This window comes from Hermetia illucens, chromosome 2 (genome assembly GCF_905115235.1).
Source record: "Hermetia illucens chromosome 2, iHerIll2.2.curated.20191125, whole genome shotgun sequence".
Classification (NCBI taxonomy): domain Eukaryota; kingdom Metazoa; phylum Arthropoda; class Insecta; order Diptera; family Stratiomyidae; genus Hermetia; species Hermetia illucens.
In genome coordinates this window covers 147,189,865-147,317,103 of record NC_051850.1, presented here as the reverse complement: position 1 = coordinate 147,317,103, position 127,239 = coordinate 147,189,865, and the positions used below count along the sequence as shown (strand labels likewise).

The window sequence follows — 127,239 nt, the reverse complement described above, 5'->3', positions numbered from 1 at the left end:
CGCAGTCTCAGATTGAATCTGGATAAAACTACATTTTTGACTACCGATCCCCATGAAACAGGCACAATTACTGTCAACGGCAGTGACCTGCGCAGAACTAAGCGATTTAAATATCTCGGGTCAATGCTATTAGCCAATGCATTAACGCAACCTGGATAAAGTGGCGTTCCACAACTGGTGTTCTTTGTGATCGACATATCAACGAACGTCTCAAATCTAAAATTCACCGCAATGTCATCCGTCCTGTCGCTCCTTACGGTTCCGAATGTTGGCCGACTATAAAAGACAATGAACGGCGTTTTGCATTAATGGAGACAAAGATGTTGCGTTGGACTAGTGGCGTGACGCGTTTTGATCACTTCCAAAATGAGGATATCCGCGATCGATATGGAGTTGCACCGGTCATGGAAAAATTGCGATTCGATGATACATTCACGTAATCGCGCATACGAGATTTCATTCACTAAGATTGGTCTAAACATCGAAGGCGATGGTAAGCGACCAAAAAGTCGGCCGAAACAACGATGGCTTGATACGCTGAATGGAAATTCGGGAGTCTCGCGATTGCATCCAGATCAGGCATTTGATAGAACCACGTGGCGAAACCGATCACGTAGGCCGACCCCGCTTATGAGCAGGACAAAGGCTGGAGAAAAAGAAAGAAGAAGACACTATTGGTTTCCTCTGACCCGAGTTGAATTTTAGTCGTTGTGGTTAAAGACTAAACAATTAACAAAAAAATCAATTATGAAAATTACGTCTTGAAGGCGAAGTCCCCGCGGTAATAGTTGTTATTATTGTTCTTCATATGCGGACCATGTCCTCTGATCCTGATTCCTGTTAGAATTCCCGAACTATGCCATTAATTTTGGATGGAGAGTACCGTTGTACTTCAAGAGGACTGAAAAGGATATCTTCAGATGTTTCGTTCTGGGGTAGGTTTGACTTGAAAATTTTGTCGATGATAGATCATTTTCAAGTAGTTTTTTTCCGTCCACTCGGGCAAACGTAGATATTATTTTAATTCGATGATATTAAGTTGCCCGCGAAATATGAGTTTATTTCTACACTAGCCCTACAACAGTGAATACAGTGTTTTGTCTCCCTTACTTATTGCTGATTTTGAATAAGATAACTTCTAAGTGTCAATTAGTTAACTAAGAAAATTTGTAAAATGTTATAAGAAAAATATATATTAAATTTACAATACAAAAAGCTAACAAAACTACGAACACATCGCACGACGGCTGGAGCAGGAGAGACCTGTTCTTCTCCATGAGGTCCCTCCGTCTCCAAACCAGCGGAACTTTTTCACCGCCGGCTCTCCACTCCGGTGGCGAGTTCTAAAACGCGTGGAGAGCGCCGGTACGCCATCTACCCGCTCGTATTCACAACATTATAAAATGAATTTCGAATGTCGCGAATCCTGCTGCGCCACATCACTCCGCCCCCAGATGAAACCTAGGGGGTTTCAGCGACCAAACTCGGAATTGCGTTCCCCATCAGTCCGCGAAGCGAACGCGACGTTGCTTAAGGGCGCAGACGGGTTTCAGACTGGACAGAGAGGCCGCCTTTTTGCGTCCACCGATCTCGATCTGAAAGAAATGTTCTCCCCGCTGGAGAACGCGGTACGGGCCATCATATGGAGGCTGCAGCGGCTTCCGGACAGCATCCATGCTGAAACAGATGTTGGTCTTCCCCACTGCATATGGTTCCTAACAGGGCCAAACGGCGAATGGCGCCCCTGTGGACAAACAAAAGGCTAAATGCACCGACTGTTCCTGACCGATATCCAATTGCAATTCCAACTTTGCGCATCACCTCGCGAATTGCCGCATCTTTTCGACCTTGGACTTAGCCAAGGCTTATCATCAAATCCCTGTAGCTCCAGAAGACATACCAAAGACGGCAATATGCACACCCTTTGGACTCTTCGAGTTCACCCGAATGACTTTCGGATTGTGCAATGCGGCGCAAACCTTTCAAGGGTTCATTCAATCAGTCCTGCGAAACCTCGATTTCTGTTTCGTATGCTTGGATGATGTTTTGGTCGCCTCTTCCACTGACTCCGAGCACTTAGCCCATCTCGAGTGCATTTTTCAACGTCTCCTTGAGGCGGCTTAGTCCTAAACGTTGAGAAATGCAAATTCCTTCAAAAACAGGTGAGATTCCTCGGCCACTTCATTTCCCCTGAAGGAATACAGCCCGACCCAGACAAGGGCAGGCGATTACAAGCTTCCCGCGTCCGAAGACAGTCAAGGAGTTGAGGAGGTTCTTGAGCATGCTAAACTTCTACCGTCGTTTCCTGCCCAAGACCGCCCAACACCAGTCCGTTTTGAACGCGTACTTGTCTGGCCCCAAAACTAAGGACACACGAGAGATCGTGTGGTTTGAAGAGGCTATCCGCGCGTTTGAAAAATCCCGTCAACAACTGGCCGACGCTACACTCTTGGTATTGTTGATGCTTTTGACATCGCAGTAGGTGCTGCTCTTCACCAAAAGGTGCATCAACTCTGGCAGTCGTTGAGCTTCTTCTCTAAGCAGTTGAACCCCACTCAACGGAACTACAGTACCTACGTTCGCGAACTGCTCGCCGCGTACTTGAGCATCAAATACTTCCGCTTCGACACCTGAGCTTTATAAGCCAGTTTACGTCAGATATTCAGCACGTGTCCGGCAAGGACAACATAGTTGCTGACGCTTTGTCTCGCCTCACCCGACTTCTCGGCTATTGCCAAGGCGCAGGAGGTTGACGCAGCACTTCAGAGCCTAAAATCCCACCCCAAATACAAATTTCGGGAGTTGCCCATCTTCGGTTCGAACCTCTCTCTCTGCTGCGAAGACTCGAAAAAGGGACCTCGGCCAAACATTCCGGCCACCTTTCGCAAGGAAGTGTTCCACGCGGTTCACGACTTGCCGCATCCAGGCATCAGGACAACAAATCGGTTAGTCACCGAGAAATACTTCTGACCCTCCATGAACAAGGATGTCAATTCCTGGGCCAGAGAGTGCATCGCATGCCAGAAGTGTATAGTCTCCAGGCATTTAAGGAAAGAAGTGGGCTCATCCTCCCGCACTACCAAGCGGTTCCACACCATACACCTCGACATAGTAGGACCTTTGCGAGACTCGTACGGTTACAAGTATTGCCTTAGTTTCATGTTCATAATCCCACTTTCATTTCCTGTATTACTTTCGATTCTTACAGGGCTAAGACATTGGCAGTGCTGCATGTCCGAAGAGACCTTTCAATGATCAACATCCTCATGAGTAGCACAGTCCAGGATCCACCAAATTTTTCTTGTTAATTTCCACCGTTTTAGTCTGTTCTGAAGTTTTTATTTCTAATATTATTTATGATAATAAAGCAATGACAAGAAATCTTTCCGACCGGACTCTCCATCACTAAGTGAGGGAGCGATATTTGGATTCAGCCCAGCTTACTTTTATTTACTTTAATTATACAATTTTTAATCGATTGAAACTCAAAAATGAAAATGGTGTATGAGACGCTTCACTTAAACCATTACAATGCAGGATAAATAATATTTCTCCGAATATGATTCACAATCCAATATTCAGAAGATGCATATTTCAAAACGTTTCCAGAACATAAAATAAATTTTTGCCACATTACTCCAAGATATTATTTGTGAGGGAGCAATGAATCCTCACATTGAAATGGATGTTTTTATAGGCAGTTCATATTCTCTTACGAGAGCTGTAGGATTCGACTAAAAAGCATCACAGCCACCATTAAAAGGACCTCATAAAGCGATAAAAATTGGATATCCATGCAGCATTAAAGCATTTCTCAAGATATTTATCGTACGACACAACATAATTCGGCTCTCTGCCTTTTTGGCATGTTCATGCCTATGCTATAAATTGTTCGTGAACTAAATAGATGCAAAAGGAGCGCATCGAAAATGGAGGGTTTTCCTGTATGGGGTGAAGACGAAATTGAGTAAGGGGTGCGATATCCATCGATATATCATTTCATGTTGCTTTGCTTATGGATGACGCGACTTACTTCGCTCTGCGTTTAGATAGTTCCCAGGATATCTATAAAATACATGAAGCTCGATTTGAGGTAATCCCGATTCTGAAGTTTCACATGTTACAGGTGACAAAGTATTAATGATATGAACTAGCGAATCAAACGAGGATGACTAAGTATCGGTCCTCCCACTAAACTCATATAACTGATCCCTGCTCCGAACTTTCTCGGAACGAGGGGTTTAAGTGCAGTTTACTGGAGTGTCTTTTAAATTGATGCTGCGAAAACAAAACACAACTAAGTGACAACATCGTCGAAGTCATTTGTCAGTCAGAGTTCACCACTGCGTCGACCATAAGAAGGACATGGCATTAGGGTGCAGGCCTCATATTGCCGAAAAAAATCTTATTCACTACCGTACTATAAAGTGAGCGAGCAATTACAGCATGTCGAGGGTTACAAGACAGCAAAGTTTGTCAACCCACTACTTCACCCCATTCATTCGATTTCGCCCCCTTCGGGCTGTGCTGTCCGCAGGATGTTTGTGTTTCTTGAAATTTTAGACGTCGGTCGCTGTTCCTGCTCAGCCAAGCGATTCTTCATATCGATAATCGAAATTTATTATATGTATATCAACAATAGAATCGGAAGTTTTTCTATTTTCTAATCTGAACATCTCTCCTTCACATGTCAACTTCGATAGAGTAATTTATGATCAATGGCCGGGCGGTGAATCTTCTCCTTAGTCCGTGGTTGAGCGCCCAAATTCAGGATTCGAATCTGATAACTGAGTTTAATGTGAGATTCAAAAATTGCTGCAATAAAGATAGAATCTTCATGAATACATTGAGATTCGAATAAAAATTGAAGACATGATATCAGTTGCAATGCAATGGGGACTGCAGTTTGTAATTAATGAAGAATGGATGTTCGTTTGAGAATTGTTGAGGTATCTGAACTGAGGAACAATTACTGCATCTGACTACTTGTTTCTTCTTAAATATATCTAAGTAAATTATATTGAAATCTTAGAATTTATTCTGCCATCTCCTTGCTTCCATGTCAAAAAGAAACTAATTCTATGGACCCATGGCAAGTCTCATTTAAATTCAACTACTGATCATTTAAAAAAGACAACCATAAATACCCGGCACGCTATCATAAAATTTCAAATAAAAATCCAAGGCGGCAGAATGAAGTCCATTAAGGAACGCCCGACCGATTCCCGATATCCCTGCTCGCCTCGCGCATTCCCATAGACCCATTAAGTCCTACTTTGCCTAACGATTGTATCGGACTAATGAAATTGTTCTCAATTAAACTGCAAGCATGCATAGCAAGGAGGCAACAGTTTTTAGGGTTGCAGGACCGTAAAAATTGCGGAATATCCTGCCAAGTGAGTGATAATCGTTGTGCAAAGCCCGCGAAGGATACTCACTGCATTTCAAGGGAACAGCACGGAAAATTAAGGCATCGTACGTTGACAATGAAGCTGAGAGCAGTCGTAAATAATATAAAAAAATATTTTGTCGTATCCTGCTCAGCACTCCTCACTGCGGTTAAAAGATTTTAGTTGAATCATCCCCCATTGGGTCGTCTGTTTTATTGTTTTTATTAACAGTGCGTTGAAAGTGGGGGGAGCACGCGCTGCAATTTACTTATAGCGTCGATGCTTTGTGCTACAATTTAACAGATGGAGAGCATTCAATCCTGATATTAGGAAACCGCGGACGTGGAAGGAATGCAGCCATAATTTATTTTATAGATACTTGGGACAAAATAATAAGGGAAGTTGTTGACAGGGATTATGTCTTTATATTCATTGCCGTTGTACTTATAAACTCGGAATTATATGCACTGCATTAATTGGTCCTTGATGATTTGACGAAATCGACTTTCACCAACTGTACATTTTGACTCTCATCATTTAATTTTCGAAAGTAATGGCTTGTTCAATTACATTTAAATTTCGTTCTCTGTGATAAATGTTTTATAGTCCGCATGCTGTTTTTGAGGATTTGTGTAAAACAAAACCTTATTCAAATCGGTTTACTGTCTGTCTGTTCGTCCGTTTGTTTGTATGTTTTTTTTCATCCTTGGAAGATGGATAGGTCCAGAACCTCCTGCCGTGCAGTTAGGTGAAACTCTTACTCATTGAAACCATCTCCTTGTCCTCCCGTTCTTTTAACGAGACCGCTATCAAGCATCGGGACTGGATCAGCTCTTAAGCGGTCATTATGATTCTGAAATGAACTCAGCACACAAGCCAGGAAAATACATAAGCTCCAAAGGCTGGCTTGCGTGTGTATCAGTGGGGCAATGAGGACATGCCCAACGGCATTCCTGGAAGTCCTTCTGAGATTAACCCCTTCTCATCTGCACATACAGATGCAGGCAAGGAGGGCAATATTCAGGATGGCCAGTAGTATGAGTGAGGCGGGGAGCTGCCTAAATCGAAGGAAGATTGATATTCTTTCTAGGCGATATCCCGAATTACTGATACCAAAGGTGTCATCGAGGTTTCACTTCGGTAAGAAGTTTGAAACACGTTGGAGTAACAAGGCAAACTGAGAGAGCGTGGCTGCGACATACGGCTCAAACCAGCAACTGATTACTTGGTACATTGACGGATCCGTCACAGCAGAGGGAGCGGGTGCCGGTGTCATTGGTTCAAGGAAAATTTACTTTGAGCCAATGGGCAGGTACACTAGCATATTCCAGGCGGAAATGTACACCGTAGACAAATGTGCCACCTTTAGTCTCCAAAGGAACTACAGCAGTCAGAACATAGCTATTCTCACCGATAGCCAAGTAGCGATCAAGGCACTTAGGTCCAGCCAGGTGAACTCTAAACTGATGTGGGAATGCCTTGCGAGACTGAATACACTCGGCTCGTCCAACAAGGTCTGGATACTTTGGGTTCCAGACCATGCTGGGTTGGAAGGCAACGAGGCAGCAGACGAACTAGCCAAGAAGGGAGCAGGGATGCCTTTACACGGGCCAGAACCCTTCTATGGAATCGGAAACGGTTTCATGGCTATGAATCTAAGAAATGAAGAGGAACGGTAGAGGGAACTATACTGGGCGGGCTTACCAGGAATGTTGCTCCATCTTACCTGGGTACTTATTGGGGGATACGAACCCATACGCACAAAGGATTGCTAAACCTCACCAAAAAGAACCTCCAAATCATAGGGGGAATTCTCACTGGTCATTGTCGGCTGAACTATCACTTAGGGAAGCGATATCTACGGACACTGCCTGCAGGTTTTGTGAGGAGTATGACGAAACCTCTATACACGTCCTGGGAGAGTGTCCGGCACTTGTGCAAAGTAAGTCGAGGCATCTGGGAGAACACTTAATACCAGATGCAAAGCTGAAAGATCTAGAAGTAGGGAACATAACGGTTATAGGCCTGCTTGAGATACTATGATCAATAGGTACACTATAACCAGTAAAAGGGGCACAATAGTTCTTTAAGGACGCGGTGCGACTTTCCCTTAACAGAATAATAATAATAATAATAAATGACTGATTCAGATCAGCACTGGCAGTGCCATCCGACGGGTGAGAAACAAAGTGCAGAGGGTTTACCGGAACTATGGCATCCCCTGTGAGACACCCGTTGTTGAAATTCTGGACACACTAAAACAGAAACTTTCTGTCATATGCAGTCGGTTACGGCGGTATGGCGAAAGTTATTCCAGACGTGTCCAGAATGCAACATACGCGAGGAACCAGCGGAGCTTTTTCAGATCTCTCAACGAATCCCAACAGAGCGCCCAGACAATACAGTTCTCGGTGACGGAAGCGAAAGAGTATTGGGGTGGACTTTGGGGGTTACCTGCCCAGCATGCTGAGCATGCTGAGTGGATCACCGCCGAAGGCACCCGCCATGCCAATACACCTGGCATGAATTTTGCGGATGTTACCGAAGAGGAAGTTCGACGAGCCATAAACAGCTCGAAGAACTGGAGGGGCCCAGGTCTGGATCGGGTGCAGAATTTCTGGTATAAGAAATTTACCAGCGTACACAGTCGGTTGGCACGCAGTATAAATGAGGTCATGAGTCGGCCGGAGGAATTTCCACCCTTCCTCACTGCGGGGATTACCTACCTTATCCCTAAGAAGGACACGGTGCAGGACCCCGCAGACACAAGACCGATCACTTGCTTACCAACCCTCTACAAATTCATCACGTCCATTATTAGTGGAAGGATCAATGCGCACCTCGAGACCAACAACATTCTGTCCGAGGAGCAGAAGGGCTGCCGAGTTGGGTCAAGGGGTTGCAAAGAGCAACTCATTATCGACTCGGTAGTTGTAGGACAAGCAACTAGAGGCCAAAGAAACCTCTTCAGTTGCTATATCGATTATGCCAAGGCTTTTGATAGCGTTCCGCATACCTGGCTAATCGACATCCTACATCTGTATCGCATTGATCCGAAACTAATAAAGTTTTTGGCGACAGTCATGGAAGAGTGGCATACCACCTTATCAGTCCGTACATCTGAGGGTGCTAATACCTCAGAGCCCATCCGTATACGGAGGGGCATCTTCCAGGGGGATTCATTGAGTCCTCTTTGGTTTTGTATGGCACTGAACCCCCTTTCATGGCTACTGAATGATGCTAGAGGGCATGGTTTTGCAATAAAATATGGCCTACGTGCTAAGTGCGAACTGACACACTTGATGTACCTAGATGACATCAAGCTGTATGCTGGTACTGACAACCATCTCAGAAGTCTGTTACGAATAATAGACATGTTCAGCCGTGATATTCGGATGGAGTTTGGATTAGACAAATGTCGAATCCAAGCCATCCGCAAAGGTCATCACGAGCCGCATGCCGGACATAGCATTGGTGACCTCCACATCGAAGCTATGATCGAGACAGACTTCTACAAGTACCTAGGAATTCTGCAAGGAACCCATGTTCGAGTTGGTGATCTGAAGGAAGCTCTGCTGTCCGAATTCCTGCGACGTGTAAAGCTGGTACTGAAATCGCATCTCTCGGGGAAGAATAAAATAAGCGCGTTGAATGTATTCGCTATCCCTTCACTGGCTTATGCATTCGGAATATTGCCGTGGACGAAGACCGATCTGGAAAACGTCCAGCGGCGGATACGGACAACTATGTCCAAATTCCGAATGCATCACCCAAAGTCTGCCGTGGAGCGGATGAACCTGCCTCGTGACATCGGAGGTAGGGGCGTGGTTGACGTGGCGGCACAACATCATCGCCAAGTCGACTCGCTGCGCGCTTATTTTTACAGCAAGGAGCAGGCTAGTCCCTTGCATGCGGCTGTCTGTAAGGCAGACTGTGGACTGACTCTACTTAACTTGAAGGATCGATCTTTCAATCCTCTGAGTGGGGTGAAGTCGGACCAAGAGCGGATCGAGGAATGGAAGTCGAAGGCAATGCACGGTAAACACGTGAATTGTCTTTGGCAGCCATTTGTCGATTTGCATCTGTCGAACAGATGGCTGTGTGCTGGGGAGCTCTTTGCTGAGACGGAGGGGTTCATGTGTGCCATTCAGGATGGCGTGGTCGCCACCCGAGCTTATAAAAAGCTCATCATGAAAGAACGGGTGGAGAACGACCAGTGCAGAATGTGTGGTTCGGCGTTAGAGACGTTGGACCATCTCATTTCTGGCTGTACTGTTATGGCACCGGTGCAGTACATCACCAGTATGTAAGGTTATCCATCAAAACCTTGCATACAAGCATGGGCTGATCACGGGGACATGTCCGGTTTACCGATACGAGCCGCAAGCAGTACTTGATAGTTCTGCTTACAGCATGTATTGGGACCGGCAAGTTCTGACTGATCGCCATACCGCACACAACAAGCCTGACGTACTGTTAGTTGACAAGACAGGTCGCTCCGCGTATATTATTGATGTTGCTATCCCCCATAATAGCAACATTGAACGGAAATACGTGGAGAAGAAGGTGAACTATGAGCCATTGGCTCGGGAAATCAAAGAAATTTGGCGTCTCGAGCGGGTGGTTGTAGTTCCCATAATATTGTCAGCTACAGGTATTGTACCTAAATCCCTGACGGCTTCCCTTGATGTCCTGGGACTTTCGCACAGTCTGGTTCAAACCATGCAGAAGTACACCATTCTGCATACGTGCTCGATGTTGCGGGGAGTACTCGACGGATTCTCCCACTGACCTACCACCGGCCACCACCAGTGCCCCTTTAGTTTTTAAGTAGGTAGGATCGTCCGAGCCTAAATGCTTGGCACTTAGTGCTAGTATTAGGTAAAATCCGGCATCTACCGAGATTGTGATAACTCGGAAATAATGATTCTCTTCTTTTCTTGTTTTCTTCGCAATTCTTCCTAAGTTGCTGATAAATAGTTTTCAGCTCCTTTTCAACTTGGTTCCAAGTCTCCGTTGATTCCAGCAAGAACTCCAAAAAATGTTTAGGTTGTAAGCGCCTGGCTACGACCACTTCCAATCTTGTTCAATGCGAGGTAGTTTTGAGGCCATCAAATACAACATGCTCCACATTCTTAGCCACGTTACTGCATCTTGGCCAGCATGATGGCTCATCTTGACCAAATTAGTCTTCTTAAGAACTGCGTCAGCTCATAGATTAGTTCCATCGGCTTCGTTCAATATATCTTCGAAAGTCTGGAATGATGGAATATGTGTCTCGTCCCATCTCTTTTGCTATTCTGCGATAGATACTCGCCGTGCCAGCTGGGTCGAAATACGCTAGACTTAGCCAATACGCCATTCCTAGTTTTCTGCAATTTAATTTGTTTTCCAGAACAGTGGCCCAAACTGGAATTAAGAACCCTTGAAATATGAAGACGTCGACATTGTTTGGCCCAACAATGCTTGGTAGTATTCGCGACATCGTTACAGATGTGGAAGACGTTTTAGTTGCTGCACACTCCATGTGTTTTTTTGAAGTTGAGTCTTCCCTGAATCATTACTCTCAACTATTAAAGCGATGGTTGAGAGTAAATTATTTGTTCATCATCATCATCATCAACGGCGCAACAACCGGTATCCGGTCTAGACCTGCCTTAATAAGGAACTCCAGACATCCCGGTTTTGCGTCGAGGTTCACCAATTCGATATCCCTAAAAGCTGTCTACGTCATGACCTACGCCATCGCTCCATCTCAAGCAGGGTCTCGTCTTCTTTTTCTACCATAGATATTGCCCTTATAGACTTTCCGGGCTGGATCATCCTCATCCATACGGATTAAGTAACCGTAACCTATTCAGTCGCATTTTATCCACAACCTGACGGTTATGGTATCGCTCATAGATTTGGTCATTGTGTAGGCTACGGAATCGTCCATCCTCATGTAGGGAGCCAAAAATTCTTCGAAGGATTCTTCTCTCGAACGTGGCCAAGATTTCGCGATTCTTCTTGCTAAGAACCCAAGTCTTCGAGGAATACGTCAGGACTGGCAAGATTATTGTCTTGTACAGTAAGAGCTTTGACCCTATGGTGAGACGTTTAGAGCGGAGCAGTTTTTGTAGGCTGAAATAGGCTCTGCTGGTTAACAACAACCGTGGGCGGATTTCATAATCGTAGCGGTTATCGGTTGTGATTTTCGACCCTAGATAGGGGAAATTATCAACGGTCTCAAAGTTGTATTCTCCTATCTTTATTCTTCCCGTTTGACCAGTGCGGTTCGGTGTTGTTGATTGGTTGGTTTTCGGTTCTGACATTGCCACCATATACTTTGTCTTGCCTTAATTGATGTGCAGTCCAAGATCTCACGCCGCCTGCTCGATCTGGATGAAGGCAGTTTGTACGTCTCGGGTCATTCTTCCCATGATGTCGATATGGTCAGCATAGGACAGTAGTTAGGTGGAATTAAAGAGGATCGTACCTCTTGCATTTACCTCAGCATCACGGATCACTTTCTCGAGGTCCAGGTTAAAGAGGACGCATGATAGGGCATCCCCTTGTCGTAGACCGTTGTTGATGTCGAATGGTCTTGAGAGTGATCCTGCTGCTTTTATTTGGCCTCGCACATTGGTCAGGGTCAGCCTAGTCAGTCTTATCAATTTCGTCGGGATACCGAATTCTCTCATGGCCGTGTTCAGTTTTACCCTGGCTATCATAGGCGGCTTTAAAGTCGATGAAAAGATGGTGCAACTGTTGTCCATATTCCAACAGTTTTTCCATCGCTTGCCGCAGAGAAAAAATCTGATCTGTTGCTGATTTGCCTGGAGTGAAACCTCTTCGGTATGGACCAATGATGTTCTGGGCGTATGGGGCTATCCGGCCTAGCAAGATAGCGGAGAATATATTATAGATGGTACTCAGCAACGTGATATCTCTATAATTGCTGCACTGTGTGATGTCTCCCTTTTTATGTATGAGACAGATAATGCCTCGTTGCCAATCGTCAGGCATTGATTCGCTGTCCCATACCTTGAGCATCAGTTGATGAACCACTTCGGCTGTAATTCCATCGGCTCCTGGCGACTTATGATTTTTAAACCGGTGAATTGCGCGGACTCTTCTCAGTTGTGTCCTTTCTTCTCTTGCTAATACGAACTACTTGTTAAGCAAGTGATAGGCCGAAATTTTTCAACCAGGAATTTATCTGTTATTTGCGTTGATCCCGATCTCGTCTAGGCGTTTTGCAACTATTGTTATTTCGATATCATCGGCGAATGCAATGTCTGTCTGCCTATCATACACATTTTTCTCGGAAACAGTTACCCCGGTAAATCTTCTCGCATACAGGTCAAAGACCCTCTTTCAGGCCCTCAGTTTTCTTCGAGGTCCAGCACAGAAATTTAAATGAAAACAATTTCATAATCATAATGATAATCCATCGTATCCGATCTCAAGCCAAGTTGTGAAAGGAGGAGGGGTGAATAGCTTCAACCTGGCTGTACGCTACCACAGAGTCCCAGGAGGTAGGTGAAGAAAGTGCAGGAACATTGCAGTTAGGTATAAAATGCAAATCCATCTATGAGAAGAAGGAACTTAAGGTCCGGTACAGATAATTGGTGGGAGTCGTCTGACTTGGTGATTAGGTCGGACTCCCGTAATGGACACCAAGGCGTCGAAACAGCTGTTCGTGGGGCGGTTCAACGTCTAGGCGCCACGATGACGAGGAGGATTGCTCCGCCTGCTGCACATGTTTCGCTACAATTTGGTGCGACAACTTCAGCCGGTTTGGGTAGGCAACGGATGAAGTGGACTGAGGATATAAACCCGACCACGAAATAACGACGGGGGCGGGTTTAACCGCCTCTTGTTGCATCAGAGATTTGCAGCGAGTCACAAACCAGTACCACTTTATTACTCGCAGCGATATAATCCTGTTCATCAACAGGGAGCCTGTTCGACTTGAGGTCATTGCGAAAACTGGAGACCATGAGCCGATAAAGGCATCAACAACACCACGCACACTGCAAGAAACAATTTCAGTACTCGCCGAAACACTTTTCTCCACCGTTCAGCTGAAGTCTCCACTGAGGATTGGGACGAATTCCAAAGAGTGTGTATAGAATTCTGGGAAATGGATCCTTTGCATAGACCAGGTATTCCCAGGCTCTATGCATTTCCAGCAACTCTGAGAATTCTATCTCAAATCAATGATGAGATTGTATCTCGGTGGTGTGTTGATATGTCGCTGCTGCAATTACAATCACTTGTGAATTGTGGTGCAATTGCGGCTGTCAAAGTTCACGGTCAGAAGATTCGCATCGCAGAGATCCACCATGGAAAATCCGTCTGAAACATCGCCGGGACTCATTGAGGCAGGCTATTCTTGGGCTGAGTCAAATCAGCACTGCCAATGCCAGCAGATGGATGAGGAATAAAGTGCAGAGGGTTTACCGGAACTATGTCATCCTTAATGAAAAACCGGTAGTTGAAATTCTGAAGACACTAAAGCAGAAACTTTCTGTCGTATACAGCCGGTTGCGACTTTTAGATTACTCAACGAATTCCAATAGAGCGTCCAAACAGTACAGCTGTCGATGACGGAAGCAAAAGTATATTGGGGTGGACTTTGAGAGTTACCTGTCCATCATGTTGAATGGATCACCGCCGAAGGCACCCACCAAGCCACTATACCCGGCATGAATTTTGCGGATGTTACCGAAGAGGAAGTTCGACGAGCGATAAAGAGCTCGAAGAACTGGAGAGGCCAATTAGCAGTATACACAGTTCGTTGGCAAATAGCATAAATCAGGTCATTAGGTGGCCAAAGGAATTTCCATCCTTCTTCACTAGGCGAATTACCTACCGTATCCCTAAAAAGGGCACGGTGCAGGACTCCGCAGACACAAGACCGATTAGTTGTTTACCAGCCTTCTACAAATTCATAACGTCCATTATTAGTTGAATCGTCAATGCGCACCTTGAGACCAACAACATTCTGGCCAAGGAGCAGAAGGGCTGCGAGTTGGTTCAAGGACTTGCAAACATTTACTACGTGCTCAGTGTGAGCTACCTGATGTACTTGTACCTAAATACCATCAAGTTTTATGCTGGTACTGATGACCACCTTAGAAGTCTGTTGCGAATAGTAGACATGTTCAGTTGCGGTATTCGGATGGAATTGGGATTGGACAAGTGTTGAATCCAGCCGGGTGGCTGTGGTTCCCATAATATTGTCAGCTACATGTATTGTACCTAAATCCCTCACGACTTTGCTTGATGTCCAGGAACTGTCACGCAGTCTGGTTCATTCCTTTCCGTTTCTTCCCTTCCCGTTTTTCTACTATTAGGGTAGGTAGGTAAGTATCAGTGGACACTCCGGGGATCCCAGTTAGTGGTTTGATGCTTCGTTTTAACACCACGGACGCCTTGATTGCTGTAAGAAGGGCAAAAGCAGCAGAATCCAGCTTGCTTGGATCTTCAGAGCCAGCCCATAACATTTATGAAGAAGAGTAGCACCCCCAACCTGCAACCAATCTCTTTGAGATCTGAAAAAATTGTTACCAGGTATCCGCAGACTGGCTCCAGCTAGACCTAGGTAATCGGAAAGGAAGTCCCTGAGGGTTTCTTACTCCTCTTCACATTTTCCTCAAAGCGAAGAGTTTCAGTGCGTTCCTGCACTGCCCACCAGCCTTAATAACACTTGGTAACTCGCCTGAGAATATCGATAGGCATTGGGCTGCCATCAAAAATGCTCTTTTCTCGTGCGTTGCGCAGGTCATCGGTCACCCATTAAAGGGTCACAAAACCTAATTGACTGCGGAATCGTGGAAGCGGATCGATGAACGGAGGAGATTGAAGCCTCTATTGATCGCTGAGAGTGATGGTGGGCGTGACGTGCTCGAGCCATGATACCGTGTGAAATTCGTGGAAGTTCAATATAGTGTGTGCCATAACAAAAGGGAATTTGTTATTGCGTTGGTCAGAGAAACGGAAGCTTCCGCAGAACGCAATAATTTCAAAACTGTATATTGCATCATGAAAGAACCTGTATGTGCAAACCTTTCGAAAGATTTTAGTTGTCGACCTCTCATTCACGATAACGAGCAGGAGAAGAGGAGCATTTCATCACGGTTCTTAACCATATCATATCCGGAGATATACCGCCTCTTGTGAAATGGCTACTTACGGTAACATGCGAATGCGGATTGCCCCTCCAAGCAACGAGCTAATTTCCTTTCTCGGCCATAGTTATTTATCGCTGAACCTACAGTTACTGCAGATCTGCTACTCCCACTCGTACAGAAACTGTAGAAAATTAGATAGTAGATATCTATAGCACAATACAAGCAAAATACTGCGAATTTCATCATAACCATCCCAGAGAGGCAGCAGTAAGTGCTAGGGCGTTTATTGTGGGAGATTATACATAAAAGCGTACTCCACCCCAAACTACAGGACGGAACCTTGGTGATTTCCGAAAATTAAAAGAGGATGTAATGTGAGGTGGAATCTGGTCTCTCCCCGAATTGCCGTGGAAGAAGAAATGATTGAGACAAGGAGCTTGGAAATGGCAGACCACAAAATAGGCTTATCAGCAAGCAAAGAAAAAAAGAAATTCTCACAATCAGAATCGAATATCGAAACCAGCAATCAAATATCTTGGAGTAGTAATAGAACAAGTTAGTTTAGTTTAGTGGAGCCTTTGTTAGGTCCATTGTACTATCCCCGGAGATTGCTTATTCATCGGCATCTAGTCTACGGCGTTCGCAGGCTTTTGCGAATCTGAGAACATTTTCCAGAGACAGAGAATGCACAGACTTTTCGTTGAAACAAACTTTTCCAAGGTACTTTCGTCTGAAGTCTAAGGAGGACGAGCAGTTGCTACTGATAATGCTGCCCGTTTCCCATGACTGACCCGTCGGTGAAGATTATTAAGTCCGTAATCCCAAAAGGCTCGTGGCCATTTATTGACCATTCTTCTCTTTTGGTGATTACAACGGAGTATGGCTTTTCAAAGACGAATGGAAATATATGAATATGATCGGCGGACATCAGAGCCACCTGATGTTTGCCAAGAAATTTCCAAATGGAGGCATGACCGTATTATTGACCGCCTTTCCACGCACCAATATTATCAAGCCTATATACGTCGTTAGCTGCTTTCGGTTTCACCTCCAATTGGGTAAGTTTAGAATAGCTCGAATGCGACGGTCGGCGTACTACTCATTGCTCCGGTAATACTTAGGCAACCAAGCCTCTGAATCTGCGTCAGCAACTTCCTGCTGTTGACAAGGTTCAGTCTCGGCCACCAGGCGAATCCGTTTTGATGAGAGTCCAAAGGTCTTACTTTTCGCAGTTCTGCAGCACCAGAGCAATCTGTACGATTTTTGGTATTGTTCCTGGATATGGTGCTTCCACGTTAATTTTGAATCGAAATGTATTCCTAAATATTTGACTGTTTGTACCACCTGAGGTTCCTAGTGAACATTACTAGTCCAATCTTCCTAGCGCTCACTATGAATCCATTATGGAGGCACTAACTGTGGATTACATGCAGTGTTGTCTTTGGTCAGCCACATACTGTGCCCGGAAACTTACCGATAATTATTACGCAAATGCTGGTTCCATAGCAAGGTGTGCATAGGAGCCATAACAGAGGGGAGAGAAGCCCTACCTGTGGGCAACCCCTAAGACACCCTGCCTCAAAAGACTTCTGTCCGACCAATATGTGGATCTTTCTCGATTCTAGCATGTGAAGGATCCAACTGGTTAACAGTGATTCCATGCTGTCTTGCAGCGTTACAAGTAGCCGCGAATGAGGCATAATTGAAGGCACCTTCGATGAATGCGCCTAAGGCGTATTTTTCCGAAGATTTTCATTTCTGGTAGACATGTTGCCTATAGTGATGTGGCCACCTAGGGAAATATGTATCCTTTACGAATCGATCTACGAGTCTTTTCAGTCCTTTTAGCAGAGAGGAAGTTAGACTGATCGGTCCGAAGCTTTTTGCGGTTATTTAGGTGGGTTTCTCGGATTTGGGGATAAATACTACCTTCATATCACGCCAGCTGGTTGGAATACAAGTGCGTACTAAGCGAGCGCGGTATATATTCCGAATGTATAGAGCCAGGGCATCCATGGTGGATCTATGCCCATTACGAAATCAATGCGCCTCCGATCCAGGAGCGTGATATCGTTTGATGCTCTCCACTCTCCGACAAAAGCCGCAATGTCAGGGGATACCACCGTGATTTCGATGCCCTCTTGCCTGACCACGTTGAACAAAATCGGTTAATTACCTAAATTGAGGATTTCTAATTGGGTTCCTACCGGATATTCCAGCAGTCTTAATCCTCTCGCGATGATATTGGAACTTCCCCAGCATATATGGTGCCTTTACTTTCCGCATATTGATTAGCTTTCATCTACGTTATAAGGGAAATAAACAGAGCACAACACGTCACAGGTCGTTAACCAAGATTGCTTGGAGGTCTTTTGAAACCACAATGCAATAGCGAGGTCTATTGGCATACAATTCAGCATGTCGGAAGGTTAAGCGCCTCATTTCCCCACCAACAACCCATGGTTCTTGTATGAGGTATATACATGTCTTGGAGCCATTGATAATATTGATAAGTGCAGTCACCGCTTTACAATGTTGCAAAATTATCTAAAAGATGTGGTACCTCATCTACGTTTCAGATGAATATGCCGTAGGCTGGACGCCCCCTTCGATGGTTTTAGTAGCCGACACGGGTAATGTGACTGTCCCAAATCCATTAACATCCTGTTCAGGAACGCTGTTTGCTGCCCGCAGACAGATGCTTATCCGTAGGTAACACTTTAGCGCCGATTGGAGCCTAGGGTCAGGAGTGCTGACAGAACGGGATTGCTTCGGCTCGTCTGTGAGGGATTGGCACCCAATGGGGTTGGTTTCCACTTGAAAAGTTGGTGAATCTGAGTCTAGATTCTTCTAGTTCTCCATTGAAGAGCTCAGGGTTGCCCTTTCGCTCATGATTAGATCGCCATGACGAAAGTGCTGTTGTTTTGTTTTGTATTTTGGTTTTTTAATTTCTTCATAGTTGGCTATCATGGCCTTTGTTTTACCGGGGGGCAGAGCCCCTTTTTGCCGAGACAAGGCTAGTTGAAACTGGGAGTCGTCTGGTATCCAGAGTTCACCGTTCACGGCCATATCTTAACCCCTGTGACCATTCCTCCCTCAACACGGTAGTCATACCTTGGCTTGGAGTTTTTGATTACTGCTTTGCTTCAGATGTCACCTCTGGCTTCCCGGACGATTCTCCTTGCTGCACTCCCTCACCAAGACAAGGTAGGTAATCGTCGAAGAAGAGTAGTGATAGAAGAAAGGCTATCATTTAAAACCCATCTTTTGGCATTGAATGAGAAGACCGAAAAGACAATCGATACATTATTACCCATCTTTCTAAATATTGGTGGATTAAAACAACCAAGAAAGCTACTGCCATCTAAAGTGGAGGCACAAACAATAGGTAGACCACCTCACAGAGGATTGTTAGCAAGATTATACCGCCGGGGGTGCTAAAAGCTGCAAGCACTTACAGGATAACATGGGAAGACGTATTGCATGCGGGAAGATATCAATCGACATTTCCGCGGCGGAGATGAAACATCTGAAACATCAGAGGATAGACAGTTTTGTCAATTGAAGCATTCCGTAAATTTGGTTGTTTTACAACAAAGGTAAGGTACATCGCAAAAAGAAGAGATCTAGCCCTAGTTGATGCGATGCCATGGTGAAATAAATTGTAACCTTACGTAGTTTATCACTGAGCTCGGTGATTACAGTGACTATTTATATTACGTCCTATATGGCATCTTTCTCATGAAAAGTGTGTGCATACATAGGAAGACGTCTCTTTAGCTTATCCTGGAAAAGCTAGAGTCAGCGGAAAAGTATCAAATGCGAATAAGGTCGTAAACTGCATCCATGCAGGATAGGGTAATTTCATAATTGGAATAGAGTTAATGGCGCTCCCACTCGGCCCGCAAACCGATCCTCAACGTAATATTAAGGAGGAGTTGATCCTTTAATGTTCTTGCCTGCCCCGTGAAGTAAGGAACAAGCAAACAGTAAATGATTTGAATAAAGTTTTGTTTTACATAAAACAGTAAAGGCGACACATTTGGCCGGCTTTACGACGTTCTGGCATGAAAGTAGCAATTATTCTATGAAATATTCTTCTATTGCTCGTAACGAATTATTTTATATTCCGTGATAAACATTTAACGATGCTAGTCTACTTTTCAGTCCAAATTCTGCCCAGATCTGTAAATAAATCCACTGAATTTATTCCGCGGGTGTAGCTATTACCACACTTTTCTGGAAAAGACGCACATCTAAGATATTGCGCGAATAAACTATCTAAAATTGTGCTTAGAATCCTCTATGGAAGGCCGAAACAAAACATTCCATTCTCATCTGATAAATTGTGGGAAAATGCTGGCGCCAAGCAAATGTCCTTTCATACTGAGTTTTTCTTGCTTTTCTCCGTGCTCGTTATGGCAGACAATTTTTTGTTCTTTGTGACTTTAGAACATTTTCTTGTTCGCATTTTATGGGTTGTTTGACTTGAAATTGACAGAAAAGTATCGTCTTATGTACGGGGTGGGTGGTAAGCGGGTGTTTTTTCCAAGTTTTTCTTTGAGCATTTTCAGGAAATAGTATCCTTCAGAGGACAATCGCCAACTAGAATGCAAGAAAAACAAAATGCAATCATAATTCTGCGTTGTTTCCACAGAGAGCAAAGCTGTACGTTTAGACAGTATTTTATTTCTTTTATAGCTGCAATAAAAGGACAGAAGATAGATTTCAAGTTGGAAATGTTTGTTCGGACAGTTCGAAATGAAGAAGAAGTTAGGAGAGATATTTTTTTCAAATTATGCTAATAAAACTGGTATGAGAATCGCTTGAAAACAGCCCATTGAAAAGAGTCATTGTCCATTATATTCGCTACTAATGTCAATGTAATTAGATCTACATGAAATTAGATCATTAAATCACTTTCTTCATTAATTCCATCTCAACTTTACCACTTCAAGTTGGAGTGTTTGTCCAGAATGAGGATCAAATAACATCTTGCACACGCAAATTGCATCGAAATTACCCATAAATCTCTCAGAACACCACCACCAAATCCCATCTGAGTCACTGGACTCCACGCCTATTGAAAACTTGTGAAAGCGGGTTTTTGGATTCGCCATAAATCGACCGGACCAGAGGCTAGTTTTCAGTCATAAATCTACCAAGAGGACAGCAAATCACCACCGAATCGCCACTTTATAAATACCGGAACTAATGCACTCTTGTCCATCCTTTGCTTCCTCTCATCCCCTAAGTCGGTACGAAAAATTGAAATTTATGCGAAAGTTATCTTTAAGGATAATTCGGAAAATCAAAATCAATTGGGTAACTCACCAGCTAGGGGGAAATCTGATATGTCACGGGCAGGCGACCGATCGAAATAAATAAATTCACTTTGTAAGGATATGCATTTCCGGAATGATTTTTTCACAGTATTGGCTTTTCGGGGGGAGAACATGTCCTTCTATACAAAAGTCAGCCCAGAAAATTGCAGTGTATGTTTAATGTTAGCCGAGGGATTACATTTTTTCTAATGCTCGACGTCAAAGTTGAGATACTCTTCGAAAGAATTCGTGAGGCGTAACGATAGGGTTTCATGGATTGTTCGTATGGAGGACATCCTCAGTATTCTTCATATGAACCGTCTCCCAAGAATTTGAACAGGATGTGACGAACAATTTTTTCCCGGAAAAGGAATAATTTGTTAATTTTTTTCAGAGAAAGGGGGAATGATTCGACCGAGCATATACGCATCCTTTGTTTGTAGCTTTCCTCTTGAATGAAACTTCCGCAGTGATTTTTGCAAGCTGAGCATTAAATAAAGTTTAGCTAGGATGATTGCCTGCATTTGCAAGAAATTGTCTAGTTTAGTTTCCAGGATAATGATAGCAACAGCTATCTAAACTGCTCTTGATGAATGAAAAGTTTATAATAGTAATTTAATTTGTGAAGATTGACGGGATCCTGAGTTTACGTCAACCAAATAATATACCCCATCAATTGGAGAGAAACTTTCCCCTGGCGTATTTGTTTTATAGACTGCTTACTTTGGGAAAAGAATCCATTTGTTACAAAAGCAGGTTTCATCCAGGGCAGAAGTATCGCTCGTTGTAATTCGTACTCATTTCGTATTTAAGAATGAACAAAACGGAACAAACAATACCTGCCTGATAACTTGCCTCTGCCCTGGAAGAAACCTTCAGTCACTTTTTTTTTTAAATATTAGGTTTTCAGGTAGTTAGAAAAGTATATTTTACGATTGGACCGTAACTAGCTAGGAATGTTAATTTATATGTCGTTATTTCTATTTGATTGAGAGGAACGATTGCGCGTGCACATCATGAGTGTCAACTTCCTTCGCCAAAACTCACATTTCATTCCAGTTGGTCTGCGGCATATAGTCCTATATCAATTCCTCACCAGCCTTGAAAGCAGATTCCGCTAGATTGCATAGTTAGTACTGCCACCTTTTTAAGCCTTTGCGTGAAACAGAACCGTTTTAGAATCGATTCGATGTCTGTCTGCCCATTTGTCTGTCTATCTGACTGTCTTTTTTTGTCGAAGACAGGTGGAAAACTGCAAAAGCTATCGCTGGCTCCTGCAACATAGTTATGTGGAATTCTTACTCACCAAAACCACCACCACCTGCGATCACCTTTTCGACTTCGGTTCATATCAACTTTGAAAACAAAAAAAAAAACAAATGTTCCATGATATTTTCGGGTGTAAAGTACTCTCCGGTTCCAAACCAGCTCTCTGGGCTCCAAATCTCGCCAATGAAATAAAACATGGTCTGCGTCCTCTGCAATATTCGGACACCTTGGCCAACATGGCGAATCATCATGCCCAAATCGATAGAGATATGTTCGACAACCTCCATGTCCGCTCAAGAATTGGGTTAGGTCGAAACCTACCTCGCCGTGGGGTCGTTCGATCCAGTTCCGGATATTCCATATGATTCTGTGGGTCCAGTGGCCTTTTTCTGACTCGTTCTACTTCTCCTGCGATTCCATGATAGTTTCACTTCATGCGAACTGCTAACCGACGGGCAGGAGATTCTCCGGTGAGATACGCCGATCGTGAAGTCGTTGCCCTTTTCTCGCCAGGATCTCAATGGGGATCATTCCTGCTATCACGCAAGTTGCTCCGGATATTGTTCTGTAAGCGCAACATGCGATACGCAGCTCCAATCCTTCTCTTATTTGTTGTATTTTTCAGTGCATTTGTCCACACTGAGACTGTATACAGTAGGAGCAAACTGACCACCTTCGAAATAAAGTGTCGACGGCTCGGCCTTAGCCCATCAGTATTTAGTAGCATCCTCGCAATCAGTGCTCGAATGTTATACGCCTTGATTACTGCACTCTCCATATGTGATTTGAAGTTTAGCCTCTGGTCCAATCTTACGCCTAAGTACTTGAGCGCAGGCTTGAAATGACCGGCTTGTGTTCCCATGGACGTGCACTTTCTCCGCTTAATAATAACTACTATTTCCGTCTTATGTTCTGAGAAAAGTAGACCAGCACTCTTTAAACAGAACTTAATGTTATAGACTGCTTCATTAGCATAAAGTTCGACTTCTTCGAGGAGGCGTGCAACAACCATTACACCAATGCCCTCCGCGAATACAATGGAGGCAACACCAGTAGGGTGGTCTAGCGTCAGGATCGCGTTAAACAATAATCCACAAAAGTGGGCCTAGAACGGACCCTTGTGTGATTCCACATGTCGTTTGATATAATTTCATTCCTTCATCAGATTCGCAGCACAGAAGCCTATCGATTAGGAAGTCGGTAACGATACACACCAGGTACTTCAGCCCGTCTAAGTTGATTAGGGACTCAAGTAGTTTGCTCCATCTCGCGGAATTGAAGGCGTTCGTCACATCGAGTGTGTGTACTCCAGAGCATTTGTTCCCAACCATTGCGGCCTTCGAAAACCGAACTGATTCTCAGAGAGACTGTTTTCCTTTTCGACAATTGGAAGTAATCTGTTACAGATTATTCGGTCAAATAATTTGCCAGAAGGAATTTAGAAGACATATCGGTCTGTATGACGAACATTCACCTAGCGTCTGTCTGGCTTAGGTATCAGAATCAGCCTCCGCCTTTTCCGCTCTGCGGGAAATGCTCCTTCCTTAAGACATGCAGTAAATACCTGAGCAAACATATTTGGCGCTATATTCACTGCTGCCTTAAAGGCTTTGTAAGGGATACTATCCAAGCCAGGAACCTTAATTTCTGGTATTTTCTTTGCAGCTTACCATCCGAACTTCGACGGGATTCACTTGAACAATAGGTAGGCTAGCGGTATTCATATTTTGTGGGAAAAGGTTCCTCACTATCTCGGGGGAGAGCGTTTGCCTTTGATTTTGCACACTGTTTTGTAGGCGCCGCCCCAGAGGTCCGAATCAGCCTCCTTACACAACCGCTTGAAGTGTTCGCTTTAACTTCTTACTATAGCCACATGCATACGCCTCTCTATATTGTTCTTGCAGCTGATCGTATACAGATCGGTTCCTATTTCGTTGACTGCGTCTTTCAATCTTGAGGCAGGTCTTCGCTTTCAGGATTTCACCAGAAATTCGGTGCTCGTTTCTTTGAACCAGTACATAATTTGGCACGGACGCGTTACATGCTCGTCGTAACTTTTCACAAATCTGGGAAGCCTGCTTTTCCTTCTAGTGTTATGTTTTGCAGCAGGACCTCTTTGGCTCTGCCCATTTTAAAGGTGTCTTTCGGAACCAATTTATTTTTGTAAGTTGCTTGATTTCGAAGATTGTGGCCTGATGGTCGCGGTTTATGTAGCTTTCACTAACGTGCCACTGGAGATCCTTGCCTAAAGTGCCACTAACAAATGTGACATCTATCTAGACTCCAGTTCCCTTCTTCGAAAAGTGTTGACGCATCCAGTGGTTGGTAGTACAAGTAATACACTCCCTCTTGCGTTCGTTTCTCGGCTGCTCCATTCTTCAGCCCATGCGTTAAAGTCGCCAGCTAGAATTTTAGGTCTATGGTCGCTTGCATCCCTCGCTAGCCTTTCCACCATCGATTGAAACTTCTCTCTCGTAAGACTTGGTGCCACATAGCAGCTCCAGATGCATATACCACCTACTTTCGCTCGCGTGAAACCACTCTCGAGGATTTTCAATGTTCCTTCTCTAGCATGATTTTCACATGACAATATCGCCATTTTTCCGCTTTGATCCGCAACTCAAATACCACTGTGTAGATTTTTGTACTGTTCTCAGACAACGGCAACGTCAATCTAAGAAAGCAAGTCCTGAGCTGCTTGGCAATGGTTCAAATTTAGTTGTATGCGCATAGTGTCTGTCTATCACACCCAATTTATTCGGAAATGGTCTGTAAATTCCTCTACATACAGCAAGTGGCGCCATTTTATGTTAGTTTATATGAAAGGGGCGTGTAAAATTGTTTTTTTTTTCAGAATATGGTCATGTGGGTTATCAAATGAAAGGGCTCAGTTAGTACTTTTCGAAACTGATCTTATTTCTGATACTGGGTGAAACATAGGGGAGTGAGGGCTCAAGATGTGTGCCCCGAAAAGTAGAACAGGTTTCGTTCTCAGAATCTATCCAACCGAAAAATCTGAAAAAATTCGTGATGCTGCAACTGTAGGAAATCTAGGCCTCAAAATACATATTTTTTGTTGAGGATGCTGAGAGTCCCGGGTCCGCACCCACTTAGTGACGGGCCGGACCACTTGGGAGGCAACTTACTTCCTCTTTTGTAGTCCACGGACTCCTCAAAAAAGAACGAAAAAGTTGACTGACCATTAATTGCAAATCATTCAGGAAAATAAACTAAAACAATGAAATGAAATGAAATGAAATTAAAAACAAACTCTCTCTTTTGTCATGTGTTATTTAAAGAGGACAAGAAACGGAGAGAATTCAGTTCAATACTGCTTCCAGAAGGGGAAAAATAGAAAGTTAGCTTAGAACTACAGTAAGAGGTAGATTTTAACAGACCAAGCTGTAATGCAATACAGCTCTTAGATAGCCGCGGAAATAAATTCCAGCTCCGCCAAAATCCCTTCGAAAATTCTGACGTTACGCTTGCTACACGAAGCCGTGCGGATCATCTACCGCATCAGTATATCAAGGAGTTCATCAAGTCAGTAGAAAGTTTAAAGTATGTACACATATCGAAAAAGGTTCTGCAATGTTCTAGGTAAGGGACCTTAATAGAATGGAGACCCGTTGTATATTTTAAAGAATAGAATTCAAAGAAGAAATGAGAGACCTGAAGAGTACTTAGGAGAATGGCATTTACTAACGTTTAGTACCAACCCATTTATAAAGCACAACTGAATCAGAATAATTTCTCCTATATAGGGTCGAAAATCACAACCGATAACAGCTACGATGATGAAATCCGCGCAGCAGAGCCTATTTCAGCTTACAAAAACTGTTCCGCTTCAAACGTCTCACCATAGGGTCAAAGCTCTTACTCTACAAGACAATGATCTTGCGAGTGCTCATGATTCCTCGCAGACCTGGCTTTTTAGCAAGAAGAATTGCGAACTCTTGGTCGCGTTCGAGACAAGAATCCTCCGAAGAATTTTTGGCCCCCTACATGAGAATGGACGATTCCGTAGCCTACATAACGACGAAATCTATGAGCGATACCATGACCGTTCAAGTTGCGGATAAAATCCCGCTCAATAGGTTACGGTGGGCGGGTCACTTAATTCGTATTGATGATGATGATCCAGCCCGGAAAGTCTATAAGGGCAATATCTATCTAGAGGCAGACCCTGCCTGAGCTGGAACGCTGTCTTAGGTCAGGATGCCAAACAGCTTTTAGGGATATCGAATTGGTGGACCTCGGCGCAAAACCGGGATGTCTGGAGCTCCTTATTAAGGCAGGCCTAGACCGGATACCGGTTGTTGCGCCGTTGATGATGATGATGAATCAGGAAAGTTACAGAAAAGAAGATCTTAAGGTCGTCGCCATGAAGCAAGCAAGATACAGTGATGGGAAGGGGACGTCATTGATAAAGAATAAAAATAATAGTGGATTTATAACGCATCCTTGTCGTAATGTGATATGTAACTATCGAACGAAAGGTTACAGGAACGGTTAAAGAAGTCAAAGGCGAGCCATGTAGTGAGTGTCAGGGTTAACATTCCCCGGTGAGTTTAGGCAGAAGTATCATGTAATTAACGGAGTCGAAGCTGTGAGAAATATCGTGCACTTTCTGTCAAAAATTTAGATATTTGGTTGCAAAGTTAATGAAGTTTAGTATGTTAATAGCAGTGAGCTATACAGCAACCAGAAATATGACAAACTTCGAAGCTTCTGTTAAAAATTATGCCGAGAGAGAAGAAAATGTATTGATTGGTTTTTAGCAAGAAAAGGTTAAGAAGGCCTTCGGACCAACGTTGATTGTCGGCGACATACCCAACTAAGGAGGGGGTAAGGAGAGGTATTGCAGAAAAAGTAAATGCGAAGCAGACTTCAATCTGCCATGCAAGAGAAAATGGAAAGCAATTACTAAAGTAAGCCAGACGATAATTGAAGCGAGTCAGCTGAGGAGCCTGTAAACTTGATGGAAGCAGAAAAGGGTTGAGCAGAGCTTTATGTTGCGGATGAGAGATTAGAAGTATTCCTTCCTACGCTTAATTATTAGCGAGGCTCACAGAATTTTAAAGTGATTAAAATTAACATCGTTCCGTGAGGACATTTATTTTCGATTGCTGTGAGCATCAGATGGAGCTTTTTATGGATGCAGGGGCTGAAGCAGAGTGATAAAAAGGGCAACATCCTACGGGAGCGGGGGAAGTAATAAGGGAGCAGGTTAAATAGGATGGTCTAATGTGAGTCTAGGTCCTGATCAGATGTTAAAGTAGTGAGGTTGAGCAACTGGTTGATAGGCGATAGAGCTGGATTCATACCTTCTAAAGGATTCATACCTTCGAAATTAACCTTTCGAAAGTTGAAGCTAGCAGGCTTGTATACAACATGGGAGTTGGAGGAAGCGATTTTCATATCGAATCCAAAATAAGATGGTGAGCATCAAAAGCGACGTAAGGACGAGTGTCTGAAAGTTTGGAAATTGAACGCACAGACACATTGGAGAGGAAAATCAAGAGATCGGATTAAGTGGGGAGGTGGAACTGCTGTACAAGTGTGTAACAGGTGGAGGAATATGTTAGTCTGGCGAGCTTAGGGAAATATAAATGCACTATAAGCAATGAGAGGAGAAGCAGTATCTTTTCAATTCAAGGAGCCTGGCCTCACCTGAATAAAGTAGGCACACTAGGTATTTTACCTCATTTAGGATTACAAACCACAATTCGTAATTCAATAATATAATAAGTCACTATATATTATTTCATTAAGCCTAAATACCTTCGTGAACCATAACTTAGTCAATATCTGTCTAATATATGAAATTGGAGGATGCCAATGGCAAAAGGAGGTTCCTTGAAGTTAGGAAGGAAAAGGGCAAGAGAGAGTCCTCAAATCAAAAATTTATGTCGACTTCATGCTACTATAATTCAAAAATCAATCCATAAATAATAAATCGTAAGAAAGAAAGCAAAAAGAGGAAAGGACAAAAGAAAATTAGAAAAAGAATTAAATGACTAAAAAAGGTGAAATGAAAAAAGTAGAAAAAATAAATAATAAATGCGGGACGAAACCATACGAAAAACAAGAAATAGATAGAATCTAAAAACAATACCCCTTGGAGTTCCAGGGATCGTTAGAAAAAAGTTCCTGATTTAGGAATACAAGTGTTATGGTTGTGGTGAAATATTTTTCTTTTTAAATTAAAGCTTTTGTATACGTGCACTGAGCATGTACTGATTTTTTAATACAGTTAAAAATGGTTTAAGTAGAAAATGTACCGACGCAGAAGCATTTCATTATTTTGTTTTCTAATATTTATTAAGAGAATTGATTTTTGGCACAGAATAAGTAAGAAATAGAAAGCCAGTTTGCCTCAAGGGATATGTTTACTAGTATTAACGTATTCAATTTGGTGGATATTATATTTACTTCTCGCGAGTTTCGTGATCCATCCATCCGACGTTCTTACTGCTTGGTGTATTACGCCTTCCTTGAAGTTTCCTCTCTGGTCCGCCGATACATGCATGAATATCCGAATTGTGTCTGTGGTAAACGCATGGACAAAGAATGAAAATTAAGGCGCCGTTAAAGTGACATTAATTTCCCCCGGATGCCGCGACTAACGCGCTTAGTGATTGATTTCCACCGAAAATGCACACCGATTTTGCCTCGTTTAATTTTCCTGAGACTTTCAGTTTGACTCGAATCGTCGACTTCAACTCATCTGGATGCCGTGCTGGTTTCAAAAAAATACAATCTCATTTATTCTTGAGAAAGGCAGCTTAGTTTCCTTAAGACTAAACTTCACTTAACAGGAAATTTACGGCTGAAACCATTTCCTCTACAGACGCGTACCAAACCTTCTATTTTAATTTTCGATTTTAAAAACTTAAAATTCATAAGTAATATCCTACTCCAGTAACAGTAGCAAGTCCCCTAGTTAATTGACTTGCCGGTTCACTTTCGCTCAGCTGCCCAATGTTCCGCTAATTCATCGGCCCATACAATGAACCCAGAGTTCACCATGAGCTGCAACAAAAACTACTTCGAATTTGTCTGCATTTTGAATCGAGCCGGCATTTGCATGAACAGCATTTTTCCCTAGCCTGCAAAAAAAGTTAGAAATGCATTTAATAGTATACAAGTTATGGTGAAAAGAACAACAAAAAATGTCAATGATCACTTTTGAAATATTAGAAAAGTTCTTTGTTATTATTAGAAATATTTAAATGTATTTAATAATTTCGGGAAGTTTAAGAGGTGAGAGGGTTTAGGAGGTTTGTGAATAAAATTGTGAAAATGAAACTGACCATTTATGCATATAGATTAATATTTTCATATAAGTGAATATCGGGATGAGATTTAAGAAATCAAAAGGATGGTAATAGAGGGTGCTGAATAGTGATAAAGGAAAAATGCTGCATATTTACAAATAAATCAAAGCAAAAGATATAATACACCCGCTGCAATCCTGCGGACACTACAGGTCGCAGTTCAAATCTCAGTGTTGGCAGAGGGATTTAAATTGTACCCAAAAGTCGGATATCAGTCGACTCAACTGTGAAGGGATACTTTCGTTCCAGCATAAGCCAAGCAAAAGTAACTCGTAGCTTGTATATGATCATTAACCAACTAAGGAAGGAGATCTAGGCGATCAATGATACAAGAGAGGATTTTCTCTGTGAGAAGTGAGAGAATATGTGAACAACTTTACCTTATTTTTCATAGGAAGGTCGTCAATGACTCAACATTGCTTCGTATGCTGTACTACAGTTTGGAAGTTGGTTTATCTGCCCAACTCTATTTGCCGCCATAGCTTCAACCAATCTAGAACTTTTTACGGATATTTTTTTAAAATATCACAACTAAAAAAAACATTCCTGGAATAATTTCTCTTGTTATAAAAGTGTTAAATTTTAGGATATCAATGAGTCAGCCACAAGCCATCAATACCGAAATTATAATTACTTGAAAGTAATTTGCTTCCCCGAAAATCCACTCAAGCTAAACGACCCCGACATCTTGACTTTACATAGGTACTAGGTGGTTTATTAAAAGAAAAGATCCTAAGGGAAGGAGAATACGCAGTTGATTAATTGGAAAACAAGCGTCTTAGACATTAAAACCGCTGTATTAATTCTTCCTTTCCTACGAAAAGGTGTATGGGTAGAGTCTTTGTTTTCAACTCGCTCATGATTCAAGGATCTCTTCAGACTAATAAAAGTCACGACCAAATATTTGCGAAATGTAAACAACAAACAAATAAATTGAGCGCCGTCATAAATATTCACACAAAACTGTTCTCCTCTGCGTAGGAATTCCACCAAAAAGAAACAAATTACCTATATAGTGACATCCCTAAAAATCATCATTCTAAGCAAAGCCGCAAATATTTTTTCCACAAATCATAGTTCTAGCTGCCAATTTTCAACGTATTGAAATTTTCATTTCAGCAAGTTTTCAGCTCTTCTGCGCCATAATTTCCAGTGAATTTATTGAACGCGAATACAAAATTCTATTGTCAGGATATTCCAGCAGCAAATTCTAATATTCATATTTGACCAGAACAGATAAAAATGTTTCCCGCTTGTCGCGCCTTTACGGCTACACGTCATCATGAATCTTGCCCCCTGGTCCTGGAGCCTCTCTCGTTGCTGGAGGCCAAGTTGATGTTGGCTCCGGTCCCAAACGTTTTCTACCGTTTTGCCCCATCGTTGAATTTGCTGCCATTTTGTTTCCTTCATTTTCTCTTTTTTCTCTGCCGAGCAACATTCCACCTATGCCGGGTGGGACTGATAGTGTGGATTGTGCGAGAAGCCCCTTTAAGGGTACCTGCATAAGCATTGAGTGTCACAATCATAAATTTTTCCAATTTGAAAAAGCATTTAGTTGGGCGTATATCAGTTATTATTTCTATATTTTATAAGAGATGGAATGACTAAAGAGCTGTGCTCTTGTATTTGAACTATTATAAGTTTAGGAGAATTGAACTCGTTGAAACCATTCAACCATCAACAAATTAAAGCTTGCTTGCCACACATATAGATATGCAAGCATGTATACATTGTTTCCTCAGAAGAACTCTTCATATCGAATACAAGGAGCATATCTTCTCATGATAATCGTCTTGATATTTCTCGGAAAAATAAATGAATAGTCAAGTAAATATCCTCTACTCCCGCTTATCTAGAACAAACACGACAACTATGTAAAGCATCCAAGTTCCTTGAGTACCCTCATCCTCATATTCAAATATCCTCGAGCCACCGAAAGGCTGCTCCTTTATCATCCGCAACCCATTCCACCTACCCCGAAAGCAACTTTGGGATTGGTTGTCTGGAATTTCACCCTTACCATTCCATAAACTCAGCTCTGCTCCATCATAGCGCATGTAGTCAAGAGCAAATGGCATTTTTGGCAAAGTTTGTCGCCACAATGGCGCCAATGAAACTCCCCAGCCATAAAAGATGTTATGTATTTGAGGAAAAGATATTCGGCAGCAAAAAATAGTAGCGGATCGGGAGATAATGGATGGGAGTTACTTGGAGCTACTACAGTCCAAGAGATTTATGGGCGAATGACTGATACTATCTATGAATTTGCTCCTCCACAGCTATCTCTGGGAGGATGAGGCTTGCGTAACATGAATAGGATTCCGGACTAAGATGTCTACCGCCTGAGCGTCATCGCACCATTCGTCGGCCACCATAACGGTTACGGAGCGTTTGTTTATTCAGCGTAAGGATATGAACGAAAGTTTTAAGATAAAATCCAATGAAATGACTTTATTTATGTCTTTTCAGCATTCATAGTATCTTTTTTTATTGGTGTTGATCTGTGTACTTGGCGGCTCCACAAACTTTCTCTGCATTCGTTAGAGGATTTTCTGTAGACTGTATTCAGACAGATGTGCTTCTGGGCTCCAGTTTGGCTCGAATTTACTGCGGAAGTTGTTTTTACTTTTGAATTGATCTATGCCTATCGATTCATTCTTATCTTTATGAAAGGAATCATAACGAGCGACTTAATAACTCTTGTTCGTTCTAAGTTATTAAGAAATAAGAAATAAGGATTTTGCTGCGTAAAGCGTGGTGATTTATTACTGGAAATTATGTAGAGTGCTCCCAATTTTCTAATCCATAAAAACGAATGGCGCTTACGCATACATAGCAGTGATTTCTATGACCATGACTAGACGATTTCCATGACGCGATATGCAAATCTTGGTAGTGACGAGTTCAGATTCACAAAAGGGAATCAATTGTTCCATACAACTATCGCTTATGCATACATACTATACAGTTATTTTATGAGTTCAATATCTACACCAATTTGAAGATTATCGACTTTTCGTCCTTGGCATGAACTAACTCAATACTTCAGCTAAGATTGGTAGAGGAGAAGGTCTAAATGTGGCCCCCCCTTTTGTTTTTCGAGCATGAAAAGAAAAATGAAGATCGGCATGTCAAGTTTCATGTGCTATGCATTTCAATATTCTCCTGGTCATTGATTCGTAAGGAAAAAACATGATAAAATTCCATATATTTTTAACAAAATCGTATATTTTGACGTATCCAAAATTTTGGTTTTGATGTAAAGTGTGGGTAATATGGCACCCAGGGGGCCATATTGGAAGTATGAAAAATTCTTTAAAAAATATTCTCCAAAACTTAACAATTAAGTAAAAAATAAACAATAAATTACCTTCTTTTCTTAAAATTAAGTAAATCCATTAATAAAAAAATAATAATGAACATAATAAAAACGAAATCAAGATAAAATACATATAAAATAAAGTTATCGGCAAAAATCGCAAATATAATAATCTCCTTCGTTTCCCGCACAAACGCAATGAGCCCATAAATTGCATCCCTGGCATTGAATCCACTCCTCCCCTTGTTGGTCATTTGAATACCTTGCATCACAAAATAAGCATTCTGCATCTAAGCTCGTTGGTATTTTATCATTTGAAGGTCCTTCGTCGAAGCTGTCGGATTGTGTGTCTAAATGATTTTCATCTGAGACAGTGGTTTTCCCTCCACGGCTACGACTTTTGGTATTGTCAGGATTCTGATTTCCATCTGAAGCACTTGATGTACCTGCCAGGTGTGTTCTATATGCAGAAGAAGTGAGTACTTTTGGTGTGGTACGTTTTCGCCCTCGATTCGAAGTTTTATTTTTAGGTTTTGGTATTGGTTGAATAATTTCTGGTGAAACTATGATGTTTAACTGATGATGCAACAACTCATCTCTTTGCGATGCAGTCAAATTTTCCTGTGTGTTGCTCCCTGGGCGGTTTTCGGAAGTGTTTTCATCGTTATAAACTTGAGCTTCTGCTAAAAAATCTGCGTTAGAAAAAATCTGCGGATTAAAGGGGTAGATTCCGGTGACGCGAAATCCATTTGCAGCGATTTCTCCTGTTGAGCTTCGTAGATAGGCTCGACCAAACAATTCGGCGATATCGTAGGGTTTAAGCAACCGATCGGAATGCAACAAAAAATTTCGGATTTCTTCACTATAATAGGTTTTTAGTGCCCCCATAAAGGTTTTATCCAGGGGCTGCAATTTATGCGTGGTGTGAGGTGGAAGAGTAACTATTGTTACATAGTTCTCATGAGCTAACTCCAGAAGTTCAATGTTACGAGTGTGGCTGTAATGCCCGTCGAGTATTAAGAGTACAGGCGACTCCTTAGTTGGATTTGTTTTAGAAAGAAAATGACGAAACCAATCGGTGAATAAATTCGTTTGAATCCAGCCGGATGGGTGGACTTTGCCGATAGCACCATGCGGAGCTCCTTTCATAAGTATATCGGAATAATTTTTTCTGGGGAAAATCATCATGGGTGGTATAAAAAACCCGGAAACATTCATACAGCAAACCACGGTCATCAATGATCCTCGTTCCGCAGCAGTTAAAGCACCTATTTGTTTTTTGCCTTTCTTCCCAATTATTTGAGGAACTTTAGACTGAACGATTGTCAGCCCAGTCTCGTCAACGTTGAAAATGCGATCAGGAGGGTATCGAATTTTTTCCATTTCCGCCTTCAAAATCTCAAAAAATTCCTTTACTGCCTCACGATTAAAGCCTTGAACACGGGCAAAAGATGTTCCTAATGGTTTCCTTAAAGAAAGTTCGTGTTTGTGTCTTCGTAGAAAAAGGTCTAACCACGAACGCCCTGCTATTTCCTTTGTAAAATTGTTTTCAAAGCTAACTGATAGGCCATTCGCCGAACATCTATTCGTGTTAGACCATAGTATTTCGCTTCCATTAGAAGAATATACTCCACGAGTTTCTTTTCTATATTAGGTGGAAGTACAGTTTTCCTGCCTAGCGGTTTTTCAACAATTTTTTCAGACTCTCCTAGATCGTACACCAACCTTCTTAATGTAGTCCTCGGTACGCCAAACATTTTTATGGCTTTTTTGTAACCCATCGTCTTACTCCTGACTGCATCTATAGCTTTTTTCATTTGTTCCGGGTCCCATGTTTTCCTCTTTTTGGCTACGGTTAACATAATGCTGTTCCGGGGCATCTATAGGAAACAATACAGCAATCTTTAATACTTTTGTGTTTCAAACATCGATTATGGCACCCGGAGGCCATAATCGAAACCGAACGGGGGGCCATATTAGACTTATGCAATCACAGAAAAAAAAAGCAAAAAATAAAACGAAAAGTAAGCCGTGCTTCAGCATTACCTTGATATGTAATACTGCTGAACCTGTAAAAACTTTTTAGCACAAAACACCATTTAAACATGCCACATTTACAGGAATACCGACAACAAATATCTTCTTGGAAGAAAGTTAGAAGAACACAAAGAACAGAAACTAGAATTTGTCTCTACCATTTGTCATTTAAATGACATATGGATACATGAAAAAACAGCTGTTAAGATTGTGGTTGTTGCACAGTGGCGTTTTTATCTGTGGCTGTTTTGTGTCGCGTAGAATCGTAGGGGGCCAAAATACCAGCAGGGACCAAATTTAGACCTTCTCCTCTAGTCTTAAATTCAGAAAGGAGCTCAAAACAACATTTTTTAAAAGGGCTTGATCAAATTTATGAAAATTAGAATGAAGTAGTTATTATGTGGCAATTGTTTCCGGCAGGAGGTGGTGTTCACACTTTGAATTGAAAGGCACAAATCTCACAGGATATCCAGATGGCTTAGCCTCTAGCTGTCGAGTCATAACGAAAGGTTGCGATTCAAATCTGACCCGAGCAAGGGGATTGTATGGTAGGGTGGATCTTGGATATCTGCAAATCACATTAGGATGATAGTCCCCAGTGAACGCACTGCTGACCACATTGTCTTCTAGCGTACTATTACGATACCGAAACGAAGTACTTTAGCATACCGCCAACGATTAGGTATAGAAGGGTCGTAAATAGCCAATCAAAGAGTGATCCTTTTCGGTGTCAATATTTTTAACTAGTGTTGACTGATCTAATTTTTAACGCTTCGTATATAGTTCCATAGCCGCTATACCGTCGGACTAACCCAGAAAATAGGCAAACAATTGACAGAATTTCTTAATGCTACTTTCGGAAAAACTTTCCACTAGAATGTAAGCCATTCTTTAAACAAATTCATGTGTAATTTTAAAAACTACTATGTCCTTCAGCGTAGTTTGCTAATTCAGCATCGTCCTCCACAATTACAATTTGAGTAAAGCATTAACACGACGGCCTTTACGCCAAATCCTACTTTCACCTTCACGAAGGTGACTGTTGGGCAATACAAAGTAGCAAATAAGAAAGTCGATACGACGAGCTTACTGCATTGCCAAATATAGAAAATTGGACTGGTCTCACAAATTAGTGGTTGTGCGGTAAGTTAACAATCGGTACGTAGGAAAAAAAATGGTGGGATACAGGAAATACTCAACAAAAAGGCACCATACGACTCATTGCCTCCGAAGGACGCCAAGCTATTGTTAGTGGATTTTAACACCAAAGGTTGGAACCGAGTCGACACATCGGAAAACGACCGGAGGCACAGCCTAAATGATATATCCAATGACAACGATCAACGCCTCATTGACTATGAAAGCAGCAGATATTCAATTATAAATTCGACATGCTTTCCACACACGCATTCATAAAAGGTCAAGGATAACCCTGGATGGCTTTACCTTTAATCAGATAAACCACATTATTATCACCAAAGAACGGTCAACCAGCATCCTTGACGTAAGATCATATTGAGGAGCAAACTGGAACTCCCACAACTACTTAATAAAAAGCGTTTGCAGGTGCTGAATTTCAAAGACCAGCGGAATAAAAGCCAATCCACATCGAAATTTGAGGTGGAAAACCTAAAAAATTATTTAATAGCGGAGAGTACAAGATAAAACTGGAGGCGCTATTAGGTCCTATTCTCCAGAATTTCACGGGAAAAGGGAAGTTGCCGCGGCTTTGCGACATTGACGACATTTTCTATGCCTTGTCCCAGGACAATGTGACGGAAGAATGTATTTAATAATATGCAATATTCCCATCGTTCTCTCCCGTCCTAACACTCCTTAGCTTTCCAATTTACTACTTTTAATTTACCCTATCTCATTCCTAGATTCCAATTTTAACGTTCAACTTCAACGAGTAACTTTTAAATTCAGTAATTTCATTTATTTTATAGAAAAATTAATAAAAAGTGTATTGGTTGCTATCACATAGGATTGAAAGATCGATCCTTCAAATTAAGTGGAGTCAGTCCATAGTCTGCTTTACAAATAGCCGCAAGGTACTCGCCTGCTCTTTGCTGTAAAAATAAGCGCGTAGCAATTAGACTTAGAAGATGTTATGCTGTCACGTCAACCACGCCCCTACCAACGATACCACGAGGCAGGTTCATCTGCTCCAAGGCAGAGTTTGGATGATGCATTCGGAATTTCGGCATAATGGCCCGCAGTCAGATCAGTTTTCGTCTACAGCAATATTCCGAATACATAAACCAGTGGAGGGATAACGAATAAATTGGATGCGCTTATGTTATTCTTCCCGAGAGATTCGATTTCAGTACCAGCTTTACACGTTGCAGGAATTAGGACAGCAGAGCATCCTTCAGATCAGCAACCCCAGCATGGGCTCCTTGTAGAATTCCGAGATATTTGTAGAAATCTGTCTCGGTCATAGCTTGGATGTAGAGGTCACCAGTGGTATGTCCGGCATGCGGCTCGTAATGACCTTTGCGGATGGCTTGGATTCGACAGTTGTTTATTCTAAATTTCATCCGAATACCATAGCTGAACGCGAAGTTCACATATTTTTACGATTATTCTTCTATTTTTAATTATTTTATTTAAAGCTTTTAATTTTATTTATTTTTTTTCTTGGATATTTTTTGTGCGGTTACATGATTTTTATTGTTATAACTGCTTGTAAATCTATTTAATTTGTGAACTTTCTCTCCGCCTATTCCACTATACTCCCGCAAAACTGTCTTTCTCTGGGGCATCCCTCAATAGAATGGCCTGAGGATGACAAGGTGAGGAGGGAACCTCGAAAGCCGCGCCTCATAATAGATCTGAGGTAGGGAAACACCCATCGAGCATGTGATCTGTCATGGATCTTCCTTTTCGATCACGGCATTCGGATCTGGAGCGCACGGTCGTACCGTTATTTTTTTTATTTAGAATTTTCAGTTTTAGCTCACGTGAAAATATTTCGATAGATCGCGCGAATGCCCCTTTGTGTTTATTTTTCAGGATCATGTACGGACCCACGTACCAAAAACGACACATGAATTTTTGTAAAGTGACACGTGAGAGATCGAAGTGCTCAAAGCAAAATTAAAACAAAAGAAACATTTTGACGAGGAAATAAAGAGAATTGAAGAAAACATTGCCAGCAACAACACAAAACAAGCCCACAAAGTAGTGAGGAGCCTGAATCAATCATCAATCCAAAAAGACTCTTTGAAAAAACAATAGGGCAATCATTGGGGATGAAAGTGAAATACCTGAGAGATTGACATCTTATTTCAAAAAAATCCTCAAGCCCAAGCACACAGCTCAAGCACCCGAACTCACAAAAATTATCGTCGAGCATAATGGGAACCTCGAACCGCCAACATTGGAAGAAATAGAATTAGCAATCAAATGTCAAACAATAAAAAAGGTACAGGACGATCTACCACATTAGCAAGGGAGATTCTTATAAACTTTGATAATACAGCAAACGAAGTTGGTCTACGAAGTAACGAAAGCGAGAGGAGAATTATGACACAAACGAGAACAAGTCCGAAAAAGAAGCTCGGCGCTTATGAAAAGTTTTGTTTGTTTCTTATGTAGGCATATTTGAGTGCAAAACTATCCCATTTATATATGTGTATTTGGCATGTCAAACTATTCACTTTGATGTAATATTGATATTTAATATTTTGGCTGGCAGTAAATTTCCACGGAAAAGACAAATTGGTGCTACTATAACTTTATCAGTAATTGTATGATTTTGATCAAACTTGGGGGTATCATGCTTCATACTATAGCCTATATTAGTGCAGTGTTTTATAATTCTAGGATAAATTTAAGGGTAGTTTCTAGTTAATTTTCCAAAAACATAGCAATATATTATTATTAACTCAATTTGGGTAGATATCGATGTGAAGAGTATTTTGAAGTTTGGTAGTTTCATTTGGGTAGTTTCTGAAAATGGGTTCGTGAAAGAAACCATTACTTTAGACCTCCGCTCTCCCCGCCTGTCCAACAAATGTCAAAACTAAGACTGACTTCGAAAAGTACTATCGAGACCTTCCATTTGATACCAAACATGGCTATATTCTGTGAAGAAGAATTTTATACCCCCTTTGCATGTATAAGGATCCCCCTTAAACTCAACGTAGAAAGATGTAACTTACCGCATGCGTAGGCGTTCACAATTCCCAGCTTCTCAACAAATTTCGTGTCAATCGGTATAGCCAGTTCTAAGAAAAGTGCGTGTGACAGACAGACGGACATTGCACCGATTTTATTAAGGTTTTGTTTTACAAACAACAAAACCTTAAAAATGACGCCCACCAGACAAAATATACCGATTAACGAGTACAAACAAGAAAATGTAGACAACATTATATATTTAGGTGTACAACTGACGAAAGGCGGAAATGAAGTTGACGAAATAAAACGTGGAACTCTGTTCGCAAACAATGCCTTGCATACGCAGGAGAGCAAAGTTCCGAGTATACAAATCGATAATAATCGAATTGAAACATGGACTCTAACACAAAATTCCGCTAAACTGGTCAATGATTTGGAGAGAAGAGTCCTGAGGAGCGTAATAGGAGCTTAACAAGAGGAACACCAATGGCGAATCAGATACAACCAGGAGTTGTACCAAATATTGGACGACCCTAAAGTCTCTAAATTTATAAAACTTTGGAAGTTGCACTACACTGGTCACATTCAGCGTATGGACGACACTCGGATGCCTAAGAGGGTATTCTAGGAAAAACCTAAAAAGCGCTGGACAGATTACGTTGACGAAGGCAGCGCATCATTACTCGGATTTGAAATTGGAGGACACGATCGACGGAATGGGAGAAGAAAATTAACTCAATCTTAAGCTTTAGCCGCTCAGAATTCGTATTCCTAGAAGTGCTCCCTACCGACATCTTTGTAATGGGTTGGGTTCTGGAGCGGATAATGATTGTTCCGGTTAGTTTATGGCGTGAAAACTTTCCAGATTGCAGCCTGATTTCTATGATATCGGTTACCGGGAACTAAATTGGGAGATCTCTAGCCACGATTGATATTTCATGCTGTCTTGTTCCTCTTGCTATCCGGAAGGAAGACTGCATCCGGTAAGGCGTTGATGGTGGACACAAGGAGTACCACATCATATAAAATGATATGCTTCAAAAAGCCGCGGTAATAGATAACGTCAAAGGTAACATTGTTTGTATTATAGTTGTAAAACATCTTGGGGACCTCCAAAACCGAAAAAATTCAACATGACAAAGCTTTGTGAGCGAAATTAAATTTTCATTAGCATTGAGATCCACATGGTCCACTTTTAAGCTGGTCACTATGTAGCAGCCGTGATAAGCGGAACTTTCGATTTTAAACAGCTACTGTAGTGTATCCGTTACAGAATTCTAACAATTGCATGGCCCAGGCCAAGATGACACCGAAAGCGTTATGAAGGTTTCTAGCGACGTTGCTCAGGCTTTAGAAGAGGGCTTATTTCTCTTGAGGTCCGAAATTTTTTCAGAAGCCCAGATTAGAGACAAATGAAATAACTTAAATTAGAGCGATAATAGAACGGCCCGCATAATTTTCATCCCGAGCCCAGACTTTCGCTTTACAATCCTTTAGATAATTGAATGTGTCACGAATGAGCCGAGACTGGAAAAATCACATTATTTTCAGTCGAAAAAGAAGACGACGCTCATAGTTTTCATCATTTATAACGGTGCTGTATATCTTAAAAGGGATATTATTTGGCTACTAAGAATGTGAAGTGCGAACCTATTCGTTGAAAACGAAATGATTTGCGGACAAAGAACTCCTGGATTTTGCCCCACGGTAGTGCCACGAGTTTGTAGCCAAACACATAAAGAAAACCATCCCAGAGCCAACGAACTCCCCTAATTTGGCTCCCTGCCATTTTTTTATTTTAATTCCGAAAGAAAAACACACCATTTTATGAAAGTCTCTTGATCAGAATAGTATTTTCAGTGGTTACAGGTCGTTCAAGAACTGTTCAATACCTTTTTGGATGTACAAGATTATAGAAAAGTTGAATTAACTATCATTTTTACCACCCAATCATAAAATACAAACTCCTCGAAAATAGTCGCAAATGCTATCGAAGGACATGAAGGACCATAAGGTTTAACGTGAGTACTTGCAGTGCCGGTGTCCTCTTCGAGCACGGGTGGATGTGGAGATCACAATCAGGGTCCCACCGTGATTGACAACACGGTACTGGTTTATTCCGTTGGGTTCAGCATTCACCTCTTCCGCAACTAAAGGGTGCGGTACCCAATTTGTACAGCGTAACCCCACGTTTGAGCCCACAAGGAGGTCTGCTTGCGATATGGGCACAACCACAAACACTATGAAACTCCCACAAGAGGCCAATCGCAAATAACCTCTCAGAGTGCCATCGTTGCCATGGTTTCAGGTAACCTTCGGTGAGGCTTCGTTCCATTGCAAACTCGGGTATGGTTACCCTTCTTAAGTACTCGAGGATGCCCTACCCAGCGGCTGCAATCGCAGGACAGATAGGAAGATTATCAAACCTAATTTTGATCACTGTTGAAAAATCTGAATGAGATTTATTTGTCTAAATTCTAAGTCTGTAATCAAACACCGTGTGAATAATTACTTATTACACAGCTTCAGTGTATTCGATTGTAACAACCCCTTGTAAATTAATTTCAGTAAGTGCTCGTTATCCATGTAATCCTGTATTGCTAATACAAACATTTTCGCACATGCAATTTTCCCTATTATGAAATATAACATTCATAATTCTCCCCCGCTAAGATTGGATTACATCGAACCCCAATTGGCCTAAGGCACTTTGCCTGAAAGTATCATCTTTTAAGCCAATTGAGGTACGCATAGTGGGTAGCATGGAAGGAAACATTGAATAAAATTGGGAGAAATCAGGAGAAATTAACTTGTTTGCCAAAATTGGTAAGAATCGAGAGCAAAGAAAGTTTGCAAACATATTCTCAGAGAATGAATCTGTGTATATGAAAGTGACAAATTCTTTTAATTTTAGTTAATTAAAAGTAAAAACAGAAAAGTTAAAAGTGAATGCCATTGAAATACCAAACGGACTAAATGGATCATGTTCGTTGATAATTACTATAATCGCATTCAAAATCTAATGAATTCCCCATTCTGCATTAGAATAAATTTGACCCTCTTCCAATTATTTGGAATATATAATATAAAATGTAATGACCCGAATATTTTGGGGGAGTTGTGCCAGCTACGAACATTTCAAAATGTGTGACGACATAAATTGGAATTTATGATGCAATTGCTTAAATGAAATGGTACCCATATTCCTCGGTTTATATCCATTCCAGGCCGTATCCTCGGCCCTCAAGTGTAATTCGATTTTTCTGCACAACACTCCACGAAGCTTAATAATTCAATTAGTTAATGCATTTGCGAAAAACATTGGATTCGGCCATTCTATGATAGATGATAGCGGGAACAGTGGAAATTCGCATATCATGTCAATGCCTTGGTGGAGATTGCGGTTAAGAGATTTGTTCTGCATCCGCAAAACGGATATCGATAAATATCGAATGAGATTAGGACGGGACTAGTAAATATTAAGAAAAATATGGCTTAGAGGGGTGCATATATTGGGAATGCATTGAAAGCAGCAATATCACTTTTATCTTAAATATAGACGCAAGAGATTATTTCCTTTGTTGCTCAATTTTTCCAAATTCATATACATGAAATCGTCTTTTGCGTATTCCAACGTTGAATTCCAGTAAATTTTGAAAAAATATCTTATTGCGGCTCTAGCCCTCGTAAGTACTACTTAACATTTTATTGTGCATCGTTGTCGGTTCACCGAAATTAGTTTCAGCTCTCTCCAGGTCTTTCCGAGAAGCATACACACTTCGTCTACTGTTCTATGCCGCGTGGTGGAGGGAATTGTATGTGTTTTGTTTTTTTACAGGAACATAACGTAATGTCTGTTGAATACAATGCAAATAAAATCAATGAAAAAGGATAAAATAAAACCCTGATTGGAGACAAATAACAAAAGAAACTCTATTTTCCTATGCAAAATTGAAGTCCGGAAAATGGTAAAAAATCATAATAATGATATTAAAAACTTAAACAAGTCGGGAAACCGGAAGCTAGACGCTTCATGTATGAAAAGTTTTGTGTATTTCTTTTATAAAGAAATTTGAGTGTGCATTTGTCCCAATAGTATGTAGTACGTAATATATGCATATATTATGCGAAAACATGCACTTTCAAGTGATATTGACATTCATTGTCTTGAATTTGCACAGAAGCGACAGCTTTGACCTAATATAACTTTGTTAGTAATAGTGCGATTTTCGCCAGGATCATGCTCTATGCTGTAGCCTATATTGTTGCAAAATTTCGTGATTCTAGGGTGAACTTAAGGGGAGTTTTCCTGTCAATTACTAAAAATTATAGTAATGTACTATTATTAACTTTATTTGAACAGGTATCGGTACAGAGGGCATTTCGGAGCCTAGGCACCATATAGTGGCAACCTCCTGTCTTTTTTTAGATTTTTCAATTAAGTAGTTTCTGAGAATGGGCTCGTTAAAGAAATTATCATTTTCAACCTCCCGCACTCCTCACCTTTCTAACAAATGACAAAACTAAGACTGGTTTCGAAAAGTACTAACCGAGACCTTTCATTTAATACCCCACATGACTACATTTTATGAAAAAATAGTTAATAATTCGTATGGAGCCTTTTAATATCATATTGTATGTATCCTTGACGGGCAGTGGCATGGATTTGACCAAACGTTGGGCATATCCGGCTAAAGTTTTTCTCCTTTATTCGAGGGGACCATCATGTATTTTTTGTTCGAAGTGGGACCTTCGCGTAGCCTATTGTCGACATAATCCTGTAGGTTGTCAATAATATTGCAGTCTGAGGATTATGGAGAGATTTCACAATCTCGGCGGATGCCAGATTTTACCTTAAACTAACTCTAAGTATCAAGCGTTTAGGCTCGGGCGACCCTACCTACTTACAAGATAAAAAGCGTGCTGGTGATGGCCCGTAGTAGGTTATTGAGAGAATTCATCAAGAACTCCCCGCAACATCAAGCACGTATGCAGAATGGTATATTTCTGCATGGTTTGAACCAGACTGTGTGAGAGCCCTAGGTCATCAAGGGAAGCCGTGAGGGATTTAGGTGCAATACCTGCAGCTGACAATATTTTGGCAACTACAACCCCCCAAATTTCTTTTATTTTCCGGGCCAGTGGCTCATATTTCACCTTCTTCTCCACATATTTCCGTTCCAATTATGGGGGATAGCAACATCAATAATACGCGCGGAGCGACCTGTCTTGTCAACTAACGGTACGTCGGGCTTGTTAAGTGAAATATGGCGATCAGTCAGAATTTACCAGTCCCAATACATGCTGTAAGCTGAACTATCAAGTACTGTTTGCGGCTCAAATCTATAAACTGGACATGTTCCTGTGTTCAGCCCATGCTTGTAAGCAAGGTTTTGATGAATCACCTTACATACAGCATTATGCCTGGTGGTGTATTGCACCGGTGCTATAACAGTGCAGCCAGAAATGAGATGGTCCAACGTCTCTAATGCCGAACCATACATTCTGCACTGGTCGTTCTTCACCTGTTGTCTGTTCGACAAATGCAAATCGACAAATGGCTGCCAAAGACAATTCACGTGCTTACCGTCCATTGCCTTCGACGTCCATTCATAGATCCGCTTAAGGTCCGACTTCACCACCCAGAGGATAAAAAGATCGATCTTTCAAGTTAAGTGAAGTCAGGCCACAGTCTTCGTTACAAACAACTGCATGCATGGGACTCGCCTGCTTTTTGCTGTAAAAATAATAGCGCAACAAGTCAACTTGGCGCCCCTACCTCTGATGTCACGAGGCAGATTTACCCGCTCCACGGCAGAGTTTGGATGATCCATTCGGAATTTGGACATAGTTGTCCGTATCCGCCACTGGACGTTCTCCAGATGAATCTTCGTCCACGGCAATATTCCGAATGCATAAGCCAGTGAAGGGATAGCGAATATATTCAATGCGCTAATTTCATTCTTCCTCGAGAGATGCGATTTCAGCACCAGCTTTACACGTTGCAGGAATTCGGACAGCAGAACATCTTCAGATCACCAATTCAAGCATGGGTTCCTTGCAGAATTCCTAGGTATTTGTGGATGTCTGTCTTGGTCATAGGTTCGATGTGGAGGTCACAATTGCTATGTCCGGCATGCGGATCATGATGACTGTTGCGGATGGCTTAGCTGCGACACTTGTCTAATCTAAATTCCGTCCCAATATCACGGGTGAACATGTCCATTATTCGTAACGGACTTCTAAGGCGGTCAGTACCAGCATACAGCTTGATGGAAAATGCCCCTCCGTATATGGATAGGCTCTGAGGTATTAGTACTGATAAGGTGGTATGCCACCCTTCCATGACTGTCGTCAAAAACTTAATTACAGATGTAGGATATCGATTAGCCAGGTACGCGGGACGCTGTCGAAAGCGTTGACATAATCCATACAGCAACCAAAGAGGTTTCTTAGGCCTCTAGTGGCTTCTCCTACAACTATCGAGTCGATAGTGAGTTGTTCTTTACAATCTCTTGACCCGACTCGGCAGTCCTTCTGCTTCTCGGACAGAATGTTGTTGGTCTCAAAGTGCGCATTAACCCTTCCACTAATAATGGACATTATGAATTTGTAGAGGGTTGGTAAGCATCGGTCAGTAGGGACAAGTTAAAAATTTCTTAAACCAACTAATCACGCTGGTTAATTTTTTATACCAGAAATTCTGCACCCGATCCATCCTGTTTATGGCTTGTCGAATTTCCTCTTCCGAAACATCCGCAAAATTCATCTTAGGCGTATTGGCATGGCGGATGCCTTCAACGGTGGCCCAGTTAGCATACTCAATATGCAGAGCGAGTAATCCCCAAAGTCCACCCCAATATTTTTTTCGCTTCCGTCACTGAAAACTGTACTGTCTGGACGCTCTGTTGGAATTCGTTGAGGGATCTGAAAAAAATCCGCTGGTTTCTCGCGTAAGTTGCTTTCTAGGCACGTGTGAAGTGACTTTCGCCATACCGTCGTAACCGACTGCATATGACAGAAAGTTTATGCTTTAGTGTCTCCAGAATTTCAACTAGGGGTGTCTGACTGGAGATGGAATAGTTCCTGTAAACCCTCCGCACTTTATTTCTCACCCGTCTGCTTGCTTTGCCAGTGCTGATCTGAATCAGTCTAGCGATGCCTTAGTGAGTCCCGCCAACGTTCCAGGCGAATTTTCCATGGCGGATCTCTTCGGTTACTTAAACCAATAACGCCAATGCGAAGGTTCTGACCGAGCAATCTGACAGCCGCAATTGCGCCAAAATACACAAGTGATTGTAGTTGCAGCAGTAACTTATCATGGATTTGAGACAGAATTCTCGGATTGCTAGAGATGCATAGAGCCTGGGAATACCTGGTCTATGCAAAGGATCCACTTCCGAGAATTCTATACACGCTCTTTGGAATTCGTCCCGAACCTCAGCTGGACGATGAAGAAGAGTGCTTCGGCGAGTACTGAAACTGTTGCCTGTAGTGCGGCGTGGTATTGTTGATGCCGCCACTTCTGCTCCTGTAGACTCTTGGTCTCCAGTTTCCGCGATGTCCTCAAGTCGATCACGCTCCTCGCTGATGGCTGGGATTGTGTGGCTGCGAGTAATAAAGCGGTATTGGTCTGTGACTTGCTGGACAGTCACGTGCGCAAATTGCGAAAAATGCTCAACGAATCTCCGATGCAACAAGGGGTGGGAAGATGTTCTACACACCCCCCCGTATTTCATAGTAGGGGCGGATGATGAAGAGGTTCATTTCCTCAGTCCATTTCATCCGCTGCCTACACAAACCTGCTGAAGTTGTCGCCAGAGATTCTGACCAAGCAGCTGCCACAGGCGTAGCAAGGCTTGTGGTCGTCGTGGCGCCTAGCCGTCGAACCGCTCGGCGACTAGTGGTTTCGATGCCGTGCTGTCCATTACGGGAGCCCGAAGAGCCACCAAGTCAGACGACTCCCGCTGGTTTCTCCTTCCCCTCATTTCTGGTAGTTCATTTATCCAGGTGTAGTGATATTGTTTAGCTTTAATTTGTTTCCTTTTTTATTATTTCTTCTTAAATTTATTATTTCTTTACCTCTGTATGAATGTATGTTGCCTCTACTTATTTTGTTTAAATACAGGGTGCGGCAGCAAAACTTCCTTTCTTCAAAACTCAATAAAAACTATTGTATGCATCGGAAAATATTTATTTATTTTTTATAATGTAGGTACATGTCTAAAGTTTTTATTTACATTGTTTTAAAGATCAAATCTGTTAGGTGACGTCCCCCATTCTCCATACATTGCGTAAACCGATTTTTGGCGTTTGTCATGACTCTTGTTAGCATAGCAGGTGTTATGTTGGCAATTTCTTCTTGGATGTTGGTCTTTAAATCTTGTAGGGTTCTTGGACGGTTCACATAAACACGGGATTTCAAAAAACCCCATAGAAAAAAATCACAAGGGGACAGATCGGGAGAGCGTGCCGGCCATTCCAAATCGCCTCTAATTGAGATAAGGCGCTCTGGAAAGTGTTCCCTCAAAACAGCCATCGATGCTCTTGAAGTGTGTGCTGTTGCACCGTCTTGTTGGAACCAAGTGTCCCCCAAATCCAAATTTTCTAGCCGTGGGAAAAAAAAATTCTGTAGCATGTTTACATACCGGTCCGAATTCACTGTCACTGTAACCTCATTTTCCTCAAAAAACCAAGGACCAATAATTCCAGCTGAGGAAATTGCACACCACACTGTGACTTTGGGTGAATGCAAAGGCTTTTGATGCAATTCTCGAGGGTTAGTGTCAGCCCAGTAGCGCATGTTTTGTTTGTTAACCGACCCACACAAATGAAAATGGGCTTCATCGCTAAAAAAACAATAGCACCCTCGGGAACGACATCAAGAAGAAGCTCACACGCGTTCATCCGAGAATTAAAGTCACGTTCTGAAAGTTCCTGCACTATCGGCAGCTTATAGGGATGAAAATGAAGATCATCACGAAGAATTCTTCTCACAGAACGATCGGATAGTCCAAGGGTAGATGCGTGTTTGCGCACAGAACCCCGTGGCGATCGCAACATTGACGCTCTCACTGCTTCAATGTTCTCAGGTGATCTAACGGGCCGAGGGACTCCAGTTCTTCCTTTTTTGTCGCACTTTCAGTTTGTCTGAATGTAGTGACCCATGTAACAATTGATTTGCGGTCTGGGACGGGAGCCAACGGGGCTAAATTAAAGCGATTCCGAAATGCACGCTGTGTTGCAATAACCGAACATCCGCTTGAAAAGTAAACCTCAACGGCAAAGGCACGCTCCTCACTATTCCAACGCATGATGGCGACTGAACCGTGTCGGGACAAAACTTTACAGTATTCCCTCTTGAACGAGACCACTAGCGCTCCGCTACGACATCAACTAACTGAGTGGCGCGCATTTTAAAAAAGGAAGTTATGCTGCCGCACCCTGTACAAGAGACATGAGCATAGATTAGGTTTTTCTTGATTTAATAACTTCCTCTTTCCCTCCTCCTCTCTAACATGCGAAACTCACATTAAAAATAAAAGGCACATCCTCCAATATAATGACCTGGCTCCACGCACGCAGTTCAAACGCTATCTTTTTTTTATTTTGATTAGGCACACGCGATGTCCTATGTTTTTTTTTTCATTTTCAGCTTCTGGTACGGACCCACGCATCTATATAAGGAGACATCTCAAGTTCTGTTAAATGACACGTAAGAGAATGAAGTCTTCGAAGGACCCCCACATTTTCGAGCCTGGCTATTAAAGAGGCAAGCAAACGTGTGTCGGCGGAACACTTCGGTCGTGTTTGCGGACAGATATTGACGGTCAATTTTGTCAAATGTTTAGGTTTTTGGGATAGCTCTCCCCTCTTGATCATTTCCGGCCACTTAGGATAGTCTTCTGATCGACTATACTGAAAGTTAAATTCCTCGTTACGTCGTAGTGTTATATTATAGCGAAGAACCATGTTGGGACGCTGAAAGGTAATAAATGTTGCCCGTAACATAAAGGCCATCAACTTAACCTCCTACTTTGTTAAACAGTGTCAACTTTTTCGCAGCAATCGATTTCACGGGTATATACTAGTACCTTTCATATTAGCGGTGATAATACCCTACATTGTAAACAACTTTGAGTTGTGTTCATGGACTTGATATCTTCTGGTACTTCTAACATTCTGGCCATTTCTGTTTTCTAACATTTTGGCATCCAGAAGATAAGGGTGTTTCTGACTCTCTTGTGATTAAGGGCCTTATATATTCCTGCATGTCATGTTGAAAGAACCTTCGTCTATTGCCTCGTCCACGTCCTTCCCGATGAGCATATTGGCATGAATGGTATCGCATGCATGTTAGAACGTTAGTTCTAATATAGTTGTACTGGACCTTCCCGACTGCTTTCATTACGAAGGATTTCAGGCAAATTAGTCTGAAAGATTTAGGATGATAAGAATCCTTTTACCCACATATAGAAGAAGAAGTCTCAATGCGTTTCATATATATTTGAAGACTGTATTGCCCTTCAACCTCCTTCGGAGTCAGGAATAAATTCTGTTTCCTTTTGGACTGGTAGATACCATCCACTCCGGGTGATTTCGGCGGCTTAAAAGTTGCCTATCTCACTCCTCTTTCCGAATATTTCCCTTTTACTATTCTGCAATTTTCTTTTTCCTTCCCTCTGTGTGTTATTGGCTGTCAGACAGAGAAACGAGAAACGAGAAAGGCGCTGACATCGGCCTCGAAAGGTATCACATCTGATGATCGCTTACGTTTGCTTGCGTGTTCCGTCCGCCACTTCCCGTAGGACTGGAAAGCTACAACTCCCTACTTTCAACATCGGACGGCAAATATACCGAGTAAGCGGCCTGGGAATATCGATGAGCATTGCCAAAAATGCTCTTCTCTTGGTTGGTATACAGGTCGTCGGCCACGTCCTGGAGGGGTGTCATAAGGTACGACTGACTGCGGAATTGTGCAAGCGAATCGATGAACGAAAAGAGTTGAAAACTCTATTGACCGATATCGAGCAAATCCCGGTTCCTCCTCTTGTGGATAAAATGGTTAATCACCGTAGCATGCAAATACAGACTCTTTCTTCATGCAGAAAAGAAATCATTTCGGCCATCAATGCCATCAAACGGAGTAAAGCCCCCGGACCTGATGGCCTTTCCGGAGCGTTATTTATCGCTGCACCCGCAGTTGCTGCAGATCTGCTACTTCCATTCGTACGGAAATCTTGGGAGTCCAAGATCTTTTCCGCCTATTTTGAGGGCGACAATTAGGGAGTATCTGCGTGCTCCCTGCCCTTCACATTAACACAGTGCGTGGAATAGTGCGCAGAGTTTAGATCTTCGCTCCACCTGCTCCTCATCGATTTTGAGAAATTTTTCGATAGCATGAACAGGGAGTGTATTTGAAGTATGCTACGCAGGACGTGCATTCCAGAGAAACTAACAGTTATTATCAGAGGGGCATATGATGGCGCAAAATGTCTCGTGTTGCACTGAGGTAAAATCTCAGAGGATTTTGAAGTACAAAGCGCATTCCGCCAAGGTTGCATCCTATTATTTCTTCATATGGGTGATATTCTTCTTGCTGCCTTGTCCGGAGGACATGGAGGAATTCAATGGACTATGACATCTTTCCTCAAACGCCTCGACTACGATCATATCTTTGTTGGTCTCTCACCGGGTCGTTGATGACATCTGCTTGGTTTCTCACCGGATCATGGACCTTGGTCAAATGGCTCTGGATTTGGGAAGAGAGCGTAATAGAGTTGGACTGAAAATCAACACTAACAAAACCGAGGTTCGCAATTTGACGGGTCATCGCATTCTCCCCATCTGTATTAATGGGCAGATATTGAAGGCGTCGATCATTTCGCATGTCTAGGAAACGTGGTTTGTGTCGATGGTGGTAACGAAGTGGATGTTGCCCGATGCATTAACAGCGCTAGATCCACTTTCACTGTCTTGCCTAAGCTCTAGAAATACACTTATCTCAACACCAAGCTCAAGTTGAAATTGTTCTGGGTAATTATTCTTTATGTCTTGCAGAGTACACTGGCATGATATTATCTCAAACGAAAAACTTGTTCGGCGCACAGGCCTGTCACTCATACGCACTGTGATCGGAAGGCGAAAGTGGCAATGGATAGGTCATACATTAAGGAGGCGCGACAATTGCATTGCTGGCTACGTCATGCAGTGGATTCAATTCTCACTAGATGGCCGACTGGTCGGTCATCCCACGAGATAGAGAGATTCCAGTTCTCGGATCATCTGTTTGGTACAGGATATTAAATTAGTTTGAATTGCAGAGAAAACTGTCACAGACCGGAAGAATGCGTGCTAACTCTGATGTCTTCTATACCCATGGCTCAGAAACAGAACAATGTTCTGGAGCAGGGGTCTACCTGTCAGATAAAAGAGGGCAGTGGGGTTTTTGTGGCAATAAACAAGCTTCCTTGATCACTTTAAAAACGGGGAAATGGAATCTACGGAATATTTCCTACATTCCTGCGGGCGCATCAGACATCCGATTTTTAGTATTGGTGTATACCAGTTGCGGAAGGTAACGCACATCGGAAATTAGTCAGAAATGATCATATTTGTAAAAGAAAATGCCGTGAATTTTTCATAATGGCGATTCCCCATCACATAGGGCAACAGTTGTGTGAATCGATGAAGACCAGTATTTTCTAGAGTTGACTGCCAATAACTTCATGTTCACAAGACTAAAATTGCTGTTTCTCGGTATGCATATTGATACGCGTGAATCGCGACTTCAACGTTCATGAAAAGTTTTGAAAACTGTATCGCAAAGACCCTGAAAATGTTCCCCATACTGCGGAAAACAGTAACATATATATGACATCAAATGAGGACAACTTCCGACGCGACAACATATATGTAGGTTGATGATGAGTAGATGAAAATTGTACATTTCCCTAGTCTCACACATGTAATGTACCAATGCCCAAATGTCGGCAGGTACTCTGGAGCGGCAATTACTTATTTTCAGAAATCCACCTAGCCAGAAGTCTAGAACTTCCTCAGATATTGGGTTGAGGAAAAAGAAATGTCGTATTTTGTCAATAGATGGCGACACTTAAACATATCTTGTGTTGTGCTTATCACATTGGATCATACTATACGGCGATTTGAAGACGATAATCTGTGCTACAAGTGTCTCTTTGACGGTGTTGTAATCTCACGTTTCACTCTCAACTTGTAGCGTGTCAAAAATGGAGTCCACCAAGCAAGAAATTCGTCATATTTTACATTTTTACTACCTGAGAGGTAAAACTGCAACGAAGACGGCTGAAAAAATTTGTGAAGTTTATAGGCCCGATACTGTTACGATTCGCACAGCATAGCGTTGGTTCGATCGATTTCATTCTGGTGTAGTGGATGTCGAAGATACACCCCGATAAACCGATAAAATCGTCGAAATCATCCAAGTAGACCGGCATGTGAGTATTCGTTTGATGGGCCAGAAACTGGGTATAGATCATAAAGCCGTTTGGAACCATTTGCAGAAGATTGGATTCCAAAAAAAGCTGAATGTTTGGGTGCCACACGAGTTGACGGAAAAAAATCTCTTGGACCGAATCAATGCGTGCGATGCACTGCTGAAACGGAACGAATTCGTCCCATTTTTGAAGCGGATGGTGACTGGTAATGAAAAGTGGATCACGTACGACAACCTGAAGTGAAAAAGATCGTAGTCGAAGCGCAGCGTGCCGGCCCAAACCATCGCCAAGCCCGGATTGACGGCCAGGAAGGTTTTGCTGTGTGTTTGGTGGGATTGGAAGGGAATCATCCACTATGAGCTGCTTAACTATGGCCAGACCCTCAATTCGGTCCTCTACTGTGAGCAACTCGACCGTTTGATGCAGGCGATTGACCAGAAGCGGCCAGAATTGGTCAATAGCAATGATGTTGTGTTCCACCAGGACAGCGCTCGGCTTCACACATCTTTGATGACCCGCCAGAAGCTACGGAAGCTCGGATGGGATGTCCTATCGCACCTACCGTATATTCCGGACCTGGCACCAAGTGATTACCATCTCTTCCGGTCCATGCAAAACGCTCTTGGTGCTACTAAGTTGGCCTCAATAGAGACTTGCGAAAACTGGCTGTCTGAGTTTTTTGCAAATAGGGAGGGGTGTTTTATAAGGGGAGGATAATGAAGTTGCCTTCTAAATTGCAACAAGTTTGCGAACAAAACGACCCATATTTGACTTAAATTCTAAGTATGTTAAATAAAGCGTCAAATTTCGATCACAAATATGACATTTCTTTTTCCCCAAACCAATATAATGATTTGATGAGTTGTCTTTTGTCCCGGAATTCCGAAATGAAATATACGAACCCTAAAACCTCGCTCTAACAAGGAATAGGAAATCAACCTGTAAAGATGCAGGGAAAATACAGATCTTTGCGGAGCCCTTTTGGGAATTAGCTTAGTATCATTAAATGGATGATGAATGGACGTCTAAGCTTTGATCTCTTAAAATTCTACGAAGCTTTCTTCCCAGTGCATCGTTCGAATAGACCAACGTTCGCATTATTTTTTCTGCATTTATCGAAACTGCCATCGTTTAAAATTGTACAAGGGAGAAAACATATGTGATTTGTCTTGTCAAGCGGAGTCATAAGCTAATAGAAAACGAATTCCTTACATTCACAAACAGACTTATCGTGTGTGTATTTGTGGTGGGGGAGAAGCATAGCGTCTGAGCACTCAACCCTAGTGGTTCATTGGACTTGATTCCCCAGTCTAACGGAATATCACGAATTCGTTTATGTATCGGAGGATTTCCCGCTAAGAAGCTAGTCGTTGCAACTGGAACACGTCAACACCGAAGGCCTGATGTCTGATGTGTTCGTAGGCGGGGCATCCATATAGAAAATGGTCCGTGTATTCCGCTCCCTCATTGCAGGAAGGACACGTATCGTATTGTACAATTCCTAGCCTGAACATATGTCCAGCTAGTGAATTATGCCCTGTTAGAATGCCCACAACTACTGTTCGACTGCGGTATGCATGTTAGGTTATGACAGGAGAAGTTTGGTGTGCCTAGCAGCATTTAGGTTCTGCCACATGTCATTATGGGAAGCTTGTTCCCAGTTTATGAAAACAGCCTTAGCCAATGATACCGATGCTGCTTCCGACCTCGGAAAGGGGGAGATTAAACGCTCTTTTGCTCAGGCAGCTGAAGTTTGATTCCCCTCTACACCACAATGACTAGGTATCCAGAGTAGTTCCACCGTATTGAATCTAGAAATAGAGTTCAAACAGTGTCTGGATTCCTGAACGATTTTCGAGGGGATCGAAGGAATACTCAATGCTCTTAATGCAGCCTGGCTATCGTTTAACCGATCGCTATTTCAGCTTGAAAACCCGTTGTTTATTTTCCCAGAGAAAAAGCTCACTTTTAGTTTTTATTCGAGAGGTAGAATACTGCTCCAGGGACCTGTTCTGTTTTCAAGCCGTCGGTGTAGAAAGCCTCCATGTATCCCGCCACGCATTCCTCTGGGACTTCCCAGTTCTTTCTACGTTTGGATAACTTCATATCTTCTACCAAACAGATGTATGGCGACCCGAGAATTAGAAGGCATTGTAAGAATTGGTTTCAGTTCTGTCAACAACACATCCAATGCTCTGTGCCCCTCATGTCCGTTGGTTCCCCATATATCTAAGCAAATTATGATTATGAGCTGCTCTCATTGCAGTACTTTGAATAAATACATACAAGGGTTACAAATTGAGTAATGTAACAGACTTATCAATCGGTACACTTCACCCAAACGAAATTTATAATCAGCAGAAGCGACAAATCCTATCAAAACGAGCTGCTCCTACTTCTGAATGGGACAAAGTCTGAAGAACAAGGAGATATACCGACTCGCATTGCATTTCTTTTTTGTTATCGTAAAATTTTCCAAGGGTTTTGAATAGAAACCAAGTTGGACAGCAAAGACCTACATAGTCAGGTTGTGCATTACTTTTAAGGCCAGTTAAAGTGGAAGAAGACAAAGTTGGACCGAACTAAGTTTTGCGGCCACTTTGGAAAAAAGACCAACTTCTACACTAGCCTTCTACGAGAAAAGTTAACAATTTGTTCTTCGTTAACTTTTAAACTATAACTATCGAAAGAATTACTTCAGGGAAAATATAATTATTTTATTTTCATTTAATGAAATTCCAAATTTCTCGACAGAAATATTCTCTCCACTCGTCACTTGCACGTTTTCTATCAAAATCTAAAAAGTATTAATAATGCGACCATATTAATATTCGCTCTAGATAAATTTCGATTCAAATTTTTACGATAGATTTTTATATATGTATACATAACTATATTATTGCATTGGGGTCCTCCTGTTTCAGGTGTGATATACATAGATAAAATAATACTGGACTAAAGAATGTAGAATTTGAAGAAAGTAAGAATTCACGGCAATAACATAAATTATCCATAACGAAAACATAATTTACAGTTGAGGAATGCTTCCCCAAGATCGCAACAACCCTGAAGAGCGATTTAATTTCTTTCCAATTGTTTGCACGTGGAAGCCAATTTGTTGCAAGTGATCGTGATCCAAGATCTTTCGTCCGTCGAAAATGTACGCTGGTTTCATCATAGATTGGAATATTCTTTTGTAGTCAAGTCCCTGAAAAGAAATAAATGTAAACTTAATTTTTTGGGCAAATTAACTATATTGTGAAAGTCTTACAATGAACTCATCCCATTCCGTACATAGAACAATAGCATGAGTACCCCGAACCGCACTGTATGGGTCACTATGAATCTGCACTGCCTTTTTCACATCTTCGGGGGAATCAGTGACGCAAGGATGTGTCAGGTCATCTATGATCTGTTCCGGCTCTACCTTCGGATCGTAAATGTCAAGTTTGGCACCTTCTTCCAGTAATGTTTTGCAGACGGTAATGGCAGGAGTTTCTCTGGTGTCTCCGGTATTTTTCTTAAATGCGAAGCCGAAAATGGAAATGCGCTTATCCGATACAGTGTTGAACAAACATTCAATTATCTGGAAGAAGGAAAATTTGTAGTCATTTCGGTTTTTTTCGTAAGTGTTTGGTTCCAATTCATTTTAACTATGAATGATATTCTATACCTTTTGTGAAAACCGAGTTTTCTGATATTCATTCATATGAATGACTTGTTGCCAATACTCAGCAACTTGGGGTAAATTCAATCCTTCACAAATATACACTAAGTTCAAGATATCCTTCTGGAAACAACTTCCACCAAACCCTACGGAGGCTTGTAAAAATTTCGATCCGATACGTGAATCAAGTCCGACAGCTCGTGCCACCTCAGAAACATCTGCTCCAGTTGCTTCACAGACGGCCGAAAGCGAGTTTATACTTGAAATGCGTTGTGCTAGAAATGCATTGGCAGCCTAGGGAAAGCAGGAAAAATGGAGAAGTTAATTTTTGTTGGTTTTTGTATGTATTAAATGGCATACTAGTTTTGAAAGTTCTGAGCTCCATGTGTTTGTTGTGATGATGTTTTCTTTTGGTATCCAGTGTTGATAGACCCAGGATAATTTTTCTAATGCTTGATGGCCTTCTGAAGTTTCTTCACCGCCAATGAGTACCCGATCTGGGTGCAAGAGATCATCAACAGCCGTGCCTTCGGCCAAAAACTCTGGGTTGGACAGAATGTCGTATCTGATACCTGAACATAAAAAACCATAGCTTCATTTTTCGTTTTGACTTTGTTATTATCTTTAACATGATCGAATAAGAATTTAGGGAGATAAAATTGAGATCATTTTTATAGAGCATAAAATTAATATTTATAGGGCATAAAATTCATCATTTTCTTCAAAAGCCTTTGTCAACTTTGAGTGTCGGAAAAGGATCGCATCATTCTTTTCTAATGCAACGCAACAAGGCAAAGACAAAACGAACACAAACATTCACGACGACTGGTATTCGAACCAATGGCAACGAGGTCGACAGCGCTCTAACCCCATCCCTCCTCTAAACAACCGCGCCATCAATTAATTAGTAATGCGCTGAACCTTATTTCATGACCCTTGGACCCTCATTAACAAGCAATGGGCTCAGGGCACGAAGTAAAACAGTGAAATTTGAGTTAAACGCGTAAATGACGCGAAAGCTGAACCAAAATGTATACCAATTAAAAGGCTTTAGCGGATGAGCAAGGGCGACGACTTTCGCGGCCATCTTCGACACTGATGATCTACTTAGTGATACGGAAATACCGATAAACGAGAATCTTCCGTCGACATAATTGCGCTACAATTTACTGACAAGCTCCAACAATTTCCGTATCAATAGGAGGACTTCTCTGTAAAATTTGCTGCCAGTGCAAAAATCGAACAACCGGAATGTTGAAAAGTTCCAAAAATTGAACTATGATGAAAATGCATGCAAATGTCAGTAAAAAGTGACTGAAGACATTGATAGTTTCAAGTGTGCCGATGAGGACGTTTCCAAGAGGTAGAGCTTGGCGAGCTCAAGCTCGGTTTGACGGACTACATACATTTTGTGAATGATTCTTGTATAACTGGAACAGAAAATATTCCACCTGCGAGAAAAAATAGGTCTTTACTCGCTTAGCACAGGAAGATGGGATAATTGAACGCAACGAATCTTCGTGAGGCACGTACACAATTAAAAAGCTCGAAATTAGTGACATAAATGCGACGCTCGAGTGCGAAGTCTGTTTTTAAAATAACCATTTTTGGAGTTATTTGCAAGGAAGTCTGCTCCTGGGAAACTTATTCATACAGATCTGTGGACCGATGCAGGTTATGTCAAACGGCCATGATAGATACCTTCATAACGTTTACTGATGATTTCACCTATTGGAGTGAAGTTTGTTTTCTATAATAGAAGAATGAGGTATTCGCGGGATATACAATTCTTCAAAGAGTCTCAAAAAGCAGAAAAAGGTCATATAAAAATGTTTATCCAGAGGTGACCGAGATCGTCGAAATGAATGAGTCGGATATTGACAGGAGAATCGGGTGAACTTAACATCATACTAACAACGAGAGACCGACTAATAACATCAGTTAATTAATGAGACACCGGATTCGACAGCTCCAGGGGATGATGGACCACATTTTGAGGATACTTTGAGCGAGCCTGAATCTTTTCTGGACTTTGATTTGAATTCAGCTTCAATTATAGATGCAGTTCCAACTCCTGAAATTAAACCGACGACTAACAGTAAACTAGGAAGACCGAAAACTGAAAATCGGAAAAACCAAGAAAGCAGCACTTTACTGAAGTGAAAGTCGAAGATGATCCAGATATCGCATGAATGCCAATGAATGCGATTAAATTGGTTCGGTATTAGAGAATGATATTTGCGATCTGATGATCGGCCAACTGTAGAAAGCCACATAGTCCTGAAGGATAAATATGGAGCTGATGTGGTAGTTCCTAAGAAAATCTTATCAGATCAATTATTTATACGACATATAACATTGTTTGAGACTTGAGTTTACTCGGAATATGGCAACAAATACTATGAATCAGCGAGAATATATTGTAGACACGTTGGTTCGATTTAGAGTGGCGTCATACCACCCAACTAGTACCCCACTTAAACAAGGAATAAAGCTCTCGAAGATATACCCTTGAGCCGCGGAGAATGGAGAAAACCCACCTTAAAGGAAGCTTCTGGGACCCTTCATGTATTGATCAGTCGCGACTTGCTCTGATATAGTGCATGCCACCAGTGTTTTAAGTCAATTTAGTCACTGTTTCGGAACACTGGCAAGCTGCGAAACGTGTGCTACGTTACCATAAAGGTAGACTGGAGTTAGACATCACTTTTGGAGCAAGAGAGTGTAGCCTAGCAGGCTATATCAACACTGATTGGGCCACGTACATTGATGGCAAAATATCATACACCGAGAGAGAAATGTTTTCACGATGAGTAGAAAAGGAGCCAATGAAACAACGACTCTAAGGGATGCTTCCAAGGAAGCAATTTATCTGCGACGATTGTTTGAAGAGATTGATGCTTACACTCTGCCAAATTGGCAGAAAACCCGTGCACCATTCATACACAAAAACCAATTCACGTGTCAAATCACTTTGTGAAAGAAACCATGCCTGGAAAAGAGATCCAACTGAAGTATCTCAGGATGGAAGAAATGTTTACAGATATCCTTAGAGTCAACCAATGGAAATGCTTGTACGACTTCGGAATGAAGATGTAAATTCGAACGGACAACACTTTGAGACGGAGTGCTAATTTGTTTCGATCGACCGACAGTCAAGCAGCCATTAAAACTGTGTACTCAGTAGTGATATCTTCCAGGCTTTTAGAGCAATGAAGGAACGCACTGGGTTCCTTTTCTTAAAAACATAGAGAGGAATGAGCAAGCCAACAGACTGATCAGTCAGGGCTGTGCTATGATGGGTGAAATCTGCTCGCACTAGTAACAGCCGCTGACTCCAGATGACGAAAGCCCACCCCCTGTGCTACGTCGAATAGGATTTAGCCCGTCTATAATAAGATCCAACTGCGAAAGTTTTTGTACCAGACGCGTGCGTACAGGATTGCGACAGTTTTCCCGGGACACTGGCTTATAGGGGATCATGACGCCGGACTTAATATACCCTACAATACCTTTAACCAGGGGCAGACGGCAGACATTAGATAAACAATACTTTGAGGACCTTAAAGAGACCTCTAATTGCATGGCCAGGGCGGTGCTACCCTTCGTAAATGGTACGGGCTGGCCCCGAACATCCGAGCCGACTGAATTCTTCTTCCCATAACCTTCTCACAACAGTCGGAGTCTTAGGAGTTTCTGTCATCAAAACGATGCACCACAGCACTAATTGGGCTCTGCGGAGAGGCCACTGATGCCTACCTACCATTGCCAAATACAGTTTCATTCTATCTATTGACGTGGCAACAAGGGACGCCCTTTATGTAATCTGCCGCTAGTAACCGTCCAATTTAATAAATAGTGCATAATTTCATATGCACCAGCAGAATTTGGTTCGAGTTTTTCGTTTGGTTACTTTTCGGCCCCTAATCTTAAGCTCAATGTAAAATAATGTCATTCATCACATGAAGTTAGCATAATTCCACTTCTTTTTAAATTCCACCTTATTTCATCGTTTTATAAAATTGTCGACATCATTGACTCAATCAATTGAATCGATGTAAAAAACTAATTAGGAAACTGATAAAAGGCCTCGGATTGAATTGATTCAACGGAACAATCTCGTTATTAAACAATAATTACTTCAACACTCATGTATGGAAAAGGAAATAACTTTCCAATTGTACGATTTCCCAAGTATGCCCGGCAATTAAGACTAGATGCAAATAAAAAATACAATTAAACCGCTCGCGGAAATTAAGATAGTTCTGAGACCTGCTTCAAGAGAGCGATTAGTTTGACGATGAATGTCGACTAGCGGTAAATAGTGAATCGAGGCTTGTCGATAATTGATAAAACGAGTAGCTGAGTTATAAAAAGCAATTATGATTAGAAAATAAAACAAATCGGCAAACCGCTGAACGCTTCAGTCGTGAAAGATTTTGTTGATTTTTTATATAAGAATATTTGAGCAGCGAATAAACATTGAATATACCCAACATTCAATTCGACTGGTACTGACATTTTGTCTCGTCGGGAGTAGTAATTTAACGAGAAAGGGCAACTTTGAGCTACTATAATTTTGCTAATAATAGGATTTAAAGTAAACTTTCCAGTATTATTCTTATGAACAGATATCGTAACGGGTATTAGACAAGTACGATGACTCGTAAGACTGAGAACCTTGGTTTTGTTTGTGTTTATCTTCAGTCTTTCCAAATAGAATCCAAAGCAATTTGGTCAAGGTCCATGACCCGGTGAGGTAACAAACAAATGTCATCAGGATAGTCGAGGTGTTTGAGGAAATATGTCATAGTCCATTGAATTTCTCCACGTCCTCCGGCAAAGCAGCAAAAATAACGTCATTCATAAAAATAGGAAATAATATCGGTGACAAGACCCCGTACTTCGCAGCATCGACATTTTACGCCCAAATATGTCGCTATGATAATAGCTACATATTGGTTTTTCCGGAATGCCGCCCTGCATAGAGCACTCCAGATATACTCCGTTTGCACTATCGAAATCTTTCTCAAAATCGATAAAAAGCAGATAAACTCCGCGAACTACTTTAAAATGTTCTATAGGGTGTTGGTAACGCAGGAGAATTCGGAGCTGCTCTGTGTTGGTCGAGTTTTCGAGATGTTTTTTGAAGCGTTTCAGGATTATTTTAGCTATTATCTTTGCGAAGGCAGAGAGCACGCAGAACGGCGGTGAAGTGTTCTTCCCACTTCAGTTGTTCGTCATCGTGGATGAAGGGTCGACCGTTAACATTCTTCACGGGACCATCGAGAAATTTGCGACCACATGCAAACTGGGTATCAAGCGCGTCACACACGCTATCACTCACAGCGGTCAATAAAGCCTCAAACCCGTTCCGTTCAACGATTCCGCCATCAGCCAGATTTTATGTTGCCCCTTAGGGGCGTGGCCCAGGACTTGCACAGCACCCGAAAAAAGGACATTTTTGACGGTAGCCCAATGCCCATCTATATTCTCAGATAGCTTTCATTGTCTAGCAACTTGAGAGATCGCAGTTCCGCACCTAACACGATAGTGATAGTAAGCGACCATCAGATGGCGATCTCTTTCTAGGACGATGTCAGTGCCTATCTTGTTACACACATCTAGGAGACAACACCTAAATCTACTGCTGATCGCAAAGTGGCTCGTGCAATGACAGGTTCTGTGCTCGAACAATGCGCCACCAATGACGAGGTGGTGGAAGCTGCAGAAATCCACAGACCACCAAGTCAAGAGAGCACGCGGTGACGATTACCGAAATAGCCCGATACTGGATTCGCGTCTGGTATCACTTGGCTTTCCAGAGTACAAAAGCACATTACCGTAAAAGGAGTACTTTCCAGAGTTCCACCATCTTACTATGCTTGGGCCGTTAAACAACCAGCTTATATCGTTGGAATTCCCCCTCGAATTGGAGAAAGCGAGTATTCTGAGGATCCTCGATACGGTTGTCGTGGAGTGGACGTACATTCCAGAAACCAGTCGTAGTCCATATCCGAAGTGTTGACATTTCGGTAGTAGTAAGTTTTAAAATTTTCAGGCTGCCCCCGTTTATTATATTTAAGTACTGATTCGTCTATCCAGACTTCGATTTCTCTATTATACGGACTAAAAACGCTACGTCTAAATCTTTTCAACATCCTGTTTGATGGTGTAACCAACCGAAAGAAGAGAAATGGGTAATTTACTTGGATATTAGATATTCTGCTCTATTCTCCCGTCGTGCATCTGGTAACCGCCCTGCGGCAATGCGGTAAACAATCTACGAGGTAAGACATGGTCTTGTGATTTCACCTCGATCTTGATCTATTAAGAGACATGAATAACCAAGTTGGCCTCAACCCATAGTAAATGGAGTTGCGAAGAAAATGGAGGACACTCGAAATACAGAGTTTCGATGGTATTTTCGAAGGCAATGAAAATCTATTTATGATTCTGTTTGTACCAAAAAATTGTGCTCCATCAACAGCGCTCATATGTACGTAAAAATTAATAATGTCTAAAGTTTGCCGAGTTGTTGGTGTCCTCATATATTTGTGATTGAACCCAAAAAATACCCCTTTGAGTTTTTTGGCAAATGTGAAACAGAAAATTTTTAGATTAACTGTGACTTATGGGAATGAAATATCCTAATAAACATGATTTGGTCTTGAATGTGATCGACGGTAAAATCTGTAACGCGACGATCGATACGAAATCTATAAAAATATGTTACATTTTGTTCAATGAACTTAAACACTTTGCAAATACGCTTTCTGCAAAAATGCCGGACTGTATTTATAGCCTATCTAAATTACATAGGTGGATTTCTTTATTGGAATTTATCCTCAATATACCATATCGACTCGAGGTGAAATCAAATGTGATAAGAAGGGAGATAGATAAAAAAGTGGTTTTTCTGCAAAAGAAGAGAACTCAAAAAGCGCTCAATGTAGACCAACTAAAACCAGAATCAAGACACAGTAAAAATCGGAACACGCCTAGAAGATTTTTCAAAAGTTGTTCTATTAAAGCAGTGGATGAAAATTTCATTCGTAGATCTAGTGTTTCTACAAAACTTCTCATTTAATACGAAGAATATTACAATTCATTCCCGGAAGCAAGTTCACAAACGATCTGAGCCCTAGACTCGGAATTTCTGTAATTTCCAAATATTTCAGTAGTAACTATCGTTCTTATATTTTGCCCTACTAGATGAAAGGGTAATTTTAAGGGGGGAAACCACATTAGGAGGTTTTCAGAATTGACTTTTTTGTATTACATGGATCATTAGCTAACCCATCTCAGAATACACTGTAGAAATTTTAAAGCGAAATTCGTGGTCCGTTAGATTTTATGAGCGTAGAACCGAGCGATTATTGGGTACAGGCTTAGGGTCCACCGTCTAAGAGGTAGTTGCTTCATGTCCTTCGGAAATCTTGTAGCGTAATGTAAATAGTGTATTTAAAAATACTCAGCGTCAATCAATGATAAATGTCTTCATATCTGAAAGGGGATTTTTCTAACACTTTTTGTTTCAAAGGCGGTTTTGTCAAAATGACGTTTTTCACATTTGCGGGAGATCTAGCTCAAAAAGTAATAAATGGATCATTATGAAATTTGGAGGTATTATTCTTTACAAAATTATGAAGAATTACCAACATCTGGGGTGAAATCATACTTTTAAAGTGTCTAATTAGTGAAAAAATGATGAAAATTAAAATATTTTTTTAACATCTTCAAAATATTCGATTTTGACTGTTTTCAGCTGAATTGAGAATGTCGTGTAATTTTTTTGTTTGTGGCTTAACTTTTACAAAAAAAATACTCAAAAGTTGTTCGGAATATGATTAATGTAATGCGAAAATGTAGTTTCCCCCTTAAGAGAGGCAGAAACTACGACGATGATAATAGCGAGATGTAAATTTGTTTAAGATTGGATAGTATTCGACGCTATGAGTACTGCCTCCTTAAAGACATTGACTTCAAGATACGACATGTTTCGATCGTAAATAATATGAACAATTATTGGACAAAGGTTATCCATTAGTTTAATATTTGGTGAACAAGAGAAAGTAAAAATATTCATTTCGTTGGGCAGGAAGCCAGTGATTTTGAATTATTCAACGCTAGCTATGAGATGAGATAATTTGCCGCTGAAGCTGCCCCTTAATAATAAACCCTACCCAAAACATTAACGAGTCGCAACCACTTTTTTTAAAATAATAAATAAGCGTGGGTCTCTTAGCAGATCGCCAATAACTAGAAAACTGATCCACTTACGAGCCCAAGATCCAAACGTGAGGCAATGTGTAGTCTATTCATGATTAGTGTGAAATTTCCTATGCGGTAAACTTATAAAATAATTTTTCCATCCAAGTTTTTCACTGTCTGTTTCGGCAAAGACTAATTTGTGTTCATCCGATGGCATCCATAAAATAAAATATTTTTTTTTATTTATTTTTGCAAAGATTTTGCTCGGAGTATGTTCTTTACAAGAATTAGGAATTTAGAACTATTACGTTGCAAATTATGATTTGAAAGGTAGGGGCATTGTTTTTGCACGCTACTGTATTCCCCTCTACTAGCCATATAGGAATGAAGATGACGAAGCAATCTGTTTCAGGTAGGCAGATGCTTTTTTGTCTTATCACATTTTAGCGAGATAGTGATCAGAAAATGATTATTTTTCTTTTGCAAGGTGAAATTTCACTCTATTTGAGGAAATGACTATTTCTTTTTTGCGTGGTGGAATTTGATTCTATTTTCCAAGATAACTGGAGTTTTTAGAATGTTTTCCAAATTCCTTCAAATATGTTAGATTCCATTTATTTTCGTGCTATTGTTTCCGTGATGATTTTATTTTAAAACGATTGAGACAAGAAAGTTTCAACACTCTTTAACAAATATAAAATATATGGGATCAATAAGAGGATGTTCTTTCATGCATTGAACCTTAAGTCATCCTCAAATGATACGTATCAATTTCCTTAATTTACCTACCGGGCTTTTGATTAGCTCTCAATATATGCATTATACTTTCTGCTGCCCGAACTGGAACTGTGCTTTTTTCAACAACTATTTTATTACTTTGTGCTATCTCTGCAATTAGCCGCGCAGCACTTTCAACGTACTTCAGATCTGCTGCTCTTCCTAAAAATAGATTCATTTAAGGAATTGAACTATTCTAAATTATATATTCAATTTACCTTTCCCGTTTCCGAATGTTTTTGTGGGTGTGTTCACAGAAATGAAAATTAAGTCAGCCTCTCGAATAGCAGTTTCAACATCGGTTGAGAAGAAAAGATTAACGTTCCGACATTTCTTTACAACATCATCTAAACCCGGCTGAAAATAAATCATCAGTTAATATGATTGGGTGCAGACAACTTCATGATTTCATTACGTTTTACTAAGTAATACAATAAAAAATGTATGCAAAAGAAATAGCCAAGTCATTATACTTGTGCTCAATGGGATGGAGTCATCTAAGTAAATCGTCAGAAAATATTGGCATGTAAACTTAAGCAACGGCGGCCGATGGATAATATTTATATATGAATAATACTACACAAAGTGCTGATGTATATTTCCTCACAACAAAAATACTACTAAAATTTATAATATTGGCTATGCGGTTTCCATGGCAGGGCAGATGCGATCTCATCAGACGCTGCCTCAGCGCTTCTACCCTGCGGAACAGCAGTTTATTATCTTAAACCAGTTTAGGTTCTAACCAGGCAATTTCGGTCGTTATAATTCATACCCTTGGCGGGTTTTGAATTCAATATAAACGAGCCAAATGCCACCCGTTGCCGCTTTCGGTCACGTTGCTCTGCAGGGTAGAGGCGCGGGGCAGCGTCTGCTGAGATCGCCTCTGCCCTGCGATCGAAACTGCATAGCCAATATTATAATTTTTAAAATTACTCGGCGTTTGTCCACGAAAGAGTAGTCCGCGCACTGAATAGCAGAAGTAAGTTGCTTCTCAAATATGTGCAGCCCGCCATCAAGTAGATGGCACAACTCATCCCAAACAAAAATTTTCATTTTTACTACTCCTACTTTCCTCCTACTTCCATATCATAGAACTAACGAAAGCGTCTATGCTACCGGCTCCTTTCATCGAATATATGGAACCTTTTGAGCCAATCGGCTTTGTAGCTAGGTAGGTACGTATCTGTTGATCGAACTACGGTGCCCTGTAATTGTTCGCAGAGTTTTAGATTATAGTTGTTCTATGTTGAATTCTTCCCAATCCCCAAAACTGGACCCCATATGACCAGATAAGTCTTATGACCGCCTGGTAAAAAGATCTTTGTTGTTCAGATTCCTTGCTTTGGTGTTCATTTGTTGCCTCTTGGTTTCAATAAATCTTGTCCATTTTATTCTTCTGTGGAATTTAAGTTGTAGGTTTGGGGAGTGTGAATGTCAAGGCCCGTTGATTGACACTGATTTTCCAGGTGGTCAGCCATTTCTTTCTGATTCGACTTAAATGCTGCTATAGCTTACAAGATGCTGAATGAGCTTCAACGTTGATGACCAGAAACGAAATACACATATTTAATTTGTATATTAGATACAACACTGGCACTAGGACGTTTTCCTTTGAGATACGTCAGTATCGAGTTGTAATCACGTGCGATGAAATTTTTGTACCGAATCTTAAAATGTCGGCCAACTGGATAGGATTCCAGAACCTTGTGAAATTGAGCGGAAAGTAATTTCTTGATTTGACATACCAGATCTTCGTGGCAAATTCGAATCTCTTTGGTACGTCTAGGAACTCCGTGGAACCATATCCTCTCATTTAATTAAATTCCGGCATGATTCTGTGCACTTGCTCCTGGGTATTCAACGAATCCAGAGTTGCAGATGAGCTTTATATCAATTCAATTTGATTTATTTGTTTATTTTTATTTTCCTAAGTCCACATCCACATGATGTTGGTTTAACTTAAATATAATTCGCAACCTTGTTGTGTTTTTGCGATTATATAAAGGAGTGTTTTTCCACTTGTTGCGATCAAGCTGCTCTCAGGGCAGAGGTGAGGCAGCATCTGAAGAGTTGCCTATGCCCTGGACGAAACCGTGAGTCCTTTTTTAGTTTTTTTAGTTTTTGATTTACTTTTCTACCACAGAAATTTGAACGCTCAAACTACTCGTTGACTCGTAGTATACCTTTGACCTCTGTGAATTTTAAATCATTTTGGAGAATTATCTTTTCATAGGCGTACCAGAAGGAAGCTCCCGAAAAGCTTTGATACTTGCCATTAGCAAGCCTTAATGGCATCTTTCTCTGAAATTGTACTTTAGCTCTTTAGTTTTGCCTCAATACAGAATCATTTCTACTATGAGGGGAATTGTGATTGCTCGTGAGATGTTAGACATTAATTTCTTTCAGTACTTTATGCGTATTGCGAAGATGCTTGATAGCCTTGGTGAGTTCCTCCTATAGGAGACCGTTGTTCTTCCCATTCCCCTACCCCTTTCCAACTTGTGGATTTCTGATCACTTTATTTCTCTAAACCCATCACTACTGGAGTGTGGTTCTGATTTAGTTTTTCTAATCAATTTGCCCTCTTATTAACTAGCTTATCAGCCTATCTTAAGTTTGTTGCTAGACTGATTATACATATTACATGACTAACAAAAGCTCAGAAAACGGACATTTTCATTTTAATTAGGCAATTTCAAAAACTTTAGGTTTTTTGTCATAGTTTCGATATTTTGTGTGACATTTCCGAAGGACAAGTGAAAGTGGAGATCAGAAAACATACATTTGTTGATGCTATGTTTCTGAGAATGGGTCCGTTAAAGAAATCATCACTTTCCACCCCCTCCACTCTCCGCCTTTCTAACAAACCTCAAAAATAAGACCGGCTGCCAAAAGTACTAATCAAGACCTTTCATTTGATACCCCATATGACTATATTCGATGAAAAAAATGTTTACACCTCCCTTTTACATGTATGGGCACCTCCCCTAAATCTCAACGTAGAAGGATGTCACTCACTGCATGTCAGGGTGTTCACAGTTCTTACCTTCTCACCAAATTTCGTGTCAATCGGTATAGCTGTTTCTAAGAAAAGTGCGTGTGACAGACAGGTAGATAGACGGACAGACAGACAGACATTGAATCGAGTTTTTGTTTTGCAAACAAAACCTTAAAAAGAAACGATCGTCTCATCTTCATACATTATATAGTGGGACTGTATCCTCATAAGACGCCAATATTTTACCGCACCCGCTGACTGCAAAGCTTGCTGCCTTCCGAATCAAGCCACCGATGATAAACGCACTAGCCTGCCGCGCATTAAATGGTTGCGATTTTGTGAGAAAAGATTACCAATCATTACGAATGTCGAAGAATCGTGGAACCAAGTTAAAAGCACAATTCCCAAAGCAACCTACGATCTTCGGGATCACCAAGCTTGGTAAGTAGTTCATCAACCGAGATACTTGGCTTTGGAATGACGATGTTCAAATGAAGGGCCGTGAGAAAAAATGCTTCTACCATAAGTTTCTGGACGATAAACCGCTAACCAATTGGCAAATTTAGAAGAATGCCCATCGGAAAGTAAAGAAAGCCATCACGGTTACTCGAGCAGAAATCTGGATAAACATTGGGGACGGCGAGAGAAATCGAGAGAACGGGATCGACTTGTCAAAAGCTAACACCAATACGCACAGGATATCAAACACTTCTGTTACTTTAATGACAAGAACGATACTTTGCCTAGCTATCGACGAGTTGTGACAAATATATGAATAGAATAGATTTCCAGTTGTTTCTACTAAAGAGTTTGTTCATTCTCCACCTCGATAAGCACTGTTGAAATTTGGAGCAATTCCACCTGTCAGCGCACGATTGGAATTGCGAGAAGTAACAGAATCTGAAGGCATCGCATCTGAGCTCTCGAAAGCGAAGAGTTGGGATCCAACACTATGATTCAGTGAGTTGTTCAATCGGGTTGTTGATTGTGTGATAAATACCATTTGACTTGCATAAATAGTTCGATCTTTCCAATATGAAAAGACAAAGATAGTTCGACAGAACAGTTGTATCCGGTGTTGCTGTTCCATACCATGAAGATTTTTGAATGGATTCTTGACAATGGTAGTCGCGACATCGTTTAAATAACCGTAAATAAAACCGGGTTTATCAAGAACTGTGGAACTACTGTCCAGCGTCCCATACACCGCTTTATGGAGATGATATTTGTCTAACCTGTCACAACAAAGCTAACCTCAAGCAACTGATCTAAAAATGAAATGCTCACCTCATGCAATCTAAATAAATAAATAATAAAGTTTTTGATGAGCGATCATAATGATATAAGCACTATCACTGTCAGTAGGAGTGATCTGCACAGAAATGAATGATTTAAATATCTCGGATCAATGCTATCAGCCAATCGTGAAATGCATCATGAAATTGCGTCACGCATCAGCGTAACTTGGATGAAGTGGCGTTCCTCAACTGGCGTTGTTTGTGATCGATCATATCAACGAAAGTTACAAATCCAAAATCCAACTTAGTGTTGTCCACCCTGTCGCCCTATATGATTTTGAGTATTGGCCAACTGTAGAAGACGATGAACGACGCCTCGTGATAATGAAAATGAAAGTGTTACATTGGGCCAATGATGTAGCACGCCTGGATCACGCCCGAAATGAGGATATCCGTGATCGATATGGGGCTGCACTGATCATGGAAAAATTAAGAGGGAGGCGTCTTCGATGGTGCGGATATATGATTCACGCTGACGAGGACTCACTTGTCAAGATTGGTCTGGACATCACAGTCGATGGGAAACAACGGAAAGGCCGGCCGAAACAACGATGACTTGATTCGCTGGATGGTAATTACAGAGCCTCGTGACTCCATCCAGATGAAGCCTTTGACCGACCAAAATGACACCAACAAATGTTTGGGCGGAGCTTTTCCACCAAGGTCGTAGATGCATTCTACTCCACTTCAATGGCTCTTTATCAATCACAATGTCACTTTATCAATTTGATGATGATTTTTTGTCACGCTTTAATTTCAAATTTCATCTCCTGTATATAGTCTTCTTGGTCTGACTTGACTGTGGCGTAAATCTTGTTTTTCGTGACTCCGAAATCAATAAGATCGAGAATTTTTATTCAGATTAGTCAGCCATTATGTAGACTTTCCTCAAGAAGCAACAGGAGATTAATATTGAGGCTTTTAAACTTGTTTATAATATCAAACAGTCGTTTGCTTTCTGAGAGATTATTCTTGATAACCAATGGGAATACTGAAGAAATCAATAAACTGTTGTCATGTAATTTTTTATCTTGTTGGGTATCCATGTTGTATGACATGTAATTGGATACATGTCATACAACATACATACAACCTGGGGAATTCGTGATTTGGTTCACCTCACCTCCGGAAACATGGCCTCCAAAGATGCATTGAATTGTGTCACTGTTTGCGTTAGTGTAACGAGAAATCGCTCTAAATGTCGCAAAACGGGGATCACCAACATCTGCTTTTGAGAAATTTATCCAAGATCAATTGCTTAGCTAATGACTGGGGTTTGTTTCTTTGCGCAATGGTCGTCATTGCGCAGCTTTGAAGGGAGATTCTGTTGTTTTGGCTGTTTCAATACGATGTTGACGTGACTAAAGACGCATATTTTGCTTAACGGGGTTATCCCGTGCGTCGGGTTGGAGAAATCGATTTTTTTTTCCATGAATTGTATCTATATATAGTGGAGAATGGGCAAAGGGATTTTTCCATATTCCGAGTGGTTCAGAAATTACAGTGTTAAACAGGTAAGGAGTTTGCAGCCGCGGCTAGAGTACTCGATGAGAAAGAGCATCGAATCTTTTTTTACGTGTTAGTTTTTTACCTGAGCCTTAGAAATTCGAACACAGGTATGAATATAAAAAGATGGAAAACCAATCAATTGCCTAAACTTATTTGCTATTTGGAATAAAAAGGATAATCCAGTCTAGAGTGACCACTGAAAGGCTTTCAAGCTATACTCAGTTATATTTTGTTGTAAGTATTGTGCTGTTTGTGTGTTCAGTGATTTTTTTAAATGGATCGTACGAAGGGAGATCGCTTAACGTTCAACGTCATGCTCGCACTAAAAAACGAGTATTTCATGGGAATCGATACTTATCAGAGAAGAAAAAGGATTTCGGATCAACATCAGCAAAGAAACTCTTAGCAAGCATGAACATGGACGTTCCAATTGCGACAAGTTTTGTATATTGTATATTGGGTTTTGCTGGAGTTTTCTGCAGTATTTCTGCAAATTTCTCCAAATAATAAAATATACGTAGTAGTAAAAAAGGAATGCGTAGGACCTGTCGCGAAAAGAATGGGAACGCGGCTTAGAAATGCAAAGAAGAATCACAAAGGCATTGGTGGAAAAGGGGCTGGAAAACTTACTGATAAGGTTATTAACGACCTCACTACATTTTTTGGGCTAGCTATTCGTCCACACGCAAATTCGATAGAAGGAATGAAGCAAGAAATTTGGGCAACTTTCTTCCATAAATGTTCTACAGACGAAAATCCTCAGCATCAAAATTGTCCAGCAGGCAAGGACAGTTGGTGCAAATGGCGCAAAGCGGAAGCTAAAGGAGAACTGGATAGTTTCCACCACGAGAAGGCACCTTTGACTGAAGAAGTTCAAACAGTCATCAAACCAATCTACGAAGATTTGTCAGGAGATGATCTCTTGAACAGATGTTTAGGAGCAGAGACCCAGAACAACAATGAGTCGTTAAATGCATTGATTCATTCTGGGGCCAAGATCGTAGAAATAGCCACTTTTCTGGCTGTAATTATTTTCAATGAAGGATTCAATGGCATTCTCGAAATCCTAGTGACAATGGGATGTCAAGTTGGTCACATATGTCAGATTTATGTCGACCGCCGTAATGAAACGCGAATTTGGCGATCCGAACGACGATCGACTGACCTCGCTAAAAGAGCCAGAATTGAAACCATAGGTAACAATCGGCCTTACAAGACTTTTTTGAAGAAACGGAGGATGCTCTCTATGGACCAGGTATAGCAGATTAATGGTGAGTTAAAATTTTACTGTTGATAATCACATTTAAATTTTCAAATGCGTTTTTCTCGAAACTGCATCTTGAAAATCGGCTGCCACCATAGCTCAAAATCTATCCAACCAAATTCTTTGAAATTTTCACGACTTCTTTAATACATATTTCTACGGTCCGCAAACTAGGATCAATGCAATCGGACATGTCGTTTTTTTTATTCATAAAAAAAGCCGTAAAAAAACACCAAAATCCAAAAAAAAATTAAATTTAAAAGCCCACCAAAAATTCACCTTTTAATATTTTCTAAGTATCCTAGTTTGCGGACCGTGGAATTTTGTCCACATTAAAATGCCGTTTAGTTTTTTTTCCTCAGATGAACACAGCGCCCTCCAGCGTGGCAGCAGAAAAACACCTTTTTTTCAGAAATGGGTGCATAAATTGACACGTATTCCGAAAACTAGCTACGGTATCAAGCTGAAAAATGTATCACATATACTAGAGATATCAATAAACATATGGTGAAAAAATCACTTTTGTATCTTTATCCAGTCCATCAGAATAATTTTTCAAACAAGTCGGAATACCGGAAGCTCGTGCTTCAGGTATAAAGGTTTTGCGTTCATCTTATGTAGGAAATTTCAACGCACATTTTTCTATCCGTATATAACTACAAATTCAACATAATGTTTCATATTTTTCCAAATTACGAGACATACGTACATATTACAGCTATAGATGCTCCGCTCACCCAAAACAAACAAACTGTCAATTTCGGAATACTGTACACATATATGCACGTATATAAATGCATCGTACCCATATTTCCGATTTACTTCTTATTTCTATTTGAATTAGGCACTACCCGCAAAGTTCATTAGCACGCATATATTATATACCTACATACACACATGTCTGGTTGACAAATAACTAAAAAACTAAAACAAAATAATTCTCTGCGACCCAATTCAAAAGAACTCATTTCGTTCTGGTATTGACGAATTGATATGTGGTGATGACGTCATGCAGGTTGTAGAGTGCACGAAATTCACAAAAAAATGTGAAGTTTCACCCCCTATAACTTTGTTAATAATAGTTGGATTTTCTTCAAACTTGTCCAAACTGTGCATTAAGTTCTTCATTACACGCATGCCAAATTTTGTACTTCTGGGATGAACACAAAGGGGGTGCCGAGTAAACTTCTAAAATGTGGAAATATACTATTATTAACTTTATTTGTGCAGATATCGGAACCAGATATATTTTGAGGCCTAGATTTAGTAGAGATGCACCACTGTGATTTTTCGGTTGGATAGGTTCTGAGAACGAGACCTGTTATACTTTTTGGGGGTCATATTTTGAGCCCTCACTCCCCTACGTTTCACCCAAAGTCAAATATTGAACCAGTTTCGAAAAGTACTAATTGAGACCTTTCATTTGATACCCCACATGGCTACATTCTGTGAAAAGAAATTTGCACCCTCCATTCACATGTATGGGGAGCCCCCCCCTTAAACTTATCACAAAATGGCGCCACTTACTGCATGTAAAGGGAACACCAGATTACATACTCTCATCAATTTTCGTGACAATCGGTCCAGCCGTTTCCGAATAAATCGGGTGTGACAGACAGACAGACAGACGGACAGGCAGACACCGTCTCGATTCTAATAAGGTTTTGTTTCACACAAAACCTTAAAAAAGACAAAAAAAACGGCCTCCGCACGGAATGACCCCCTTAATGTTCTGCATTAAACCTCTGTGGTTAGGCGTATGTGGTCCACGGTAGTTACTAGAAATTTTGGTTCTAGAGTTCTCTCTGTTTTTATTACAGGCTACTGTCTACAAACACTGGAAAAGCGACAATATGTCTTGCATGGGAAAGTTTCTCACAATGTTGGCGGTGAATGTTCGTTTTATCCAGTTCTTCAATAAAAATATATCAATGTAAAAATATATTAAAGCGATAAAATTCTGAACATCAGATCCGAAAGGTGTATCACACCCACGCCTGCAGTTTTGAATGACAAATCAAAAATTGCAATGAAATTAGAAATTTTGGTAATGTGAAGCAAATGGATGACCACAAATATCTAATCAAACTAAGATCTTCTACGAACATTGCAGATATTACTTTGCATTAAGTTAAAATAAGAGGTAAGGGTCGTATCTAGATGGCAAGCCTCGATACGACTATAGAACAATGAAGGACGGAAAAGTGTAGGCAAATCATTCATATGCTTCTTTTAATTTTTAGAACATTCAAAATTTAAAATTTACAAAAAACTACGTTCTGATATTCTATTTATAAGTTTTTCAAAATATGCTTGCAAGGGTGGCTTCATACAGAATTCATTAAATTTCCATACATTTTTTTTCAATTGACCACATGTTAACAAAGCTATTCATGGGTTAACTTACTGCAATATTTAAAATCATCTCAACAATCGATAAATTACTAAAAAATCCACAATAAGTGCCAGCCTCTTGCCACATGAGAACAGAAGTGACTTTATTTTCAACATCTGAGGCAAAGTGAAACTGATGATGAAATGCTGACAGAATACCACATAATGAAAAAAAAAAAACATATATTTAAACCAACAGTGAATAAGCATATCATTGCCTTTGTTCTAGCCAGACAAAAAGATATGAATGAGAACTAGAAGTAAAAAATTGAGCAACTGATAACACAAAATTCAACACCTCTACAATGTTGGGAAGGAAATAGAACTAGTTAGCGGATATAACACAAACCTGACGTCATTGTAATTTCCTTAGTTATTCAGTTGTCAATTGAATTTTTAACATTGGACCCTTACTAATTCGCACTTGAGCTACTTCAACCGATCACTATGAAACTATGTCACATTTTTATGTTTACACTTTTAACAGATGCTTTACGGGTGCAATACCAACAATTCGACGGCAAATATGTAAATTAAATGTTTGAATACTTTTTGATTACTACATCATCCAACAACATTATTATTTCATCGCAACTTTCCAATTCATTAATAATTCCTATTTTTTATTTAGTTTTGATGTGAATTGCGCTTACAATTCGAAATGAATACCGATATCAAATTGAAAATAAATGATCAAATGGAAGCGCGAATGATTATCAGACATTGTAGAACAATCTTTAGATGACGTAGGAACTTTAGCAAAGTTGTATGAAAAATATATCTTTCATTGCAGTAAATAATTCATTGCAACGTCTAATAAGCAAATAAGCAATCAATTTACTTGTAAGTTGGTTACTTTTCATCTTTTCAAATTCTGGGTACGTTACAAAATATTCATATCTATATTATAAGCATGTTTTTTGAACGCCTCTAAAGATACGTTTTTCGATGCAACTTCGGCATAAATTTGCTAATAACAGACGTAATCGGATAGCAAAATTGATATTCTGCATGGTTGGTGGGAGCAGCGTGGCCGAAGTGGCTCACAGGTGTTATGCACTCCCTTTTATAATTCGTAAAACTCAACGTGGGTGCGAATTACATCGAATGTAAATCCGCCCGCATTTCAGACAAAAACTTGGCCGCAACTAGAAACTTTTGTTTAGAGATTGCAGAGTCGTAACTACGCATCCACTTGATGTTGGACCGGACCAAATAGAGAGCAACTTACTCCCACTTTTTTTGGTTCTTCCATTGGAGTGCTCTCCCAAATCGCTTTGGTCATGCTCCTTCCAGAGCATAGGTGAGGCACCGTCTGATGAGTTGCCTTTGCCCTGATACGAACCGTAAGCCGTCTTCTTTCCTTTTTAATTTTTTAATACTTCCCCGAAAAGAGGGACCCGTGGACCAAATAAATGATCGGTTTCAAAAATTTGCTTATTTGAATAGATATCGGAATGAGGTGTACATACCATGAGGACTAGGTTTTATAGAGGCTCATCATTACGATTTCTTTTCGATATTTGGGTTGGCTAGCTTTTAACAATGAGACCAGTATCGCTTTAAGTTTGTACACCAAAAACTAGGCTCCCCAAAAAGACTGCTTGCAATACAAAGAAATGAGTGGGATCTACAAAATCGGTTGCCCAGAATGGGATCAGGTCTACGTCGGACAAACAAAGAAAACCAGCAGCAACCAGGATAAAAAAACACATAAGGCAAGCACGGGTAGCTTTAAAGGAAGGACGAGCAATGAGAGAAATAAAATCCAGGCCATCCTTCATTCTTCTTGATGAAAAAAACACTCGCATCGTTCCATCATCATCAACGGCGCAACAACCAGGATCTAGTTTGCTTTAATAAGGAACTCCAGACATCCCGATTTTGCCTCGTCGTTCACCATTTCGATATCCCTAAAAGTTATCTGGCATCCTGGCCATCGCTCCATCTCAGATAAGGTCTGCAACGTCTTCTTTTTCTACCTTAAATATTGCCCAAATTTGGAAGGAAAACATGAGGACTGGCAAGATCATTGTCTTGTATAGTAAAAGCTCTGACCCTATGGTGAAACATTTCGAGCGGAACAGTTTTTGTAAGGGGTAGCTTGCAAATATCAAAACCTAAATGTTTTTTGATCATTATACTCGTGTCCGGATAACTGAGTGGTTAGAGCACAAGGCGGTTCAAATCTCACTGGAAACCAGTCGGTTTAGCTGTGAATGAGTACCTGAGTCAAATCAAGATAATCATCTCGGGCGAGCGCAATGCTGACCACATTGCCTCCTACAGTATACTGTAGTGTACCGTTACCGTCAGATATCTGCACAAATAAAGTTAATAATAGTATATTACCATGTTTAGAAATTTACTGGGAAACCCCCTTAAGTTAATCCCAAAAATACAAAATTTAGCATCGTCATAGACGATAACATAGGACATCATCATCAACGGCGCAACAACCGGTATCCGGTCTAGGCCTGCCTTAATAAGGAACTCCCGGTTTTGCGCCGAGGTTCACCAATTCGATGTCCCTAAACGCTGTCTGGCGTCCTGGTCTACGCCATCGCTCCATCTTAGACAGGGTCTGCCTCGTTTGCCTACATAGGACATAGTTCTGAAAAGTTTGAAGGCAATCCAACTATTATTAACAAAGTTATAGAAGGCCAAAGTTTCGCATTGTGCATGCGCATCGTCATGCGCTAATAGACAATGATTGTTCATTTAGGATGAACACAGTATTTATGTCGTTGATATGTATGGATTTTGGCCAAACACGACGGAATATTTTGTATTCTTAGCTTTATACGAATGGAAAATCCTGCATAGAGTTTCTCACATAAGATGAACACAAAACCTTTATACCCGAAGCGCCCAGCTTCCGGTATCTCGACTTGTTTTTACCTTAATAATGGGCCAATATATTGCTGTTATATAAGTGACACTTTTCAGTTCTATTTTAGAATTTTTCCCTCATAACCTATGATTATCTAAAAGAGGCACGTTGCATTCATTTCCCGATGTCCAAGTAGTATAGTAAAACAATTCCTAATGTTACACAGATGATGGACTTCCGCAATTATAGCGCCCTGTTATGCTGTAAAATTCGATATTGACTTCTCTACTATGTAATATAATGAAATGTAATATAGTTTAGAAGTATAGTGTAATATAATAAAATGAAAGATAAGTTCATATGCGAGTCTTTATTAACATAGTATATATGGTTAACATAAACTCCCATCGCTATTGATTCTTTGTAATATCTATTATACTTCAATTACCTACACGATTTTTCGAAACGTTGGATTCCTCCTCCACTATCGTATGTTATGCATTCCTAGAGCGACCCGTTCGGGGCCATTCTGGTATAATGTCGCCTTTCCCTAATGCATGACCTATCCGCCACTTCCGTTTTCTGATCAACTGTTTCAAGTATCTTGTCCGTATGCTGACTAAGTTTTCCATTAGTTATTGTCCCACAAAAGAGTACAGGGATAACAAACCGCAGATATGAATTGATGGAAGGTTGGAGCTTTTAAGAAACAGTGGCAATGAATGTCCATATACCACTCCCATATAGTAGCACAGAGAGAACATTGACGCGGAAGAATTTTGTTAGTGTTCAGATCCGACGTTTTACCCTTAAAACATTAACATTACATTATCCTAGCAATACAAACATTATCAAACATCACAACATCACTTCATAATATTACTCTGATGATAAAAAATGTTCTATAATTTCCGTGCCGATCTGATACCACAGTACGAAGTATCACTAAATATCACCGAGTGATACTGTAATACATCGTTCGATACAAAACACACACTTTCTCCTAGTGTAAGTACCCACTATCGCTTGCAAACCTTTTAGTGTTATGATTTCCTGTTCTTTTGGATGTTTTCTTTTTGCATTGTTAAAAATTTTCTTGAAGGCAACTAATAGTCAATATCCAGCTTATCAGTGTAATGCTGGAAATCAAAGTAAGGCCTGCATTTGGTGTGACTTTGCTTCACGATAACGCTTAAAGCACAGACAATTTAAATATCTATACAAAAACTGGCCTAAAAAATTCTAAGGCTTGGGTTTTCAAATGGAGGTTTATTGTGGCTGAGTAATTAGAGCGCAAGGCTGTTGTACGGAAGGTCGCGGTTCAAATCTCATTGGTGATAGTGGGATTTGTATCGTGATTTGACGTGGAATACCAGTCGACTCAGCTGAGAATGAGTACCTGAGTCAAATCAGGGTAATCATCTCGCGCAAGCGCAATGCTGACCACATTGCCTCCTACAGGGTTCTCTAATCTTGTAGTGTACCGTTATGGTATTTAATAAAGTGCTCTAACACACTTCAAGGCCTTGATCCAATATGAATTGTTGCGCCAACGATTATTATTATTAAATAAACAATTTTTGAGCTACGTCAATTTATCCCGTATATCGCCGACGAACTCTGGTTTTTAAGGTTCTGTGTAAACACCAAACCTTATTAAAATCGGTTTACTGTCTGCCTGTCTGTCTGTCCGTCGCACGCATTTTCCTCGGAGACGGTTCTAGCGATTGACACCAAATTTAGTAGAAAGGTAGGAACTGTGAACGCTCACGCATATAGTGAGTTACATCCTTTTACGTCCAATTTAAGAGAGGGTCCCCATAGATGCAAAAGGGGGGGGGGGTGTAAATTTTCCTTTCATCAAATATAGTCAAGTTGGGTATCAAATTAAAGGTCTCGGTTAGTACTTTTCGAGGCCAGTCTTAGTTTTGATATTTGGAAAGATGGGGAGTGCGGGGGGTTGAAAGTGATCATTTCTTTAACGGTCCCATTCTCAGAAACTACTTAACCGAAAAATCTGAAAAATTTCAAGAGGCTGCTACCGATACCTGTTCAAAAAAAATTAATAATAATACATTACTATAATTTTTGTAATTAGCAAGAAAACCCCCTTAAATTCCTCCTAAAATCAAGAAATTGCAGCAATGTAGGTTACAGCATAGAGCATGATCCTACCCAATTTAATTAAAATTGCACTATTACTAACAAAGTTACAGTAGGTCAAAGCTGTCGCTTCTGTGCAAATTCAAGACTTTGAATGTCAATATGACTTGAAAGTGGATATTCGCGCATAATATATGTATATATTACCTGCTACATGCTAATGGGACAAATGCACACCCAAATCTCTTTATAAAAAAAATACACAAAACCTTTCATACCTGAAGCGTCTAGCTTCCGGTTTCCCGACTTGTTTAACATGTCAGTGAAATCGCTCGATTTTATTGCATTATACACCGTAGCTGCCATCACCTAGGAGATAAGAATACTATATTACTTCCTAGGGCAAGCTTCGTCAGTTTTCTGAAACGTGCCTTAAGTATGATAACAGCATGTCATACCTGCTTGGCAACCAATGCATATATACGTTCACCGCCCTAAGTTATCAGGTAACTATTCAATAATTACAAGTGACGTAAGCTTCTTCAGATACGTATGCAATTAAGTTATCGTCGAATAATTTTTCCTCCAAAAAAAAACTCCACAATACCTCGACTCAAAATAGACACGACTCCTTCAAGGTGAAAGTTTATTGTCATTAGCTTCAACGATAAGACATGGATGTTGAAGGTGTTTAAAAAACACGTTTTTATCCATCCATTCATGAACATCTTACGCATCACTAATAAAAGAGATTTCATCAACTATAAATTCGAATTGAAGAATTTACGGTGTGGTGTAAGCATCAAAGAATTTGCAAAAATAAAATTGTTCAAGGTGCGAATTACAGGTACGTTTGCGCAACATGAAGCGTTGCGCGGCTTCTCATTCCATATGATGAGCACGCTATGTTATTGAAGCTCCATCGTGAAAAAAAGCACAACTTCTTGTAATCATGAATATTGCAAGGCTTAAGATAATCGATGAGTTGCCCACGCTTTAGAAACATTTTTATAACAATTTGTAGCAGGACGTTCTAAGTAGATTTAAATTAGATAAGGGAAATTATGTGTACTCTTTTTTTTAAGATTCAGAAATCTCAGATTGTAGAAAAGTCGAAGGAATGGCCCTTACTAGGAATTCTGAGAATTTAATTGATCATGAAACTAGAAACTCCTCTACTCGAAACCTATATATATATATAAGTTGCTGCTATGAGTTTAAAAGCGTCAAAACAGGAAACAGTGATTTTTGATTATATCATTCTCGAAAGGTGCAATAATTTTTATTCGAAGAATAAAGTATGAATCATGATGCTCGTTGAATTTCTACTATGGGAAGAAATACAAGAAGCAAATATCTACAGATACTTCTTATCAGCACTTCTCAACTCAATAACATGTCAAAATTTCACTCAGCTAATTACACAGAGAATGAAATGTGTTTCACGACTGGAAGCTAATTAAATTGAAGGAAAACTTGTAATCTAAATATAGTTTTATCGCTTTTTTAAAAAATACCCTGAACATTGGAAATTGATGTTATGTTCGGTAACAAGTAGATGCATCTGGAAATAATATAGCTCAAAAATCGCTAAGACTGAAGACTATCAATTTCAAGGTAAGTGAATTTTTTAGTTGACTGCAGTAGCGTATGAGCAGTGAGGATCGTCCTATTAATCTTCATAAATGGAGATGCTAATGACTCCTAATTGATAAGTTAGGTCATGTGTATCTAAGTGGTTTCCTCGATACGCTCACATTTTTCGGTAATAACAATTTTAAAAATAAAAATAGTAGAAATGTACTCATTGTGACTTGGCTCTTTGGATGTGAAACTATCAAGTTGCTATTTCTGCATTTAAAATGGCAAACAAAAACCAATATTTATTACAAAACAATTTGTATAAAACATGATAATCGATACAATTTTGTACTAGGGAGCTGAAGTCACGTAGCGCTGCCTCCATTTAAGTGAGAGGCCAAAAGCTCACAAGATCTTTTGGTTGAATGGGCTGGAATGTTGTTGTTATGGAGGAATAAAAATCATAGGCAAACAGAACCTTGAGCGGCCGTTTGCCAACCGACAATTCTGTATACTTGACACAGCTGAAAGGATACTGGAAAAGCTCGTTAGGAGTAGACTTGTTGGTATATGCTGCCGAGGACTTGCCTCCAAGATGGTCCAATATTAAGAAAGGGCGGTCCACAGTGGATGCTATCATCGGCGTCGAGAATGTGCTTTATTGAGCTGAGGGGTTCAGCCGTCAATCTTGACGGGTAGTGCTTCTCGTAGCACTTAATGTTAGAAATGCCTTCAATTCAGTAAGATCAACAGATATGATAGATACATTAGACAAATGATGTTGTCGGGGTAGAAGTGGATGGAAAACACGTCAGATGCAGCGCAGAAATCCACTCTAGGGCAGGATTTTCGGAAGGAACTCTTTGCGCATTTTCTCATGAGACGTGCGCTTCCAGTACAAACAAGTCGGGAAACCGGAAGCTTGACGCTTCAGGTATAAAAGGTTTTGTGTTTCTCTATGTGAGGAGCATAACGTAGTTCTCCATTGGCTTATAGCATTGACCCGAGTTATTTAAAACGCTCAGTTCTGGGCAGGTTACCACCATTGCCAGAACTCAGCGATTTAAATATCTGGAGGGGCAGATTACTGCCATTGAAAGAACTGAGCGATTTAAATATCTCGAGTCAATGCTACCAGCCAATGGAGAACTGCGTAATGAAATGTTTCAAGCATTAACGCCACCTGGATGAAGTGACATTCCGCAACTGGTGTTCTTTGTGATCGACGTATCAGCGCACGTCCCAAATCTAAAATTTACTGCAATGTCGTCCGTCTGTCGCTCTCTATAGTTTGAGTGTTGACTATAAAGGACAATGAACGGCGTCTTGCGGTAATGGGGACGAAGATGTTGCATTGCACTGGTGGCGCGACACGTTTTGATCACGTCTGAAATGAGAATATCCGCGATCGATATGGGTTTGCACCGATCGTGGGAAAACTGCAATTCACGCTAACGAGAATTCAACAACCAGTATTGGTGAGAACATCGAAGTCAATGGTAAGCAACCAAAAAGCCGGCCAAAACAATGGTCGCATGATACACTGGATGGGGATTTGAAGGTCTCGCGATAACATCCTGATCAGGCATTTGATAAAATAAAATGACGAAACCGATCACGACGAGCCGACCCCGCTTGTGAACTGAAGGCTGAAGAAAAAGAAGAAGATGTGAGGAGCGATGAGCCTGACAGTTCCATGTCACATAGTTAAAAATTCTATTGGCATCTATTTTTTAGAAAGTGATTTAAATAAATCATTTGATGGAAAGCCCTGTATTGAAATAGTCAACCTCATACGCTTCACACTCTGAGTTTGATATTATTAGCAAATGCCAACAATTTAACCAACATCAAATATAAAAAAGGGCTAGGGAGAAATACGAGTAGATTCTTCTTGAATGGAATTTTAATATTTGACTCGAATTTCAATTATTCTCGTTAATTATGACGTCAGCATCTTATTTGTATGGCTTAGGATGCTGTTAATTAGCACGAAATTGATAAGTTTGAACTGCTATAACTTTCCCAATAATAGTTGGATTTTCATGAAACTTGGCATGTGTATGCACGAGGCTGTCCTCTATGTCGGTGCAAAATTTAGTACACTTAGGATGAACTTAAGGGGAGTTTTTTAGTCTATTTCTAAAAGTTGATAATATACTATTAGTAAATTTTTTGAGCAAATACCGGAATGGGACATCTCTCAAAGATTAGATTTCCCATAAGTGTTTTACACAAAATCTTAAAAAGTGCTGCAGATAAGTAGATACTTCATAAATGCGACTTTAATATTTCACGCGAATGTCAATTATTCCGGGTAATTATGACGTCAGCATCTGATTTGCATGGCTTTGGAAGCGGTAAATTCGCGCGAAATTGCTAAGTTTGAACTGCTATAACTTTGGCGTTAATTGCCAGATTTCTACGAAATTTTGCATGTATATACAAAATATTGTCCTCTATGCTGGTGCAAAATTCGGAAGTCCTAGGATGAATTTAAGGGGGGTGTTTCAGTAAATTTCTATAAAGTAATAATATACTATTAGTAAGTTTATTTGAGCAGATATCGGAATGGGACATATTTTGAGGCCTAGATTTCATCTAGGCGCATCACTCCGATTTTTTCCGGATTTTTAGGTTGGGTAGTTTCCGAAAATGAGTCCTGTCTCACTTCAAGTGCGTACATTTTGACTCATTACTCACGCACTTTGCAATTTATGCCAAAACTAATATCAGTTTCGGAAAGTACAAATCGAGACCTTTCATTTGATACCCTACGCAACTATATCCGGTGAAAAAAAATTTTGAATCCCCCCTTTGCATGTATGGGGAGCCCCTCTTTAAACTCCACCTAAATTTATCCCACTCACTGTATGCGTGGGATTTCATAGTTCCCATCTGTCCACCAAATTTCATTCGGATGGGTTTAGCCGTTTTGGAGAAAAATGCGTGTGACAGACAGACAGACAGACATTGAATCGATTTTAATAAGGTTTTGTTTTATACAAAACCTTAAAAAGGAGGTGCCAAACAGCTAACCGGTACCCTGTCCTAAAATTAGGCTGATGTAACAGCGTTACAAGAGATGCGTTGGACAGGGACTGGTTTCCTGGAGAAGAACCACTACACCATGTTATAGTGGTCATCCAGTAAACTATGTGCCCGGAGTAGGTTTCCTGGTCAGCCAAAAAATTAAACCCGCTGTTATCGGCTTTGAAAACATAAGCGAAATACTCTGCGTTTGTAAAGCAAATTTCGAAATATAAGCCTCAGTAACATTCACGTCCTTACAGGGGAGACTTCAGAGTCGGAGAAAGATACCTTCTACGAGGCAAACGAACGAACCTTCAAAGCCTGTCCAAGGTATGATATCAATCAACTAGGGACGGAGCCCATACTCAGGTGATACGTACGCTTCCACAGCTTACACAAAACTACCAAAGACAACGGACTGCGGAATATTCAACTAGCAGGGTACTTTAATCCTGTAGGATACCGTTACGGTCTTGAATGAAGTGTTCTAACACACTTCAAGGCTCTGATCCAATATGGATTGTTGCGCCAACGATTATTATTGTTAGTGTTGCACGAAATGGTTTTTTGAAGTACCTGGTTTGCGCGGAAAACGGTCCACAAACAAGCATGGGCGTTTCCAGACGGGACCACTTTCAACTAAATACTTATCGAACGCCACCACTTCGCCTTGATGAATGTCAGCACATACAGGAGGACAAATACAAACTCGTTAGCATTATGTTCCGAGCTCAAATAACAACACCACCTCAAATCCGCTCTGATAATCTTGTGAGGGGGAACACTGAAGCCATCCATAACAGAGTCTTTCGTAACACCTAAACAGGAAAAATGAATGCCGCAATAACCGCAATTAACAGAGGTGTTGGAGATGAAGCACCGATAAATGATCTTCACAACCACCTGAAGAACATTATCATTAGTACGACTACAAACATACTTGGCCCCAAAAAAGTCGGAACGACTGATTCGACGATGAATGTAAGCTAGCAACGGAACGGAAGAATGCTTCATACCGGACAATGCTACACTCTCAAAGAACACGGCCACGCGCAGAAACCTATTACGAACTTCGTCGAATAGAGATGCGACTTCACGGATAGAAAGAGCCTGGAAGAACCAACATGTCTGTGAACTCGAGAAGTACAGGAAGTAACCGTCTCAGGGGCAGAAATTTTACCAATAATCAGCAGGATGATGAAGCGTTATACATGCCCCCGGGACAAAGAGAGAAATCTGATTTCCGACGATATGGGCATATCGGAGCGGTGGGTTGAGTACTTGAATGAACTGCAAGAGAACCAAAATATCGGTGAGTTGGAGTACTCGCCAACTGAAAATTGGAGCAATTATAGAGATATCACGCTGCTGTGTACCGTCTATAAAATACTCTCGGCTATCTTGCTAGGTCAGATAGCCCCATACACCTTAATATGATTGGCATATATCAAAGAGGCTTCACTCCAGGCAAGTCAACAACAAATCAGATTTTCCCTCTATGGCAATCGATGGAAAAACTATCTTTTCATCAACTACAATGCCCCCTATGATAGCATAGTCAAGGTAAAACTGTGAACGGCCATAAAAGAACTCGGCATCCCAACCGACTAGGCTGACCCTGACGAATGTGCGAGATCAAATAAAAGCAGGCGACTCACTCTTGAGACCATTCAATATCAGCAACGGTCTAAGACGAAGGGATACTCTATCATGCATCCCTTTTAACTTGGCCCTAGAAAAAGTGATCTGTGATGCTGAAGTAAATGCGGGAGACACCATCCTCTTCATATTAATATTGACATAGAAAAAATCCAGACCTTATTCCGTATGGTGGAGAATGATCCACGGGATATTTGGAGTTCCTTACTAAGGCATGCCTAAACCGTATACCAGTTATTGACACGTTGAAGATGATGATGACTTGTTTCAGAACGCATTGTTAGACATTCGCAAAGCAGACTTCGTATATTGATACAACGCTCAAGCCCATGATTTCAGCCTTGAGCTAGAAAAATCGGAGTAGTCATCCTAACTAAGAAGAGAAATGCGAAAGTGTGTTTCGTGATTTCGCGATCGGCAAGGCAACTTTATAATCGAAAAAGTTTCACTTAGAAAGCCTTGGTGCAAAATATGGTCGCATTCTGCTCAGTTTAGGTCTGCTATTTACTAGCCAGGAAGTAAGTTCACTTAATAGTATTGTAAGCAATTGTCGCCGCAGTGTGAAATATGTTTGTATGTAAGGTGGTGAGAATTAGACTTCTTTGCCTTGCATTTAACGCGGCATTAACATCAGAATGTAATCTAACGGCTTACGTTTTCGTTTTTAGTTCGCTGTACGGATTAAAACCGTATGCATTTCTTCAACAAGATACAGAAGAAGGCGACGAAATAACTACAAGCCAAAGAATCGGTCATAAGGATCCACTTTATGGGTTAATAATCACTTGCTAGGAGTGAATCAATACTTTTTAAAAAAAGGACTCATAAATTAGAGCTAGAAAATATCATCTGATTTTATTTGGAATTGAGGAACACTGTGCGGACGATATTTACTCCAAACAAGATGTAAGGAGACCCAATGACCTTCATTAAACAACAGTGTGACCGAAAGCGGCTGTAACTACTGCTAGCTTCGAATATATATAGATTCGAAAACCTGATGTAGGTATGAATTACATCGATTGAAACACTCGCAACTACCCTGACGGCGAAACCGTCAAAAATTTTGATAAAAAGTGGATATTTGCTCAAAAAACAGTGGGGGAAAAAAGGAATAAGACAATTTTGGTTTGGGGATTGAGGAGTCCTAAGTCCGCATCCACTTGATGTCGGACCGGATCAAATGGAGGCAACTTACTCCCACTCTCTATGGTCCACGGACTCATCTCAACCTCTTCCTCAACCAAGACATCCCGATACACAACACTACGTCTTTAGTGTTCTGCGCCAAGTGCTCTTGGTGCGACCCACTTGTCAGCCGCCTTGGGAGAGTGAATTCCACTGCATGAAGTAGCCAGCAATGCAATTGTTGCCACCCGTAAATGTGTGACCTATTTACCATACTGTCACTTCCGTCATCCGATCCCGTCGGCCAAGGCTTATAGGCCTGTGCGCCGACCAAGTTCTTTGTTTCAAATAGTAGCAGGTCTACGACTTTTAGATGCGTAAAAAAGATAGCGTATAATGCATTTCTCTTAAACTTGAAATGACGACGTAGTCAAATTTTACGACGCACATGTGAAATGATATTTAGGAACATTAAGTAACGTTAACACTTTTATATACATGATAGCCCTTTACTTCTTATGGGGCTGCAGCGCGTTAACCACACTTACGTGCCATCGTTCGCGGTTACCTGAAGTGCCCTTTAACTCCCCCCGTGACTTCCCGAGACGCTCGCACTCCTCCTCTACTGTTCAGCAGTAGAGTGCCCCAAGTGACCTTGGGGCAACCCACTCATCGGCCACCTTGGAGAAGTGGATTCCACTGCATGGTGTCGCTGGCAATGCAATTGTTGTCCCTCGTTAATGTGTGACCTATCCACTGCCGCTTCCGATACGACAGGCCTGTGCGCTGATCAAGTTCTTCGTTTGAGATAGCTGGGAATTTTTGAATAACAGTAGAATTCACCTTCCACTCCTCTACTCCCATATCGCAACACAAAAAGAATACTAGCACAGAACAGTCTCAACTTGATCTTGGTGTTGAGATAAGTGTACTTCTAGATTTTAGACAAGACAGCGAAAGCCGATCTAGCGTTCTTAATGCGTCGGGCAACATCCAGTTCGACATCCCCGTTAGCAAAAACCACGATTCCTAGATATGTAAATTAAATGATGCCTTCGATGTTCTCCACATTAATGCAGATAGGGAGAGTGCGATGACCCTTCAAACTGAGAACCTTTAAATAGTTATCGTTCCGATGCTTGTAGCTCTTCTAAATAAAAATAAAACTAGGTAGCTTGCTCCTACTACAATATATTTTAATAGTAAATACGTATTTCGAGCGCTACTTACTCTCTTCCTCAGTACTTAAGCTTAAGCCTCTCTTTTCAAATCCAATTAGCACTTTTGCTAATATTATTAAGAGTTCACTGTTGCAAAGAAAAAAAATAAAAAATTCTACTCATCTGTTCACTAGCTATAAACAATTTGAACAAGAGTTTTATATCAATGACGATCATTCCCAGTTTGGTTTACACAGGTAACTAGAGTATACATTGACTGAAGACTAAACTTAAGAAATTGTATTTATTTTGGAGTAGTATTGACCAAAAATTTATTTGTTTCACACTAAACGTAGAGAAGACAAAACAATTCAGAAACATGTATTTACATAAGACTTAAAGCGAGACGAATAAGTATACTTTAAAACAATATTTTGAAAAATGCGTTTACTTAAGAATAAAATAGTATTTAGGTGGATTCTTAAATTAAGAAGAAAATTCAAGCCAAATATGTGCAATAGTGTTTGTTCTTGTCTTTATTCGATATGGTGAAATTCCAAATATATTCATTTGTAATAAATCGCACATCTGCTAAAATCAATTTATGATTACTTGGTTAGGGCGCTATTTCTTAATTTCTTCCCTTAATCTTGTTCGTTACTGAAAATAGAGAGACTTAATCGTTCGCCTAGACTGGAGCAGCTGATAGTGAACAACTCTTCCAATATCTCCTCACCAAAAGAGCATCATATTCTGATTCGACAGGTCTGGCTTCACAACCCTTTCTTAAATTTCAAATTACTCCTCTTTAAATCATTATCGTACAATATTGGCATACGTGTTTTATGGTATTTTTCAGTCGAGCCTGATTAAAAGAATATCAAGTGGAATATTTATGAACCAATATATTTTAACCTGTTAACTATGCCATGAGAGGTGCTCTGAAATAATTAAGGCGATCGGATCCGAGGCTGCACGAGGACTCATTTGAAGTGGCTTCGGCCACCAAATCTTACCATGGTATACTGGTATTATGGGGACCGGGAGAGCCCCTCAATTTATATGTCACAGGAGAATTCCTGGTTCACTTTCAACTCGGTTATAGCGGTTGGCCCCCTAGTGGGAATTTCATGGAGGTTGTGGTTGACGTCTAAGCGAACAAGAATCCTTCGGGCCTCAAACATGGAGTTGCGTTTCAGATGGGGTGCCGTATTCCCCAGTTAGGCAGAGATTTGGGTAGGCAGCAAGAACGCAACTGCCACAGATGGGGTAGCTGCCATATCTGCTGTGTCAGCACCAAATGACCAAAGGAGAACATCCAAGTGGCGGCACGGGGAACCTCACTAGGGATTGTCTGGTCCCATTAGAACTGGCATAGCTATCTGAGAGCATGTTCCTTGTGGGCTCAAGCGTGGATTTGCACTGTATAACTCAAGTGTGGATTTGCACTGTATAACTCAAGCGCCATACCCTTCAGTTGCGCTCAGTTGCGATAAAAGTGTTTGGCAGGCCTCACATCGCACGACATCGCATCTGAGCTCTTGAACCAGAAGAGCTAGGACCCAACGCTGTGTTTCAAGGAGTTCATTAATCATGTCATTGAAGAGAGTAGAATACCATCTGACACTCTTTACATTGTATTTCTGGATCTAGAGAAGGTGTTAGACCGTGTGCCACACAAACCTACCGGGTATGGTCTGCGGCAACAGCTAGTGCTAGAAGAACTCTTTCACTGGGGTTAATTGCCCTACCACGATCCGAAATGTGACGATCGAAATGCGGCGGGTATGGTATATCACAACCGCATTATGTGTCTGTCGGTATTCACCAAGGGAGTGCCCTCTCACTACTCCTCTTTGTGCTTGTTATGGACACTGTCACACGGGACATCCACTGTTCATCTCCTTATACACTGCTTCATGCAAACTATGTTTTCCTAGCGTCTCCTAGCAAAGCTGACCTTGGGCAATTTATTCAAAAATGGAATGATCGTCTCATGCAATACAATCTCAGACTTAATATAAATAAAACAGAGTTTTTGAGGGCCGATTCCAATGAAACAGACACTATCACTGTAAGTCGCAGTGACTTGCCCAGAACCGAGCGATGTAAATATCTCGCTTCAATGCTATCAACCAACTGAATTGCTTCACGCTTTACTGCAACTTGGATGAGGTGACATTCCACAACTGGCATTCTTCGTGATCGACGTATCAACGAACGTCGCAAGTCCAAAATATACCACTGTTTCGTCTGCCCTACCGCTCTCTATGGTCTGTGTATTGGCGGACTATAAAAGGCAATGAACGATAGCTTGCAATAATGGAAACAAAAATTTTGCACTGGACTACGAAATGACGAGGGAGAGGGGGAGCTGATAGGCATTTCATCAAACGGTCCGTTAATGGCACGTATGTAAATTTGTGGCACTATGCCCCATTCAAGAGTAATTTATCACCATATACATACTTTTGATTCAGTCACCCACAATTTGTGGATGATATCGACCGTGCGCCGCTGATGGATCAATTAACCGAATGTGTTGCTAATTATCGGGTTGCATAACAATTGCATAATTAATTCAAACTTCGTAGGACGAAAGAGAGGCCCCTTTTCAAATTGTATCTATCAAAGAAACTTCAAATCATAAGCTACGCTGATGATTGCTACGCTTTGATTTATTGGATCGGAAATGGTTTTTCTGTGCCTTTCAATTAGCTTAAAATATCTAGAGGAAGAATAAGGGAACCTTGGTAAACTACACGGCGATTGGTAGAACTGTAGAAATTATGCAGCTTCCATCTGCTCCACTTTCTTAAACAAGTTGGGAAATCGGAAACTAAACGCTTCAGGTAAGAAAGGTTTTGTGTATTTCTTTTATAAAGAGATTTGCGTGTGCATTTGTCCCATTAGTATGTAGCACGTAATATATGCATATATATATGCATATATTATGTTATCCACTTTCAAGTGAAATTGGCATTTAAAGTCTTGAATTTGCACAGAAGCGACAGCTTTGACCTATTATAACTTTGTAGTGCGATTTTCACCAAATTTGGTAGGATTATGCTCTATGCTGTAGCCTACATTGCTGCGTGACTCTAGGATGAACTTAAGCGGGGTTTTCCTGCCAATTACTAAAAATTATAGTAATGTACTATTATTATTTGAAAAGGTATCGGTATGGAGGGTATTTCGGAGCCTAGGCGCCATAGAGTGGCAACATCATGATTTTTTTTTCAGATATTTCGGTTAAGTAGTTTCTGAGAATGGATCCATTAAAGAAATGACCACTTTCAACCCACCGCACTCCCCTCCTTTCTAACAAATGTCAAAACTAAGACCGGCTTCGAAAAGTACTAACCGAGGTCTTTAATTTGATGCCCCATATAACTATATTTGATGAAAAGAAAATTTACACCCCCCTTTTGCATGTATCCTTCCGGGGTGCTCAGAGGAGGCGGCGAAGAAGATGGGGCGGCAACCCTATCGGCCAAACCAAAACCAAGTGGCCGAGGAGAACCTCCATAGTGGTGGCACCGGGAGACGCCGTAATCACTTTGGTTTGCCGGCCGTGATTCAGTAGGCGAATGCTCCAAAGGCCTAATTAGGGCGATCAGACCCGAGTGTGCACGGAAACTCATCTGAAGTGGCAAATTGGTCACAAAACCTTACCAGGGGTATACTGGTACCATGGGAACCGGGAAAGCCCCTGGACTCACATACTTTGGGTGAACTCCTGTTGTATGTGAGGACAGCTCGGTTATTTGCGGTTGGCCCCCCTAGTGGGAGTTTCATGGTGGTTGTGGTTATGCTCAAACGAGAAGAGACCTTCGGGCCTCGACGTGGTGTTGCGTATCAACACGGGTGCCGTACTCCATAGTTCGGTAGAGATTTAGGTAATTCTTGCATCCACCAGTATGAATGCTAAGCCATGCACTTGGTATAGAATGGTACCGTTGTTGCTTGTCTCAGCGGGGCTCTGATTGTAACACAAAATCAATCCGTGTCTTAAGAGGACCGTAGGATTTAAGTCTCAAGACAGGTGCCTACGTAAAACACCATGGGCTTCACTGTATCCTTCCGGATAGCTGAGTGGTTAGAGTCGTACGGAAGGTTGCAGTTCAAATCTCACTGGTGGGAGTGGAATTTGTATCGCGATTTAACGTCGGATTCCAGTCGAAGGAGTACCTGAGTCAAGGTAATAATCTCAGTCGAGCGCAATGCTGACCACATTGCCTCCTGCAATGTACTGTAGTGAACCGTTACGGTCTTGAATGAAGTGCTCTAACACACTTCAAGGCCCTGATTGTTGCGCCAACGATTATTATTATTATTATTTGCATGTATGAGGACCCCCCTTAAATTCGACGTAAAAGAATGTAACCCACTATATGCGTGAGCGTTCACAGTTCCCAACTTTCTACCAAATTTGGCGTCAATCGCTACAACCGTCTCTGAGAAAAATGCGTGTGACGGACAGGCACACAGACAGACAGACAGTAAACCGATTTTAATAGGGTGTTGTGTTTACACAAAACCTTAAAAAATGCTAGGGAGAAGTAGATTCTTCATGAATTGAATTTTAGTATTTCATTCGAATATCAATTATTCTCGTTAATTATGACGTCAGCATCTTATTTGTATGGCTTAGGATGCGGTAAATTCGTAGGAAATTGATAAGTTTGAACTACTATAATTTTGACACTAACAGTCGGATTTCCATAAAACTTGGGATGTGTATGCAGAAGACTGTCCTCAGAATCTAGTACTCCTGGGATGAACATTAGGGAGGTTTTCAGTAAATTTCTAAAAGTTGATAATACACTTACAATTAGTAAGTTTATTTGAGCAGATATCGGAATGGGACATATTTTGAGGCCTAGATTTCATCTAAGCGCACCACTCTGATTTTTGGGTTGGGTTGTTTCCGAAAATGAGTCCTGTCTCACTTTAAGTGCGTAGATTTTGACTCCTCACTAGCGCACTTTGCAATTCCCGCCAAAGCTAGTTTCGGAAAGAACTAATCGAGACCTTTTATTTGATTTATTTTTTAAAATCCTCCCTTTGCATGTATGGGGAGCCCCCCTTTAAACTCCACCTAAATTTATGTCACTCGCTGTATGCGTGAGATTCCATAGTCCCCATCTATCCACCAAATTTCGTTCGGATCGGTTTAGTCGTTTTGGAGAAAAGTGCGTGTGACAGACAGACAGGAAATCGATTTTAATAAGGTTTTGTTTTACACAAAACCTTAAAAAGACTCGACTGGTGAACATTCAGGTGGCCAAAACGCCACCTACAAAAAAAAATGATGATAACCTCTTCAACAAGGAGCATTTAGTAGCATGCACCATCTGTCAAAATGGTAATCTAATGATTTAGAGGAAACCAATCGATGGTGATGCATGAGGAGATCCTAAAGTCAAATAAGAAACAAGCCCAATCTGATACAAGAAAAGCCTACTTTGATCAGCTGGAGCCACTCTTGTCCAACATCGATCAAGGCATACTATTCAAAATACCTACGCAGCGGAAAACGATACCTTCCATGACGTTGAAGATTCCTTCAATTGCTCAGCAGCTGCCACAATACCAACCACCAAGGCAACATAGACACAGTTTGCCTTTATCATGTTTAATTGGCACTTGCAGGACTCGTTATTAGAAATAACAACTACCAACATGATACACTATATCTATCCAAAATCTTTTTTTTTTCATGTTATCTGCCGCGCTCCAACCCGGAAGTTTTCCCACAGAGTTTATAATAATATTGTAATACATCGCGACCTCAACTTGCAACTGGTGTTTGAGCCTCAGCATTTTACGTTGATCGACCCACCTCAATTCCTTCGTGATTTCCCAGATTTTGTGTGACACACCAAATAAACTGATTCTCATCAGAGAGAGAGAGCAGTGCTTTTGATCAGCGTCTTCTGAGAAACTTTGGTAGATTGTTCAGGGCTTCTGTCGACCGCGCAGCAACATAGCTATCTTAAGTTGAATGACAGCAAGACCGATAAATTGGTTCCTATTGAATAAGAGCAGCGGCCGCATATCGCATTGATAAGACACGCAAGCAAAAATGTGGGATCTTTAAGGTCCCCATAGAGACTTGCAATCAGGCTTGTGTGATCTACATCGATGGTGACAATAACATCCTCTTTCTCAAATAAACGGACAATTTATACAGAGCAAGGGAAACGGGGAAGAGCTACATTTTATGGATCATTGCACTATTGCTATTTTACACGTTTGGATCTTTTCGGCGTGAATAGCGTGTCAAGCGTGCCGTTTTTAATATCTCATGCAACACTTTGAACAACTAATTAAGACAGACAAGTTGAGCGATTTTGCCTTGCTCTTACAATGAATCAATTGTACATAGGCAACCTAGGTTCATCCAATTTGTTTAAAATTCTCAAGTGCAGACTTCCACGAGATTCGCAACCTCTACAAACTTGAAGCCGTACAATGTCCTTCAAGGTTCTTTAGACCATTGCCAGCTACGCAACAAAATTCCGGCCAACACTGCTCCAGTTGCCAATCAGAACTCATGAGACGCGTTTTCATAGCGCTTAAACACTGCCACGGCTGTCGGCCGATGTCCTCGTCTTCTTCCATTCAATTTTCGATCACGTACTTCCATTTACCGTAATTGGAGAACAGTCAGCGTGTCAACGTCATTGTTTTCGAGTGCGCCCAACAAGTACGCTCCAAATGCGGTTCTACTTTTGTTTTCTATATGATTTATTTGTCAAGCGGTCCACAGATTAAGATTGGCAATCCCAAATGCGAGCTCGCTGCTGGCAGATAGCCGATAACGGCTTGATATGACCGTATTTTGTCGCTGATAACTTATCTTTTCTAAGGAATGGAAACTCTAGACCGGAAGACGGTTTATCATAACCGTTGCCGCACTAAAGACAGCAGATTAGTTCCACATGGAGTATTGAGCCGAAAGTTTTCACTAGGGATTAAATAGGAAGAAAACAAGAGGCCCTTGCCGGTTTCTTACCTCATAAATTGGCAGTTTATCGGAATTCCATTGTGCAATCCGTTCCGCACTGCGGTCGACGACCGTCACACAAATGTTCGGGCATTTGAGAGCCATCACGCTGCACGTCGGGCCCCCAACGTAGCCAGCTCCGATACAGCAAATCTTCGAGATGACCATGTTTCCCCCTTCCTGTTTACACTTTAATGAGATTCGCAGAACAAGCACGAAGACAACTCGCACTAAACAAATACCAAACTTAGACTAAATGACAGAATGTCGCGAAAGTAAGATTACCACAATTTCACAGTGAATAACACGATTTCAAGTAATTCTACAAGCGGCGAACGGTAATAATGGGGTTATTCACACACGATGGACTGAATCTCTTCAGATATGTAGAGTAAGGAGAAAAACCGCCGCGATCTACTGACCCGTCCGACTCGAACCATTTGCTCTGGAGCGAATGTCAAACGACCTGAGATACAAGATATTTGTACGAATAGATTTGTCAGTGCAACGGGGAGCTGTCAAGAAGTGTCAGTGGGAATTTAGAGAAGGGAGACCGGTGTGAGAAGGAACAAGTGTTTATACTACGCGAAATTTGAAATGTTTTCGCGCAGTATGAAACCAATCGAGGCTCGAAGTCGCTTTCCCGGCTGTGTTACGATTGAAATCCAATTTCCAATTGGCACAGACAATTTATCTATAATAGTTTCAATTCTTTCTATTATAATAATCGAGGGATCATGAACATATTAATCGCGTTCAAACAATCGCAATTGCAGAACTGGTGAATTAGTCAAAATTATTATTGGCGAATTGCTGGCTTGGAGATGTTGTGAATTTGTGGAAAGTGTGCAGGAATTACAAACACATCTTTTTGGACAATTGTGTTAAAACTGAACCAATCGGAAGCATTAAAGAGGGAATCCCCCAAAAACTGTTAATTGTTTTTGTTATTAAACAACGACCGGGGGGGGGGGGGGGGGGGGGGGGAGTATTTAGATCAAATCCAGTACATAAATATGCAAAATTTGTAGCGGAGCTGTTACTTTTTTTCGAGGAACAGAGGAAGTATGTAGAAATTCAAACAGTATCCAATTATAGCGATGTAACCTTCTACGCACAATGAGAGGGCTCGGAGAAGCGGTTCTCACTTTGAAAAACAAGAAGGCGTCGGGTCCTGGTGGCATCCCGGCGGAGGTTTACAAACTAGTGTTCCGCCAACAACCAGAATTATTGCTTGAGGCGTTCAATGCTTGCTCCTTATCGCTGGAAAGTGGCCAGACTCGCGCTGATCAGCAAGGGTAATGAAGACCCGGAGCTCCCGTCTGCATACCGACCGCTGTGTATGGTTGACACGGCCGGGAAAATGCTCGAAAAGCGCACCACGAGTAGACTCACTGAAGCGATCCGCGCTACCGGGGACTTATCCCCAAGGCAGTTCGGGTTTAGAACAGGAAGATCCACAGTAGATGCTGTCATGTAGGTCGTAGATGCGATTCATCGAGCCGAGGTACATAGCCGCCGATCTCGACGGATAGTGCTTCTCATAACGCTTGATGTCAAAAATACCTTTAATTCCTTAAGATGGACAGATATGCTAGGCACATTAGAAAAGTCATTCTACGTGCCAAGCTATCTCTTGCGGATTAGGGATTATCTGAAAGACTGCTCCGGATGGAAATCACGTCGGGAGTAGCACAGAGATCCTTCCTAGGGCCGGACCTCTGGAACCCTTCCTATGATAGTCTGTTGAGATTCAATACACCCGAAGAGTCGTGCCTAGTCGTTTATGCAGACGACGTTGCGGCACTTGTTGCCGGACGCACTGTTGAACAGGCGCAAAGCAGACTTGGCATATTGATGCGACGGGTAAGCGGATGGATGACTGCTCACGGTTTCAGCCTTGCGCTGGAAAAAACCGAAGTAGTCGTCTTGATCAGAAGGACAATCCCGACCCTGCGTCCCATATCGATCGCGAGTTAACTATAGAATCAAAACCAGCGGGGACAGTTGGGGACCCTATATCTACTAGGACAGGTCTCCTTATGGGAGCAATGCAGTCGGTTCTGCTCTTTGGCGCGGTGGAATGCGCTGATGCCCATGACAAGGAGGTATATCGTAAATATTTCGCGCAAGTACAGAGACGGGGAGCTTTGCGGGTGGCGTCTGCGTATCGCACTGTCTCTGAACCGGCGTGATGGTGATCGCGGGAGTGATAACCGTTGCCCTTCTTGCTAAGGAGCGTCAAGCCATATACAAGCACAAGGGAGATGTGCCAAGGGAGGTTGTTGCTCGTGAAGAACGGCAACGCACTCTAGAGGAGTGGCAGCTCTCTTGGCAAAATGAAACTTGAGGCAGATGGACTGCGCGGCTCATTGGCAACTTAGGTGCGTGGCTGAATCGGAAGCATGGTGAGACTGATTATTTCCTTACCCAATTTTTAAGTGGACATGGCGCGATCTCGGGATATGTGTTTTGCAATGGAGTTGTGGACGACGCCCACCACACTTTTTTTTCTTGTGGAAGGTAGGATGGGGTTCCTCAGCATCTCTATTTAAACACAGGGGATCTCTCTTCAGACAACATTGTCGAAGAGATGCTGAGGAGTGCTGACAGGTGGAGCCGTGTTGCCCATTACGTTCGGGGCCTTCTCGTTGCTAAGAAGATAAAGCTCCCCTCCCGTTGGTGAAAGGAATTCCCTGATTTGAAAGCTCCGCAGGGCAGGAGAGTTCGAGGACTAGCCCAAAGTCATGTGACAAACGGTTCCAGGCTAAATTTCTGACGATAGGGAGGTTTAGTTAGTAGTCCGACGACGTACCGAACCGGGAGTCCAACACTGTGTGCGAAAATGCATTCACCTACCCTGCCCCAAAAAAAATCCCCACCTTTCTTACAAATGTCAAAAGAAGGATACCTTCTACGAGGTAGTAGAACGAACCCTCGAAGCCTGTCCCAGATATGATATCAAAATCATACTTAGGGATTGTAACAGCCAAGTAGGGAAGGAGCCCGTATTCAGGCGATATGTTGGCTACCATAGCTTGCATCAAAATACAAATGAGAACAGACTGCGGATTGTTCAATTAGCAGTGTCATACGAAATGGTTGTTGGAAGTACCTGGTTTACGTGGAAAGCGGTTCACATATCTGGGCCTCTCCAGTCGGGACCATTTTCAACCAAATTGATCACGTGTTGATCGAACGCCGCCACCTCTCAACCTTGATGAATGTCAGAGCATATAGGGGGCCATTCACAACACAGCCCTCTGTAACACCTATAAGGGGAAAATAGATGCCGCAATAACCGCAGTTAACAGATGTCCTGGAGATGAAGCATCTACAAATGATCTTCACAATCACCTGAAGAACGTTATTATAAATACGGCCACAAACATACTTGGCCCCAGCCGCAAAAAAAGTCGGAACGGTTGGTTTGACGATAAATGTAAGCTAGCAACGGAACGGAAGAATGCCGCATACCGAGTAATACTGCATTCTCAAAGGACAAGGGCACGCGCAAGGACTTATCACGAACTCCGGCGAGCGGAGAAACGACTTCACAGACGGAAAAAGGAAGCCTGGGGGAACCAACAGGTCTGTGAACTCGAAAAGTACGGGGAGCAACCGCACTAGGCACGCAAGTTTTACCAATACACCTCGAAGAAGATATTCTCAGCTATCTTACTACGCTGGATAGCTCTATACGCCCAAAATATCACTGGCCCATGCCAAGGAGGCTTCACTCAAGCGGATCTGATTTTCTCTCCAAGCAAGGAAAAACTGTTGGAATATGGACATCATGCACCATCTTTTCATCGACTTTAAAGCCGCCTATGATAGCATAGCCAGGGTAAAACTGTACACGGCCATGAGAGGATTCGGTATCCCAATGAAATTGGTAAGACTGACTAGGCTGACCCTGACCAATGTGCGAGGCCAGATAAAAGCAGCAGGATCACTCTCAAGAGCATTCGACATCAACAACGGTCTACGACAAGGGCATGCCTATCATGCGTCCTCCTTAACCTGGCCCTCGAGAAAGTGATCCGTGATGCTGAGGTAAATGCAAGAGGTACGATCCTCTTTAAGTCCACCCAACTACTGGGCTAAGCTGACGATATCGACATCATGGGAAGAACGACCCGAGACATACAAACTGCCTTCATCCAGATCGAACTGGTGGATATTGGATAAATTACAATACAATATAATACAAAAGCTTAAAACAGTCCAGTTTCTGGAAGGCTCGGACCCTAAAGTCTTTCTGGGTGAAATTATGCGGTGTTTCCAACGATTAATTAATTGAAGTAATAAAAACTTGTTGTTTCTTTTTCGTTGGTGTGGATATTTATTCTTGCAAATACCGATATTTCGGGAACCACTTGTTCCCTTCATCAGTGCTAACTTGTTAGCACCACCCACCACTTGCTAACTTGTTAGCACTGATGAAGGGAACAAGTGGTTCCCGAAATATCGGTATTTGCAAGAATAAATATCCACACTAACGAAAAAGAAACAACAAGTTTTTATTACTTCAACTAAAGTCTTTTCTGGTTTCCGGATCAAGGTTTTAATCGATGACCGCAAAAGTTTAAAATGGTTAGGTCCTTGGAAAGTCCGAGTCTCTCAGCGTGACAAGCACAAAGACACAAACATTCTTGATGACTTTGATTCGAACCATTCGAACTCTGGGCAGCGAGATTGATATACTGGCTCCCTCAACTAACATAATAAAATTGGAAAACTTTAATTGTGCTAGAAGGGATCGTTGTGCGAAGAATAAAGGAAATGTGTGTGGTCGCCATAGATAGATGTTCCGTAAAAGTGCGTTTTCTATATATTCCCATGAGCATTCCTATTTCACATGGATTAAATTGTTGTAAGAGACAAAAATGCGTTTGGGTGCAATCAAATCAATAACCAATAGTTTGATCCAGGAATAGGGGATCACAGCAACCGTTTGTTTCCTAAATATCAACTTGGAAACAAAACTTCCTTCACGTTGTTTGATCGTTGCGAGTTATTTATTTACATAGACTGAGAGTGGACCATTTTTGTTAGTTTAATATTAAGTCCACTCTTTCGTGTATTTATTAATATTACGTGTATTAATTAATATTATAATGTGTGAAGACATTGAAGCGGATTGCAAGAGACTCGAACCAGCTGCCATTTTTGGTTTTGATGGGCAAGTCTCCGGCGGACTGCAATTACATCCTGACCATAAGCACCTAATATTTCCCCTTGGAAATAAATTGGCTGTAACTAATTTAACGAACAATAAACAGAAATTTCTATGTGGACACACGAATACTATTTCGTGCCTGGATATAAGCAAAAGGTAATCGACAACTATTATTGTAGCACGTGCTGAAATTATGACTTTACAGTGGTAAATACTTGGGATCTGGGCAAGTAAGTCAGAGAGGCTTCCAGGCCTATACTATATTATGGGATTGGTGTAAGAATGAGGAGATCACTCGTCACGAGTTGCACAAGGTAAAATTCTTTCTTTTTTAATGTAGCCGAGCTGACTATATCTTATTATCATATTAAGTATTCTAAAAGGAACTCGAAGAATGTCCTAGTGTTCTGTTCAGCCGTTCTCGGCTCGTTGTGAGTATTGTGTTTTCCAGTCCCAATATAATGGAAGGGCTCTAGGTTTGTACCTCTTTACACAATTTGGGTGTCAGTTCTTGACAAATATTGTGCTTTATACGTATTCCGCTAAGAAACCGTAGTCAATAAAAATTGCTGGAAGATTTTTGAACTAGATTAGGTTTACCATCCGCCATCCGATATTTCTACCATGTTTGCCGGTGACCGCCACAACTTCATTCAGAGCAAAGGAAGCAGTTAATTTAATATAAACCATCTTAAGCCTACACCATCCTCAGTTTCTCAAACACTATAAAGATATCTACTTCAAGCTAGTGACTCTACATATCTGTTGCACCGAATAATGCTTTCCATTCCATAACTTTTTCCCTTTTAAACCTTAGTTCAGGATCTCTTATCCTTCGGTTTTTGTTTTCTTGTTAATTTTTCTTAGGCGAAATGATTAAAGGGGCATCTCTATGACTTTAAGATAAAAATTTTAGCCCCTAAAATAGCCAATTTTATATCTTTCTGCTAAAGCCTACAATGTATTCTCATACTTTTGTGTTATAATATAAAGATCTATGGATGCCGGAGGATTGCATCCTTCCAGCAATTCTTTTTCTTCTTGTTATCGGTCACGACTATCCGCATGGATTACTGGTTAAAGCGCTAAGATTTCACGGTGGTGGTTCAAATCTTACTAGTGGCGGAGAAATTTGTTTCTCAGTCAAATCATAATGATAATCGTTGGCGCAACAATCCATATTGGATCAGGGCGTTGAAGAGTGTTAGAGCACTTCATTCGAGACCGTAACGGTACACTAGGAGGCAATGTGGTTAGCATTGCGCTCGCCCGAGATTATTACCCTGATTTGACTCAGGTACTCATTCACAGCTGAGTCGACTGGTATCCGACGTCAAATCACGATACAAATCCCATTGCCGCCAGTGAGATTTGAACCGCGACCTTCCGTACGACAGCCTTGCGTTCTAACCACTCAGCTATCCGGACAGTTAAATCATGGGCAAGCGTAATGCTGCTACTGGTACACTTCAAAGCCCTAATCCAATTGAATTGTTGTGCCAAATATTATTAATATTATTATTTTCGGTGACATTCTTTACGCTGCCTTGGCTGGATGACACGAAGGGCAACAATGGACAATGCGATCTTACCTCAAACACCTAGAATGCCCTAATGACGTCTACTTGCTCTCTTATCGAGCACTATAGTCCAATTTTTTAGGAACGAAGCAAACAGGAGAGATTTCAGATAAATATGTACCAGTAAAACCAATGTTCTCGCTGTGACAGGCCATCGCTCAAATACTATTTCCATTAATGGGCGAGAGCGTTTATATATCTAAAATGCGTTGTTTCTAGCAACGGCAGCATCCAACAAACTCCTTTGTTCTATCGAAAATCTGAGAATGTAAATAGCTCAAAACCAATACCAAATTAAAGCAGTTCGGCACCAATGGTCGCTCTATGTTGCTATATGAGAACTTCTCGTGGAAGGATACCGAGGTTACCCTAAGTTAAGCACCACTCCGACTGACTACTATCTCCAGACATTCTGCAGGTGGCACTCTTGATCTGCATCTGTATCTTCTTCTTTTTCTTCAGCATTTGTCCCGTTCACAAGCGGGGTAGGGTCTGCGTGATCGGTTTCGCCATTTGGCTCCATCGAATCCACATCCAGCGTATCAACCCAAAATTGTTTCGGCTTACCTTTTGGTCGTTTCGACTTCGATGTTCACACCAATCTTGGCAAGTAAATTCTCGTTAGCACGAATTGCGTAACCATACCATCGTAGATGCCTCTCTGGCAATTTTTCCACGATCGGTCCAACCCCATAACGATCGCGGATATCCTCATTTCGGATGTGATCAAAACGTGTCACGACACTAGTCCAACGCAACATCTTCGTCTCCATTACCTCAAGCCGCCATTCATTGTCTTTTATAGTTGGTCAACCCTCAGAATGATCTGCATCTGTATGTGGATACGAAAAGAAATCGATCCCACAAGAGGACCTCTACGGATGACGTTTGGCGTGTTTTCATATTAATCCTAAAACAAGTTACTCCTATATAATTCCTTGACTGCTGTGCTTAAGTCGGCAAAGTCTGCTCAAATTACCGCCGGTACTCATTGGTTGTATTATTGTGGAACAAGTTCATTTTAGTATTTATGGGATTCAGCCCCACTTCTTATATGTTTTCTTTAATACTTTTGTAACTTTTTACATACATATATTTCCGACGTAGGTCTTCCAGAATAATCTTCGGCCTAAAAGAGTTCCTACATAGTTAACTTCTGTCTCTTATATTAGAACCATACTTTGAAGCCTAATGTAATTTTCTAGTGAATGGTACTACAGTGGTCTTAGCTGAATTGATCTTCAGTCTTACTGTCCTGCACCTATGGCCAATAATCTTTAATCTTCGTTGGATTTTATTAAGAAATCCCCACTTTATTACTACTGGCTAATAAAATATCAGATTTATAGTGTTTAGAAGTTGGTTCACAACGTTACTCTACCTTGTGCTCATAACCAGAGTATTGGTTCGTATTGGTAACTATTAGCCTATTTTCCTGCACTTTGTCTATCCAGAAAGTAAAGTTATGACCCCTTTAAACGAGGATGTTCTGAATTTTCGTTACTTTCTTCATTTTATTTTGTGAAGAAGTTCATTTTTCAACTGATACAGGGCAGTTTTCATTGCTTTCCTGCCCGGTGTACACTTCTAGTCAAGCGGTTAAGGAGTGCCGCCCCAGGTACTCGAGGATGGCCATCAGACCCGACTCTACAAGGAAATCATCCGAAGTTGTTCTTGCCACGAAGCCACACTGGAAATTGCCCGGAACCATGGGAACAAGGATCCCTAAGTATTTGCTCTCATTCAACGCCGTAACAACCGGTATTCGGTCTAGGCCTGCCGTAATAAGGAACTCTAAAAATCCTGGTTTTGTTTCGAGGTCCACAAATTCGACATCCCTGAAAGCGGCGGAGTCTGCCTCGTCTTCTATAATACCTCGATATATATCGCCCTTATAGACTTTTCGGGTGGAATCATCCCCATTTATATGAATTAAGTGACCCGCACACCGCAACCTATTGAGCCACATTTTATCCACATTCACACGGTTATGGTATCGCTCATAGATTTCGTCGTTATGTAGGCTACGGAATCACCCATCCTCATATAGACAGAACAGGTTCTTTAGCTTTTGGTGCTAACATTATCACCATATATTTTGTCTTGCCTTCATTGATGTGCATGAAGCCAGTTTGTACGTCTCGGGTCGTTCTTCCCATGATGTGGATATCGTAAGCATAGGCCAGTACTTGGGTGAAATTAAAGTGGATGGTACCTCTCGCATTTACCTCAGCCTCACGGATCACTTTTTCCCGGGCTAGGATAAAAACGGTGCAACGTAGGGTATCTCCTCGTTTTGTCTAAGACCGGTTATTTATGGCTGGCCCCTTGTGGGAGTTTCATTGTGGTTATGTCCATATGGCGGGCAGAACTTATTGTGGACTCAGCTATCAGATGCTCACGTTAAACCACCAGCACCCTGACGTTCGATATGTATGTTGGCATGGATCAAAATTATTTCTAATGTACTTATCCTGGACTTTTTCTAGGTTCTTCAGTGCAAACAATATATAATATAATAACTTCTAGGCCTATTAGTGCTGGAAAAATGTCATTTGCTCTAGGTGGTATTAGTGGTTTAAAGGTTACTGTCTGTTACCTTGGCTCTTAAGCAAACTTTTTCCAGTTTTCAGTGTATCTCATCATAGCAAATACTATGTTCTCTAAGAGTGTAGTATTCTATACAATATAATACAGGATGAGATCCTGGGAAACGATTAGTGGGTATACCTTACCGTCTCTTACGTCTACTCTTGGCAAACGTTCCATGTGACACTTTTTAGCACTAATTGGGAAGTTCGTTATTACTTCTAAAGAGATTTCCAAGTGTGTCATACTTTTTCATAGGTTGAAGTATGATTGGTTGCAACTACTAAAGATCTCAATGTTTGGTACCAATTAAACCTGGTGGTTTACCTAATGCCCTTACAACAGTTTTTGAAATTTTCTCGTTTCATTTCCCTATTTCCCCGTCTGTGTGTATTTAGGCTCTTATTAAAGTCTTCTATTTGTCTGTTTCTAATTCTAATATGTTCTGGGTTCCCCTTCAGTATTGTTACATAAAAATCGAAGTCTGTTCTTCCGGAATTGCTTACCATTGTTTCTATTCTAAAATTAGATTTTATTATGCCGTAGTCTAGAAAGGCTCACTCACCGGTTCACGTTATATCAAGGACTTCTAGTAACAATTGTTGGTGGGTCTCTCACTTCTTAAAATTAAGAAGACATTCATCTCTACGACTGGTGTCATTGTATCCCTAGATCTCCTTTTGGGTGTTGGCAGGGCCATAGAGAGAAAATCCGGGCCCGGGGTAAAAATTATATGAAAATGATGCAAGTCTCCTGATATTTTCTATTCCGAGCATCTGAGAAAACTCCAGGCACAGGGGAAGGCCCTCCTTTCCATCCATTTCTCGTCAGGCCTGAGTGTTGGCATCAAAGCCAATCAGAAATGGTAGCGACTTTCTGTCGCAATATGTCATCAATTCCGGGATTTGCTTCAATAGAATTCAGGTGTCATATCCTGCGAGGTGGCTTGGTGCCACGTTTGCTTTCGCCAAACATATTTCGATCCCTGCCAGGCCGCAACTAGTAACTCGAAAAGGCATATTTAAATACTTCAAACTGTTTTTTTTTCAGATTGTGCAATTGGCTTTTGGTGAAAAGTATCGCCAGTCACCTTCATAATTTCTCGTGGCAGACCGTAAATCTGCCCTCCGTATATTAGGGTTTTCAGCGAGAACTATCTCAATCGGGAAATCACTTCTGAATTTACATCTGACGCAACCATTAGCTGGTCGTTTGTTGGGATTTTTCTTGTACTCGGCATAATTCTACCAAAGCCCAATAATTTTCTCCATTGACATGATGTATATGTAATCTATTCATATATGACTATGCACCATCGTTCACAGTTTTTTTAAAGACGCTTCAGCTTCCCTCAGAGCTTTGCTTGCGCTTCTTCTGGACTGTTCTGTGCCATGTATTCCTGGGATGATCTCGTCAGTCATCTTGGGATAGTGGATTAAATTGCATGGCTTAACCAGCAATGGAGTTATCGCTCTTTATCAAATGACATTCTACCTGGTCAACACTGGCCTGTACGGCGGCGAAATTCTTGGTTCGAAATTATATCAGGATAGCGCGACCCGGTAATATACCGTCCCCAGCGAACATAGTCAATTCAGCATCCTGTCAGCTCAGCAGTTTAGAGTTAATCTTTGAGTCATTTTAGTCATTATGTCGAAAGCGTATGCTATAGTACATAAGCTTCATTTTATATTCCTTATAAATCCACTCTATGATAAGGAATTTGGTTTTGCCCTGGTTTCTCACGAATGGGTTTTTGATCTGAATACATCTTAGGTAGAATTTCTTGCCTAATAGGGTTGACTGCACTAGCATAGCTAACGCTGATATTGGTGCTGCCTACTTTTGATCCTGATCTACTCGAGGCTTATTCCCCTTGAGTTAAAGCATACTTTTCTTAGTAGTATTCCCCTTTTGTAATTTGATCTTCACTGCTCCTCTCTTTTTTCCCCTCTCTGAACCTTTGTAAAACACAATCTTTCAGAGAGCGCAAATCATACTTGACTCAAAACTCTGTTTTCTTTCTGACAGCTGCAAACCCTAGCTCAGACGTACTTTTGCTGGTCTCTAACTTTTACTCGATGTTCTTCCTCAGTTGTGGTCTTCATGAGCAGTCAGTGTTGAACTTGACGCTGGTGTCTGACCGTCCAACTTCCTGCTACTTCTGGTTTTGGTCTAGGGGTTCAAAAGGACTTTCGTGCCATACCTTTAAGTAGCATGGTAAGGTTGACCCAACTCACTGAAATATCAGTAAGGCGCCGTTTTGAGTGCATCCATTTAATTGGAACTTCAGACTATTCAATAGGCACGATTCGGGTAAGATTCCGGACTCGAGTGGGCACCAGGTTTTCTTATTTGCTATAAATGCTTTTTCAACCATATACACTATATCTAGGAGCCAATAACTATGTCTAGGGTCCTGGATTGTCTGTATTAAAAATTTTGGGGGTTCTTGGGTTCAGGGAAGTAAAGGTGGCGGAATGAATGCGAATGTGGTGTCGAATGTATTCCTCTATGCCTGGATAAGAGCCATATTAAGTTATCGATAATACTGAAGAAAATGGAGGCGTTCAACATATATCTAATTTTGTTTTTTTAATCATCCATTATTGTATACAGATTGAAATAGAGTACCATTTTACGTTTTGTGGAACTTTACCAGATCTGAAAGAAAAGACAAATGATACAGTTTATCCTATTCTCATTAACAGGAACGCGTCCAAGCTGTCTGTTTTACAAGCCAAGATCAATTTCTTGTAAGTCTAGGTGGGGAGGATGATGGTACTCTTATTATTTACGACATTGAAATGAAAACTCCTATTATTCGAACACCGGCTGCAAAAAGAACATCAGGATCCCCATTAACCCTTCTTCCATTTCACAGGAGTTCCTCTATTTTTATTGTAGCTGGAGATAGTAAGTCTTATCAGCATTTTTTTTGGTTACTTTAATTATTAAATCTTTTCAGGACATTTACGGGTGTGGACTATAGAAAGAGAGAGCCGAAAAATGCAGGTCTTAGATGCATCCCTTGGTAAAATACAAAGACGCTTCACAGGACTTCGAATTAGTGAGGATGACCACATTCTCTATGCTGGAACAATGAGCGGTGATATACTTAAGGTTCGTCTGAATATAACCTGCGAGAAGGATTGCGAAAGAGATAACCAACAAGCCATTTTGCTGGGATGCTATGCACGTCATAATCCACGAAAACCGAAGGGAAAAGATTGTGAGAAATATGTTAATGGAGTTAGAGAGGTTTACATTGTAGGAAATGGTCAACTGTTGATTGGAGCCGGTGATGGTAGTATTGAATTAGTTGAAGAACGTAACGTTGTTTTGAAGGATTACAACAGTCCTACGTGGCCGCAGTTCAAAAGTGTGAGTTTGCTAATGAGTTAGCGATTGCTTTGTGAACCCTTTCTTGGCATGATTTTCAGATTAAACATACGAAAGTGAATGGTGCAGTAACTTCTATCACTAAATTGTCGAATAGCATTTTCTTAATTGGAACTGACAACAACGAGGTCTACACTTTGGCGCTTCCATCGTTCGATCTGAAATTGCATAAAACCTGCCATAAGGCCACAGTTTACGACATTGTCTTTCCAAAGTAAGTATATTGGGATGTTGAAAAGGTTACAAGTGAAACCTTATATGCATCCATGTAAATTTTTGTATTGTACTCTGTACATGCCGAAATTGGCGGACCGCGGGGATATGAAATTGAATTTACGACATTGCGCTTAAGGTCAAGAACTTAATCCCCGATAAATAAATTACTACACATCGCTAAACGAAGAAATTAATTTAAATTCACAATCATCTTGTGCTGCAGGGACTATCCTCAAGTTTTCGCAACAGCAAGCTATGAATGCATTCGCATATGGTCGACAACACGCCTAAAAGAAATTTTACGGATAATGGTGTACAATTTTTCGGCAGCCTCAATTGTCTTCACGAATGATGGTAGCAGCATAATCTCAGCATGGAATGATGGGGTAATTCGAGCATTCACACCAATTACTGGAAGATTGATATTCGCAATTCCAAATGCACACAATAAAGGTGAAAATGAATTTTAGTATGTCAGAATTGAGTATTAGCAAGTACGGTGACTTAGTCCTACGGCGTTTCTCTTTTTGGTGGTACTGGGTTGAATAATTAATATTTAATCATGTATCATGTTACCATACATTGTAGATATACTGAGCATCATGTGCATCTATACGCATATAGTATGAACTTTTATACCATACTAAGCAAGGTTTTGCTTTGATGATGTAATACCAGTTTCTTCCTGCGACCTTCCTGTAAAAGCAATACATTCCCTGTAACCCAACTTTGTTATTGGTTGCCAATACTAAAGGCAACTTCAGGATAAATAATTCTGAAAATTGAGTTCTGATCAATGCTTCTGCTCAGAGCCGTAGAGAAAAAATCCAGGCCAGACGGAGACGGAGACGGAAACCCGGGCCAGGCTTGGGGAAAAAATTATGGGAACCCAACTGCTGTCAATTCTTTCCATTGAAATTTTGTATTCCGGGCTCCCGAAAAAACTCCGGGCCCAGGGGGAATCCCCTCCTTTCATAAGGCCTGCTTCCTCTATATCAAGTACACTAGATTTCTACATGCTTTTAAATTAACCATAGAAAATAAAATAATGAGAATGATGTAATGCACTGAGCTTTCTATGGCCCTAAGCATCCTTCCGTTTTGCATTCCTCGTAAAATAAATGCAATTTCTTCGGCGACAGGATGTTCGGCAGTTACAATATCGTCAAACGGGAAAGTCCTTGTCAGTGGAGGAATGGAAGGCCAAGTCCGAGTTTGGAAGATCGAACCGCATCGGCAAAGTCTCGTGGGTGTCCTTAAAGAGCACTCCGGAAATATTGCTTCTGTAGATTTCAACAAATTCGATACGGAAGTTGTCTCGGCATGTAGCGATGGAACTTGTATAATCTGGGATATCAAGTACTCACCAACTACTTACAGTTGTTTGTATAGTAAATTAATTGAATCTTTATTTCAGTCGACTAACGAGGAAGCATGTGCTGTATGCCAACACTCAATTCAAATGTGCTCGATACTATCCTACAGGTGTTCAGATAATTGCAGCAGGAACTGATAGACGCATTAGTTACTGGGAGGTATTTATTAAGGAATTATTTCAAAGAATAGAGTCGAATTTAAAATGTGGTTGACTAGGTGTATGATGGCACCCTTGCACGAGAGGTCATTGGATCACCAAAAGGTTTCATCAATAGCCTCTCATTGAATCAAACTGGAGAATATTTCATTTCTGTATCTAATGATCAGACAGTAAAGGTAATTTTGAATCAATTTTTTTTTAAATATGTTGTTTTTAGCACATGTACTGGTCGTCAATCAAAGTATTATTGTTTTTGATCAAAAAGAGTGCCTTCCTGATTTCCACTTTTCTCGGATTTTGCTGGATGGATTCGATCAAAGTAGATTTTCTTGTACCAATAATTTACCTACAATGTCGTCTATCTAAGCTGATTGTTTCGCTAAAAATCACGGATAATGAAAGAATACGTATTCTGGGTTCTCGTCGCGGTATTCTTCATGCCCCATGAGTCTGAGGCTAAGATTATAATTGACCTCATAGTGCTTTCTCTGCAACTATGCATGCATGGCAGGGATTGTTTTTTAGATCATTCATCACTGTTGATATCTGCCGATAGATCACTTCTTTCGGCGGTTCTCATTCACGATGGTAAGGTACTCGTGCAGCCATGATAATGCATGCGCGCCATTTCCTTGCGGGGCCTGTTATATCCGCCATGGTCGTTGTGAGAACCGTACTCATAGTGGTTGTTATGTTGCAAGCAAAAAGACTACATACAGAAGGAGCAGCGGCAAGGGGGCACAGAATATTGATGTGTCGATGTCACCTAGATAGTTTTCTTGTATGTGTTTCCTCATCCTATCCCAGCATTAAACCAATGTATCCGAACGGTTAATCTTGGATGCATCCACTTACTTATTTGCTCCTCACTTCCTAGGAGAGTAAATGTGGATCATTTGCCGAGAATGTTGTGCGTGTTTGCTTCCACTAAGCTTCCTATAAATTGATCTTGAAAGCATCATTCATTCAATGATTCCATTAAGTTCCATTACCATTAATCCCTTTAGCTCTCACTGGGATATGGGAAGCTATAAACAGCTAAGCAAAGTCTGTTGTTATGACAGATGCTGCCACTTGCTCGCAACGACTCACAACTATGTGCTCGCAACCACGAGGGCCTACACCAATGCACTGCATCACATACACGGCACCAGCCCTTATGCGCGCAATTTTGCCCGCGCAACTCCCGTCGCGGTCGAACGTATGAAAACTTTTCCGTCTCCTTAAAATTTCAAAAAATTGCGTTGGGAGTTGAATCTTCTGTCTTTTTGGTTGGAAAGATATTTCAATTGCTGCTTCAGAATGAAATTCTGCGTCTATCATCACGTACTTGACGGTAATGTAGTTTCCTATTCAAAAACGGGCAAAACTTCTGCAATTCGATTCAATGCTTTCTAACGACGTTTTTACAGCACTGTTTGCTTCACAAACATGAGGATAACATCCTTGGTCCGTCAAAAGGCAAAAAAATGGGGATGACACCCCGGGCCCGTAACAGAGATTTTAACAAAATTAGATTGATGGTGTAATTTCGAAAGAGCCAGTATAATTTTCACCCTGAACCTAGATTTTATTCTTTTAATTCTGCTCGAGATGCTTTGCCACCAGTGTGATATCGCTAGCGCAACCAGTTACCCAATCGTGATGGGTGTCTATGTTCGTTTTGTGTTTGTTTCGCTACTTATCACTTGCAGAACATTAAACGTGATGGTCATGGAACTGAAGCACAGTTTAAGCGTATGGGTACCCTAGAGTGGGGAGGAAACATTAATCAGCTACAGTGGTTTTTCTGGAATCGATAGAGTAGTTCTCCAATAATGTGCTCAGTATGAAACTCCATGGGAAACCTGCGAAGGCAGCACACTTCTTGAATCTGTCATCATCTATCGTCATACTTTGGGCCAAATCAATAACCAATTTGGTGATCTCTTTTTACGGAGATCTAGTTCTGATCTTATGGGCCTCTTCTGTCATTTCTATAGGATGTAAAAGAACGTTAGTCCACTTTCAAAGCAGAATCTTAAATAGCATGTAAAAGGCAAAATGGCAGGGGAACACCTTCTTCTTCTTCTTCTTATTGGGTCACCGGGAAACGCTTGATGACAGGTATGCTGACATGAATGAGTTTACGAAACCCGTAAGGTGCAATTCCACCAAGGAAAACCAAATTATTGTGGAGCGTTGCATAATGCAATAGTATAACTTGATAACGGTTATCTAGATAGCGCTCAAACACTCGGGGTAAATGAAATGATAAATTAAATGAAAAGGTTTCAAATTCAGGACTTCTCTTATTTCGGCTTGATGTGGCTCTAATATATGGTAGGTAAATACGGGGTACCAAGGGCTACAAGGTAGCCCCTCTATGTTCTGTTGAGGTTGGACTCGTGAGAGTTCTGATTGATGTTCATGCAAAAGAAATGTGTTCTGTTGCGTTTTCCAACCGTGCTTAACGCTTATAGGCTTGTAGTTCCTACTATTAGATTCTGATATTGACAGCGGTCACGAAGCGCTCCATCGTAACATGGGAGCACCTAACGAAATTTCTGATATAGAGAAGAGTTGCATTCTATTAGCAGCTAAACGTAACTCAGGAGAAACTTCCTAAAGATGACATTGTGATCGCGATGGATGAACTGAACGCCAAGGTGGTTTCCGACAACTCCTTCCTCGGATATGTGATGGCTAGGCAGCTTTCACTGCCTCATCTTTGACGAACTACTGCATAAGTCCTTTGTGTTTCAACTGACCGCAAACGAACATTTAATCAGATTAACTACTTAGCAGTCGGTTTTCCTTAGGAGATGCGGAACGAAAGGGGTGCTGACGTTCTCCTCATTATCAGATGGTCTCCTCATTATCAGATGGTCGCTTATTTTTGTTTGGATGTCACGACGTCTTTCGCTTACAGCAAAGCGTCGGTCTCCAACTCCAAAACGAGTTCTTTCCGTGATCTGGTTGTTGTCCAGTAGTGGGAAACTTTTCTTGCTGAGTGAACAACAGAAATTTGCGACAACCTGCTTAGAAAATTGATGAGCACTAGGCCTGCAAGGGACCTTACTGGTAGGTTAGTCGTCCTCATTGATGAACGGTTTGAAAGGTGGGACGAGAACTTCCCCAAGATTTTTAATAATATGGCAAGTCATCATAACAGGGATACGAGCCACTCCTTGAAATCATGAAATCATCTTTGTCATCAAGAACCCAACCAAAGTAAGTCCTGTAACTTGTGCAGTGTTGTAAATGGATAAACCCTAGGAATCTATGATTTTTAACTATTGAGTGAAAGAAGTCGGTGATCGCCAAGATTCTGGCTCCCGTGTTGAGTGCTAAAATTACAGGATTATTTACTTGTTCCTTACATTCATAAATATATATTATATATTGTTTTCATAAAACCTATGCGAGGCATAGCACACCAACCAATCCTACGCGCCATGGTTGCCGATCTATATCATGGCACGAGACTTTTGTTTACATTTGTCGTCAAAGCCAAAGGACTTGTATGGTAAAAAGCAATTTATAGCCCTTGATATTTTCAATTTGTTGATATAACTAATTTCTGCATGGTTCGTCTGCACTAAAGAGAAAATGCATGTTCATTAAAAGCTCTAGTGTCTGGCCAATGGATTCTATCCAGGTCCTCTCTTGTCTCCTCAGAAAGGATCCACTTCTGTTGAGTCGCTTATGCTTTCGATGGAATAGTAGAAGCCCAACCAGAATCTCCTCTTGACAGTGCTCTCTTACCAATTTTAACGCTGTCCATGTTCTTATACGTCAGCTATTCCTTTTCTTTGGACTGGATTGGAGGGGGAACCCTCCTATCTTTTATTTGAAATAAGACTGTACTTCAGTTTCACTAGCATGGAAACAAATCCTGTAAAGGGATAAGTGTGTAGCAGCAAGAAAGCACAAATTTGAGCACAAACATCGGTAATAGCCGGGGTTTGGGTCGGGGACAACGAAATCACGAGGCTGATACTTCATCAAATCAGTCAGCGCGGTTAGTCTGCCTACAAGGTATTGAATATGTCTCTAGGCAGTTTTCCGGGAGCAAGGAGGTTTCGAATTTACTACAGTAGTAATGTTTTCCTTGTTGTGTTTCTTGGAGCAGGACACCATATAAGCAACTTCTATAGTCTTATCTAGAGTCTACTCTTGAATCCAGTTTTCATAAAGTATTAACGTATTAAAATTGATTATTGTCAGTAAATTGATGTAAAGATTTCATCAAATTTCATCCTGTCGATTCTTCCGGGCTTTTGGGAAGAGACTCTTCTTCACGCAGTCATTTGCGGAAAATCTAGCGGTGACGGATGGAAAGGCTAAACTAGCTGTATTCACTAAGAACAGTAAGTGAGGCAGAAGAATAGGATAGGATAAAGTCAAATGCTAGCTTGTTCAATATCAATGGAGCAAGAAGCTACACATCGGAGGTGCAATTGCCTAGGTAAGCTTTGAATTTTTGAAGGATTAAAAGGCTGACATCCGGTGTGTGAGGCTTTTCAGCCAAGGTATCAGTTGCGTTCTGCATGTGCACAGGGAGAAGTGCACCGCGAGCTTGACTCAGCCAAACTGGATGATTCACTTTTAAGGTTTTATGTAAAACAAAGCTTATTAAAATCGATACACTGTCTCCCTGTCTGCGTGGTTTGTAGCGTTTTGGTTGCCCTGGGTTTTAATGAAACGAAAGGGTTGTTTTTTGATTACGGGCAAAAACAATTTTTTTGGTATGAAATGGAAATCTTCAAAAGGCACCCCACAGCGTGGAGTTTTTACATTATCCTTGGCAAGGCCATACCATTATTCAGTTAGCAGTATCACACGATAAAGCCTCATAAACGTGCACGCCCCTATAGAGGAGACTGCAGAGTCGGAGAACGATAACTTCTACGAGGCAGTTGAGCGGACCCTCGAAGCCTGTCCCAAGTATGATATCGAAATCATATTTGGAGATTTCAACAGTCAAGTAGGAACGGTGATACGTGTCACACGAAATGGTTGTTGGAAGTACCTGGTTTGCGCGGAAAGCAGTCCGCAAACATACCTGGGCGTCTCTAAATGGGACCAATTTCAACCAAATTGACTACGTGCTGACTGGACGCCGCCACCTCTCAGCCTTGATGAATGTCAGAACATATAGGGAGGCCAATATAGACTCGGACCACTATCTCGTTGGCATGGTGCTCCGAGCTCGAATTACGACACCACCTACAATTCCCTCTGACAATCAGGTGAGAGTGAATAGTGAAGCTATCCACAACACAGCCCTCCGCGACACCTATTTGAGGGAAATGGATTCCGCAATAACCGCAGTCAACAGAGATCCTGGAGATGAAGCATCAACAATTGATCTTCACAACCACCTGAAGAACGTTCTCATTGATACGGCCACAAAGGCACTTGGCCCCAGTCGCAAAAAAAGTCGGAATGGCTTGTTTTCGGCGATGAATGTATGCTAGCAACGGAACGGAAGAATACCACATACCGAAGACGACGGACAAATACTACCATCACCAAGTATAAAAGAAACAGTCCGTGCAATTCATCGGCTTAACATGGAATTACAACCGAATTAGTTAAATATGGAGGCGACTAGTTACACCAAGTGGTTCATCAACTTGTGCTCAAGGTATGGGACAGCGAATTAATGCCTGACGATCGACAACGAGTCATTATCTGTCTCATACATAAAAAGGGGAGATATTACACAGTACAGCAATTATAGAGGTATCACGTTGCTGGGTACCATCTATAATATATTCTCCACTATCTTGCTAGGCCGGATAACCCCATACGCTCAGAGCATAATTGGCACATACCAAAGGCTTCACTCCAGGCGAATCAGGAACAGATTAGATTTTCTCTGGAATATGGACACCAGTTGCACCATCTATTCATCGACTTTAAAGCCGCCTATAATAGCATCGCCAGGGTAAAACTGTACACGACAATGAGAGAATTCAGTATCCCGACGAAATTGATAAGACTGACTAGGCTGACCCCGACCAATATGCGAGGCCAGATAAAAGCAGCAGGATCACTTTCGAGACCATTCGACATCAACAACGGTCAAAGCTCTTACTGTACAAGACAATGATCTTGCCAGTCCTCAAGTATTCCTCGGAGACTTGGGTTCTTAGCAAGAAGAACTACGAACTCCTGGCCGCGTTCGAGAGAAGAATCCTCCGAAGAATTTTTGGCCCCCTACATGAGGATGGAGGATTCCGTATTCTACATAACGACGAAATCTATGAGCGATACCATGACCTTGTGGATAAAATCGATACTATGACCTTGTGGATAAAATCCGGCTCAATAGGTTACGGTGGGCGGGTCACTTAATCCGCATGGATGAAGATGATCCAACCCGGAAAGTTTATAAGGGCAATATCTATGGTAGAAAAAGAAGACGAGGCATGAGATAGAGCGATAGTGTAGGTCAGGACGCCAGACAGCTTTTATGGATATCGAATTGGTGGACCTCGGCGCAAAACCGGGATGTCTGGAGTTCCTTATTAAGATAAGCCTAGACCGGATACCGGTTGTTGCGCCGTTGATGATGATGATGAAGGCCATACTCGCCATGGGTCCTTTGTCACAAGCATACTGCACGTGTTGTTTAAAACTTCGCTTCGTATCTATCATCACAGTATTTGGTGGCCGGCTTGGAAATGATTATGTGATTGCCGATTCTAATTCAGGAGTAATTTCGCTTTTGGTGCTTTGCGATGAGGACCGCTTCCGTTTTTTCCTCCGCAAGTGCAAATCCAGCGCTCTCTAACCAGGCCTTAATAGCACTGATTGCTTCACATGAGTATAACTCAGCATCCTCTAGATGTTTCCAACTACAACCAATGCTACATCATCGGCGTAACCCACCACTGGCTTTACAGAACCCGTTCTGCCGATCTGAAAGGCCTATTTGGATCTCAATAACCGGAAACAACGTATTGTAGATTACGCGCTCTAACATTTTCCCCATAGTGTCTAGAAGACATATGGGTCTACAAGAGGGATGGCTCACCTGAAAGTTTACCAACCCTAGGCCAGTACCAGCTTCGGTCGCTTCATGCATGCAAACGGGGATGTAAAAACCGATTATAGTCATGAATCAGTTGGGTATCAAATGAAAGATCTCGATTAGTGCTTTCCGAAGCTGAAATTAGTTTTGACGTAAATTGCAAAATGCGCGAGTAAGGAATCAAAATGTGCAGACTTAAAGTGAGACAGGACTCATTTCCGGAAACTACCCAATCCAAAAATCTGAAGAAAACAGGATAATGTCATGCAAATAAGATGCTGACATCATGATTATCTACAGTAATTGATAGTTGAGTGAAATATTAAATTTCCATTTATGAAGAATCTACTACTCTCCAGCCACCAAATTAAAAGGTCTCGATTAGTACTTTCCGAAGCCGGGGTTGGAAGGGATTGCAGAGAGGAGTAATTCGGGGGTCCGAAAGGGATCAGTTCCTTCAAGGAACCGTCCTACCCAACCCAAATATCTAGAAAGAAATATGGTGGTCCATGCCCATTAAAATATGCTTATGTAAGCAATACACAAAACCTTTCATACCTGAAGCGTTCAGTTTGTGGTTTCCCAACTTGTTGGCTTCTTTTGTAAGTGAACTTGTTCGCATTTGCTAATAATTTTGAACTTCTAGTTGGAAACATATGAGGCTGACTATTATCAATACAGTGCGTTTCAGATGAAATTATTTGTGTAAATATCTTTTAAAAAAATAGAGCAGAACTGAATTTTTAACTACGTACAGTACACACAGAACCTGACATGCACTCAGTTCCTCACATAGGGAAACACAAAAACGTTTATACTTGAAGCGTTTAACTTCCACCTTTTGTGGATAATCTTCTTGCAATGGAGTAATGAAAACTACCGCTCGATGGCATTCGACGCTATCCTATTGTTGATTTATGGGTAAAACGGAAAGCAACTAGCGACGCAAAAAAACTTGATGCGATTGGCAAGTAAAAAAGTGATTCTGATCGTGCGAATTATTTAATTTCCAGAATTATCTTTGAAAAGACATAGTCTGTCAGAGATGATTCGTCACCTAATAAACAAGGGTCCTCCCCCCAATATTTCGGGAACCACTTGTCCCCGTCTATTAGTATCTCTTCTTTCTGCTCTCTTAAGGATCAACTAACAGATTTTCGTTTTCAAACTGTAAATGTTCTCACAATAAAGAAAAAGGATAATCAGAAGTTTGATGACTTGTGATCCCAACCTGAGAAGATTTTTAAATAAGCCAGCATATCTCTGGCTATTGCAAAGCGAAAGAGAGAAGCCAATTTCCAATACCTAATTCATTGTTTATTTCATTCAAAGCATTAAAATTTCACTTAAAATCGTCTCTGGGGGACGGGCTGTTGTTGAGGTTGTTGCTGCTGTGGTTGTTGAGAATATTCGTCCTGTGATGGGTGCGCTTTAATATATTCAATTGCGCGCAAGACATATTCTGGAGTCTTCGGTACAAAATCGCCTGTAGCTACGTATCCATTTTCATCAGCTGTGTATGAGATACTAACTGGAGTTCCTTCGGGAGAGATCCATGATGCAGATCCAGCATGAGCATCAGCATTACCTTGAGCGTTGACCGCGATACCATTGCTGGTCTCGAATGAATAATGGAAAGAGCCATCGGGACCAACATCATTGGCAAGACTTCTGATTTCGGCATCTCTATCGATATTATCGGCAACCACTAATCCAAGAACTACAACGAAGGCAATCTGTAAAATGAAAATTATTGTTGCCTAAGTACTTTTGGTAATAGTGGTTTAATTGTCTCTTATTGCTATCCAACAACTTAAAGAACTTACGATTTTTTGCATGATGCTGAATTGTGTTATTTTCACGGATGAACCCAAGCTAATGATGAAGATGGGTCTTGCCTGTAGTATTTATATTAAATCGAACGATGGAAAAACTTACATTTCAGGCTGACCCGTCCATGTCGCCTTGCCGGCCGGTATGTGAAGGTCAGCCCAAATGTGATTCTTTATCGGAATTATTTTTTTGGTGATGGAGAGTAGCCTTTAAAATCGACATGTTTAATATTTTAAAAACGATGTAATCAATTTATATCAATCTCAGGGTGATATCTAGAATGTTTAAAGGAGGTGACACTATCACATCTTTCTTTTGTAGTCCTGATGCAGAATATTCTCTATAAGTGTGTAGTATTTCAAAGTCTGTTTTTAGAGATAATACTATAGAATACTCGTAAATATCGCTGTACTTTCAATGTACGCATTATACTTGTATGTTACTTGGCAGAATAATTTGTTAATTCTGAATTCTTTAAGGATGAGTGGAAGATTACTATTTAGCACCTCTTATTCCTTGCAAAAGATACTTTATATTGGCTGAATGAAGCAATCTTAGCTAATTCTTCGTCACATATCCGAGGCTAATAAGATTTTTCATATGTTGCGCATCTGAAATAATGGATAAAATATGTCCTTCGTGTACTACTCGCACTTTCTGATATCTCCGTCTATCGGTCGCCACCGAGTCGCTAACTTAATTTTTTTAATCAATCATTAATCTTAGAAAACCTGTTTCCTAAGTAAACCATATCGCAAGGCAGCATTTCTAGGAAATGTACTTTATTGTAAACTATCTGTTAAAAATCTGTAGTTATCACATGCATACATCAAAACAATATTGCTCAAGAGAAGGAAGAAAAAAGCTATTTGACCATATCTATTTTAGCTAACCTTGTCCAAGGATGTTAGGAGAAAAGATACTCGGTATTTCCCTGTAACCACCCTAATGGAACATTAATCATCAACACAGGTGAACGTACCTCATTTGCATATACACATGTTATGCCTATTATTTATTAGAAGTAAACAAACATTGGGTAGCAAAACAAGATGTTCCAGAAGAGGCATAATTTGAATAGCCATATACATGCATTTCCAAATGAACTCCTCAAACAACACCCGTTGTACACTATTGTCCATTATCTGCAGTTGCATAAGTGAAATTTCAACCGGTTTTATTAATTCGCCGGCGATTTGGTGCATCATCTTTCAACTCGTAAAAAGATTCAGATACAAGATTCATTATGTGAATGGTGCGTGGGCAACGAATTGGTCAGGCGTCCTTGATGATAAAAAATCGTTTTTTGTTTTCATATGAAAATATTGAAAATTAATTAAAACTGTTAAAAATTTCTATATAAAATTGGTGGCTCGCTTGCACAGGCTCAGTATGTACTGAGATGTAATTGACTATTGCTAATTTAATTTTCAAAGTGGGTGAGCGGTTATCGAATTTTTAAATTTTATTCCGAAAACTATGTCACTCCATCCATAAAGACAATTTTTTTACTTGTGGATTCCTAAAGATACTTGGAGAATAACGCCGTCTCCGGCAATCTGCTCCAATTCGCGCCGAGATCCTCGATAAATCTAAACTATTCTCGACTGTTCATCGGCCTTGCTGGTAGTGCTATATCTGGCAGCAAGAGTTTAGTTATGTCAACTTTATCTAAACTTACTGCCACTAGGTGCCTCAACGTCAAGCACAAGATCTTAATTCTAGATTGTTCCCTAATGACATGTATCAAATTATAATGAAATCTTGGAACTTTTAAACGACAAGATACCAAACGTGTATTTAGTGTCATCTATACATCAAAGGCATGCATGCACTTTACCCTGTAAGGAGTCTACAGTCTAGCAATGAAAAAAGTGTAGAATATAGTCACCAGAAAAACACTTACTAGCAAGCACACAACATTCTGTGCAATGAAGATAATGGACAATCTGTGAGGAGGTCTCCAAGGTTAAATCGATATATATAGGCCCATGGAGAAAAAATCCGGGCCGGGGTGAAAATTGTCCCGGATTTTTTCTCTATGGGCCTATATATATATCGATTTAACCTTGGAGACCTCCTCACAGATTGTCACAGCAATGTCAAAGAACGCAATCACGTGCGGTGTCCTATAACGAACTCCGTCAAGTGGAAAGGCGGCAGATAAGAAGTCGAGAAGTACAGGAAGTAGCCGCACTAAATGCAACAATTTTATAATAAGTCAGCAGAATGAACCCGCATAAACCTCGATGGTCATCCTGCAGTTACAAAGAAACGAATCTAATTTCCGACCGGTGTAGTGTCCGTGGCTTTATGACAAGGGCGGTATTTCAATCACTTTTTCCAAGGGCAATCTGACAAGAGAGTATTTTCTCTTTTTCTCCCATTATAACACATTTTAACACCCCTTAGCTTTCCATATTAATAATAATAATCGTTGACGCAACAATCCATATTGGATCAGGGCCTTGAAGTGTGTTAGAGCACTTCATTCAAGACCGTAACGGTACACTAGGAGGCAATGTGATCAGCATTGCGCTCGCCCGAGATTATTACCCTGATTTGACTCAGGTACTCATTCACAGCTGAGTCGACTGGTATCCGACGTCAAATCACGATGCAAATTCCACTGCCACCAGTGAGATTTGAATCACGACCTTCCGTATGACAGCCTAGTGCTCTAACCACTGAGCTTTCCATATTACTCCTCTCAATTTTATAATTCCCATCCCGACACACATTTATATCCAACATTTAACATTTAAAATAATTAAAAAAAAAACTTGACAATTGGTCGCTTTCCTTTAAACCGAAGAATCTATTTTCATTTGAACAAACCAATATTTATTTATTAATAATTTTCTAATGATCATCATCATCATCGACGGCGCTACAACCGGTATCCGGTCTACACCTGCGTTAATAAGGAACTCCAGGCACCCCGGTTTTGTGCCAAGGTCTACGAATTGGATATCCCTAAAAGCTGCCTGACGTTCTGACCCAAGCCATTGCTCCATCTCAGGCAGGATCTGTCTCGTCTTTTTTTTTCTACCGTAGATATTGCCCTTATAGACTTTCCAAGCTGGATCATCCTCGCTTTGACCCTATGGTGAGACGTTTCGAGCGGAACAGTCTTTGTAAGCTGAAATAGGTTCTGTTGGCAGCCGTGCACATATTTCATCGTTATAGCTGTTATCGGTTGTGAGTTTCAACCCTAGATAGGAGAAATTGTCAACGGTCTCAAAGTTGTATGTATCCTTATTGTTTTCGTTTGACCAGTTCGATTCGAATTTGTTCTTTCTTTGGTTTTTGGCGCTGAAATTGTCACCATGAACTTCGTCTTGCCTTCATTAATGTGTAGTCCGGGATATCACGCCGCCTGCTCGATCTGGATGAAGGTAGACTGTACATCTCGTGTTGTTCTTCCCATAATATCAATATCGTCAGCGTAGGTCAGTTTTTGGGTGGACTTGAAGAGTATGGTGCCACACGCACTTATCTGCATCGCGAATCACTTTCTCCGGGGGCAGGTTGAAGAGGACGCATCAGAGGGCAACCCCTAGTCTTAGAGCATTGTTGATGTTGAATGGTCTTGAGAGTGATCCTGCTGCTTTTATCTGGCCTCGCACATTGGTCAGGGTCAGCATACTTAGTCTTATCAATTTCGTTGGGATACCGAATTCTCTCATGGCCGTGTACAGTTTTACCCTGGCTATGCTGTCGTAGGCGGCTTTAAAGTCGATAAAAAGATGGTGCAACTGATGTCCATATTCCAACAGTTTTTCCATTGCTTGCAACACAGCGAAAATCTGATCTGTTGCTGGTTTGACTGGAGTGAAGCCTCTTTGGCATGGGCCAATGATGTTCTAGGCATATGAGGCTATCCGGCCTAGCAAGATAGCGGAGAATATCTTATAGATGGTACTCAGCAACGTGATAACTCTATAATTGCTGCACTGCGTGATTTCTTCCTTTTTATCTGCGGGACAGATAATGCCTCGTTGCCACTAATCAGACATTGATTCGCTGTCCCACACCCAGTTGGTGAACCACTTGGTGTAATTGGTAGCCTCCATATTTAACTAATTCGGCTGTAATTCCATCGGCTCCTATGATTTTAAGCCGGTGGAGTGCACGGACTGTTTCTTCTATGCTTGGTTTTGGCAGGCTTTGTCCATCGTCTCCAGTTGACGGGACCTCCAATTCGCCGATATTTTGGTTGTTGAGCAGTTCATCAAAATATTCAACCCATCGCTCCAATATGCCCATGCTGTCGGAAATCACATTTTCCTCTTTGTCTCGGCAGGATGAGCATCATGGTGTATAAGACTTGATCCTTCTGACTTGTTGGTAAAACTTCCGCGCCAGAGGCGATTGTAGGTGGTGCTGTAATTCGAGCCCGGAGCACTATGCCACCGAGATAGTGATCCGAGTCTATATTGGCCGTCCTATATGTTCTGACATTCATCAAGGCTGAGAGTTAGCGGGGTTCAGTCAGCACGTGGTTAATTTGGTAGAAAGTGGTCCCATCTGGAGAGGCCCACGTATGTTTGCGTACCGCTTTCCGCGTAAACCAGGTACTTCCAACAACATTTCGTGTAATACTGCTAACTGAATAACCCGCAATCCGTTACCATTGTATCCCTACGTAAGCTACGGAAGCCAACGTATCACCTGAATACGGACTCCGCCTCTACTTGACTGTTGAAATCTCCAAGTATGATTTTGATATCATGCTTGGGACAGGCTTCGAGGGTCCGTTCAACAGAAGGTGTCCTTCTCGGACTCTGCAGTCTCCTCTGTAAGGGCGTGAACGTTTATGAAGCTTATATTTCTAAATTTGCCTCACAAACGCAGAGTGGATAGCTGTTCGCTTATGTTTTCCAAGCCGATAAAAGCAGGTTTCATTTTTTGGCTGACTAAGAAACCTACTACGAGTTTACTGGATGGCCACTATAATATATGCTGTAGTAGCTCTTCTCCAGGAAACCAGTCCCTGTTCCGGTTCGTCGTTGTAAAATCCATCATGTCTGAGGCTCCTTCTGTGGCTTCGTAACGAGCTGTTTTCCGTGAAGGCTTGTCAGCCGTACCCAACCCCCAACCTGGAGGACTAGTTGCTACAACAAAGTTTTTAGGTGCGGCAGAATCCTTCTCCGTCTACAGCTTTTTGTTAAGACCTATACTATCCTTTGACCACCACACAATTTTCTAATGATGCAAGTGCAAATTGACCAAGTAAAATGTTCGTTGACCCCTTAGCTTGCACACAAACTTGCCCAGATTTCATATTATTGAATGTAGACATTCCTGGTGCTTGCTGCGTCACCTCAGAATTTTGAATTTTAATATCGGGGTCAACAAAAGTGAAAATTAGCGGGATCGGGACCGGCTGATGAGGTTGGCAGGTCTGATGCACTAAGTGCGTATTTGGGTCCAAGGCTGGAAGTCCAGCCAATTGCTTTCGAATCAATCCTTCAACTCATGACAATGTAAGTGCGTCCATCGCCCTTGCATCCTGCGTGGAAGGATCAACCATACCCTATCCTTGTGGCCTCACGCCACCGTCAATCAACAAGGTGCGGAGAAGTGGAAGGAAGACGAAGTTGATCGGAAGTCGGGGAAACCCAAGGAAAATTTTAAAATATAAAAATCAACATTATGCGCTAAAAGCAAAAATAAACAATAAATTCGGCAAAAAAAAACGAAGAGAATAATACGAAAAGAAAAGCAGAAATTATCTAACCAAGAGAACCAGGCAAAGAGAAGAAAATAATGTAAATGACTAAAAAAGAATCAAATCAAATAAACCAATTAATCAGACATTCGAAAGAAAAAAGGAGGTCTTCCTTAGCCCTAAATTCTCAGTTCTCTGAGATACATTGCCGAAGAATTCACGGGTGGCCAAAATACACACAGTGCTTATCAACGAAGAAACTTCAATCGAATTGCTCCCCGCCGCAAAGTATTAGGTGACTAAGACAAATTAAAAAGGATCGTGAGAATTCAACCATCTTCGTTTAGAATCCGTGAACAAAGTGAGGATTAATCACTAAGGCCGACTGCCTCTATCAAATGAAAGATTCATCTCGTCCGTTACTTCATCCCGATAGGGAAGAAAGAATATTCAATTTTTCAATTAAAATGAGGGAAGAGATGCCGTGTCACATAAACAGGAAAAGACATCGCACAGAAGCTTAGGTGGTAATACCTTACAAGATATTGCCACACAGACCCGTAGAGCCAGAGAGTTCTGGAAGGCAATCACCTATGATACAGTAAGTCCCACCCAACACATGAAACGACCAGCTCTTGAGGTATACTACCAAGGACAGGGCAGGGTAGGTAGGCGCCATTTGTAACGATAGAATGAGAGGGGCAATGGTCAAAGGACCGTCCTAAGTAACTGGAGACGAGGGCTATACCAAAAACCTTAACAAATAAGACGAAATTGACCGTGAAAGTCCGCCCGCAAATATTGAACGTCCATCAAATTGTTCCGTCGACACGTGCTTGTAAGGTGTCCTTTGAACACGTCGATCTCTCACGTGTCATTATAAACGTGTCTTCTTAACCGATGGGTGGGTCCGCACGCGCGATCCAGAAAGATTTCATGGCCAGAGGATATCAGGGCAGAGCGGAAAACTCGAAGACCGCACTTAATCATATATCTGAGGCAGGAGAAGCATCGACTAAGGACGCGGTCCATCGTGGATCTTCCCTTTCGATCACGGCAGCCGGGTACGGTCGACGCACGCGATCAAGCCGTTATTTTTTTTATTTTCATCTTTCACATACGTTTGTATGACGTTTGCCAAATCCCAGCAAGTCATCGCAAATTCAAACGTGTAGATAGTGTTTGGCTTGGTTTTTGTAGATTTACAAGCGTTTCCACCCGATCCTATCGAGTGTCGGTTTTTAGACAAATCAAAGCAAACTTGCTTGCCTGCTTAGAAAACAGTACCGTACTTGGTGGATGGCGATGTTTAGTCACCAAGATCAAGCCAAACTTTTGCGGAAGTTTGGAGTTTACGGCAAGTCCCAAAGTGTGCAGCCATCATAAAATCATGAAAAAAAACTTGTGTCTCGATGATGGCTGAGGCAAATTCGTTAATTTTTCATCTGTGTATTTATCATCAGCTTGGATAAACGAACAAATGATTACAATAGTCAACAAGGACAGCAGTTGCATTTTACATGCATTCATTAGTTTGTATTGATACAAGAAGGAAATAGTTGCACAAACTCCCATCGGGATGCGCGGAACGGCGCACATGCCCAAGGACTTTCTTCCACCGTACAAACTCGAGGCGGGAGACGAGTGTTCTTGGTTTCTACTATGCCGGTCGGAACGCCCGCTAATGAATCGTATGAATACTTTCGTAGTAAATGTATGGAACAATTTTTTTTGCGTCTGACACATGCAGTGCTGGACACGCTAGTCGTTGGATAGTATGAATACTTTTGTCTGTGTTTTGCTGGACATGCTAGCTGCTGCATCCTATGAATAGAGCTTTGCACGTAGATATAATTTTGTACTAACATTTTTCGACTTTCTTTTCATAAACACTCAATATATACATAATAATGAGTCTATATAAAACGTTTTCCAATTTCTAGCTGTGGGATTACCAACAAGCTGTTCCTCTTTGCTGCGGTTACGGGCATGCAGCTCCAGTAGTAAGTTGCCGCTTCAGTCCTTGCGGGAAGTTCTTTGTAACAGGTAGCGCTGACGGGGCCGTTATTATATGGGATGTCCCCAAGGTATCTCCGACACTATCCAATATAATTTTTTCTCCCTAATTTGGACTTGTCATTTCAGGAGTATTGGCCTAAAGAAAAAAAAGCGGAAGATGTCATTTCAGTAAAATCAGAACCGACCAAGCGGAAGCCCAGCAAGCCTAAAATTGAAAATATTGAGCAAGCTGAGCCTGACAAGGAATCCCGGGATTTAGTTTGTTGTGAGTGTCCACCAATTAATATGAAATATGTGCCACAAATCAATATGGCGTATGGTTGTTAGATTTAGTTCTCCTGCGTATGTATAATGTATTTGCTATTCTTTTTTTAAAAATAAAGCCATTTTTATAAAACGATTTTGCGTAATCAAAACATTCCGAGCAAGATTTTTATTAGAAACCTATCCGATGAAATTCAACAGTCACTATGAGAATATGAAGGTAATTCGAAAAGTGTTTCTGAAAGAAGAGGAGAGGCAAAATTATTTTCAACAATTTAGAATCTTGGTAACGGTTGAGTAGGACCAAGGTAATTCGTCGTCGTTGTCGAGTTTATTGTTGTTTCCATTAACTATAGTTATCATGCGCTATCTTCGCTAGCCTCATCGAAAAAATAGGTTCTTTGCATAACGTAGCGTTGGAGTTTTTTATTAATGTCTTTTAATCTGTTCACCCTTCGCCACTGGTCATAATTTTTGTTAACATATATCTTAAGAAATAACAATAACAAAGCTTCTCCTGCTAACCTGTCTTATATTATTGGAGGGTTTTCAACCGATTTTGCCGCTTTTCCTACGTTTTTCCTACGTTCTTTTCTATATGGCATGCGGGCTGTCTTCCATTTAACCGTTTAGGACCTGCGTTGATAAGGTGTCTTCTGACTATAGGGTCAACATTTGAATGTTACAGGATCTTGCCAATTTTCATGTATTCGTCAGAGACTTGAGTTCTTAACAAGTAAAAAACCACCATCATTCTGCGCCTCCATCGCAGAAACGACACTATAAATGCCCTGTCCATTGATACGGATAGCAAGAATACGATGCCCAGTCAGATTGAGAATCTAATTTGTGTTGGCGTTTATCATCAATCCGACTCTGC

General features: G+C 41.2%; 3 protein-coding genes across 3 annotated transcripts; 1 reads left to right on the top strand and 2 right to left on the bottom strand.

Moving 5' to 3' along the window:
- Positions 1-55,102: 55,102 nt before the first annotated feature.
- Positions 55,103-95,546, bottom strand: LOC119649518 (UDP-glucose 6-dehydrogenase). The gene is made up of 8 exons (XM_038051700.1): positions 95,325-95,546; positions 95,049-95,269; positions 65,283-65,421; positions 65,077-65,226; positions 56,434-56,645; positions 56,080-56,367; positions 55,678-55,992; positions 55,103-55,614 (listed from the first exon to the last, which is right to left on the bottom strand). Exons 2-8 carry the CDS (start codon positions 95,205-95,207, stop codon positions 55,435-55,437), a joined length of 1,443 nt encoding a protein of 480 aa, XP_037907628.1. The 5' UTR covers positions 95,208-95,269; positions 95,325-95,546; the 3' UTR covers positions 55,103-55,434.
- Positions 95,547-100,017: 4,471 nt separating this feature from the next.
- LOC119648336 (cilia- and flagella-associated protein 52) lies at positions 100,018-126,490 on the top strand. Its single transcript, XM_038050030.1, has 11 exons — positions 100,018-100,377; positions 100,427-100,535; positions 107,102-107,306; positions 107,359-107,774; positions 107,834-108,006; positions 108,232-108,461; positions 109,151-109,367; positions 109,426-109,543; positions 109,602-109,721; positions 126,020-126,163; positions 126,222-126,490. The coding sequence occupies exons 1-11, from the start codon at positions 100,160-100,162 to the stop codon at positions 126,420-126,422; spliced, it is 2,151 nt and encodes a 716-aa protein (XP_037905958.1). The 5' UTR covers positions 100,018-100,159; the 3' UTR covers positions 126,423-126,490.
- LOC119648337 (pupal cuticle protein Edg-78E-like) lies at positions 117,865-118,556 on the bottom strand. Its single transcript, XM_038050032.1, has 2 exons — positions 118,396-118,556; positions 117,865-118,305 (listed from the first exon to the last, which is right to left on the bottom strand). Exons 1-2 carry the CDS (start codon positions 118,405-118,407, stop codon positions 117,916-117,918), a joined length of 402 nt encoding a protein of 133 aa, XP_037905960.1. The 5' UTR covers positions 118,408-118,556; the 3' UTR covers positions 117,865-117,915.
- Positions 126,491-127,239: the final 749 nt, after the last annotated feature.

Excerpts from the sequence above, each read along its gene's own strand:
- LOC119649518 (XM_038051700.1), bottom strand. The coding sequence starts at position 95,207 with ATGGTCATCTCGAAGATTTGCTGTATCGGAGCTGGCTACGTTGGGGGC. Across the intron at positions 65,227-65,282 it reads AACATTCGGAAACGGGAAAG|GAAGAGCAGCAGATCTGAAG; the intron begins GTAAATTGAATA and ends ATCTATTTTTAG. Across the intron at positions 55,993-56,079 it reads AAACTCGGTTTTCACAAAAG|ATAATTGAATGTTTGTTCAA; the intron begins GTATAGAATATC and ends TCCTTCTTCCAG.
- LOC119648336 (XM_038050030.1), top strand. The coding sequence starts at position 100,160 with ATGTGTGAAGACATTGAAGCGGATTGCAAGAGACTCGAACCAGCTGCC. Across the intron at positions 100,536-107,101 it reads CTCGTCACGAGTTGCACAAG|GAACGCGTCCAAGCTGTCTG; the intron begins GTAAAATTCTTT and ends TCTCATTAACAG. Across the intron at positions 108,007-108,231 it reads TACGACATTGTCTTTCCAAA|GGACTATCCTCAAGTTTTCG; the intron begins GTAAGTATATTG and ends CTTGTGCTGCAG.